This window comes from Cupressus sempervirens, chromosome 1, assembly GCF_028749045.1.
Source record: "Cupressus sempervirens isolate cs-2001-9-10 chromosome 1, ASM2874904v1, whole genome shotgun sequence".
Classification (NCBI taxonomy): domain Eukaryota; kingdom Viridiplantae; phylum Streptophyta; class Pinopsida; order Cupressales; family Cupressaceae; genus Cupressus; species Cupressus sempervirens.
Window position 1 is genome coordinate 887,260,944 of NC_143118.1, and position 144,179 is coordinate 887,405,122.

The following is a 144,179-nucleotide window of genomic DNA, read 5'->3' on the forward strand; positions in this document are numbered from 1 at the left end:
CACCTATGGAATTGAAATAGAAGAGTCTCATTGACATTATGCCAATTCCACCAAAGAACATACAACCTAAATAGAAACAACAATTGCAACAGAACCAAGTGAATATGATATCCCAAGGAAATACCTCAGAACCTCAAAGTTATAAGGTTCAAGATCTTAAGATGCTATTTGCACCTTTGGGACATAGTAATCAACCAAAGCAACAAGAACAAAAACAACAACAATATGTGAGTCAAGCATCTAATCCTCCCGTAGGAGTTGATGAAATCCAACTTCGTAATTGTCAAGATCACTTGCAGTGCAAATAGCTTGCCGAAGAGAAACCTAAGGAGCAAGAGCTTGAAGGAAACAAAGCAAGAGAAAATATTTCACAATAGGAAAAATGAAATTGCTATGTGAATGGATGAATTTACAATGAGAGAGAGACCTCTTATAAAGGCCTCAAGGAAGCTTGTAGAACAAGCTGGAAGGAGGTAGAAGATAAGGTTGACAACTATGTACTCTTCCACAAAAAAGTGTAACATGCTAGAAACGAACAAACTCTTGTGTTATCAATAACTCATCACTTCAACTAATAACTACTAAATATTAAATAAATGCATTAACCTAAGTAAGCTTAAGTAAATAGGATAAGTAATAAATAAATAAATAATTATTTACTCTAACACCCCCCTTAAGTGTAAGGAAACTCAGGTGCAAAAACAACTTCCTACACTAATCTCATAAGGAAAGTATGATGCAAATCCTATTAAAATCTTCTACACTTACAGATTCAATATCATGTAGACAACAATATTGCAGCCAACCATGCATACAAAAAATAGACAGAGAAAGAAACACAACACAAATATTTTCCGGTGGGGAAAAACCTTTCAGTAAAACAACCCCACCCCTTCAGAACCTGCACAATGTATTATCTTCAACACGAGGTTACAATACACTTGCAATGCAAGTTCAACATCAACAACAGAAGACTCCAGTAGCTACTCACAGTACCAACAATACACCTTTTTTTTTTTTTTTACATCGCATCTCTTCGCAACCCTAAAAAAGCTTATAACATGCGCTTCACTTTAGGGCTACTCCCAAAGGTAAACCGTATTAGGGTTTTACCATTCTCTGAGAAAATAGGAACCCCAAAAATTTTTACTATTGGGGTAGAGTGTATAGTACTCAAATATCTTAGTTGCCACATGTCTTCACCTGTCATTGAATCTTCCTAACATAGCTCTTACGTGTCATAAGAATCCATCATAACCGTTTTAGTCATGATCTCCTTACACACAATTCAAGATGTTGACACATCAGCATTATTTGCAAGAAATACATTTTACAAAAAAAAAAAAAGAATAGGAATTATACAAGGTTGAGACACCTTATTCCTAACATTAAGTGCAACTTAGGGGAATGCCTTAAGCTCCCAAAACTAAGATGAAAATGCAGAATGGGTCCCAGCAACGAGGCCATGTTAGATACCCATGTACAATGTAAAAAAATGCAACCTTTGTAAATGTGGAAAGAGAGAAAACCACGTGGGAAAAACCCTCCCCCAAAAAGAGGTAAAAAAAAAATGCAGAAAAAAAACATGAATTGAAGGAAGGAAGGCCTCAACCAATCCCCCCAAGGACAACTTCTGCCGGAAAAGAGTCAAGAGACCCACTCAAAACCATAAGTACAACCAGCCCCCCCCATGAGAGATACTAATGCCTCCCTAGAATAAAGGAGCCCCTGAAGGAGGGATTGTACCAATGCAACTCCAATGTGGAAGAAACAAGGGTACATAACAAGAGAATCCCTGAATGAGAGGCAAAACTAGAAAGCCTAGCTGATGCCTAGAGGAGAATGTATGAGGAACCAGAAAGGGAATTCTCAAGGCAGGTGTGATGACACTGTCATGAATGTTCATTGTAGTATCTGCAACAAGTGCTCCTGGAGTCTTAATGAATGAAGCTGGAGGATCAAGTAGAGCAAAAGAACAATCCTACAAAGGAGAAAAGCCCTTAACTAGATGTGGTGTGATAGTCAAAATAGGGATCTCAGGAACAATACAGAGGTTCAAGTATCTTGACTGCACCACATGATGCTCCTGCGAAAGAGAAGAGTTGTGCTCCAACAATGGAGATGGTGGACCAAAGTGCCAAAAGGTGTAGAGATGAGTGGAAGGATCAACTGCCCCTATAGCAATAATACCTCCTGTTACACGGTCCCAAATGAAGACTGAATCAATAGTGAACTCAACTGTCTTTCCTGGTCCACTGCATGTAATATGAGAAATTGAGAGAAGGTTGGCAAACAAAGATGGAACATACAATACATCATTGAATATACCATCTTGGATGTGAATTGAACCTTTCTTGCAGACTGGTAGTGAAGTGTTATTCCCCATGAGAATATGAGGAATAGGAGAAGCCTCAAGAGTAGAGAAGACACCTTGAGAAGATGTCATATGATGAGAAGCACCTAAATCCAGTATCCAAGGAACCTGTGAAGGAGATGTAATGGTAGCCTATAATGCATGACCCTTTCCAAGATTTGATGTAGATGGTGAAGATGTGGAAGAAGAATGAAAGGCAAACCCCTATGAGGTAGAAGAGGATGGAGAAGAAACAATGTTCTTCTGAAGAAGAGCTTGCAAATCTACAATTTGTTTCTCATAGCCATCAAATCTCTTCTGAAAACAATGTGCCTCATCATGAAATCCTTTCCCACTATAGGAATAGGTAGGAGTCTTAGTCTTCTTTTTCTCCTTCTTCTTAGAAGATGATGAACCAGTAGAAGAGGAATTTGATATTTGCTTCAACTTCTGCTCCTATGTATCCTTGATAAGCAATGCCTGCAACTGTGAACCTAAAAGTAAATCCATCTGATTGATCTTGGACTGTTCACAAGTTAACTGATCACAAAATATCTCAAATGAAGGCATTCTGTGTCTATCACCCAAGGCATCCATAGTGGAGTAGAAAGTGGAAGAGAATATATGACATTGGCCTCTCAACTTTGAGAGTATCAAAAAGATACACTCATCATTTGTCTTGGTTTTTCCACATCCCTGCAAAATTTTACGCAGAGATTTAAACTTGATCAAGAAGTCCTCAATGGTGGGAAAGCTATCAGGTGTCAAAGAAGTCAACTTTTCATCTAGCTAAAGTGCCCATAACTCATTCACTTGGCCAAACAAAGTCTGAAATTTGAGCCAATAAGCTCGTGGAGTAGTCAAACCATCCAAGTGAAATAGTAGATTGTCTGAAATGTTTAGTGCAATCAATCCCATGGCCTCATCCATGTTGTTTCTATGTTGAAGAACCTCAAAAGCTTGTGTAAGAACATGTTGATTCTCGTCCAGACATGACCATAAGCCCCTTGACATGAGAAGCCGTGTCATTTGTGCCTTCCAAGTGTGATAGTTGTGTGGTGTGAGACGGGTCACAGATGGATCCACCATTGAGAGAAAGAAGAAGATAGAAGTAGAAGGGTCTTATTCTAAAGAAAATTATAGAAAAGAAAATGCTCCCCACCCCACAATGTATAAATTGGGCACTCTTTACTTAGTGCGATTATAATAGCCAATTTAGGGCCTATTTCTGAATGTAATATTTCTGTTGAGAAAACCTATAATCTAATTGTAGATCTAGAAAGTAGACAAAAAAAATGCACTTTCAAAAAAAATGGAACCTAATTATGTGTCTAGATGAGCCCGTACAAATCATTTAAAGTGGCAAAAATTGGACTTTGTGAGTTGCAAAAAATTCAAGAACAGAGATGTCAAACCACCTGCACCAATGTGTAGATCATGAAATTTTAGCCCAAAACAAAAAAAATTGCTCGAAAAAATGAGTCTATATGAGGGAGATATCGTTGTTTGAAAATCATCTCTGTAGTTATTTTTTCTGAATCGCCGTTGTCGCACCTCCAAAATATAAAGAAAAAAGTCCAAAAAATATCAGATCTATTATGCCAAATCCTCTTTCTCCTTTTTCTCCAAATACTAAAAAAATGCTCTGCCTCCTGATTGAAGAAAAAATCACAAACAAACTAGGGTTTGTGTCTCCGAATCACGGCTTCAAAAAAATCCTTTGAACAAGAAGCAACAGGCTTTGATACCATGCAGGAGTTGATGAAATCCAACTCTGCAGTTGCCAAGATCACCTGCAGTGCAAATAGCTTGCCGAACAGAAACCTAAGGAGCAAGAGCTTGAAGGAAACAAAGCAAGAGAAAATATTTCACAATAGGAAAAATGAAATTGCTATGTGAATGGATGAATTTACAATGAGAAAGAGACCGCTTATAAAGGCCTCAAGGAAGCTTGTAGAACAAGCTGGAAGGAGGTAGAAGATAAGGTTGACAACTAAGCACTCTTCCACAAAAAAGTGGAACATGCTAGAAAGGAATAAACTCCTATGTTGTCAACAACTCATCACTACAACTAATAACTACTAAATATTAAATAAATACATTAACCTAAGTAAGCTTAAGTAAATAGAATAATTAATTAATTATTTACTCTAACACCTCCTATTACACAACACAATAAAAACCCACATGACATACATGCCATGTACCAACAACAAAAAGAAATTTATGACCAACAACTATGAACACACAATAAACACTTACAAAGATACATGGGATGGCAACAACAATTAGAAAAGCAATAAGAATACCAACAACAATTACTACAACAAAAATGACATTATGTGCCACAACAATTTCAACAAATACCTTCACAATAACAATATCATACATTTTTGAAGATCCAACAACAAATGGAGGTACCCCAACAATACATACACCAAATGACACAACACAAAAACAACCATTTTGCATTCATGGTGCTAACATACCTTCACCACCTAGTGATGCATCCACATATGCTTCAAATTTAGATGCATCAAAACATAGTTGACATGACTCTCATCGAAGTAAAAGGTCAACCCATAAGCAAAAAGGGAAAACAACTACTTTTGATTCCATGCCTAATGATGAGATGGTCCAAAAGCTTAAACAATTGACTAAGCAAGTTGAGGCTTTAGAATTTCAATGGAAGAAAGTTTTATACACTAAACGAGATTTGTGTCCTAATCCATTTGGTAAAACTATATACATGTCTCATTTTTCAAAACACTTTGAGAGACCAAGATTTGATAAATATCGAGGCAAGGGGAATACACCTGACCACATTAGAGAGTTTTGTGCCTCTTGTACAAAAATAGGTCAAGAACAAACATATCTTATGAGATTTTTTCCTTGAAGCCTTGGTGGACCACCACTCGAATGGTACTCTAAACTATCTGCAACATCAAATCTTGGAATGAATTGGCAGAAAAGTTTGTATCCCATTTTTCTTTTAACATAACAAATGAAGTGACATTATCTGATCTATGTGCAATAAAGAAAAAGATTGGAGAACCATTTATAACATTATTACTACGTTGGAGAAATCTTGCCAGTCAAATCCCAATGGATATCCCAGAAGAACAACAAGTGAACTTATCCATTAAGAACCTAGTTCCTAAACTGATGTATGTACTTAAGATCAAGAGTCCTAGTACCATTTCCAAGTTAATGAAAAAAGGATTTAGCATTGAAGATGACCTTATTCGCAAAGGGATCCTCGAGATATATAAGGATACAAACAACATGAGCACATACACCGATAAACCAAAGTTCTTTTCTAAAAATAAGAATGTCACAAATGATGGTATTGTTGATACTTGAATGATTAGCACTACACAACCCAAGTTCACTATCAAGGGTCCTAGTACAAAAAACACACAAGCTACATCTCAGACAACACCTCAAACACAAACCTTTGATACTTTAGCTCATAATCGATTCAAGCAACCTCCCAAAAATAAGGACCAAAAATTTACACCCTTGGGGTTACCACTTGATGTTGTCCTACAACAATTAATCAAAAATAACTTTCTACAATTACTAGCAATCAAAGATGAACCAGAAGTAAAACCTTCTTGGTGAGATAACAAGAAATTTTGTGATTACCATTGAACAAAAGGGCATAATACAACTTCTTATTTTCAACTTAAACATGCAGTTGAAGACTTGATAGACCAAGGATTGGTTGAGGTAGATCATCATCATCATTATCCTCCAATACTAATCACACCATTTGCAGAAATACTTTGGTGGACCATGATAAAGGAAAAGCCTCTAGTTCAAATTCAAATGCTAAATCCAATGTTAACTACACTCACATTGAATATGACTATACTATCAACTGCTTTGAGTAGATTGATACACATGTGTCCACATTTACCATCAAGAACCAAGATCCTTGATGTTCTATTACTATCCATCATACCAAACTTACTTTACCAGGAGCTCCTTCCAGACCTTCAACTCCTCTTAGACCTGCAACTTCCTCTAGACCTCTAGCTACTTTTGACTATAACCTTGTTGACCAGCTTGGTAAGACCCCCACACAAATATCTATTCTTGATTTGCTATGCTCATCCCCTCAGCACTAGAAGATCCTTGACCAAGCACTAAAAGAGTCTATACTTCCCAATAACATTGATGTTTCCCAGTTTCAAGCCATGATAGGGCACTTTTCAACATCACAGCATGTCACTTTCACCTCGCGATGTTCCTCAAAATGGACTTAACCACAATGATCCCCTTTATCTTAAAGTCTTCATCCATAATGCTAAGGTCAAACGAGTCTTGATAGATGGTGGAGTAGGACTTAATATTTGTACCATGCAAGTTATCAAAGGTCTTGGTTACTCTGAAGATGACATTGGTGCCTCCTATAGGATCACAATAAAGGCATATGATGATGGTGAACATTTCTCTAAGGGGGTCATAATATTACCTATCAGAGTTGGTCCTGTTATAGATAATACATTATTCCAAGTCTTACATATTGAAATGAATTGTAGCATGATATTGGGACACCCTTGGATCCATGCCATGAAAGCAGTTCCATCCACATATCATAAGTGTCTCAAGTTCTCCTATAATGACATTGAAATCACTATCCTTGGTGATCCAGATCCTTTTAAATTTTGTGCTAACCTAAGAGGAAACTCTACACAACAAGTTCCAGTAAATAGTGAAGCAAACTCCACTTCTTCCTCTAGGTATGTGGATTTTGAAAAACTTACTGCTGCAACCAAAGGAAAGCTAAAGATTGAAGACAAACATTGTGGAGAATACTCTATGTCTCAAGCATTTCATAGTGGGAAGTTGCTACTTTCTCCCAAATCTTATGGTAAACCACAACTTCTACAAGTAAAAAAGCCCAAGATTAGTACAAAAAATGCCACTTCTACTAATTTCACTAGTGGAGATGGCCTACTTGAAGACCATGTCTATGAGAATACATTCATTTATATTGAGAAAGGAAAGGAAGAAAAAGAACCCACTCCAATATCTCCTAACAAGTATGGACTTGGGTTTACTATCATCCAGAAAAAAAGGTTATGATGGATGTAGTGGTCTTGGATTTTAGAAACAAGGAATAATGGAGCCTATCACTACAAAGGGATGACCTTGTAGTTTAGAGCTTGGATTTAGGCCATTGTGAATAGGTCCTCCTAGTAATAAGGTACTCTCGTGTGAGAATATGGATGTTTTAAATGATGAAAAGGTATCTAAGAATCCCCAACCTAAAAATGATGATCTTGATAGTCCTTATGCACTTGACTGTATCTTTGATGATCCTAATAGTCTACTTGTGGAGAATAAACATGTTACTATAACTCCACCTATCGCTTAAACTCATCTTGAATCTTGGATTGACATACACTGGGATCCAAGTCCTCCAGCTTCTAAACATGACCCTAATGATACTACTGAATTTGATACCCACACAAACACACACACACACACACAAACACACACACACACCTTCGACCAAAGCCCATTCAACATTAATGATGGCATCCCCTCAAGTTATCCTCAACTATTGGATTGGGACCAACATGGACCACTAATCTTTGATCAATTTGATGATGATGATGCTCTTGTAAAAGCCTTTGAACTCTAGGAAGGCATTATGATTAGTGACCATAAAGAAGAAATTTCTCCAGAATTGAGCTCACTGGAATATCTTGGGTAGTCAAATCCATCTTCTAGTTGCCAAAAATAAAAACAAAGAAAAAAATGGAACAAATGATAAGAATAGGTCTCTTGGTGAAAACTAAAAGGCGCCATTAGGCCATGAAAAAGAAAATGCTAAGCAACTCCCAAGGATAGAAAATGAACAAGCTGATGTGATGAATATAAGTGTTCTAGTTTTCAACATGCCACAAATTCTTTTCGCTCTTTGTACTTGAGCTCTCTTGATCATCCTTCATATGGAATGCTGTTGGTCTCAATCCTCCTAGTTCTTCCTTGTATCCATCTATTTATGCCCAAATCCTACTACCTAACTTGTCCAACACCCAAAATGAAACCTCTATCTAGAAAGATTTTGACTACATCATTATCAATGAAATCCTATACAAAGGATCCTTTGACACAACTATTCTTGGATGCTTTGGTTTGCAAGAGGTAGGCACTATCTTGCACGTGGTACATGATGGTATATCTTGGGGCTATTTCAGTGGTGTGAGTTTAGCTACAAACTTGGAACGAATCCTACGTAGTTCTAGTCACTTGTGGGTCCAAAGGTTATTAGCTGGCAGCACCGATAATAGATTAATTTTTAGCATTCATAAAAAACATTCACAATTCTTTCCAAAAAGTCCTAAAAATATATCAAAAAAATTGAAAAAAGTCATGATTTTTTTTTTGAAACAAGTCATGAAAAAATCAATGCCTTGATGACAACCTGGCAAATAGGTGTCTTGGCATGAAAAAAAGTGAAAAAAGAGAAAATTTTCATCCAAAAGTGAAAACCTGGCAAACAGGTGCTTGGGGCAAGTACCATGGTGAAAACCTGGCAAACGGCACCACGTGTAACAAGTCATTGCTCCTCCATCTATTGGGATTCTATCTGGTTTTCCCCTTCATTCCCTAATCACATCTTTTACATTGTGAGACATTCTTAGCCCCTGATCATGGCCTGTGAACTAGTTGATATCTCATGTTTTTTCCTCATGCATCACTAGTCTATACATACCTTGTCCTTGGCCTCTGTATATCATTTGTGTCTAATATGGGGACATTTACCTATGAATCCCATGACTTTGAATTTGAACTGGGGCAAACTTTCTGACCATGTTTAGTCCAATGGACTCATTGTTCTTATCCGATTGGAGATGACATCCTGTACATACCTTAAAGACCTAAAAAGATCCAAAAAAATCACATATGATCTAGAAAAATATTTAAAAAGTCACATATGATCCTGAAAAAAAAATTGAAAAAAAAATCAAATATGATCCTGAAGAAATCCACAAAAAAACATACATTGTCGTGAAAACTAAAAAAATAAAATCATAAAATGTCTTGAACAATTTCCTAAACATTATAAACTGTCCTAAACAAAACACTAAAAATTAAATATTAACCTAAAAAAAAACCTCAAAATTGTAAAATGTCTTGGAAAAAACAACACAAAAAAATCAAATATTTTTGAAAATCCAAAAAAATGAAAAATCCTAAAAATTTGCAATAAACCTTGTAAATAATCACTGTAAATAATCACTCATTTTGCTAAACACTTGCACATGTAGACTTAGACTTAAATATTGCGCTTCACCGAAATCATGCTTGACAGGGTCCACACATAACTACTTGAACCAACCTTCACCAATCAACTTGTGAAACATCGATCTTTGAAATCCTAACCAACACTTAATAAAGCAAGTAATAACTAGTCACAATGGTTGTTGGCTCACATTGTTTAGTAAGTGTTCTAGTTTTGCTTTGTTCCACGTTGCTATGCTGCTTGATAATATAAACTAATTTATGAGAGTGGTCAAGATGGTTCATGATCTTTTTTGTCTTTTTTTTTCAAATGTCCTTTGATAGTTAGGGGCACGACTCTATGCCTCAAGGTGGATAAGGTCATTCTTTGTTTGCATTGTGTTTGTTTACGCAAAAGGCTTACATTTTTGCTCTAGCTCTTTATGTCACAATGTGTTGCATTCCATTTACCACATAAAAATAAAGCTCTTATGACATAAAGTGCACCTATGAAAACAAGATTCATCACTCTTCTTGGTCTCATTTCCTTCTTCTATTCATGTTTCTTTTATTAATCTCTTTCTCTTCATAATCTTTTCTTTTCGAAAAATTGTCCTTGAGTCAATTTCTTGCCCAATTTTTCAAGGGGGCACCCAACATCCTTCTTTTAATTTCATTGGGGCATTGATCTTTTTCATTATTATTCTTTGATACAAGGCTCATAATTGCATTGTATCAAAGAGGGGCAAAATGTAGATGCTCAAAAATGGTTCATACCTGCTCTTTTATCACCTTACATCCTAACTTGTCCCATTTTATCATTTCACTAACTTTGATCTTTTGGCCAACTTGATCATCATTCAATCAAAATGCAGATCATCCTAGAATCAATTCAAAAACTATTTCAATATCATCTCATCATCATCGATTCATTAGGCATTGTTACATCCTTCAGTGCCTTATCAACATTCATTAAAATATGTCATGTGTCCTTGGCATATCATCATTTTTCATCAATTTGATCCTCGACATTGTTGAGTCCTTCAATATCTAATCATGTCTGTATTTAATCAATTTGATAGCATTAACTACATCTGTTGGTGTTATTGTGATCAATCCCTATCAATCAATTTCAAACCATCTTGTAGCATTTAAAATGTTCATTAAATGTCACATGTCATCAAATCTTGTCATGTGTCCTTGACAAGTCATCATTTCCTATCATTCGTCTAGCATTGTCTATTTCATTTGATCATTTCTTTGGTTCAATCCTATATCATCACATTTGATTTGTATTTTCATCATGATCCTTCACTAGGACTATCTTGTATTTATTTCATCATCTTGGTCAATCAATTTGTTAATTTCTCCTATAGGATTAGATAACACATAGTCTATTCTTATGTCTTAATTATTTAATTTCATCCCTTCTTATTAATTATTCCTCTTTACTAACTGTTATCAATTAGTTAATCTTTTTTAATTAATTGATTCCATTTTCATGAATTGTGGGAATTCCTAATTTACCAAATCATAATTATACTTTCTAATTTCCCAAATTCTAATTCTAATTTCTCATTTCTCATTTTCCATTTTCTATTTCCTAATTCTATAATTTATAATTTCCACTTTAGAGGGAATTATGAGTTTTTAAAATTCAATATTTCCCACTCTTACACATTCCTAATATTTTAACTTACACCTCCTACATCTTTCTATGCATTTTTCTTACACTTTCTTCTTCCATTTTTCTTACACATTTCTATGCATAATTCTTTCACATTGTCATAATTTGTCATATTGTGTCATAATTTTCCTAATTTAATTTCTCTGTCGTAGCAATTTCCAAAATTCACACATGATTATGACATCTTTCTCTTTTCCATTCTTTCTTTCCATTTTTTCCATTTGGCTTTGAAATCCTATGAATTGAGCCATTATGCACTTGTTTTGGCTAACCACGATCCAAGTATTCTCGCTATCATATCATCTTGCTATCATATCATATTATCTTGCTTTTGATTGTAGATGCATCTTGTCAATTGGAGCTACATCAATATCAACTCTACAAAGAAGAATGAATAATATTAGAGCATCATGTGAAGGGAGTTTTTTTCATGAGTTTTTTATGCTTATTAATACACCTTTGCTTCATTGGCTTCAATGGTAGATTAGATTGGTTTGCATTTCTTTGAAAGTTTGTGGTTTCCTCAATTATGTAAATTTACCTATTTTCTAGTCTTATAGGGATGAGATTTTTATAACTCACAAATGATCATCTAGATTGGAAATTAATACTTCAAATGCCCCATGTGATAATGAAGCCAAATAGAAATGCAAAACCCACAAAACTAATTGCAACAAGACACAAGAATTCATGCTTAAAGCCAAAGTAGTTGTCTAAGAAATGGCCTAATGGTTGTTGTTCATTACTTTCGACTTTGGTCATATAATGGCAATATTTCCATATAGAGATGTGGTCGGTCCATACATAGTCCATGCATAGAGGCATGCCCAATAGTACCATCTCCACCACATTGGGATTTTCCATAATCAATTCTCATATATATAGAAAACAAAGTTGAAAGAAATAACCAAGAATAAGGTTGAAAGAATTAAGCATGGAAGTTGAAAATATCATATTTCAAGTACTTACAAGGTGTGAATTGAAAAACCCAGAGAAAAGCATCTAGATGTCGTAGAAGCCAGATGAGAAAATTGTAGCAAGGGTGGCATTTGGAGTGAGAGCTACAATCATCATCCCATAATATGTATGGTACAAGAAGGTGAAAAAAATGAAAAAAAGAACCAAAGAATTTGGTTGTGGCCCAATCAAAATTGTAAGAATTTGGTTTAGGCCAGAATTCGCCCAAGAACTAAAGAACTCAACACAAGCACACAGTAGGCCAATAGAGAGAGTATGATCAGAATGACGATATTCATTCAATATTCCAACTTAAGAGTACACTAGGAGTGCCTGTATCTAAAGGACTCAGGAGAGCTTCTAGAATGCATAGAAGTCAGCATCATGATAAGTCATACAACTAGGCACATGTCCACTAGATATGGGTTATCCTCCATTAAGCATGGAATTAAGTGTGGTGATGTGAGGATAAGCCTACAATGGTGTAGCACGCAAATCAGTGGTGTAGAAAACATGTGCTAAATGAGGAGTGTGGATAACTGTGTTGTCATCATGACAACACAATGAATGATGCAAACTCCTGTGTTGTGGACACCATGTGCATAATTAGAGTTGTATAACTCATGAGAGTACACAAAATCCTAAGTGTCTCACCTAAATAAATAATAAAATAATCCAAAAAATGCATTAACCTAAGTAAACTTAAGTAAGTGTAATAAGTAAATACTTATTTACACAAACACCCCCCCTTAAGTGCAACTTAGGGGAATGTCCTTAAGCTTACAAAATCTAGGATGCGATGCATAATGGGTCCTGACTACTAGGCCATGTTGGGTACCCATATACATAATGATATGCAATCTCTCACAAAGCAAGGAAAGAGGGAAAACCTCATGGGAAAAACCCTCCCCCAAAAAGAGAGATAAATAGGGATGCATGGATGGATGGAGTAATCAAGACCCCCCCATTACGACATACATCCAGTATATACATAAGAGAATGATGAGAAGAGGAAGAGAGACATGATAGGCTCCCCCCCCCCAAAAGAAGAATGTCGAACAATGACTACTCTGATGAAGAAGTTGATCCAAGACTATAGAATAATGTTCCTCCCTTTAGGAAGAAACAATGCCAAAGGTACAAATGAGACATTTTCGTTGTGTGTGGAATGAATCCCATGGATAAGTGATGTCTCTGAAACCTGCTCAACTGATGAAGAACCCTATTGCAACTACTGATCATAAGTATCCACAATCACTTCAACCTATGAGGATTGACCATGTAGAGAATGAACAAGAGGATCAGATGGAACCCTTGTGACAACTAAAGAAGGTAATTCTGCATCAAGAAGAAGAGGCAGATCATCAATATTGTCCCCCAAATCTGTCACTGAACCTGTATCTGGAAGACTGGATGTACCCTGTTGTTCTAGACCTATCGCTATGGCTATGTATGCATGTGGACTGAATTGATGTAGTGACCTCTCACTGTAATTGTCGACAGAACCCTACGTGTCTGAATCTGTTGAAGCACTATCGTTGGTGTCACTATCAGTTTCCACACTGTATGATATGCGAAGAGGAGTAGAGGAAAAGCTTGGTGAACTTTCCTCAAAGTATACATCCTTCTCCACAAAAATTTGATGAGTCTCTTGATCTAGAAGTCTATATGCTTTTACACTATCTTCATAACCAATAAAGTTACAAGGTCGAGATGACTGTTCCTTGCATCCCCTGGAAGATCTGTTTGCCCATGCAGGACAACCGAAGACTCAAAAGTGTGTCACAATAGGTTTTCTACTACACTATGCCTCAAAAGGAGTTTTTCCATCTAAGGCTAGATGAGGAGAATGCTTAAGAATGTGAGTGGCACTAGAGATTGCTTCAACTTCTAATGATGGATCTAGACACTTGGCATGCATCATGCAACTTGCCATAGACTTAAGAGTTTGGATCCTCAATGTTGTAACATCTATCTTATGTGGACTGAATGTTGGCAGAGTCTAAAGATCAATGTCCTCGAGTCTGCAAAAGTCCATAACTCTTATGTTCACATACATGCTTCCATTATCCATTTGGAGTACTTTGATGGCCTTTCTAGATTTCCATTTTACACGAGTCTTGAAGTCTAGAAACTTGTCCAACACTTCATTCTTGTTATGAAGAAAATAGACCCAAGTGAACCTTGAAAAGTCATCAACAAAAGTCAGTATGTAGCGACCCTAGCTGGATGCAAAAGGACCTACTAATACCATGTGAACCATCTATAGAACACTTGGTGCTCTTGAAGATTTTCCTCTTTGTAACTTCCCCTCTGGATGCATATCCACTAAATCTATTGAACATTCACCCTTAGAAAAGTTGATTTGAGGTAGACCTTTGATCATTCTGTTTGTGCAAAGTTGCTGAAGATAGCGAAAGTCGAGATGACCATACCACTCATGCCATAATTGCATGTTTGAATTTGATTGTGATAACAAGGCCTTTGAAGGAGACTTGGGCACAAAATGAGAGAAAGAGTACAACCTTTTTTTATAATTCACTTTCCCCACCGCAACCAAGGAATCATCTTTAAGACTGTGCACTTTTACTGAGTCTGGAAGGAACTCAACTCTATGTCCATATCCAAGGTGAGTGATTTGGTAGATTGGTAGGAGATTTAAACTTAGATTTGGAACATAGAGAACCTCTTGAAACTCTCCATTTTCCATTTCCACATTTCCTTTTCCTTCAAATTCCATTTTGCTATCATCTCCCATGAAGATGTGCAATACCTTGGACTGCTTTTTTGAAGAAAAAACCTCCTTTGAAGAACCCATATGATATGAGGCACCTAAGTCAAATATCCATTCCTTTGAAGAGTTTGAATTTGCCATGAGTGCTTACCCTTTGCCCTTTGAATCTGAAGAAGACCCTTTCTCCTTGTAAGCATTAGGCAATGGAACATTATGTTTCTTCATGATGTTGGTCAATTCATCAATCTTTTTGAGATAACACTCATGCTCTTCATGACCCAATTTCTTGCAATAAGCACACTTCTTCTTCTCCTTATTGTTGTTGTCCCTCTTCTTGTTGGAATTCAAGGACTTGCCTTGTTGATTGGATTGTGGTGTTGTCATTTCTGCATCCTCAAATTTGCTCTTCCATTTCTTCCTACCCTTTCCTTTATTTGAAGATTGTCCAGCTGAATTTTGAGAACCCTCATTGTTGGCCACCAATGCTTTCGACTGAGGTGATTTGAGAATCTCCATTGATTTCAACTTCTTTTCTTCATCATCCAACAGCTTAGCATATTCATCAAAAGTGACTTTCTTGTAGGCAAACCCTAAGGTAGTCTTAGATGTGTTAAAAGAAGATACAAATGTAGAATACTTTGATGGTAGCTTATTATGTACGAGATAGATTAGTTTGTCATCTTTGATAGAGCTCCCACAATTAGTAAGCTTCATCCTTAGTTCATTCACCTTGATGATGAAATCCTACATTGAATCACATGACTTAGGATCTAAGGAGACAAGCTCATCTTCAATTTTAAACGCATCCTCTTCAGACACTTTACCATAAAGGTTTTCGAGGGTATCCCAAGCTTCCTTGGATGTAGAACACTTCTTAATTTGATACATGATCTTATCATCAACCCCCAAACATATATCATCTAAGGCTTTCCTATCCATTGGTACACAAGCTAAAATTTCACTTGTTGATACATTATCACCTACTAGTTTAGAAAGAGTACCATCTACATATTGTGAAACTCCATTATGCATTAAGTGATACCACATTTTATGGACCATGTAGCATAGTTATGAGGAGTTAATTTAGGAAACTTAAAGTTGCCCATAATGCAAAAAATGAAAGAAAAGTGTAGAAAAGAGAGAACATAACACCAAGAACACCCCTCCTTTCCACTAAATCAAGAAACCCCCCCGAAAATAGATGCTTTGGGCACTTTATTAGTAGTGTGATTACAATGGGCTACTTGCCAATTTTGGCCTTTGTGGACTTCTAATTTTGCTTGTTACAACCTCTTAAAGGATTACAAATCTAGAACTTTACAATGTGCTACAATTCTGAAGCATTACAAAGCAAAGAAAGGCCCTATTGTTGAAAGTGACACTTTTGTCCACACAACCCTACAATATAATAGCAAATTTGGAAAGTAGATGAAATATAATGCACTTTCAAAAAAAATAGAACCTATTTTTGACTCCAGATGTGCCCGTACGGAGCGTTTGAAGTTGCAAAATGTAGGATTATGTAGGTACAGTCGCCAAAAAATGTAGTTTATGAACAATCATTACACCAAAACCAAAAAAGAGCTACACCACTGAAAAATTAGGAAATTCTACCAAATTTCAAAAAAAATGGCACTTGATTTGGAGTCTGAATGTCTGAGTTTTTGCTTCCCGAAGTTGGACTACAAAATTGAAAATCAATCTGGAGAGGGGTTGCATCAGTGAATGACAGGGTTAAATTTGATGGTCATATGGCCATTTTAGTAGTTGTAATTTGCCTTGTTTTGACATCCAAACAAGCGTCAAATTTAACCTCATGAAATAGATGATGTTAGCGTCCCTAGGCTAGTGATGACATCAACATGACCTCATCCGTACAAAAGATGACATCACTTGTACAGACCACATGAAAAAGTCCAACATGGCTGGTATGACTTGTCCAACATGTTGAATGATGTGTGAGGATTATGTGGTGTTGATGAGGCAAAATTGAGTCTTGACAGTATTTGCAAAGGTGTACTCCACGTGTTATGTGATGTACCTGCGTTGGCGAAAGGGTTGTCACAGACATGGAAAAATGTGGGCGTCACATGTGCCCTCTATGGATGGTAGTTGTCTTGACTAGAGAGAGCACCATATTTTGTGACAACACCAAAAATTTTCGCAAATGCTAGAGTTTTTCAACCGTGCCAGAATTTTTCTACGGGACCCAGGTTTCGCTTTTCCATCCCTGAGATTCTCAAACTATGTGCTAGATTCCTTGTGATTTTTCCCACATTCATGGGATAAATGCTACCAATGCGGTTTATAAAGACAATGCCACACTAAATAAATAAACGTCGCTTGTTGGTGGCTCTCGGTCACTGGAGATATAAGCCAGTGTTGATGAGGAAGCTAATGATGTTTGCTGGCTGTGGAAATTTTTGCTAGATTTTTGGGAGAGAATGCCAGATTTCATTGGTTTAGCCTTATCTAATGCAGACTTGCCCAAAATATAATAAAATACACCCTGCAAATAATTAATCTCAAATTGTGACAAATAATTACAGAGCCGAGCCGAGATGTCACTGCTTGGTTCAGCCAAATTTTTTTTCTTTGCTTGGCTGAGAAAAAATTCTGAATATAATTTTGAAAAAATACTCAATAATCACAGAGATAAAAATAAATGTAGATCTGAAAAAGAATTAATCAGATCAATTAATTGACCATACTTGAACTGCAAATTGGGGCCTTTGGGTTTTGATTTGCAAAAAAAAATGGCCTCACGATCAACTTTCACCCAGCATAGGCAAATTTATAGTTGATCTTCACTGAATTGACACTCTAGACACAACGGTGAAATCTAGCTCTAGACGCTCCAAATTTTTGCGGATCCTCCAGATTTGTGTCGAGGTGTTGAAGCATGAACGGTCTCGAACAACTATGTATAGAGAATCTCCCTCAGAGCTCTGATACCATGTAAGAATTTGGCTTAGGCTAGAATTCACCCAAGAACTAAAGAACTCAACAAAAGCACACAATAGACCAATAGAGAGAGAGAGTATGATCAAAATGATGATATTCATTCAATATTCCAGCTTGAGAGTATATTAGGAGTGCCTATATATAAAGGCCTCAAGAGCTTCTAGAATGCATAGAAGTCAGCATCATGATAAGTCATACAACCAAGCACATGTCCACCAGATATGGGTTATCCTCCATTAAGCACGAAATTAAGTGCAGTGATGTGAGGATAAGCCTACAATGGTGTAGCACACAAATCAGTGGTGTAGACAACACGTGCTAAATGAGGAGTGTGGATAACTGTGTTGTCATCATGACAACACAGTGAATGATGTGAACTCTTGTGTTGTAGACACCATGTGCATAATTAGAGTTGCATAACTCACAAGAGTACACAAACTCCTAAGTGTCTCACTTAAATAAATAATAAAATAATGCATTAACCTAAGTAAACTTAAGTAAGTGTAATAAGTAAATACTTATTTACACCAACAAAAATCAATCATTGCATATAATATTAACCCATACATCACTAATTGGAGAAATATGTAAGATACCTCAATCAATATTTGCAACATCAAGCCCATCATTCATCTCTTGTGAGTATCTTTGAAATTTTATAGAAATAGAAGCTATTTTGAATTCGACTAGCCTCACCCTTTCAAATCTAAAATCAAGTTAAAAATCTCTAAATTATAGAAATGTGATAAAATTAACTTATAAAATATATATTTTTCCTGAAATCCCTACCAAAGTATTGTTATATACACTTAAATATTGGGAGGGAAGAAATATTTATTACTTTAGCAAAAGAATAAGGAAGAGGTGAGTACATTATGGCTACCTTTTCCCTAAAGAAAATAATATTTGTTTCAATTTCAACCATAGATTGAACAGAATTAGGATTCTTCGATCCAATGATCAAAATTGTAGCAAACACTGATCCCATTACATTGAAAACATATTGTTTCTTTTCTCTACATATGTACCAAATCAAGTTTCAAGTAAACATCAACATTAACAATAATATCAGATTAAAATTTAATTTCTAAACTAGATTGCATATTAATTTTGAGGTAATAATTTATCAATATGATATTTTTCATTTCTTAGCTCCCTTTGTCGAATTACAGATTATGATTCCAAAACTAATCTACAATATAATCTAAAAATAAGGAGTACATCAAAATAAGTTTTTTTTATGCATAGTGCATTATCTATTAAATAAAAATTAAAAGTTACATATTTGCAAAAGATAGTCGAGGGATACAAGGATCACCTCATGAGTGTTCAAATGACCAAAGGCCAAAAACTTATGTACTCAAAGAAAAAATGTATAAGAAATCATCAAGTTCCAAGAGCAGTGCCAATTGAGGGAGGAGGATCATGATCATTGAGACCCCATACATCAACGAGGTTAGTGGGTGGCTCAGGAGGAGCCTACTCATCAACAACATCATCAATTTTATCTTTATCTTTTTCTCCTCCACTCTAGGAGATAAAATTTCCAAGTCCATCCATAGGAAAGACCATCTAGGATCCCTGCTAGAGGAGGGCCAAGCAACAACAACAACAATATGAGGAGCAAATGGGGACCAACCAAAACCATACCTAATGGGAGGAGAGGTTGAGTACTAACAACCTCCAAAACCACCATTGGGAGAGTGATTAGTTGGCTATGACTTGGGGGTGTAAGAGCGGATAGCATAATAACTTTGGTCCCATGAACAACCATGTGGAGGCATACGATTTGCAAAAGTAGAATCAAGTAGCACCCTATTCACCATACATGGTTCATCCCCCAGTGAGCCAAAAGATCCTAAAGGTGGGTCATCTCCAGAGCTACCATTTTAGCCTTCACTTGAATTTGCATCATTACATTGTTACATATGCAATATTTAGTGTACATAGAAAAATTTATATGAAGAAATATATGAGTAAACAAGATAACATTTCTATCCTTCCAAAGAGTGAACAAAATATCCAATTTGACAGCTTGCTAAATCTAAGAGAATTTAAAGGGGAACCTAGGAAAATCACCAGCAAAATCATATGCCAAGAAAAGGCCTCTTGACAGAAGGGCTTGAAGAAATCATGAACCCAGTGCCAAAACTACTGGGCATGTTTGCCAAACTAGAATATATTGTTAGCATAAATGTTGATGATATTCCTTTGGGAAAGTATCCTAAGCATTGGAGAGCATTGGCATGTTGTATTCATGACTATGTTTGTCATTGATGTCAACATAGCAATAAGTATATAAAGACTAACAAAGTAGCAGACATAGATCTTAGTTGTACAGACAATGTCTTTATTATTTGGTGATGTGCATTCATGAACATGTTCTTCATTGTGTCTTGATGATGCAATTCAATCAACACGTAAGTTGAAGATGTACAAAAGTTGTACCTAATTTATAGAGAGCGGTGCAAATATAGAGTACCTAGGAAGCAGTTTTTGATGTTTGCATTATACCCTTTGGCAATGATATAATCTATTGATGTGTGGTCAACCTATGACTTATGGCAGTATGATGATGACATCAATAGATGCACAATCCCTAGTGTTGTACGTGTGAGAATTTGTATAGATTGTGAGCTGACAATGCTATTGTAACTGTAAATTAATTAATTATCTTATTATAATTAATTGGGAAGCCTCAAGGCTAACTCAAGGAATTATTTTGAAGATATGGTACAAAGGAAAGGCTTTCCCTTGTTTATAGCATGATTATAATCTTGAAGTGTATGATAGGATAAAAAGGGGAAGGAACAATACTATTCATTTCTATTGTTCTACAAGGAACAATACAAAGATCATTTGGACAGTGGGTTCATTGGTCTTTCCCTTGAAGCTATTTGAGTAATGGGACCAAGTGTCTTCCACAACTCCTAATAGGGTTGGAATCTCCTAATAGGAATTCAAAGTCTCTTAACAAGAATTGATATGTATCAAATATTGTTATTGACTCCTAATAGGGTCCATCCTCTAACAAGGAATATTTATATTAGTACATCATCTTGTGGGTACCATCCCCATTAGGGTTTTCTCTTTGATGAAGGGTTTCTCTACTTAACATATTTGGTGTTATTATGCATGAGTATCTTGTTGTGGTTTCTCATTATATTTCCCATATGGTTAAAGTTTAATAAAGTTGATAATTGTGATGTTAATTGGATAACTGATTCACCCCCCACCCGCTCTTAGTTATATTGGTGGACTATATATTCTAGCAATTGGTATCAGAGCTTTAGGTCCGTAAGGAAAAAGATTAATAGCTTTGGGAGATCATGGCAAGAAGAGATAGTCCAAAGTCAGATAGAGGAAATTTTGTCTCACAGAAGATAAAACTTCTTGGTGAGTTTTCAGATATGTGTAAAGATCTAAGCATTGAGTTTCCTAAACCAGAATCCACCATTTTAGTTTGCACTTGAATCTGCATCATTGCATTGTTACATATGTAAGATTTAGTGTACATAGAAACATTTATATCAAAAAATAAATGAGTAAACAAGATAACATTTCTATCCTTCCAAAGAGGGGATACAATGATTAGCCCGTGAGTGTTCAAATGACCAAAGGCCAAAAACTTATCTACTCATAGAAAAAATGTATAAGAAGTCATCAAGTTGCAAGAGTAGTGCCAATTAAGGGAGGAGGATCATGATCATCAAAACCCCATACATCAATGAGGTTAGTGGGTGGCTCAGGAGGAGGCCACCTATCAACAACATCATCAATTTTATCTTTATCTTTTTCTCCTCCGCTCTAGGAGGTGAAATTTCCAAGTCCATCCATGGGAAAGACCATTTGGAATCCTTGCTAGAGAAAGGGCATGTAACACCCTGCCATGGGATCCAAAAGAATTAACCTAATGTTTTACTAAGTTTTCAAAACATTTTTTTTTAAAGAACAACATACACATCAAACATAAAGTAGCAGAAGCAATTACATACAATCATACATAAGAAAACATAACGGATTACATTCCTTAAGGATCCCAAGACATTGAGTCAAATTTAAATTTAATTAATACTAAATCTAATAAATACCACATCCACATGAAATAATAATTACAAGTCCAAGTCCATTTAAATAATATACATTTGTTTTGAATGCCACTTGGCAATAAAATTTAGAATGCACAATCATTCACTATACATGTCACAGGGTATTAAAGGCTAAATGGATATACATTTATAAAAATAGATTAAAACATCCCTTTCGGATCCATGAAACAAGATACAATACAATAAGTGAAATCATGCATCACAAAGATATAATCATCCATCATAATATACAAGGATAGAATGAAAAGAAATGTAGACAAGGAACTCTAGCCACATCATCAATAGACAGATCTCAATGGTAAGAGTAAAAAGCACTACCACTCAACCATGTGGTAACCCAAAAAGGCTCACTTGCACTGTGTTGAGGAGATAGTCTCAAGTCCCAAACAAGATATCAATCCAAAAATCAAAAGTAATATCTAAGTCAAGGAAACCCTAAAAGTAATCTAACTCAAAGGTTTCAAGATAAATCAACATCTAGACCTAGAGGCAAACACAAACACGTAAGAAATCTATACTGCTAGTGGGCAAGTGTCATCGCATGAACTAACTCTAGGGTTATTTGACTATTCTTTTAATCCTCTAGCCCCCTAGTGACTCTATGCTATACTAGTATCCTTTTGTACTAACAAGGCATACTAATGAGTCAACTCTAAGGTTGCCCGACTAGTCTTTAATCCTCTGGCCCCTTAGTGACTTTCTCTGGTACCAATATCTTGTTAATTCATTTTAAACCCATTTAATGAAATGTTATCACTTATGAAATAACCTACAATGGGTTACCCTGGTGGCCACTTTGGCCCCCAGCCTCCATTGCAAGCCACTTCCCAACTTAACATATAGATTACCTACTCTAGGCTCATAAAAGTACAAATCAAAGAGTCATACTATTTCCCTCAGTCCTATACAAGTGACTGGAAAGCATCAAAAGATAATTCACAATAATCCATTAATTCTTTACAAGCAACTAGAAAATATCCCAAAAGTATTGATCAAAGACTCAAAAAGGTTAAGTCAAATATGTCATAACATCCCTCTCGTTATCCCATAAGGACACTGAAAGTAATAATCAACAATATAATCAAACTCATCAAACAACATACCAACACATTACCATGCTTGAGCTTAAAAGATCAAAGATCAAATCAGCATAATACCACAATCACAGAACTCCCAAGCCTTTGGTAGACATCCTAAAACTGGTCAACACTCTAGTCAACCTAAACCCAAAGCATAAACAACATACATATAATAGTATAGGTTTCATAGTTTGGTTTGATTTTGAAAACATATAGTTGAGTTAATAGTAAGGTATCAGTTTCCATTTAATGTACCTTTCAAGTAGATATAACTTATAGTTTACCCTTACAAATTAACCCATCCTCATATTCGAATAAGAAGCAGAAGTCTGGTTGATAGGATGGAAAGAGGAAGGAACAATACTATTCATTTCAATTATTCTTCATGGAATAATATAAAGATTATTTGGATAGTGGGTTTATTGGTCTTGCCCTTGAAGCTATTTGGGTAGTGGGTCCAAGTGTCTTCCACAACTCCTAATAGGGTTGGAATCTCCTAACAAGGATTGATATGTATTGAATATTGTTAGTGACTCCTAACAGGGTCCATCCTCTAACAAGGAATATTTATATTAGTACATCATCTTGTGGGTACCATCCCCATCGGGGTTTTCTCTCTAATGAAGGGTTTTCCTAGTTAACATATTTGGTGTTATGGTATATGAGTATCTTGTTGTGGTTTTTGATTATATTTTTCATATGGTTAAAGTTTAATAAGATTGATAATTGTGATGTTAATTGGATAAATGATTCACCCCATCACCCCCTGCCCCTCTTAGTTATATTGGTGGACTATATATTCTAACAATTGGTATCAGAGCTTTAGGTCCTTGAAGGAAAAGATTAATAACTTTGGGAGATCATGGCAAGAAGAGATAGTCCAAAGTTAGATAGAACTTCTTGGTGAGTTTTCATATATGTGTAAAGATCTGAGCATTGAGTTTCTTGATCCAGAATCCTTTTGTTGAAAAGAATAGAAGCACATGCAAATCCTTATCCAAATAAGACATGAAGATCAAAGAAGGTATTGATCTACTTATGAAAAGAGAGCCAAAAGTTATGGAAATTTTTGTTTGTTGGACATGTAAAGAGTTTGGTCATTTTCCATCTAGATGTCCTAAGAGACTAAGAAAATCTAGAAAGAATTCACTTTCTGATAAAGATGAAGAATTTAAAGCAAGTATGGAAAGATTCTTGAATGATTGTGATGATAAAGATAATGGGCCTGAATTGGTTAAGGAAGTAGTAGAAGAGATAGATTTGGTAACTATTGTTGATCCAAAGGCTAACCATGAAAATGTGGAAGTTATCATTGAGACTAGTAATGATTTGTAGAATGAGAACCAAATTGAAGAACAAAGATCTAAGCCTAGAGTAGAAGAAAGAGTTGAGCTGACAACTTCTAGCAAAAGTATATCAAAGAATATGAATGAGCAAGGCAAAGTTGTAAGGAAAAAGGCTAGACCTGTGTGTAAAGATTATTCACAACAAGAAGGAATAGACTATGAGGAGACATATGCCCCTATAGCCAAAATGGAAGCAATTAGAATGTTCTTGGCTTATGCAGTGAATAAGAGGTTCAAAGTATATCAGATGGATGTTAAAATCAACCTCCTGAATGAAGAACTTGAAGAAGAGGTCTACATTGAGCAGTCTAAAAGTTTCCCTCTGATAGAAGATAAAGAGATGGTATGAAAACTTAAGAAAGCTCTATATGGACTGAAGCAAGCACCTAGAACTTGGTATGCAAGATTGGATAAGTATTTGACAAAGCTTGGATTTTTTGAAGGTATGATAGATAGTAAGTTGTATTTGAGAGAAATTGAAAATGGTTTGTTGATAATAGTAATATTTTTTGATGACATAATATTTGGAGGCAATGATGAAGCAAGTGATAAGTTTTCTGAAGAGATGAAGAATGAGTTTGGAATGAGTATGATAGGAGAAATAAAGTTTTTCCTAGGATTGTAGATTGTGTAGAACAATGATGATATTTTTATTTCATAAGCTATGTACTTGAAAGATTTGTTCAAGAGATTTGGATTGGAAAGTTGTAAGCCTATTGGTACACCTATGATAACTAGTTACAAGTTATCTAGTAAGGATGATACATCTATAGTTGAGCAAAAGAAATATAGATCCATGATTAGAGATTTGCAATATCTAACTCACACTAGACCAGATATAGCAAATGTAGTTGGGATTGTAGCTAGATTTCAAGCTGATCCTAGAGAGTATCATTATGCAATAGTAAAGAGGATATTTAGATATTTGAAAGGAACATTTGATTATGGAATTTGGTATGATAGATTGAGTAATTTCACTCTAAGTGCATATACTGATGCACATTGGGAAGGTAGTATGGATGACAAAAAGAGCACCAGTGGTGGAGCATTTTTTCTTGGAGGCAGATTGGTTTCTTGTTTGAGCAAAAAACAAGATTGTATGTCACAAAGTATGTAGCAACAACAAATAACTTTAATCAAGTTATGTGGATGAAGCAAATGCTCAAAGATATTGGAATTGAATTTATAGAACCTGTTATCATTACTGTGATAACACAAGTATTATAAGTATATCTAAGAATCCTATATTGCATTCTAAGACTAAGTATATATCTATTAAGTATCATGTCTTGAGAAAGAAGGCAATGAAAAAAAGAGATTAGTTTGGAGTATGTGATTACTAAAGAATAGATTGTAGATATCTTTCTGAAGCCCTTACCTAAAGATACTTTTGAGTACTTTATAGGTATGCTTGGGGTTATGCATCTGCCTACTTCTAAGTAGATGATACAGAGAGTGCATTAGTTTAGTGGCATAAAGCACCATTGTTAGACTGGATTAAATGTTGATGCTTCTCGTATGAGGGAGTATCATAGAGGAGTTGAGTCATTGAGGACTCCTGGTGTCTTTTGACATTGAGTTGATTATACATTGGAGCAATAAATTGATATAATGAGGCCTTTGTCATTGATGTCCATGGGGGAGATATGTACATGAAAAACACCCTCTAGTTGGATGGGGGAGAAAATGCATAAGAAAAGTATGAATGGGAGAGAAATCTCTACTTTATTAGGGAGTTTCAAATAGATTATGTAAGAAAGGAGGAACATCTCTATGGAGGAGATATCTATGGTAAGTTTTTTATTATGAACAATTGTTGCTGATCCTAAGTAGATGCAGAATAATGCAGTGTTCTGAAGGCTCTCAAATTTGATTGATGAAGAGGATTTGAAAAGATGAGAACAATAGCAATAGCAATAGAGTACTATTGGGTATTATTGGAACTTAGATGTTTTTCATCTATGTTGCCATCAATTTCAAAGGGGGAGACTGTTAGCATGAATGTTGATGATATTCCTTTGGGGGAGTATCCTATGCATTGGAGAGTATTGACATGCTGCATTCATGACTGTATTTGTCATTGATGTCAACACAATAGTAAGTCTATGAAGACTGATAGAGTAGCAAACAAAGGTATTAGTTATACAGACAATGTCTTGATTGTCTAGTGATGCGCATTCATGTACATGTTCTTCATTGTGTCTTGATGATGTGGTTCAATGTGCAACACATAAGTCAAAGATGTACATAAGTTATACTTGATTTATAGAGAGCAGTACAAAGACAGAGTACTTGATAAGCAGTTTCTGATGTTTGCATTATATCCTTTAGCAGTGATATAATCAATTGATGTATGGTCAACTAGTGACTTATGACAGTCTTATGATGACGTCAGTGAATGCACAAGCCCTAGTATTGCATGTGCGAGAAGTTGTATAGGCTATGAGCTGACAATGCTATTGTAATTGTAAATTAATCAATTATCTTATTATAATTGGTTAGGAAAGTCTCAAGGCTGACTCAAGGAATTATTTTAAAGATATGGTATAAAGGAAAGATGTTTTCCTTATTTATAACATGATTGTAAGATTTAAGTGTATGTGAAGTGCGAAAAGGAATAAAGTGTTTATTGAATGTGAGTAACTGATCTAAGGGATTATTGGATGCAATATTTGTGATCTAATTACAAGATTAGAAGGAGCAAAAGTTTGGTTTATAGGATAGAAAGAGGAAGGAGTAGTACTATTCATTTTTATTATTCTACAAGGAATAATACAAAGATCATTTGGACAGTGGGTTCATTGATCTTCCCTTGAAGCTATTTGGGCAGTGGGTCTAGGTATCTTCCACAACTCCTAACAAGGTTGGAATATCCTAATAGGTACTGATATGTACTAAATGTTGTTATTGAATCCTAATAGGGTCCATCCTCAACATGGAATACTTATATTAGTACATCATCTACTGGGGTTTTCCCTTTGATCAAGGTTTTCCCTAGTTAACATATCTGGTGTTATTGTGCATGAGTATCTTGTTGTGGTTTTTGATTATATTTCTCATATCGTCAAAGTTTAAAAAGGTTGATAATTGTGATATTAATTGGATAGCTGATTTACCCTCCCTCTCAGTTGTATTGGTGGACTATATATTATAACATATATGTAGAAAGGTTTTGGGTTGCCCACAAAAAAGGGCATCAAGGGTCTTGGATGCCCAAATGCTTGAGTTGAGGGCCCAAAGGCAACTCCTAAAAGAGGATACACCAAAAAATGTGTGCAATCTTCATCTTGGTGATAGCTTTCCAAATAGTGTTGAATCTAAGTCTCCAATTCTTCTAAGAAGATTGCAAATGCCAACGTTGGTTGAGCACATCCACCATAGGCAGGTGGGGAACCAACCATTGATAACCCAATTTGGGCTCATAGTTAATCATGGGAATGGTAGGTTACCACTTCCAATCCTTCCACCAAGTGACTAAATACCAAGCTTGTGCAACATATGTAGGGGCACTACAGAAACTAGAAGATCAAATGTCTAGTGATCTAGATGGGTTCAACGAAACTGCACTTGCATATCTTCCCAAGAGCGGAGGCTCATGGTGACTCTAGAAAATAAATCTTTGGGAGTCATGATACCACATTTGAAAAAATGTGGGGCACTAGCTCCTTGGACTTTGGCCAAAAGGATTCATTGAATAATAAACAAGGGAGACAACCACAAACCATGCTGGTTCATAGAGAGGCCATCTTACATTTTGCTCACCATTTTCTAGAAGATGGTGCCAAATAATAAATCACAGACAATAGAGAAGAAGAATCTAACAATGTTGTACTGAAAATTTCTCCAATATGATAGATGTTTCTTCCATAAACATGCTAATATTTGAATTGGAAAAGGCTAAGAAAATTGCAACTCAAAATATAGATCTTTGGAGTCTAGCTTAGGTGTGTTGATTTCCTTTATAAAATCTTGGTTTTGTCTTCACCCATCAACGTTTAGATCAGTTAAATTAGTTCTTTTGTGTTTATAGGACATTATGCCCATATTCTATTTAGGGCTTGGTAAAAAAAATCCTCATAACAGAGCTCTTATTGGTAAAGGGATGAAGATCTATATATTTCTACAAAATCTACTCCCAAACGTGTTTCTATATCTTCAGAGCTCACCTCAAGCATCCACATGGTAGGGTTGTATCCTAGTGTGATGTGGGAACTCCAATAATTGACTAGAAGTAGTCAATTAGGTTTTGAGAGTTGTGACTAAGAGGTTCCACATATATCATTTGCCCTCCATGTTTCATTAGCACAAGATGTAGAGACCCACATTCATTTGATTTACTACCATTTTTTCAATTGAAATCTCTAGAACTATAATTCAGGTAATTTTACCCACACCCAACTCATCAAAGGCCTCAAAGATATCAATGCTAGGTTGGTGAATAGTGCAGACAATAATTCTTCTCGTATCCATGGTGTTTCTCATAGTTTACATAAAAATGGCAACAACTTTGGCATCGAAACCTGATGTTAGCTCATCCATAAAAATGATGGAAGGGTTTTCCACCAATTCAACTTAAATTATTAGTCTCTTGCATTGTTTTGTGGGAAGATCACTCACTCCAAGAAGCCCAACAAGTGATTTTCTTAGATTTTTAAACTCAATCAGCTCCATCACTTCATCTACAAACATTTGCAACATTCAACAAAATTACCCTCACTCACATCATAGTCAAACTGAGAAAAGTGAAAGATGGAGGAGGAAATACTAATATTATAGAGTAGGCGATAACAAATTTATACCTTTCTTGTTCGAGGATGAAGCTTCTTGGGAAGGAAAAGCCAAGCAAAATAAATGAGGGACTCATAAACTATAACATTGGGTGAATGTATATCATTCTACTCACAGTAAACAGATTTGTGGGTAAAAGTCTCTTATTGTTTCAAATAACCAGAGATTGTGATGGATATTGCAATGTATTCCCTTGTTTGTCTTCCTCCAAGAACATTCATTAATGTTGTCTTCTGAGCCCCACTCACCCCCATCAAGCAAGTGAACATGCCAGGTCAAAAGGACCCACTCACTTCACAAAGTAGCTAGAGTTTGTCCTCTATGATTCCTTGCAACTTCATTTACATACAAGAAACCAATTTTTGTTATGAATATCATGAGTTTTAGCCAATGAATACAATTAAGTGGGAATAATCTTTATAATTTTCTTTTCCTTTCTATCTATTTTTATGACAAAAAATAGTGTTTGATAAAAAATGACTAAATAAAACAAAACATGTGATCTAACATAGAAGAAACTACATTGATTATTATGGACTGTGAAATGAATCTAGTGTTGAGGGATGGTAGGGGAGAGAGAATAATCTAGGAATGTCTACAAACTACAGGAAGGCAACACCATTCCCCTTTTCACTACAACTAATGTAGGAGCATCCTAGGGTAGTCAACAATCCTATATGTAGGGGATTTGTGCTCAAATTATGGAGTTATGCTTTATGCAGTTGGGGATGTATTCGAGGTATATTAAGAAACCTTTTCCTAAGTGTGCATAATGATTGGAGTAATCGTCTTCGAGTTAAAGCCATTTTGGTGACTATTGATCGTGTGTTCTTGATTTACTAGCAAACTTTGTAGATTGTATTTGCGAGCTTCAATATGAGGGAGTTGACATGTATGATTTTGGATTTGGATTGTTGGATAGCACGTGGATCTATGCTTAAAGACAAAAAAAATTATGTGGTCTTTTGAGTTAGTTATGCATTGTAAACTTGGGGCATGTCTTAAGTATTTAGTTATTTTGTTTATTTAATGTTTGTTGCCAAGCTGACTTGTGGCTTGAGGGTGCATTTAATATGTGAGTGTTTAATATTTAAATTTAATTTGCTAAGTGGACATGTGGCTTGGTTTAGTATAAGTAGGAGGTTCTTATCTTTTCTTGAGACGTCACTGGGATAATGAGTTCAACATGAAGTAGTTGAGAGGAGCGATCTTGAGTAGAGCTAAAAGCTGAGTGTGGGTTTGGAAAATAAGAAGGCTTCTTGGTGGCTAGTGAGCACAAGTTTAGATTCTTCCTAGAGTTCTCTACTAGATTAAGAGTCCGGGCTAGCTAGATTTTGGATCTTGCAAGGTCGTGCAAAATTGATATTGTAATTGTTGATGTATTTGGCCATAACTTGGAAGACCTTATAGTCAGGCATGTTGGATGAAAATCTTATGATTCTATTATGAGAATTGTTGTTGTTTTGGATCTAAATCACATGTTATTGTTTTTATTCTACCATGTCATTAATTTCTAAAGGTTAGGACATCTCCTTTTGGGATTCTCATGCCGTGCACTATGTCAACAACCATGAAAATTCCAGTTCAAGTTTGATTTAGACAAATAAAGAGCTTATTTCACATAATTGAAACAAACTTCCTTCCGATTGATAAAATTTCCTCTAAAGTCTATGTACTTTCCCCCTTTCTATCTACATGGTTTTCTTCTCAAATCAGTGCTTGAGGTCTCCCAAAAGCTTCACAAGTGAGAATCATGTACACTATTTGCATGGACATATAGATTGTCATTTCCTTGAAATATTTTGAAAGCCTATTGGTTATCTGATTAATTTTAGATAAGTGGTAATGGGGATTGCATAATTTAGCTTATGTTTTGGATATGCCGGTGCCAAGGTGTCGAGAAAATTAAAAAGAATACCATATTCCAGTACTCCAATGATCATCCAATACCAAAATCTTTTAGTGAATAATCCATGAGATTCCAACAATGTTGTACCAATGTATGGCTGTAAAAATAACAACACAACATTATCATTAAATTTTAATAGCACAATGCAAACATCATTGCTTATAGAATGCAAAATTTCTATTTCACTTACCATCCTAACCTTTTGCCATTGACTTGATAGAAATTTGTTTACAACAATGGCATTTTGAGCATACACGAGAGGAGATAACCAATAGCCTCATATCCACTAGGGCTTAATATTATCTACAAACATAAAATCCACAAGGAATGTTAAATTATTTCAAGTTTGGATTATTCCTAAGATTTCTTTATATGCCAAGTGATACTCTATTGATATGGTATGGAACCTCTGGATACAATAAATCCACCAAGAACTAATAAATCAAAAGTTAAATTGTTCCAGATGTGCTCGCCATGAGTGGAATTTCTCCCAAGTACACCAATGAAACAAAAAAGTGACCAAGCTATCTGGTGAAGGATGATTAAGAGTAAAAATTGTCAAAAAAGCCTACATCAGGAAATGGATTAGAGTTATTTGGTGGAGGATCAGTAAGAGTAAAAAATGTTAAAAAAACCTACATTAGGAAGTGGACTAGAGTTATCACATGGGTCAAGAAGAGATGGTGCCACCATAATGACATGTGTTAGTAAATAGATTTGTCCTTCAACAATAATGAAATAAATTGACTCTTAATGCCCAAAAAGAAGAACAAATAGTTAAGTCATTTACAATGTTATATGCAAACACTCCCTGAGTTTTGATACAAAGGCTCAACTCCCTTCTAAATATATTCAATGAATTTAATATAGATAATGTCTTTAACCTAAAGACACAAAAGCTATTGACATTCACTCACCAATATGAAATGAATGTGTTTTCAGACTTAGATAATTAGAGGAAGAACTAAGAAATGACCAAAATATCACTCACTAAATCCTCCCTATTATAGAGAAATCAAGGGATTAAATACCTCAATTCACAAAACATGAATGCACACACTAATAAGTTGCTTAACTTGACATGATAACAAGACTGTGTTCAAATAAGAAAGAATTAACCATAAGATTGATTCCAATAAGAAAAATAATCACTTAAACCATAAGATCATTTGGAATGAATAACTTACCCTTTAATTAAAATGCATAACAAAAACAACCATAAGATTATCTATCTCTACAACTCTATCAAGCTATCAAACTAATAAGAAAATATAATGCATCCAATATCTCCTTTTCCTTGCTATAATCAGAATGTTTGCTCCTTCTCCTGGTAGCCTTAGGACTTGTAGAAAAAGTAGAACCTCAATTTGATGTTTTGTTGCATATTTATCCTTTCTGCTTCCGAGTGACTCTTATCAATTTTAATAACCAATTTCTAAAATTTTCTCTTTTTCAACTTTACTGAGCCTAATGTTTTATAACATTAAATCTATAATAGTAATCAAGATGTTAATCATATTAAAAGGAAGATGCATATATATTATGGGATTGGTGGCATCTAACTAATTTGGTTGCAAGCTACTAATCATGATGACTATGTATCAAAAGTTGCCAAGTGTTCCTCCACTCTGCAGTCCATGATAAAACATCAATTTCACCTATTATATTTGAAGGCCATTTTAATGGGGAAAAGTTGCATTCTATCAATTAAATGATGCACATCTCTCTTTGATCAATTAAAGGAAATCCACATCAAGTGGCTTATTTTAGTGTACTGCTCCCATGAATTAAATCATAGATGTCTTTCACCATCTCATATCTTTGAAGAACATGCACTAAAATTCCATATCATCAAATTGTTAGCATGAATGTTGATGGTATTCCTTTAGGGGAGTATCCTAAGCATTGGAAAGTATTGATATGTTTTATTCATGCCTATTTTTGTCATTGATGTCAACATAGTAGTAAGTCTGTAAAGACTGACAGAGTAGACGACAGAGATCACACTTGTACGAATAGAGTTTTGATGTACAAGTGAAACACGTTTAAGGACATCTTGTACCTTGTAATCTAATGACGAGGTTAAATGTGCAGAGTCTAAGTCAAAGATGTACAGAAACTATAAGTGATTTATAGAGAGCAGTGTAGAGACAAAGTACATGGAAAGCAATTTCTAATGATCCTAGTATATCTTCTAGTAGATATATAATCTGATGATGCATGATCAACCAGTAATAGATGAGAATTTGATGGTGATGTCAGCGAATGCACAAGCCCTAGTATTGCACTGTGAAGTTTTGATTGTGAGCTGATAGTTTTATTGAAATTCAAATTAATTAATTATCTTATTATAATTAATTGGGAAAGCCTCAAGGCGGACTCGAGAAATTATTTTGAAGATAGGGTATAAAGGAAAGATGTTTTCCTTGTTTGTAAATATGTATGTGTGATCAAGTATTGAATGTGAAGTATGAAAAGGAGTAGAGTGTTTGGTGAATGCAAGTAAGCGATCCAAAGGACTATTGGATGTGAAGGTTGTGATCTGGTAACAAGATCAGAAGGAGCAGAGGTCCAGTTGACATGATAGAGAAAGAGGAAGGAGCAATACATTACAATTCTATTATTCTACAAGGAATAATATAGAGATCATTTGGACAATGGGTCCACTTGCCTTCCACAACTCCTAACAAGCTTGGCACAACTCCTAATAGGGTTGAAATCTCCTAATAGGGGGTCAAAGTCTCCTAACAGAGATTGATATGTACTTAAAGTTGTTATAGACTCCTAACAAGGTCCATCCTCTAACAAGGAATATTTATATTAGTACATCATCTTATTGGTACCATCCCAACCGAGGTTTTCCCTCTAATCAAAGATTTCCCTAGTTAACATATCTAGTGTTATTGTGCATGAGTATCTTGTTGTGGTTTTCAATTATATTTTCTCACATGATTAAATTTGATTAAGGTTGATAAGTGTGATAATAGTTGGAAAACTGATTAACCCTCACCCCCTCTCAGTTATATTGATGGAACACAAACACACCTGAAATTTGGAGCAACATGTCATTTGACATCATCAAAGCCGAGAAATGGATGCATAGACCCGACCGGGACCTGTTCACTTATCTTGAGCTTTTATCTCAACGTAGTTAAGTTTGATTATATCACAATCAATACTTACACCATGAAAGCTAAATTATTCATTTGTTAGTTCGATCCTTTATGCAGACCATCCACACATGCTTGCAAGCACCTTTCTTTTTAAGATGTTCTAAGTTTCATTGTCGAGCAATGACACCTCGATAAAAATAATAATCCACAATCTTCACAAAATATCATATGCTTAGTGACCCGCAACGCATTGTATAGTCACATTTCATCTCATGGGTAACAACGATGGAGTCTTAGATGCCAACCACACCTGAGCTTTATCTCCTTTTTCATGCAAACTCCTTTGAATGTACTGATTGGATGACAATCCATACCTTTAATCAAGCCTTTCTCATCTTGTGCTCTCGAGAGCTTTGACTCTTGGTACACCCGATGCTTCTTAAAGTCATTCTGATATAAGAATATTTTCATCTTGGCTATTCAATAGATATCAAGCCATAATTATGGCTCATTCCTAACATTTGATCTCCTGCATCAAATTCATGAGTGTGAGAGGTAGAGGAACAATTGGGATTCTGTCAAACAGTTCACAACCATTCTCTATTTTTGAATATAATGCCACGGGCTCGATTCTTTGTGATCACGCTTGGAGAATTAGTCTCAACCTATGTTATGCTTAGGCTTCATTGCTATCCAATATTGGAGACCACCCTGATTGTTATCTGTACAGGTTTATCACAAAACCAAAATTATCAAGGAAACCGTCGATGAGGTGGTGGAATCTAGGCTAAGTGTCAATGCATGGTGAAGACATTTTTAACACCTGTCATCATCAAATATGGAGTGGTTCGACTTTGAAACCCTTTGTAAGCTTCGCCTTCCAAATATAAGCTAATATAAGGGAAGATGCATCCAACCTTTTACACATCTTCTTCTGACCTTGTGAACTCAATCTATTTCAGAATCTCATAACACTCTATCAAATGACTTTGTGTGCTCTTCTCCATTCGGGGCTCTTTATTATCATACCTAGCCTTTGTACCGTGGGTATTTTATAAAGAATGTATGATACTTCTTACATGGCAGCTAATACCATACCATCAACTCGACTAGGTGTGCTCCTTTGGTGCGTTCACTATCCAATCAGTTAAGTTATTTGAGGTTTAATGACTTCCACATATTGACTGGACCGGTGAAGCAATCCCTTCCATTTCATTCTTGTAAATAAATGGATGGCAGCGAGCGGGATGTCTCTCAGGTGTCAATTTTGTCAGCTGATTGTAATATTAACCTTTCCTATGTTCCCACATCTTTTATATTTATTTACTTAGACATTTTCAGACAAAGCCTTGATTTGACTAGAAATGCTCATTGTGTTGACTTGCTTTAGAATTGATCATGGTGAACTTGCACTGATGAATTGATCTCTGAATTATGTACCATCTAAAATCTTAGAATCATTACTTCTGCATCTTGAATTTTGATTCCGAGAGCATGACTTTAAACTTGGTACCTTGAGCTACATATCTACATATGTGAACCGGTTACTGAACTTGAACTTTGAACTGAACTGATGAACTCCATTTCCGAGTTTCTAAAATTGCAAGCTCAAATTGAACTTTAAACTTGAACCTTCGAACTTGAACTTGAACTTGAAACCCGTGGTTCAAGTTCGAGTTCAACACAATGTTCGGATGCTGCCTCTTCGCAGATCAAACCTTAAAAAGCTATGATTAGTAACAAAAACCAACTAAAACAATTTCCCATGGGACCAATTTGCAAAGTTAAAAAACTCAGATGTTGAAAGCACGCTTACAACATGAATGACCAAATCCAATACCTATTTGGATTTGGGGTAAAGCCAATAGTATAATAGGTAAGAATGAGCCAGATGGAAGACTCCATGAGTGATAGAGAGAGTCTGATAACCCATGTAGGAAGTGAATAAGCCCAGGAAGGATACATCTTTTAATCTCTCTGCTTGTGGAACACAGGAAGCCGAGCCACGGTGATATACAACTCTACAAAACCATTGAACATTATGTTAACAACCTCAAAAAAATAGAGCACCAAAGTAAATTGACCCGTCAACTACATTTCTATGATGCATTTTTGTTCGGAAGAAAACCGTGAGCATAATCAAGGCAATGGTTGTCACCTGCCATGAAATCTGCAAACATTAAAAGCAGTTTAGGGAAAAACTATGGTACTAACCTAATAGCTAATGTATGCTGGTAATTACAGTGTAACCTAATCGACCTACTTGGAAGAGCTTAAAGACGTAAATGAAGAAGCTTCTCTTCATTAGCAAAATCTCTCTGTCAATACAGGCATTGAAAAGCTCCATTTTGCCCAAACCATACTCTTCAGTTGTAGTAAGAGCTACAGGATGGCTTTTACTTTTATCAAAAGGAATGGCTAGTTGTGAGTTCAATTCTTCACCAACTTTGTTCATTTGGTTGCAGCATAGGAATTGATAATAGAATTGCATATTGAGAATATGAATGGCTATTCTAATAAGAACTATTTTTCGGAATGGACATTGTTCATGTTAAGACAAAATAAAAATTATGTATTCCTATTCCCTATTCCAATTGACATATAAAAAAGAAAACAGAAAATATATTCATAGTTTCATATTTCTTTTCCAAGAACCAAACAAAGGATTGAAATGCATATGCAAACTCCTTCACAGTGACGTAATGGTATACTTATTTTAACCCAGTACTGCTCTTGGTCTTTCCTAGACGTTACCTGTTAATGCCAAATGGTGAGCCTAAAAAAATGGCAAAAAGTTCAAATAAAATGTAGCGTTCACTGGACAAGGAGAAAAATATGGTGGTGAATATACCCCCTACTAGAAATCTGCAAAACCCACGGACTCGAATAATTTCACAACTGACTGGGGTCCCTGGTATATAATTTGCTCTTCTGAAAGTAAGATGACATCATCGAAGAGTTCAGGGGTTTCAGGAGCAGGTTGCAAGAGTGAAATCAGCATTGTTGAATTGTATACATGAACACTTTGTCTCAAGCATTGCACAATCTGAAATGTTGTAGAGCTGTCAAGACCAGTTGAGATCTCGTCCATGAAAAATGGCTTTGCAGTTCCACCGAATATCTCCCCTGTTGTCACCCTTTTCTTTTGACCTCCAGATATTCCTCTTGTTATAGCATTTCCGACCAATGTATCCCTGCATATCTCTAACCCCAAAATCTGCCTGAATTTCACATTTACCTCTCAATTCTGGTTATTCCTACAGAATGTGGGCATTATGTAAACCCAAAGAACTAATTTATTATATGGATTCAATTGGGCAGTTCTCAAGTTAAATTTATTGAGTTGTGTCTTATTAATTGTAGTTCAAGCTAAATGAGCTTAATATTGGAGCAAATTCTATGATTAAATGTGTTTAAGATGGGCAATCTTTAGGAAGGTCTAATGTTTCTTTTCTGTAACCATCACCTAGATGCAACAAATGCTAAGTGGCTAATTCATTCTCGCGAAGGATGGACTCTTGTGAACCACTACTCATGCAACATGATCAATGAACTTGATTCGAAAACTACACAGTTAAATCCGTATAGCAATATCATACACAATCTACCCGAAAAATTCTCAAACATTATCTATAGATGGTGGAAATCTGTTCTCCTTAAATACCATACACTACTATATTCATCCCATATAAAATCATCCTCACCTTCAAAAAATAATCTGTCATCATACTGGACTTCTGTCCCTCCATAGCTGTAGCCTACAGGATAAAACATCCAAGAACCCATTGTAAACTCAAAAAAGAATTATTATTATTTTAGGCACATAGTTAAGTGAAATTGGCTGTCATGACTTGTACCTTGGTGAAGAGATCAATATCAGGGTCTGGTTTGAGGCCCTGCTCCCTTTCTCGTCTTGATAGTTCACATAGCACATCTGCAACCAATACATTCCTCCCTCTTAAGACCCACTTTTTCTGTTACCTAGTTACTATAGTACTACCAGTTTGATTATAATTGGGTAAATAAAGCCATAGTTACTGTATCTTTCACCTACTCCTTGTCATCGAGCAGAGAATTCAAGGGTCTCTCTCACAGTCGTTTCTCCAATGTGCAAATCTTGCTGACTGACATAAGTAGACGTTCTCTGAGGCACAAATTCATCCATCCTATGTCCATTGTACGTTATTTCTCCCCTCACCTGAAACATTCTCATCATTTGAGTTAATTCATTTATGCCTCTTCAAATCATTTCTTAAAAATATATATTTCAACAATGGATATTTCAATTCATTATATTCACCTGCCAGGCTTTATTGTACCGCTGACATCCCTTAAAATAGTTAGGGTTTTCTTACTGCTCTTATACAAATGGAGGGACTCCAAGATAGTCTTAACAAGAGAAATCAAGATGAAGGATGATGATTGATATAAATAAATCAAGTTAGAGTTTTTATTTCTGATAGGTAATCAGTCTAGATTATTTATTTATTATTTTATTAGTTTTGTTCAATTAATTATTATTATGTGTTAATCTGGAGTAGATTCGAACCCAAGACCTCTCCGATGAGAGACTCCCAATTTATTGATGCGTTGTAGGCTCTTGCCTATAAATCAAGATAGAGTCAGTAGAACAAAGAATCAATAATATAGTTTTCTTTACTCTACTATGTTGATGATCCTTTGTTTCTGAATTTGAATGTATGAAAGTAGTTGTATCAATGATTTGGATCACACTTCATGATCCGTTATTAGAATGAAAGAATGCAAAAGAAGTGTGATCCCAAAAGTCTATGCAAAAACTGCCATAACTGAATCCAGAAATCTACGTAGATTTATTGATTGAAATGTGTTTGATCAGTCAATACCTCAGCCATATTAACTGTATAGTTTGAAAGTGTAGACAATGCCTGCTTCAACTTCTACATTAAGGTTCTCAAAACAAACTTCTATCTCAGGCAATGCAATCGCTACCCTGATTACAAAAAAGGAAATCAGTTATACCTACATTTTGTACTAAAAATGTACTAGTATAGAAAGAAAAGTAGAATTGTAAGACAAATTCTTTATTAGTCCCTAAGGCAACTTATGTTTTCGTCCCCTCCACTATTAATTTTTTAGAAAACAAATGCAGTGTGCCAAGGTTTTGGGAGCTTATATTTTATAAATCAATTATCATTTGCTATTCTCTAATTTCTAATTGGTTGAGATCGAATTTGTTGGGTTTATGCCCATTTTTATAGATAGAAAAATCATAAAAACATATGGCAGTGGGTGATAGTCTTTGATGGTGCTATCACATGGTAGTGGAGGATAGTCTTTGACAGTGCTATCACATTAAATCAGATTCCATGCATTTTCACCTCTCGTCAACATAAGATAATATTATAAATTTCGGGTTGAATACATATTAAAAAATAATATACTAACAAACTTTTTTAAATCAATAAACTATTATGAGTAGTGACAACTTCTCTAACTTTAAATATAAAATAATTATATTTATTCAGGTGAAAAAAAAACTAATGTAGAATTATTATTTTTACTTCAATCAAAATGTTTTTTTTGTTTCAATGTAGATTTATTTATTTTTACTTGAAAAATACAATTTTATTTATTTATAATGTTACATTACTAAGATATTTTTTAAATTTATAATCAATCAAATTATATTAAAATGTAATCATTTTATTTTTCATCTAGAATATTGAATAGTGAAAAGAAAAATTATTAATAAATTTATATTTTAATATTCATTTTCTTTTCTTTAAAAAAATTAAAGTGGCACCTTTTGTGGTTTCACAACGCATGCTCAGGGGACCCCCTAGTTTTGAAATTTCTATACTAGACTCCTAGTTTAGAGCCCTAGTCTTTAATACTCTCCCAAGAGTCTAGGTTAGACCACAGTCACTGACTAGATAAGTTCACACACTCAGAAACATGGAAAATCGAGTTTTTTGTACTTAAATGTGCTTTAAGTGCACACTAGCGCACATGCGCATGTGCGCTCACTATGCAAGTGCATACTGCATCCTCACTCTGAGGATGTGCACCTGTGCATGTGTGCACCCTCAACAGGTGTGCATCTGTGGGGGTACACACTGGGTCTAGGTCTATATAAGACCCGACCCTCTCTCCCATTTTCTCAATTGCTCCCATGCTTCCATGAGTTCCACACCTTCACTCTTGTCTCCTATGTGCAACTACACTTCCCCGTCTCCTATGTGCAACTACACTTCCCCGCTCCTTGCTCCCTACGCACAACAACACAAAGGTTAGACATCTTTGATAGAGGTGCGCACATGTGCACCTCCATGCGGTACACATGTGTGCACCTCCCACAAACCTAAGACAAAAAACCTTAAAAACAAAAGACAAACAAAAAAATAGCTCCTAAGACTTATGAAGGTGCGTACATGCGCACCTTCGCACATAACAAAACAATTAAGAGGAAGAAAAACCCTTCAAGGGCCTTATGAAGGTGCACACGTGCACACCTCCATGAGATGCGCACGTGTGCACCTCCACGCCCACAAGGGGAATCAAGAAAAACTTAGACCCCCCTAGTTAGCACTGTGCATGTGTGCACCTCACTAAGGTGCGCAAGTAAACAATTGTGCAAATAGCAATTCAAATGCTAAATTTAGTGCACTAGCACACTTGTAAATGTGCAGTAGGTGTGCATAAGTACATAGCAGGCATTTTTTAGGGGAGAAACTACTTTTTCATGTGTTTTGAATGGTTTTTACCTGTTTGGGCATTGATCTAGAGTCATTTTTAGGTCAAGTTTTGCATTCTGACTTATGTATGTCCCTTTTGTGCATATAAGATGGCATCCTCCTCATCTTCAATAGTGGAGAACATGGTTCCAAAACCTTTCACATTTAAATATCAAGGAGCACCCAAGGAATCAAAGTTCCAAGATGGACATGCTAAAATTAAAGAGACAGAATTGGGACACATAGACTGGAACACATTCCTCACAATTTGCAATAAGCCCAAGGAGAGGTCTCTTATGGTATCTACACTCATCCGGTCATGGCTTTTGAACACATCATCTCACCCAATGTCAATCCAATCCTTAGAACTAATAATGACCCTTGTAGATCACTACATGACCGAAGACAAGGTAGTCAAAAACATAAATGAAGAAATAGTCATGGACCTATGACCCCAAAACATAGAAAAGGTGTTTCACCTCCTAAGGCTAGATTCAATACTTGCAAATCTCATATGATGGATCAGAGAGATGGTACAGGGAAAATGAGAAAGAGGCAAAGGAAAAAGTTCAACCCTCTTTCCTGATTGATAGGACACTAGTGGGCTACTGAGTGGGCAAAGTTTATATGACAAGGGGATACATGAAGGATGATATTGGATATGCAATGGTATACCCACAATTGGTAAAGAAGAAGCTCCCACTACAAAGTGCATAATATAGAGTGGTGAATGATGGGTTTATTTTTACAATCATTAGGTTCATAGAAGGAGACTATGCAAAGAGAATGTCAATAGAGGCAACAACCATGATCACACAAATAGGCACCTACTACATTCAATTCAAAACCTTCACATATCTTCAGGTAGCTAGTACTTTTGAATGCCCTGAGAAGTTCCCAAGATACCCATCAAATAGGGTCATACTCTTGGAGATTGTGCGCCAACTCGCTTATGCATATGACATAGTGATAAAATAACATATGAAGATGGGTCTGGCCCATCACAATTGGTGCCTTTGAGGTGAAGTAGAAGTAGGATATTTCCACCTTTGATTTTGAGTGGGATCAATATTCCTTGGAAAAATACAACTCCCCTCACCCTTTCTTTGACAACATTGGGATGGTGCAACATTTGGCAAGGAAATAATTTGTACATGTTGATGCCTAGGAAGATCATTGGATAAATGCATTAGATGACTATGATGTACAAATAAGGGATTATTGTAGGATGATCCTATACTTAGCAGAGAATGTGGTAAAGATGAATGTTCCTATGAATGCTATAGAAAAGGATGCCAAAAAAGTAATGGATCCTTTATACAATAGAGATAAAATCTACGACTGGCTAGTTATGAATGCTGAGATAGGATGAGATGAAAATGATGACATAGCTCATCAGGCTAGGCATGTTGTCGAACTAACAAAGGAATGGATTGAGAAGCCATTTAGAATAGGTTCAATTCCTCAGGCCATACCCCTACAAGCCACAAGTAGGCCAATCATAGGTAAAGGTGCAAAAATCACCATGCCAACATACCTTGCTCAGTCCCCAGTAAGGCTAAAAACACTTTATCAACATGAGTGGGAGGTTGAATACTTTGAAGTTGATCAGGGAAAGAAGAGGAAGAGGGTACCTCCAAGGGAAAAGAGACAAGCAACTTAGGTTCAAGCACCTCCACAATAGGTACAACCTGAACAGGAACAAGCTAAGCCTCAAGCACAAGAGCCTGCACAAGAGCTTTTAGAGTAGGCACAAGAAGAATAGCTAGAGGAGGAACAAGTAGAGGAGTAGAGGGTTCCACCAGTGACAATTGCAAAGGACGAAGCCTGCCCCTCAAATCCCAAGAAATAAAGAATAGAAACAGATGTGGTGGGAACACAGGGAAGGAGACTAAAGAAGAAAAGTACTCCATCCCCACAGGTTCCTGAGACCATCCTAGAAGCTGGGGATGAAGAAGAAGGGGAAAAAATAGAATTTTTCCCCTTAAGCCAAAGGGCCTTCTTGGCCAAAGTCATAGAGGAAGAGAGGATAAGAAGCTCCACAATGACACCTCCATCTATTCCAAGAGTGTCTATCCAAGTATCAACTTCAGAAGATGAACAACAAAAGTGGATAGCACAGATGGAAGGTGAAGGAACTGATATCTTCGACCTTGTTAACTTTGACTTTATGCTAGTGGAAACTGAGATGGTAGGTGAGAAGATTAGAGATGCCCCCATTTGCAAACTCTTAGGAGAGCATTGGAATCAATTGCCACCTCTACCACAAGGACCTCTAGGTATTCCACCACCACCATCTCAGGATTTGGCAGTTTTGGATAAAGGGCTAGTAACTCCACTTCCTCCAGGAACTCAAGAATAGGTAGAAGAACAAGCAACCAAGGAAGGGGAGTTCCAACAACAACATGTTGATGAAGTATCCAAGGAAGGACAAATACTAGAAGAAAATCAATAAACTTCGTAGGATATAGAGGCTCAGACCTTAACGCAATAAGAGACATAAACTCCTACTAAAGATCTTTGACATGAGAAGGCTCTACAGAGGAGTGATAAGGGAAAGGAGCCTGCTCAAGAACCAACTTCTTTAACCAAGTACATGTCACCATGGCCACTACACCAACATGGCTAAAGAGGGAGGTTATGTTTTGTCAGAAAAGATAGCTAGACCTAACAACTGAGGAAGGAATGAAGGAATTGATCAAAGCAGTGAAGAGGCTTGAGCCACCTAAGGGTGATGCGAGAATACTAGCCTTCATAATGAAGAACTAAGATCAGGACCTTCTTGCACATATTGCCATTCCTCCTCCTCATGCTGACACTGAAGAACTAACTCCTAAAGATTATCAAATCAAGGAGGTCATGTTGGGAAGGCCTATGGTGGATACAACCAAAGTAATGAACACTATGTGCATGAAAGAAGTGTTCAGGCACATGGACCAGGATGAATTAGAGCTAATAATGTTGCAAAAGTAGAACAAGCTACTGAGAGGCTACTTGAATGAAGTTGTGGGCCCCAATAACTTGGATAATCTAGAGATCACTCTTGTAATGATATTAGGAAGAAAGGGAATAAGAACACAATTGGATCCACTTTTAGAAGCATTTCAGCAATGGTGTGACAATTTTGAAGAGAAAGGAGTGTAGATCATACATGGAATTTGAGCCTATTGCACCACATCCAATCAAGTGTTGACAAATTGGTTTCTATAATGAACCAAGATTTTGGGCTGATGGATGAAGTACATGCCTAGGCTAAGGACCTACATGCATTAAAATCAATAAAAGTCCAAAGGTATCAAATCCTAATTGAGGTATATTCTGCAAATGAGTTAGATAAGCTTGATGATTGGATAGAGAAAATATTGGCAGGTAATAAAGTTATGGAGGGATTGCATGAAGAGATCCAGTAGATTAAAGATAAGGCTCAAGAGCAGTTTTTGGAAGTGGAGAGGTATTATAACACCACCTGCCTTGACATTTGTGAGGATGAGTCAAAGACCAATCTTTTTGCGGTGCAATCAGTAGTTCAATAATTCTAAGGAACTTTTGAAGAAGCTTCATCAGAAGATGACACCAAAGAAGCCTTCAAAATAGAAGAAGCAATGTTGGAACTGGTCACCAAGCTTGATGATTTTGTAGAGACAAGGATAGAAGTCAACAATTACTAGCAAGTTGTAAATAATAAGTATGAGGCTTTGGATATACTGGAAGCTAGCCTCATGGCTGAGATGATAGATAAGTTCAATAATAAATATCCAAACATTGTTTTGGTGTAAAGAGGGAAAAAACCCAAATGCTGGAAATCAAGATTTTACACTTAGGAAAATTTTAGATTTTTGGAACCTGTCACCAAGTTGTGTAGGAGCGATTTTCACTAAGGTGCACTGACAACTTTGAGTAGGAATTAGTGCACCGATAATTAACTGTGAGATCCTATTTTAGAGCATTCCATGCACCAAAAACACATTTTGATGGCAGTTCATTTCCCAGAAATGCTTAGAGAAGGTCAAGCTTCCAGAGACTTCCATATCATCTTACAATCGCAATATTCTTATCTTCCTATTCTTTTGTGTCATGTAAAGGCTCATGCACCCATTAATTGATATAAACAAGGGTGGAGACCTACTTAGCACCATTTAGAGAGTTAATTTGTATATAATTAAAATTATTTTATTAGTTTTGTAAGATATAAAATGGTTAAATAGGATTTAGAATAATGCACATGAAAGAGACCCTAAACCCATAATTTTATATACACATGAATTGTAAGTAGATGGAATGTAAAGCCAGAGATGCTAATATTGAAATGAAGAAATGAAAGTACTTACCTCTGAAAAAGAATCTATTGAAACCCCTGTCAAATAGTCTCAAAAATTGCTGATTTCTGCTATCCTAAACTAAAACTATGAGATCTATAAAACTCATAAATCTTTTTCTTTTATCTGCTAGGTCAATCTTGACCCAAATATGGGGTAAGATCTTACCCCTTTATTTTTGGCCTTCACCTATACTACTCTGACAAAAATTTTGTTTGCAAATCTTGAAAGTTTGTCAAAAAGGGAACTCAAATCTACACTAATATTTGTTATCCCTCACTTGAATCTACAAGAAAAGGATTTTTTTATTTTGATGAGGGGTTTGCCTTGGTCAAACCCCGATTTGGAATCAACCTTAATAATGAAAATGAAATAGAGAATGCTAGCAAGTAGTAGAAATAAATCTAACAACAAAGCTATGATATTCAATAGATATGGAATTGTATTTGAAATGTAAACAAGTATATTGATATGAAAGCTTGGACTCAATAATGTAAATCAAAACCATATATGTCAATAAAAACCTCCATGATTGTATGCTTGAAATCCACCATGAGGAAGAATGAATAGATCTTGAAGATGAACAAAGGATCTTGAAGGAAGATCACACCACCATGATGGATAGATCTAGGGTTTGAATGATGAATCTTGAATGCTTGAACCAAGATCCCTTCAAATACTTGAATGATTGAATCCTTGATCTTCAATGGAGAACTTGAATGCTTGAATAGGTGATTGCTTTCTCATTTGATTTGCTTGCTTGAATTTTCTTGGGAGAAAACTTGATCTCAAAACTTGATTGATTCGGGGGATAAAAATAAGTGGAAATTGAAATGTCCCCAATGCTCCAAGAATCAAAATCATTACAAAGTGTTCAAAATTATGACTCCAACACAACTTGAACAGGAAAAATCAGAGTCCAGATGACCAAGTTATGGCCAGTCAAAGTTTGGTCAAATTAGGAATAGAGGCTATAAAAAGGAGAAAAATTAATTATCTCAAAAGTGGTCAACAATGGATTTCAAATTGAAGAACTTGTCAAGGGATTTCCAATGACGTTTGTTTTCTCGAAAACAAAGACCAGATGTAGAAGTTATGACACTTTAAAGTTCAAGTAAAAATATGGATTTAGATGACTTGGCAAATTGGGAATGGGTTGGCAATAATTTGTTGAGGAGATTCGAACTTCCAACCTCTATATATTAACTTTCCTTCTTAACTGCTATGCCAAGAAACTGCCAAGAGCAAATGGAGGTCGATGGGAGTTGAACTTCCAACCACCCATATCCTAAAATAAAGCTGACCACTACACCATTAGCAACTTCAACAATATATATGGGGTTAGTTATATTTAAAGTTGATTTATTTTCCAACCTTAGTTAAATAAGGTTTATTTGTTAAGATAGCCCCTAAAAATGAAATAAGGCCATATTTGTAAAATGACAAAGGGGATATTTTTAGGGATTATTTTCCCATGGGACATAATTTGTTTGTTTGATGTTTAAAGCCTAATTATGGCTAATTTTATGTATAAAATGGGGGTAGTAGGCTTTGGAAAGGCATTTAGGTGATGAGAGGGAGATTATGAACTTGAAGGCTTGTTTATTATTCTTGCACATTAGAGAATAATGTTTTCATTGTGCTTGAATGGAAAGTCTTGTGAACACTTGTAATTGATTTTGGGAGCTAATCAGATCGATCCCTCTATTGGAGCAAGACCTGGAGGTGTAGTTCGACCCATAGGCGAACTTTGTTATCAATTGTGTTTTGTCTTCTATCTCTCTACTCTTTCTTTTAGTCGTTACCTTATTATTCATTTAAGCATTTAAGTTATGTTAATTCACTAATGAATGCTTTGAATTAACTTTATGTAATTATGTTAAGCGTTCCTCTGTAATAGTCCTAGGTTCTAATAAAATCAAGTTTGGTATCAAAGCTCTTGTGTGACTAGCATTGTAGATTTGAATGCTAACAAGATCCAGGATCGAGAAAGACAGAGAAAAACTTGAGGAATACAATCTTGAGATCAAGAAACAAAGGACTAATCCACCATCAAAAATGAAGACAAAGGTGGTGGCTAGGTTTCTGAAGACTTGAGTATCTAGAAGACTCTTCAAAATGGTAGAAGTCCTAGTATAGGAAAGAGAAGAAAAAATGTGATGATATGTAGCTCGAAAGGACAAAGGGAAAAAGAAAGAAGGCAACTGTGACCCTCCAAACACACCTCCCTCTTCTCCTTCTTCTACCCATTCTGAGTCTTCTAACATTTTTAAGGGTGGACATAAGCCTCGAATCAAGTTGGATGTAAAGTTTAACTTGGCAAAGTATTATGGGGAGTTAAATGTAGAGAAACTAGAGGACTGGATTCAACAAGTAGAAGTCTACTATAGAGTTCAAAACCTTGTAGATGATGTTGATAGAATTTAGTTGGCCACTCTTCAATTAGGTGGTATAGCTATAAATTGGTGAGAGAGTAGGACTCAGGATGAAACTTCACAGCATGGTAATTTCAAATTTTCTTGGTCAAAATTCGTTAGTGCTTTAAAGAAGCAATTCTATAGGCCATATGCAATAGTTAATGATGAATTGGTAACATTTTAGGCAAGGGAAAGGTCAAACTATCCAAGAGTACACCAATGAATTTTGTAAAAAGGCTATTTCATTAAATGCTCCATTATACACCCAAGATACTTTACTCAAGTACATAGGTGGTCTTCATTCTTACCTTAGACATTCTATTTTGGTTTTGAATCCATGTAATTTGGATGAAGTATGTGTATAGGATACACATTTAGAGTCAAGGGGTAATGGTACATTCATTGATAAGGTTGATAAGAAGCCATCTAAATTAGAAGGTAAATCCAAATACAAAGGGAAGTGGAAAAAGACAACTACAATAAAGAAAGAGGGTAAAACCCCACATGCTCACATTGCAAGAAAGAAGGGCATGATGCTTTTAAGTGTTGTAAGCTGCACCCAGAAAAGAGGCCAAAGAGATATGGTGGAAACAAAGGCAAACAAAAGACAGCTACTGTAATTCAACAAGAACTTGGATCTGATTGCGGAGACGGGACAAGGATCATTGCTACTAGAATCCAAGGTAAAGGAAAAGGTATATCTCTTTCTCCATCTACAAGCTCTTCAAATATAAGTGCAAGTACAAGTAAAGAATATTCTCTTAAGAATGATAAGCAAAGGAATGAATTATTTCATATTCAGGTTGTTATCAAACATACTAAGGTTGATACTTTGTTTGATATGGGTTCTCAAGTTAATTTTATATTTGAAGAATTTGTTAAAAAAATTGACTACAATACCTCATCCAAAGCCATATCTGCTTGGATGGGTTTGCAATGATGCACAAAAAGTAACTAAACAATGTAAATTGAGATTTTCTATCACTCCAAACTTTGTAGATAATGTAGAAGCTGATGTAGTCCCTTTAGATATTTTTGGTCTTGTGGTTAGGAGTCCATACTTTATGATCGACAAGCTATCTTTCATAGATGAGAGAACAAGTATCATCTTTTTAAAGATAAGGTTTAATACATTGTATAGGCACATAAGATAAAGAGTAATCTTGCACTAGTTAATGCTAGTCAGATGAAAAGGTTAGTCAATTCCAATAAGAACTTTGTATAAATGCTTATAAAAGCCAAAGAAGATGAAACATTTGAGACATTCAAGGGATGTGATCCTAAACATAAGTCTAAAATGGTCAAGATTGTTTCCGCTTATGATGACTTGTTTCAAGAGCTGAAAGGGTTACCTCCTAAGAGATAGATTCAACATCAAATTTAGTTACAACAAGATATGCCACTTCCTAATATTGGAATGTATCATTTGTTAGTTCTACAGAATGAAGAAATTAAAAAGTAGGTTCAGGAGCTACTTGAGAAAGGAGGTATTCGTCCAAGTACTTTTTCTTGTGGTTCTCCTATTGTGTTGGTTCCAAAGAAAGATGGAACTTGAAGAATGTGCATCGACTATAGGGCTCTAAACAAGATATCGGTAAAGAACAAGTACCTCTTCCTAGAATAGATGATCTACTTGATCAGTTGAAACATGCAATTTATTTCACTAAGCTAGACTTGTGTAGTGGATATCATTAAATATGAATTGTGGTAATGATATTTGGAAAACTACTTTTAAGAAAAAATAGGGACTATTTGAGTGGTTGGTCATGCCCTTTGGGCTTTGTAATGCACCAACTACATTTATGAGAGTCATGAATGATGTCTTTCATCCCTTTATTGATGATTTTTTCATAGTCTATTTAGATGATATCCTTGTATTCTATAAGTCTTGGGATGATCATGTAATTCATGTAAAAAATGCTTGGATGTATTGAGAAAAGAAAAGCTTAATGTAAAAATGTCTAAATGCGAATTTGCTAAGACATCATTAGTGTACTTAGGCTATGTCGTAGGGGATGGTCAATTGAAAGTGGACCCTAAAAAGGTCAAATGTATTGTAAAATGGCCTAAGAAAAGTACAATTATAGAAGTTAGGGGCTTCTTAGGTGTAGTTCAATACTGGAGGAAGTTCACTGCAAACTTCTCTTACATTGTATCACCATTGCATGCATTAACTAGTATGAAGGTAACTTTTTAGTGTGAAGGTTTGCAATAGAAGACTTTCGACACTTTGAAGGAAAATTTGAGCACTACACCAGTTTTGGCTCTACTTGATTTACATCAACCATTCAAAATTGAGACAGATGCGAGTGGGTTTTTCATAGGAGCTGTACTAATGCAAGGAGGTAAACTAGTTTGATACCACTCTGAAACTTTTTCAGGAGCAGTAAGTAACTATCCCACTTATAATAAGGAACTTTATGCTTTAGTTTAGAGTGTTAAGAATTGGAAACACTACTTAATGGGGAAAGAAATTGTAATCCACACTGATCACTAGCCACTGCAATATTTGCACTCACAATCTAAGTTGCAACAAAGTAGGCACTTTAGGTGGATGGGTTTTCTACAATAGTTTCATTTGGTAATTAAGTATAACAAAGGTGTCCATAACAAGGTAGCAAATATGCTCTCTAGGCCTCCTATTAAGAATGCTTTGATAATCCTTCCAAATAGTTCTATGGTTCATGAAAGTTTTCAAGAACAATATGCTAATGATGAGAACTTTAAGGATATCTATGCATTTTTAATCCAGAGTAAACATGTAGAAGAGAAAGACTACTATGTGCAGAATAATTTGTTGTACCACTTGGGAAAACTATGCATTCCTAAAGATGAACAGGCACATGTAATCCAGGAAGCACATACTTCTTTGATTGTAGGGCATTTTTGGGTAAGTAAGACATTGGCTCAATTGTAAAAACATTGTCGCTAGCCTCGTATGCAGGAAATTATCACTAAATATATTAAAGGATGTGTAATGTGTGCAACTAGCAAACCAAGTAATAGGAAATCGGGTTTGTACACACCATTACCTGTACCATCCCGTCCATGGGAAAGTGTATCTATGGACTTTGTGGGGGGTTTACCTTTGTCTAGGAAGGGTTATGATTATTTGTATATAGTTGTTGATTGGTTAAGAGAAATGTTTATTTTAATGCCTTGTAAAAAGCAAGTCATTGTTGAACTGACAACTCATTTGTACTTTCAATTTGTATGGGTTCATTTTGGGTTACCTACTTCTATTGTACTAGATCAAGATTCTCGATTCTTGGGAGAATTTTGGTCATCTTTATGGGGACTCATGGACATTAAGCTGCAGAAGAGTACAAACTTCCATTCGTAGACCAATAAACAAAAAAAGGTAGTCAACATGATAGTTGTTTATCTACTTAGAGGTTATTGCAGTAAGCATTCTAAGTTGTGGGATGACAGTCTTCATTATGTACAACATGCTTACAACCATGCAACACATTCTTCTACAAAGAGGTCTCCTTTTGAGACTTGCTTCAGTTATTTTCCTAAGACACTAATGTATTTTTCTTTTAGGAAGGATGATGTTGTAGATGGATGCCATGATGCCGAAAAGGTTTTAAAGTTCATCCAGAAGGTCCAAACAATTCACCAGGAAGTAGAAGCACTGTTGGAGCAGAGCCAAGCAAAATACAAGGCTCACCATGATAAGCATCACATCGATCACCATTCCCAATTTGGTGATAGATTTTGGCTACATATCAACAAGGAAATAATACAAGATGAAGGGAGGAAGCTAAAGCCTATCCGATATGGTCCTTTTGAGATCTTAGAAAAGATCGGTACCAATGCCTTCCACTCTAATCTTCCTCCATACATGCAAATTTACTCAGTTGTCAATGTTGAGAATATAAAGTTGTATGAGCCTCCAATGATCTTGGATGAAGACAAAGACATTCAAGTTCCATCCATTGATGATCTCTTACTAGAGTACATGTCAGAATCGCCAAAAGATGTCATCCTTGACATGAATGTCAAGACATTACGAAGAGGACCCATTGAATACCCCCGAGTGGGATTGAAGAGGATGCATCCAATCAAAGAAAGATGGATGGAGATTGGTAAAGTGAGGGAACTATACCCTCACCTAATTTTTGAGTAATCAAACTTTTGGAGGTCTGAAAGCTCTTCAGTGGGGAGGCTTGATTTGAGGGATAAAAATAAGTGGAAATTGAAACGTCCCCAATGCTCCAAGAATCAACATCATTACAAAGTGTTCAAAATTATGACTCCAATGCAACTTGAATGGGAAAAATCAGAGTCCAGATGACCAAGTTATGACAAGTCAAAGTTTGGTCAAACGGAGACCAAATGTAGAAGTTATGACAATTTAAAGTTTAGGTAAAAAGATGGATTTTGATGACATCATGATGATGTCACAATTATAGTTAGCATGGTGACATGGAACATTGGGAATCAAGTGAGAAAAATTTGTTGAGGAGATTCGAACTTCCACCCTTCATATCTTAACAGCTATTGGCTTTACTAATTTAAGGAGGGAAATCTATTTAAATTTAGTAAAGAAACCGCCAAGAGCAAATGGAGGTTGGTGGGAGTTGAACTCCCAACCATCCATATCCTAAAATAAGGCTGACCACTACAACATTACCAACTTCAACAATACATATGGGGTTAGTTATATTTAAAGCCGATTTAGCTGCCAACCTTAGTTAAATAATATTTATTTGTTAAGATAGCCCCTAAAAATGAAATAAGGCCATATTTGTAAAATAGCAAAGGGGATATTTTCGGGGATTATTTTCTCAAGGGAGATTATTTGTTTGTTTGATGGTTAAAGACTAATTATGGCTAATTAAATGTATAAAATGTAGGTAGTAGACTTTGGAAAGGAATCTAGGTGATGAGAAGGAGATTATGAACTTGAAGGCTTGTTTATTATTCCTACACATTGGAGAATAATGTTGTCATTGTGCTTGAAGGGAAAATCTTGTAAACACTTGTAATTGATTTTGGGAGCTAATCAAATCAGCCCCTTTATTGGAGTAGGACCTAGAGACGTAGTCTAACCCATGGATGAACTCCATTATCAATTGTGTTTTTTCTTCTATCTCTCTACTCTTTCTTTCACTCATTGCCTTATTATTCATTTAAGAATTTAAGTTATGTTAATTTGCTAATTAATGTTTTGAATTAACTTTATGTAATTATGTTAAGCATTCCTCAATAATAGTCCTAAGTCCTAATTAGATCATTGATTACTTGATCATGAAAAGTGGATGTGAAAATGAGAGAGGAAGGCTTCCTTTTATACTAGTCTAGGGCACAAACTTCTAGAGAAGTTGGCATAGGAGTGTAAGAATTTGCCTTAGGGAAAAATCACAAAAGATCAAGGAACCCAAGCACAAGCACAGAATAGATCAAAGTATGATCAGAATAAAAATATAATATTCAATTAATGTACATACACACTAGAGTGCTTGAATATAAAGGTCTTTGGAATGCTTCTAGAATGCCTAGGAGTCAACACACTGATAAGTCATACAACAAAGCACATGTCCACTAGAAGTGGATTATCCTCCATTAAGCACATGAGTAAGTACAATGATGAGAGGATAAGCCTACAAAGGTGTAGCATGTAAAATTATGTTGTATACACCATGTGCTAAAATAAGAGTGCTAATAACTGTGTTGTCTACATGACAACTTAGTTAATTATGCAAACTTCAGTGTTGTGGACACCATGTGCTGAACTAGAGTTGCTTACTCCAGTGTTGTCAACATGAAAACTCATAAGAGTACATAAAATTCTAGGTGTCAAACTAATAAATAATAAAATAATGCATTGACCTAAGTAAACTTAAGTAAAGTGTAATAAGTAAATCCTTATTTACACCAACACCCCCCCTTAAGTGCAACCTAGGGGAATGCACTTAAGCTCACAAAAGATAGGATGAAAATGCATGATGGGTCCCGGCTACTAGGCCATGCTAGGTATCCATGTACAAAATACAATGAAATCTCTCATAAAATGGAGAAAAAGGGAAAACCTCATGGGAAAAACTCTCCCCCAAAAAGAGAGATGAAAATACAAGATGCATGGATGGATGGAGTAATCAAGACCCCCCCATTATGACATACATCAAGTATATACAATAGAGAAGTATGAGAAGAACACAATCCCAAAAGAGGAAAAGGTCCCCCCCACAAGAGAGAAGAAGAAAGGAGACAAGGTAGTCCCCCCCCCCCCCCCCCCCAAGATGAAGAATGCTAATCAATGAAAGCTACTCCAATGTAGAAGTTGATCCATGACTGCTGAATAATGTTCCTCCCCTTTGGAAGAAACAATATCATAGGTACAAATGAGATGCTTCCCCTATGTGTAGAAAGAATCCCATTGATGAATGGTGCCTCTGAAACCTATTCAATTGTCCCTATGTCGATACTAACTATTGCCCCTTCCAACACTGCTGAAAAGAACAATGTCGGATCTAGAAAGGGTGGATGTAGGACCTATCCCAAAGAACCATGTGTCTCCTCAAATGATAAAGAGACCTCCTGCAACTGCTGTACATAAGGATCCACAATCATATCAACTTGTGAAGACTAATCATGTAGAGAATGGACAAGAGGGTCAGAGTAAGCCCTCACAAAAAAAGAAGAAGGATATTCTTCATTAAAGAAAAGATGCATATCATCAATGATGTCTACCAAATCTGCTATGTATGACTCCACAAACAAACCTAAAATTCCTACTATGTAGTCATCCACTGATGTTGGATCTAGAAGACAAGGTGTACCTTGCTATGCTAAATTGCATGGAGCTTTCACTATAGAAATGCATGCATGTGGAATGCGCTGATGCTATGATGTCGTGCTATATCTGTCAATAGGATCCCACATATCTAAATCTTTTGAATAACTATCGCTATTGTCACTATCAGGTTCCATTGTGTATGAAGTGCGGAGAGGATTAGAGGATAAGCTTGGTGAACTTTCCTCAAAGTGAACATTCCTCTCTATGAAGATCTTATGAGTCTCAGGATCCATAAGTCTATATGGCTTAACATTGTCTTCATATCTGATGAAAGTACAAGGCCTTGGTGGTGGAGCCTTGCATTCCCTTGAAGATATGTGTGCCCATGCTTGACAAGCAACGACTTTGAAGTGTTTCACAACTAGTTTTTTGCCACACCATGCCTCAAAAGGAGTCTTTCCATCTAAGGCATTATGAGGAGATCTATTAATTATGTGATTGGAACTGCTTATAGCTTCAACTTCAAGTGATGAATCAAGAGACTTGGCTTGAATTATGAAACTTGCCATAGACTTAAGAGTTGTAAGCCTCATTTCTGCAACACTTGTCTTTTGCAAACTAAATGCTACTGGATTTTTAAGATGAATACCCTCAAGTCCACAAAAGTCCCTAAGTCTTGAGTTCACATATCTTCTTTCATTTTCCATGTAAAGAACCTTGATGGCTTTCCTTGATTTCTTTTCAACATGACTCTTGAAGGCTAGAAACTTATCAAACACTTCATTCTTGTGATCAAGAAAGTAGACCCACGTGTAGCATGAAAAGTCATCAATGAAAGTGAGAATGTAATGACCCTTGCTAATTGATGTTGCTGCAAAAGGACTTGCTACAACCATGTGAAGCATTTGAAGAACAATTGATGCTCTTGAAGACTTCCCTTTATCATACTTCTCCTCTAGATGCATATCTATTGAACATGTTGAACATTGACCCTTAGAAAAGTTGATTGTAGGTAGACCTTTAACCATGTTGTTTGAGCAAAGTTGATGAAGATAACGAAAGGCAAGATGTCCAAACCACTCATGCCATAATGTACTTTGTGAATGTGATTGAGTCAACAAGGCATGTGAAGGAGACTTAGGCATAAAGTGGGAGAAAGAATACAACCTTTGGTAATGATTGACTTTACCCACTGCAACCAATGAATCATCCTTAAGATTGCAAACCATTACTAAATTAGGAAGGAACTCAACTTTATTGCCATCTCTATAGTGAGTGATTTGTTAGATTGAAAGGAGATTAGGGCTAAGTTTGGGAACATAGAGAACTTCTTTGAACTCCCCATTTTCCATCTCAACTTGTCCTTTCCCTTCAACTTCCATTTTTGTATCATTTCCTACAAAGATGTGCGATACTTTAGACTGCTTCAATGAAGAAAAGTCTCCTTTTGAAGAATCCATATGATATGGGGCACCTAAGTCAAGAATCCATTCCACTAAAGAACTTGAACTAGCCATAAGTGCTTGCCCTTTTCCCTTTGAAGTGGGTGGAGTTGAATCGTTGGAAGCATTTGGCACATTGATTTCGTTCTTCTTGAGTAGGTTTTCCAACTCATCGATTCTCTTAGTCTTGCAATCATGCTCATCATGATTTGGTTTCTTGCAATATGCACAAAACAATTTATCCTTCTTATCATTGTTTCCCTTCTTGTTACAAGAAGAATTGCCTTGCTATGAGGAGGTAGATTGTTGTGTCTTAGATTGTGATTTTTGCTTCCACTGCTTCTTCTTTCTGTTGGTAGAAATTTTTCCACTTTGGTTTGATTGGTTCTTGTTGCTAGCCACCAATGCTTTGGTCTTTGATGACTTGAGAATTCCCATATCTATCAACTTGGATTGTTCCAACATCAACATTTCTACAAATGCATCAAATGTAGGCTTAGTGAAAGCACTTCCCATGGTCAACCTATGAGTATTGTAACTTAAAACAAAAGATGCATACTTTGAAGGTATCCTCTTCATGATGTGATAAATGAATTGATCATCCTTCATGGAATTACCACAATCTTTAACTAGTGCTCTCAGCTCACTGGCTTTGTTGATATAATCTTGAATTATGTCAAAATTCTTAGGATCCAAGAGAAGTAGGTCATCCTCAATTTGGTATCCCTTTTCCTCATCCAAAACCCTTCAAGTTTATCCCAAGTAGCCTTAGCTTCCTTAAAATTGGAAATGTGGAAGAAGAGATCTCTGTGAACACAACTCTTGATAATTCCTAAATCTCGATTGTCTTTAATTTGCCAATCAACTAGTGTTGTAGCATTGGTGGGTTTTATAATTGTACCATCAACATATAGATTTAAACCTTTTTCCATTAATATACTTCATACATTATCTTTCCATGTAGTATAATTATGTGAAGTTAGAAGTGGAGCTTTAGGTGAACCCATGATGCAAAAAAATAAAAGAGCACAAGCAAGAGAGACACAAGAACACAAGAAACACCCCCCCTATTCACTCAATCAAAAGACCCCCCCAAAAAAGATGCTTTTGGCACTTTATATGTAGTGCATGTACAATAGGCCACTTGTCAAAATGTACAAAGTGGACTTCTAATTTTTATGTTTACAACTACCTTTTTGAAGCCTAAATCTATCACTAAGCATTGTAGCTTAGATGTACAACAATTTGGAAGAGTAATCAAAGGAATACAATTTAGAAAAGGATCTAATTCTAAAAGTGATAATTTTATCCACACAACCCTATAATTTGATTGTAGATCTGGAAAGTAGACAAAAAACTAAGCACTTTCAAAAAAATGGAACTTGAAAATGTGTCCAGATGAGCCCATACGAAGCATTTGAAGTTGCAAAATATAGGATTGGACAAAAATAGTCACCAAAAATATAATTTTTGACAAATCCGTGCACCAAAACTAGAAAAGAATAGCACCACTAAAAAGTTTAGGAAATTCTACCCAAAATCAAAAAATTTTCCCCTAATTTGGAGTTCTAAAGATTGAGTTTATGGCCTCCCAAAGTCAGACTATCAAATCAAAACTGAACCTAGAGAGGGGTCTAGGTAGCAAACTGTGAGGTTAAATTTGATGGTCAAACAGATCTTGCAATAGTTCAAATTTTCCTAGGAATGATGGTTAGATGACTATCAAATTTAGCATAGTCAAATGTTGATGTTAGCAAAAAAAGTTCCCCTTGCTGACGTGGTAGGTTGACTAGACATATGGCTAGTATAGATTGTACGATCATGAGACATGGAAATGTACAACTGACATTGGTGTGTTTGGTTTGCATGTTAGTGTGAATGAAAATGTGTCTTATTGATGTTGCTAAGGTGGCCATTGTAGATGTGTGCCGTGTGGTGGAGGTCTGCTACTAATGACTACTGCATGGATAGTTTAGGGAATGCCACATGTGTTGGAAATCTGATTGAAAAGCTCATTGTTGAAGATCACAGAGGGAGATTGTTTCAAAGAAAGAAGAATGTTATTTTCAATCATTGTTTTTTCATTGATGTCAAACCTGCTATTTGTAGGAATGACATTTTCTTATAAGATCCAAGTACTATCACTTAGTTGATTGATGAAGAGGATTTGATCAACAAGATGTAACAAGAGCACCTAAGGGAAAGGTTGAGTTATGATGTTGTAATGAAGTGCAAGGATCAGTTAAAACAATGGTTAAATGACATAATGATAACATACTCAAAGATACAGATGTTGATCACACTTAGAAACATTGGAGAAATAAGTTGTAAGAAGGTGGAATGCAAAGCTTAAACGAAGATCATTAGTGGGTGCCAAGCAAGCTAGTTGAAGTTGAGCAAATTCTCAATAGGAGCTGAGCATCGGAAAATTCTTAGTTGGTGCCGAGTGATCTTCAAGTGCCGAGCATCAGGAAAAATACAGTTGATGCCAAGTAATACAATATGTGTTGTGCATCAATATTTCAATAGTTTTGAGCTACTACATTATTTCAAATGACGAAGATTTTCCAAATCTAAGCCAACATAGTGGTTACATTGAATTTTGTGAATGAGTTGGAAGATAAGGATGATGAGCTAGTGGCACAAAATCCTATGTAAACCATTTTTGGGCGAATTTTAAAGGATTATTCAAGAAGTTTCTAGAAGAAATAGAATATGGGTTAGATGTAATGAATCCTACCTAATCAATATGAATTGAAATTAAAGAATGGAAGAATCAAGAAGGAAAAGGAACTCCAAGACTTTTATTTAAGGAGTCATAGACCAAGAAGCAAAGAGCTGCTGATATTGTTGCTGCTAAAGAGCCAAATCTGCAAAGTGGTTAGAAGGGTGTCAAGGAGGAGACATCTAGGAGAAGGAAGAGCATAGAGGCTTTGCTTCTATAAGTGGTCATGAAGAGATGATTGCACTAGTACTTTGAGCATGGAGACTCAAGGAGACTAAGCTTGAAAGGAGGGTAAGCTATTGGAGTTGCAAAAATTGAAGGCCAGGAAAGGGTATGAGCTGAGAAGTGATCTGAGATCTACAAGATAAGTTGTATGTTGTAGTCAGGTCAATATTTTTCTAATACTCTCCAACAATTGTATTAGATCTAAAAATCCTATGGACTTAGGTTGGTTTAATAGCCATTTGTAAATCCTTTAACAGGGTGACATTCCAAGTGAATGTTCTAAAGTCCTCTAACTAGGCCCACTTCTAATAGGGTGGTTAAATCTTCTAACAAGGTCACATTTGACAGTGTGTTGTAAGCCTTTAATAGGGTAGGCCTTTCACAGGGCATCACTTCAGAAGAGTGAGAATTGAGTAGCATGTTACTGATGGTTTTTCTCAAATTGGGTTTCCACGTAAATCACTGTGTCATGTGTTGATTTCTTGTGTGTTATGCTTGCATGTTGATTTATAGTAACTTGCTTATTAGTAAAGTTAAAGCTTGGATGAATGAATGGTTGAATGAGCTCACTATACTTAGTGAAAAGTTTGAATAGGACATTTGGACCTTGAATAACTAATTCACCCCCTCTCTTAGTTATTCTAAAACATTTCTAACAATTGGTATCAGAGCCATCTACTAATTTAGTTTCAAGGTACTAGACACAACAAGATCAAGATGTCCGAGAGAGAAGTTCCCAAGCTCAACAAAGATAGCTTTGCTGCATGGCAGAGTCTAATGAAATTTCACCTTGGATTAATAGGTGACTATGCAGAAACCTCAATTGGAACAGAACATGTAAATCTAGTAGGACCTCTTACTGTAGATGATTTGAACAAAAAGGAGCACAATCAAGCAATGCTAGGGATTGCCTCTGCACTTAATTATGCAGAATATGATAACATTAAAGACTATGAAACTGCATTCAAGATGTGAAAAACCTTATCAAAAATCTATGGAGGAGATCAAAATGTCTAGAGAGCAAAAAGAGAAAGCCTAAGAGGAAAGTTTGATGACATGAAAATGGAGGAAGGTGAAAATGTTGCCCAGTATGCTACAAGAATGAAAGAAGTGGTAAGTGCAATAAGAAGTCTAGGTCGTCAATTTGAAAAAGAAATTTTAATTAGAAAATACTTAAGAACTCTGCTCCCTATCTATTCTATTAGAGTTTCAACCATACAAGAGCTAAGGTGTGTACAAGGGAACACACTAACCTATGAAGGAATAGTAGGAAGACTTACTACATTTGAGTTGTCCAACTTTGATAACTACAGACCTAAGAACCTTGAATTTGCTTTCAAGGCCAAGATGACAATAAAAGACATTGAGGATGACACATCAAAAAAAGAAGAAGAAAAGGAAAACATGCATCCATTGATAGTAGCACAGATGAGGAAGATGTGGAATAGTTAGAAGCACTACTGGCTAGGAGATTCCATAGAGGCAAAGGTAAATTCAAAGCTAAGCTCCCTATTATATGTTTCAATTGCAATGAAGTAGGTCATATTGTTGCAAGATGTCCATAGATGAAGAACTATAAAGAAATAAATAAGTACAGGAACAAAAGAGAAGATGATAGCAAATATTACAAGGAGAAAGGCAAGAGATGCTACATTGTTGAAGAAGATTTTGACGAGAATGATGATGAAGTAGTCTATGTGGCCATGAAGGATGAATTAGATAAAGATGAAGATGAAGCAACAACATTCATTACCTGTGTGAACAAGAATAACAAGTGGACAAGTGGATCATAGACAATGGATGCTCACATCACATGATAGGTGATAAAAGTAAGTTCATCACCTTTACTCAATATGATGGAAATAGTGTTAGATTTGGTAATGATGCTCCATGTCAAATCAAAGGCAAAGGCTCTATTAAGCTCACAGAGAAAATTTCATGTGATAATGCATACTATGTTGAAGGATTAAACTACAACTTGTTGAGTGTATCACAGTTAGGCAATGTAGGCTGCAAAGTTGAATTCGAGAACAAAACTGCCAAGATCTATGACACTGATGAAAAGCTGATAGGAAAGGGTGAACAAACTAGGAGTAATCTATTTTACCTAGATATGGAAGATGCAACATGTCTTGTTATTAGACTTGATGATGTGTGGTTGTGACCTAAAAGGTTGTGTCATGTTAACTTTGATAATCTCGTCAGCACCAACAAGAAGAAGAAGGTTAGAGGGTTGCGCAAGTTCAAGAAACCTAAAAACATAATGTGCAAACAATGTCAACTAGGGAAGATGACTAAGTCTAGTCTCAAAAGTAAAACATACACTTCCAATGAAGTACTAGAACTAGTCCATATAGACTTATGGGGTCCAATAGAAGTACAAAGCTACCTAGGAGACAAATACATAATGCTATTTGTAGATGATTATTTCAGGATGATGACTGCTATGTTCTTAAAGAAAAAATCTGATACATTTCAAATGTTTAAGTGGTATTTGGCCAAAGTTGAGAAGGAAATAGGAAAGAACTTGAAATGCCTAAGGTTAGACAGAGGAGGTGAGTTTACATCAAAAGAATTTAAAATATTTTGTAATGAAAAAGGTATCAAATGACAAACATAAGCACTAAGAACTCCACCATAGAATGGTATTTCTAAAAGGAGGAATAGGTTAGTGATTGACTGTGCTAGAACCTTGATGATGGAGAAAAATGTTACACTCAAATAGTGGAGAAAAGCTGTATGTATTGCAATCTACACACTGAATAGAGTTCAAGTTAAGAAAGGTACAAATGCAACACCCTTTGAATTATGGTATGGTCACTCACCAATTGTAAAACATTTCAAAGTATTTGGTTGTAAATGCTATATTCTAAAAGATACTAGAAATGACAAGTTTGATGCTAAAAGTGATGAAGTCATATTCCTTGGATACTTCACTAGAAGTAAGGCATATAAGTGTTTAAACACTAACACTAACAAGATTGTGGAAAGTAAAAATGTGAATTTTGATGAGTATGTAGAAGTTTAGGTTGATGAGTCCAAGCAAACAGAGGATTATAGTTCCTTTGTATATTTTTATGAAGGAATGACTAATGAAGACAATGCTGAAAATCAAGTTGGGAATCAACAACAAATTTCAGTATCTACCGAGTCTTAGCCTGTAAATGCCAAGCTACATTCAGAAGCCAAGTTGCAAAATGTAGAAAATGCTCATTTTGACTCTGAAAATAGTATACATGAGAGGAATGATGAAGTGCCAGATGAAGAAGAGAAAAATGACCATGAAGCTAAAGGACCAAACATGGAAAGAAGGACAAAACCAAGATTAGCCAAGTATGTGAGAAGACATCACCCTGTAGATCAAATCATTGGTGACAAGGATGCTAGACCAATGACAAGAAATAGATTGAGGAATGAATCATGTCTACTGAGCAAAGTTGAACCTAAAATAGTGAAAGATGCACTATGAGATGATGACTGGTATAAAGCCATGGAAGAGGAGATAGATTAGATTGAGAAGAATAAAACATGGTCTCTGGTTCCTAGACCAACTAACAAGAATGTGATTGGTACCAAACGGGTGTTCAGAAAAAAACTTGATGAGAAAGGTGAGATAACAAGAAACAAAGCCAGATTAGTTTGCAAAGGCTATGCACAAGAAGAAGGATTGGATTATGAAGAAACATTTGCCTCTGTTGCAAGAATGGAAGGAGTGAGAACATTACTTGCATATGCTGCATATAAAGGTTTCAAAGTCTACCAAATGGATGTGAAGTCTGCTTTTTTGAATGGTATACTAGAAGAGGAAGTCTACATAGGAAAACCTGAGGGATTTGTAGATGAGAAGAACAAGGACATGGTTTGCAAACTGCATAAAGAACTTTATGGATTGAAGCAAGTACCAAGAGTATGGTATGAGAGGTTGCATAAATATCTTGTGAAGATTGAATTTGAGAGAACACATGACAACAAAAACTTGTACATTAAAGCTAAAGAAGGTAAAGACATTTTGATATCAAAAATCTTTGTTGATGATATAATATTTGGAGGAAAAGGTGTTCTATGCAAAGATTTTGCTAATCAAATGAAACATGAATTTGAGATGTCAATGTTTGAAAAAATCAAATTCTTTGTTGGTTTACAAGTACATCAATTGAAGCATGGCATATTTGTGACCCAATCCAAATACATCAAGGAGACACTCAAGACATTTGGATTAGAAGATTCAAAACCAGTCAGCACACCAATGGAAACTGGACATAAGCTATTCAAGAATGATGAATATGCTAAAGTAAATCAGACATTGTACAAATCAATGATTGGAAAGCTACAATATGTTGCACATAGTAAACTAGACATTGCATTAGCTATTGGAATAGTGGCAAGATTTTTTGCAAATCCAAGAGAAAATCACTTAATAGCAGTAAAGAGAATACTGAGATACCTAAAAGGAACTAATGACTTTGGTTTGTACTACAAGAGGAGTGAGAAGTTTGAATTGAGAGCCTACACTGATGCAGACTAGGGAGGTAATATTTGTTAGTGTAGTTTTTTATTTTTCCTATTTTGCTATGTTTTTCCTACACTTTCAATAATCTCGCTTAGGTTAATAAAGCATGTCTTATTAGGTGAATGGTTGTGAGGTGTCACCTTCCTACATGTGAGCATCCATTAGCTCTCTTGGGAAGATACTTTGCTATCTTTAGTTTGATAGATGGTTGCTCCTCATTGGTTGGTGTTGCCACCTCCTCCCTCTTCCTAGCTTATATAAGCATGCTACCTGGCTTGTATTTGCATCTCTTATTTTTGCATCCTCTTAATGCTATTTTGCTTCCAGCATTTGCATTACTCTCTTGGAGACTAACTCTATGATGTTATTTTGATTTTGTATCATCTGCATTCATAGTTTAGATATTTACTCTTTGCACTAGTTTTTTGGGTTATTAATCTTATCAGATTCTAACATGGTATCAAAGCTTTTCTATGTGCAAGAGTACATTTTAGTTTCCTTATTTGAGAGATTCGGAGGGGGAAAATAAACTTTATTGTAGTTTTTTGAAAAATTAAGTATGCTTTTCTCTTGCATCATTGGATGATCCTGAGAATCAGAAAAGTTTTGACAAAAACGGTTTTTCTCTGGGGTTTCAATCTCAAATTTGACAACCAACTTGCATATTTGGAGTTTTCAATCAGTTTTGCAGGTTCCAGCATGCCATTGATGGACTTAGGAAGCTGATCCAACATTTGCATGTCATATTCTGGTTGCTGGGGTCATTTTTTGATTTTTGGAGCCGTTTTTAACTGTTAAAGGCATCTGATTTACACTACAGCAACATCTTCTGTACATCAAAAAGAAAAATGCTTTCTAAGTTTTGTTCGCAGCCCCGAAAAACCATCTAGGTAATTTTAGATTTTCCATGCAAGCTGTATATTTTGCAGAATTGAGCATGCAAAGCTACAGCCATACCCCTCTCCATTGGCAGTCGCAGATTTGAACGCAGTTTTCAAATGTCTTGTTCTTGCTCATACGGACTCCGATTTTGATGATTCTTATTATGAATTTGGCTATTTTTTTGTGCTCTATCTACTAGTGGAGTTTTTTTTTCATTTTCATGCATGAATTCTTCAAAAATTGCAAATTCTCAACTGTGACTGTGCACAGTTCTTGTTTTAGAAATTTCGGAGGATCATAACTTTCTCATACGACCTCGTATCGAGGTGATTCTTTTTTTGAAAGTGCATAATTTTTTGAGTAGATTGCATTGGTGCTATTTATTTTCTTGATTATTGTGCCCAAGTTTCACTTCTAGCATATGCTCTTCATGAGGTTTTGTAATGCATTGAAATCAAGACCACTAAGTATTTCTTTCTAGTGGTAGTTGTAAACACACTAAAATAAAGTACCAAATCATATTTCTTTGGGGGGGGGGGGGGTTCTTTGATTGAGTAAAGAGGGGGGGCATTGTCGTGGCTGGGTTCTCTTCTTTCTAGCATTTTTTCTCTGCATTTCTTCATTATGGATCAAACAAATATGCCCATCCTAACTCCATACAATTACTTTGAGTGGAAATCACGCATGAAAATTCACTTAAGGAAAGCTGGATTAAATAGGATAACTATGGGACTTGAAACTGAACCTGCTAAAGATGAAGATAAGCCTAAGTGGTTTAACAAATGTGATGAGGCATTTGGAACATTGTGTTTGTCTGTTTCTCATGACTTGCTATTTCACATTGAGTCTTTGGATACACCAAATGAAGTATGGACAAAGCTAGAAACACTATTTGGCACACAAGATTCAATGAGGGGTCATATGTTGGAAAATGAATTAATTAGTTTGAATCCAGGCAATTTCAACACAATCCAAGATTTCTTCACCAAATTGAAATCACTAAGGCTGCAGTTAAAACAATGTGGAATTGAAAAGAAAGATGAACAACTGATTCTTAGTATTCTCTCTAAGCTAAGTTCAGAATATTCTGTGTTTGTCTCTACCTTCTATGCTACTAAGGGTGCACTTGGTACTCAATTCACCATGCCATCTTTAGATGATTTTGCCGTCAATCTCACTCGAGAACAGGACAAGCTAATTCAGATGGGCATTCTTAAGTCCTCTAAGTCACATGCCTTGGCTGCCAACCAAGGCACAAAAGAACAAGGACAAAGTAGTAACAACAATAGTAAGGACAAGAAACAAAAGAAGAGCGAGGAGAAGAAGGATCAGATGCTGGTTTCTTCAAAAGAAACTATTGATACACCATCTTCCAAGGGTGATAAGCCTAAGAAAGAAAAAGTCAAATGTGCCTATTGTAAAAGACCTAGTCATGATGAACATAAATGTTTGCAGAAACAACTTGATCACTTAACATACATTCTTGAGAAGAATAATATCAGTGTTCCTGAGTCTATCAAACAAAGTTCTAATGAAGGGTCTAACAAAGAAAAAGAAAATAGCAAGGGGAAAGGAAAGGGCAAGGCCCTTTTTGCAGTTGCTTCCTCATCATCCACTTGGGTTCTTGATTCGAGTGCTTCACACCACATGGCTTCATCTAAGGAAGAACTTGCATCCTTGGAGCCGTGTACTATGCCTTCTATTTTGATGGGTGATAACACTCTTGTTGAGGTTTGTGGGAGAGGGTCTGTTGATGTGGGGGATGGCACATTCCATTATGTTCCTTATGTACCCTCATTGTCAACTAATCTCCTATCGGTACACCAGATCACTCACACAGGTTTAGGCAAGCGGGTTGAGTTCACTCTTGATTCAGTGGAGATACATGAGTTGCACAATGATTCTACAGTTGCAGTTGGGAGAGGAGATCATCAGTCACGACTCTATATGTTTTCTCACTTTGTTTCTGATCCTCCTTTGACTGTTTTTCTCACTCACTTTAATGATGTGAGCAGATTATGGCATGAGTAGTTTGGCCATCTTAACATTCACTACTTGCATCAGCTTAACTAGCAGAGCATTGTCACAGAGTTGCCTTCTACTTTGACATTGGAGTCACTTGGAATACATGATAGATCTTCTGATGGGTCAGATTCACTTGAGCAGTCTTCTACCTCCACTTTTGATGTAGAGAGTGATTCAGAGGACTCACCTCCTTCCTCTCCTAGTCATCATTCACAGGTTGATGATCCTCCTCTAGATTCTCCATCTTTTGGTCCACTTTGGGCTAGACAAACCTTTCAGTTTGCAGGTGATTGGGTTGGGGATCCATCAGACACCAAGCGGACTCGTTCACAATTCCAGGATGCTCTACATATCTTCATTGCTACTACCTCAAATCCACAGTCCTTTCATGAGGCTTCTGGTATTTCTGAGTGGGATACAGCTATGCAGGAAGAGTATAGTTCATTGATGAGGAACCACATTTGGGATCTTGTCCCTTTTCCTAAGTGAAGAAAACTTGTTCGATGTAAGTGGATCTACTGGAAAAAATTTGTAAGCTTTGTTGGGGGTGTGGGATGCTTCATCTTTTGGGGGGGCCTCTTCCTCTCACTTGGAGTCCTAATTTTCTTTGGGGAGTCTCTTTTCTCTCTCTTTTGTGGGAATTTTATGTACATGGGTACCTCATCAGGCTTGACTTGCCAGGACCCATTTCTACATCCACCTAAGCTTCGCTTATGGGGGGTGTTAGTGTAGTTTTTTATTTTTCCTATTTTGCTAGGTTTTTCCTACAATTTCAATAATCTCGCTTAGGTTAATAAAGCATGTCTTATTAGGTGAATGATTGTGAGGTGTCACCTTCCTACATGTGAGCATCCATTAGCTATCTTGGGAAGATACTTTTCTATCTTTAGTCTGATAGATGGTTGCTCCTCATTGGTTGGTGTTGCCACCTCCTCCCTCTTCCTAGCCTATATAAGCATGCTACTTGGCTTGTATTTGCATCTCTTGTTTTTGCATCCTCTTAATGCTATTTTGCTTCCAGCATTTGCATTACTCTCTTGGAGACTAACTCTATGATGCTATTTTGATTTTGTATCATCTGCATTCATAGTTTAGATATTTACTCTTTGCACTAGTTTTCTGGGTTATTAATCTTATCAGATTTTAACATGGTATTAGAGCTTTTCTATGTGCAAGAGTAGATTTTAGTTTCCTTATTTGAGAGATTCGGGGGGGGGGGGCAAATAAACTTTATTGTAGTTTTTTGAAAAATGAAATATGCTCTTCTCTTGCATCATTGGATGATCCTGATAATTAGAAAAGTTTTGACAAAAACGGTTTTCTCTGGGGTTTCAATCTCAAATCTGACAACCAACTTGCATATTTGGAGTTTTCAATCAGTTTTGCAGGTTCTAACATGCCATTGATGGACTTAGGAAGCTGATCCAACATTTTCATATCATATTCTGGTTGCTGGGGTCATTTTTTGATTTTTGGAGCCATTTTTTACTGTTAAAGGCGTATGATTTACACTACAGCAACATCTTCTGTACATTAGAAAGAAAAATGCTTTTTGAGTTTTGTTCGCAGCCCCGAAAAACTATCTGGGTATCTTTTAGATTTTGCATGCAAGCTGTATATTATGCAGAATCGAGCATGCAAAGCTACAACCATACCCCTCTCCATTGGCAGTCACAGATTTGAACGCAGTTTTCAAATGTCTCGTTCTTGCTCATACGAACTTCGATTTTGATGATTCTTATTATGAATTTGGCTATTTTTTTGTGCTCTATCCACTAGTGGAGTTGTTTTTTGATTTTCATGCATGAATTCTTCAGAAATTGCAGATTCTCAGTCGTGACTGTGCACAGTTCTTGTTTTAGAAACTTCGAAGGATCATAACTTTCTCATACGACCTCGTATCGAGGTGATTATTTTTTTGAAAGTGCATGATTTTTCGAGTAGATCGCATTGGTTCTATTTTTTTTCTTGATTATTGTGCCCAAGTTTCACTTCTAGCATATGCTCTTCATGAGGGTTTGTAATGCATTGAAATCAAGACCACTAAGTATTTATTTCTAGTGGTAGTTGTAAACACACTAAAATAAAGTGCCAAATCATATTTCTTTGGGGGGGGGGGGGGAGGGGTGTTCTTTGATTGAGTAAAGAGGGTGGGGGGGCATTGTCGTGGCTGGGTTCTCTTCTTTCTAGCATTTCTTCATCATGGATCAAACAAATATGCCCATCCTAACTCCATACAATTACTTTGAGTGGAAATCACGCATGAAAATTCACTTAAGGAAAGCTAAATTAAATAGGATAACTATGGGACTTGAAACTGAACCTGCTAAAGATGAAGATAAGCCTAAGTGGTTTAACAAATGTGATGAGGCATTTGGAACATTGTGTTTGTCTGTTTCTCCTGACTTGCTATTTCACATTGAGTCTTTGGATACACCAAATGAAGTATGGACAAAGCTAGAAACACTATTTGGCACACAAGATTCAATGAAGTAGAAATGAAGTAATTAGAATAGTAGAAGGGGATGTGAAGCTACAAATTAATTTTTGGCATTTGACTTACTGTTCTAACCTAGCTAGCATTTGGTTGAATAGTTTAGTATGATGGTTGATTAGTTTGGTTTTCCATCAATGCCAAAGAGGGAGATTGTTGGAAATTTGATTGAAAAGCTCATTGTTGAAGATCAAAGAGGGAGATTGTTGCAAAGAAAGAAGATTGTTATTTTTCATCATTGTTTTGTCATTGATGTCAAACCTGCTATTTGTGGGAATGAGATTTTCTTATAAGATCCAAGTACTATCGCTTAGTTGATTGATGAAGACGATTTGATCAACAAGATGTAATAAGAGCACCTAAGGGAAAGGTTGAGTTATAATGGTGTAATGAAGTGCAAGGATTAGTTAAGACAATGGTTAAATGATGTATTGATAACATACTCAAAGATAAAGAGGTTGATCACACTTAGAAACATTGGAGAAAGAAGTTGTAACAAGGTGGAATGCAAAGCTTAAACTAAGATCATTAGTGGGTTCCAAAAAATTTAGTTGAAACCAAACAAATTCTTAGTAGGAGCTGAGCATCAAATAAAATTTAGTTGGTGCCCAGTGATCTTCAGGTGCCAAGCATCAGGAAAAATACAGTTGATGTTGAGTAATACAGTATGTGCCGAGCATCAGTATTTCAATAGTGCTAAGCTGTTACATTATTTCAAATGATGAAGATTCACTAAATCTGAGTCAACACAGTGGTTACATTGAATTTTGTGAACGAGTTGGAAGATAAGGATGATGAGCTGGTGGCATAGAATCCTATGTAAACCATTTTTGGGTGAATTCTAAAGGATTATTCAAGAAGTTTCTAGAGGAAGCCGAATATGGGTTAGATGCAATGAATCCTACCTAATCCATATGAATTGAAATTAAAGAATGGAAGAATCAAGAGGGAAAAGGAACCCCAAGACTTCTATTTAAGGAGTCATAGACAAAGAAGCAAAGAGCTACTGATATTGTTGCTGCTGAAGAGCCAAATCTGTGAAGTGGTTAGAAGGGTGTCAAGGAGGAGACATCTAGGAGAAGGAAGAGCACAGAGGCTCTGCTTCTATAAGTGGCCATGAAGAGATGATTGCACTGGTACATTGAGCATGGAGACTCAAGGAGACTCAGCTTGAAAGGAGGGCAAGTTGTCAGAGTTGTAGAAATTGAAGGTTAGGAAAGGGTATGAGCTGAGAAGTGATCTGAGATCTACAAGATAAGTTGTATGTTGTAGTTAGGTCAATATTTTTCTAATACTCTCTAACAATTGTATTAGATCTAAAGATCCTATGGACTTAGGTTGGTTTAATGGCACATTCCAAGTGAATATTCTAAAGTCCTCTAATTAGACCCACTTCTAACAGGGTTGTTAAATCCTCTAACAAGGTCACATGTGACAGTGTGTTGTAAGCCTTTAACAGGGTAGGCCTTTCACAGGACATCACTTCAAAAGAGTGATAATTGAGTAGTATGTTACTAGTGGTTTTTCCCAAATTGGGTTTCCATGTAAATCATTGTGTCATGTGTTGATTTCTTGTGTGTTATGCTTGCATGTTGATTTATAGTAACTTGCTAATTAGTAAAGTTAAAGCTTGGATGAATGAATGGTTAAATGAGCTCACTATACTTAGTGAAAAGTTTGAATAAGACATTTGGACCTTGAATAATTGATTCACCCCCCCTCTCAATTATTCTAAAACATTTCTAACAATGTGGATGTCAAAATAAAAAAATTTGGTGAGGGATTTAAAACCAACAAGAATCGCAGTCACCATAAAAGTTTGGATGCCGCACAAATTTGGAGGGCCGGATAAGGTCTTGGTGGTTGAAACTTAGATGGGAAGGAAAGTACAATGGTTGCCACGAGTTCGTACGTTGATGATGAAAGTGTTTGTATTGGGGGGCCACCAATGGAGGCTATGCTAGAAAGAGGTGGCTATGATCGGAGCTATTTAGACTACCAATGTTAATGGCTGCCGGTGAGGTGAAAACAATGTTGCCAAGATTGTTTGGGCAGGCGCTGGAGTAGTAAAACAACTAGTGGCGGGTTATCAAATGCTAATGGGACCTCTATTTGTCCCACATGCATGTGGAAATTGGTTTCTATTGCAAATAAAATCAAAGCCCATAAAGTGAAAACAAGTTGAAGCAGCCAGATGATAGTGCCGCCGTATGTGGTGGGTGTAGTCTAGCGGGGGCTTGGCTGGTATTGTTCAAGCTAGAATTTGCAGTGACCATCGATTAAGTTGAGATGAATACCAAGTAAAAAGGAATATTTCATGGAATATTTTGCGAGGCCAAGATTTCACCACTTAGTTCTTGCAAAAAAAATTCTCTACAAGCCGAATAGGCTGATTTTTTTTGAAAAATTATTAAAAATGTAGAAATATTCTGACAAAAATTGCAGAGAATAAAATACTAATTTGAAACTTAAATTTTTAGATCTAAAAAATGATCATACTAGATTTTTAAATTGGGCCTTCAGGTGCTGGTTTGCAAAAAAAATTTGCCTCAAATTTGACTATGGCCTAGGGTAGGTGAATTTATAGTCAATTTTTACCAAATTGATGTTCCAGACATAATGACAAGGTCTGTTTTGGCTCTAGATGCTCCCAATGACTATGATACTCTGGATCTGGGTTGAGGTGTCCTTAGAGAGGTGAAGCAAGATTGGTCTCCAATAGCTATGTGAAGAGAATTTCTATCAGCTTTGATACCATGTACAAATTTTCCTTAGGGCAAAATCACCCAAGATCAAGGAACTCAAGCATAAGCATAGAATAGACCAAGGTATGATTAGAATAACAATATAATATTTAATTGATGTACATACACACTAGGAGTTCCTGAATATAAAGACCTCTGGAATGCTTCTAGAATGTGTAGGAGTCAACACACTGATAAGTCTTACAACCAAGCACATGTCCACCAAAAGTGGATTATCCTCCTTTAAGCACAAGAGTGAGTGTGATGATGAGAGGATAAGCCTACAAAGGTGTAGCACATAAAATTATGTTGTATACACCAGGTGCTAAAATAAGAGTGCTAATAACTGTGTTGTCTACATGACAACTCAATCAATTATGCAAACTCTAGTGTTGTAGACACCATGTGCTAAATTAGAGTTGCTTACTCTAGTGTTGTCAACACAACAACTCATTAGAGTATACAAACTCCTAGGTGTCAAACTAATAAATAATAAAATAATGCATTGAACTAAGTAAACTTAAGTAAAGTGTAATAAGTAACTACTTATTTATACCAAAAAGGAGAATTAAATTCCAATTAAACCTTAACCCCTAGAAATGGACCTAGATTAAATGTAATTTAAGGGTTTACCATTTTGAAGCCCAAAACATTCGACCCAAAAGTGGGAAAATAAACTTTTAAACTTCTCCCCACATCTGAAAAACTTTTCAATGAAAAGAGGGTCAACTTTGATCTAGGTCAAGGTCAAGGTCAACCTCGACCTAGAGGTTTAGGACCCCTAGAAAATGAGCCAAAAGGGAAAAATAGTGCCCAGGGAGACCCAAATTGAGCCCTAAATAGGCACAGAAGATGGAAATGGGGCAAAAAATAGGGGACAACTTGATGAAGGCCCAAAACACCCCCTAAGGAGGGATAAACATTCTTAACATGAAAGTGCTTCCATTTTAAGATGATATATTAAGCCCCCACTTTAGCAAGAGTATGGAAATCAAATATGCTCACGGTAAATGAGAAGAAAGATCCAAGTGGATTCACAACAAGATAGAATAACACTTAGTTGATGATATGAGACCCCAAGACAAGGATCCTAACTCAACATACATGCACAAGGGTGGAAAAAAAGGAAAAAAAAAACAAAGCTAAAAGCCACAAAAAGAGGAGTCAGTACTAAAATAGACCCAAATCAACTAGTAAAGATAACCTTGCTAAAAAATGCTTGCTATACTAATATCATATTTGGAAAGCTATCATAAAATCATAAATGATTACATAAGAAAGACAAGAGCAACACTATAAATAATATAGCTTCATGATCCAGTCCTACTAGCATGAAAGCAAAAGGAGAGAAAGAAAGTGATTACCTTGTCTAGTAAGATGCCCACCTTACTATGAATCACCAAGGAGGGAGAGCCCAATAGGTGGCCAAACTTGATAGTTCACGTAAAAATTGTGCTTTGAAACTGTAATGCATCTTCTAATGGCTTCTGGAATACTCATAACTGCACCCTCTTGTATCACTATGAATATAAAATGCATGTCCCTTTAGGATTTAGCAACTTATGTGTATTACCTTTAGAGGATTTAGCATATAAATAAAAAAATATAGTACAAGGGAGACCCTATATTTTCCCCCTCCTTATCATGGTTGTTTACTAGACATGATAAGGAAGACAAAGATGATACCTACTTCACAATGTAAGGAGATATCCTGTTAACAACAATGTACACTATGTTCTTAGCGAAGGGTATTGACCCCTACATCCAAGAGTAGAGATAATCATGAAAAGGATATGTCACTTATGGAAAAAGGATCCTTAAAGAGAAAGATATCTTATCAACATGACCCCCACCATAGAGGAATGCTTTAGATAAAATATCATCTTTCAAAGATAAGCAAATTGAGAAGAAACATTCAATCATCAAGCCCCCTACAAACAAGAGGAAGATGAATCTTTGATTGAGGGAAACAAATCTAACATCAAAGCAAGGGTAAGAGTTTAAAAAGAACATAAATTGAAAAATAAAGAAGAGGTAATGAGCTAGGACAACAACCTCTCATAAAAAAATAATATCCATAAAACATCAATCATTATAATGAAATGATGTTGCAAGATAACAAATGCCGCTAAGCTAAGTCTTAGTTTGTGGTGACTAATTAGGGAAGTACTGTACATATTTCATAGATTCTTTGGGGTTCAAGGCATCGCTCCAAATTTTTTTTTGGGCTACTATTCACCAATTGGATATTGCTTATATTCACCAATATTGGCCAACATGTTGTAACTAGTTTTAAACCTAAAGCAACAAAAATACTTGTGTAAAAGGGCTTAGGGTTAGGGATTGTTTCATAAGGTGTGATGTGAAAATTGGTTCTTGTGGTGGTATTGAGATGTAAGGGATTATGAATTGTAATTAGGTTGTAATCATTGGATCATAATAATATTGGACTTGCTATTTGGTGGATGTAGCCCAGGGTTTGGATGAACCACATTAAATCTTGGTGTCTTCTGTTCTTTTCTTTGTGATCTATTATTTTTTGATATCATTTATATTTTCATGTAAATTTAATTTCTATTTGAGGTTTAATCCTAACACTAAGGAAAGAATATCCCTAGACAAAGAGAAAGAAGGAAGAACCTTGCCCCCAAAGGATGAATACAAGGGATACCTTTACAAAACAAATATTTTAAGAAAAATATCTAGAATAAAAAAAAAAAAAAACTATGGATTATTATGATCTAAATACAAAACCATAGGTATAAATACATATAAGATAACTAATTAAGATAAAAAAAAAACATAATGGATCTTAGAGAACTGAACAAAATACCTCTTGCCCCCTAGTGAAGAGACAAGAGGACAAAAGATCTATTTTATATAAGAATAAGGAGTAAAATTATGAAGAAATCTCAAAAGAGAAGTTTATTTTCTCTTCCCTTTAATATCATTATGGATTAGATAAGAAGGGGAAGTTTCTTTTCTCTTCACATCGGGTTCACCAAAATGTAAGATATAAAAATATGGTTGAAAAGGATTTAGAATAATGCACATGAAAGAGACCCTAAACCCATATTTTTATACATACATATGAATTGTAAGGATATGTAATGTAAATCTAGAAATGCTAATATTGAAATGAAGAAATGAAAATACTTCCCTCCGAAAAAGAATTTTTTGAAAACCCTGTTAAGCAGTCTCATAATATGTTGATTTGTACTACCCTACACCGAAATTGTGAGATCTACAAAACCCATAAATCTTTTTCATTTCTAAGCCAGGTTGACCTTGACCCAAACATAGGGTAAGATCTTACCCCTTTATTTATGACCTTGACCTACACTGCTCCGACGAAAATTTTTGTTTGTAGATCTCAAAAGTTTGCTGAAAAGGGTACTCAAATCTACACTAATATTCACTCTCCCTCACCTATATCTGCAAGAAAAAGGGTTTTTTTTGTTTGGATGAGGGGTTTTCCTTAGTTAAACCCTAGTTTGGAATCAACCTTAATAATTGAATTGAGATAGAGAAAGCTAGCAAGTAGCAGAAATAAATCTAACAACGAAGCTATGATATTCAATAGATATGAAATTGTATTTGAAATGTAAACAAGTATATTGATATGAAAGACTTGACTCAATAATATAAATAAAAACCATAAATGTAAGTCAAAACCTTCATGATTTTATGCCTAAAATCCATCTTGAGGAAGAATGAATAGATCTTGAAGATGAAGAAAGGATCTTAAAGGAAGATCACTCCACCATGATGGATAGATCTAGGGTTTGAATGATGAATCTTGAATGCTTGAACCAAGTTGCTTCAAAAGCTTGAATTCTTGAATCCTTTTTCTTCAATGGAGAACTTGAATGCTTGAATAGATGATTACTTGCTCACTTGATTTTCTTGCTTGACTTTTCTTGGGAGAAAACTTGATCTCAAAACTTGATTACTTGATCATGAAAAGTGGATGTGAAAATGAGAGAGGAAGGCTTCCTTTTATACTAGTCTAGGGCACAAACTTCTAGAGAGGTTGACATAGGAGAATTAAATTCCAATTAAGCCTTAAACCCTATAAATGGACCTAGATTAAATTCAATTCAAGGGTTTACCATTCTGAAGCCCAAAATAGTCAACTTGGAAGTGGGAAAGCAAAATTTTGAACTTCTCCTTGTATTCGAAAAAATTTCTATTGAAAAGGGGCATGTGGGTCAAGGTTGAGGTTGATTGTGATCCATGTCAAGGTCAAGATCGACTATGACCCAGGTCAAGATCAAGGTTGACTCTGACCTAGGCCAAGGTCAAGGTCGACTTTGACCTAGGCCAAAGTCAAGGCCAACTGTGACCCAGGCCAAGGTTGAAGTTGACTCTAACCTAGGTCAAGGTTGAGGTTGACCTTGACTTAGGGGTTTAAGACCCCTAAAAAATGAGCTAGAAGGGAAAAATAGTGCTTGAGAAAGCCCAAATAGAGACCTAAATAGAACAGATATGGAAAGGGGGAAGAAAATAAAGGACAACTTGATGAAGGCCCAAAACACCCCTAAGGAGGGCTAAGTGTTCTTAACATGGAAGTGCTTCCATTTTAAGATGACACAAGGTTTTAGCATGATTTTTCATGTTAAGAGCTCTCACTCCTAACACAAAAGGAGGAGATGATTTCTTATAAATATACATGGATGTAATATGTACTCCAGGCTATTATTTTGATGTAATAGTATTTGCTATTTGTGCTCTCATTCTGAGTGTAATTAATCTTGTTGGAGTGTGTTACTTTTGTGAATCTGTGTTCATGAATTATAATTGTTGGTGTAAATACATATTTACTTATTACACTTACTTAAGTTTACTTAGGTTAATGCATTATATTAATATTTATTTATTAGTCACCTAGGAGTATATGCACTCTTGTGAGTCGTCATGATGACATCACAGGGGTTCGCACCTCTTTTAAGAACATGTTATCTACAACACATGAATCTTCTACACACATATGACACTTTTTCATTCTTATCCATTGATCAAGAATGTTGGATAAGGTGCTTAGTTGTCTTATCTCCTAGTGCTTCCCGAGAGGCCTTTATATGCAGGCACTCCTGGTGTACTCTCAAGCTGGCATATTGAATGAATATCATCATTCTGATCATACTCTATCTATTTTGGTCTATTGTGTTCTTGTGTTGAGTTCTTTAGTTCTTGGGTGAATTCTAGCCTAAGTCAAATTCTTACATGGTATTAGAGTTGAGGGAGATTCTCTGCACATAGCTGTTCAGGACCGTTCATGCTTCAACACCTTGACGCGAATTCAAAGGATCCACAAAAATTGGAAGCATCTAGAGCCAGATCTAATCTCACCATTGCATCCATAGCATCAATTTGGTGAAGATTGACTATAAATTTGCCTATGCTAGGTGAAAGTTAATTGTGAGGCAAAACTTTTTTGTAAATCAGAACTCGAAGGCCCTGATTTGCAGTTTGGGTATGATCTTTTATTTGATCTGAATATTTAATTTTTAGATCTGATTAATTTTTATCTCTACAATTATATATTTTGAACCACTATTTTTGGAATTAATTTCTATCCCGGCAAAGAAAATTTTAGAGATTTTTTTTTTTGGCCAAACTAGGCAGTGACACCTCGGCTTGGCTCTATAATTTTGGTGTGGTGGATATTTTGTATTAATTGTGTAGGGAATTATATCATAAATTAGCGGGCTTCTCTATGAAATTTGGCCCTGACTACACAAATTACCCTAGCGGCTAGAGCAACATAACCAACAAAGTCATGAATTCTACCGCAACAAGCCAAACCTCTGGCGGGAACTCCGCTTTTCTATTCACTACTAGGTGGCCTTCATTTAAATAGCGGCTAGGCTACTTGTCTTATGAATGTGGAACTAATGTCCCTATTATGAATTTAATTCTAACATCTTTAGCCTAAATCTGGCAGACCTTGTGCAGAATATTTTGGCGTCTGCTATTTTCGACACGAAAAATCCTGAACCCCAACGATGACTGCAGTTCTATTATCCAACACAGTTGGGAATCTTCCATCCACCACCACAAGTCTCCCTATAGCAACACATTGAGGATATAGGGACATGTGGAAATATTTCATTTGTCCTACTACCTGCAGTGACCTTAATCCACGTGGCATCTTTTAATTAGCTTTGTGCCACGACGACAACACAGTCAACGCTGGCACATTGCCTAGTTAGCATCCACGCCAACATTCGTACAGTGATGTAGGTGGACACATGTTCAGACCATACACCCTATCAGCATCCCACGTCTACATTTTTTGTATGATTTCATACAGTATGAAAATTCCATGCCAGCTACCATGTCATTGTGGGGAGTTGTTTTCGCTGAAGTCATCAGTTTGCTAGCCTAAAGTTGACGGTCATTTGGACATCATTTTAGGAAAAATTATAATTTTTGTGATGGTTGTATGACCATCAAATTTAAACCCACCATTTGCTAATGTAACCCCTCTCCAGATTGATTTTGGTTTTTGCAGTTCGACTTCGGGAGGCCATAACTCGAGCATCCAGACTCCAAATCAGGTGCAATTGTTTTTGAAATTGGGTAGAATTTCTTAAATTTTTTAGTGGTACAACTCTTTTCTAGTTTTGGTGCATGGATTGTTTAGAAATTATATTTTTTTGTGACTATACCTGCATAATCCTGCATTTTACAACTTCAAACGCTCCGTATGGGCACATTGGGAGTCAAAAATAGGTTCTATTTTTTTTGAAAGTGCATTATTTTTCATCTACTTTCTAGATATACTATCAGATTTTAGGGTTGTGTGGACAAAAGTGTCACTTTCAGCAATATGGCCTTTCATTACTTTGTAATGCTTTAGAATTGTAGCACATTGTAAAGTTCCAAATTTGTAATCTATTAAGAGGTTATAACAAGAAAAATCAAAAGTCCAAAAAGGCCAAAATTGGGAAGTGGCCCATTGTAATCTCACTATTGATAAAGTGCCCAAAGCATCTATTTTTGGGGGGTTTCTTGATTTAGTGAAAAGGGGGGGTGTTTTTGGTGTTGTGTTCTCTCTTTTCTACACTTTTATTTCATTTATTGCATTATGGGCATCTTTATGTTTCTTAAATTAACTCCTCATAACTATGCTTCATGGTCCATAAAAATGTGGTATCACTTAATGCATAATGGAGTTTCACAATATATAGATGGTACTCTTCCTAAATCAGCAAGTGATAATGTATCAGCAAGTGATATTTTAGCTTGGGTAGCAATGGATACAAAACCCCTAGGTGATATATGTTTGGGGGTAGATGATAAGATCATGTATCAAATCAAGAAGTGTTCTACATCCAAGGAAGCTTGGGATACCCTCGAAAACCTTTATGGTAAAGTGTCTGAAGAGGATGTGTTCAAAATTTAAGATGAGCTTGTCACCTTAGATCCTAAGTCATATGACTCAATGCAAGATTTCATCATCAAGGTGAATGAACTAAGGACGAAGCTTATTGATTGTGGGAGTTATATCAAAGATGACAAACTGATCTATCTCATACATAACAAGTTGCCATCAGAGTATTTCACATTTGCATCTTCTTTTAACACCTCAAAGACTACCTTAGGGTCTACCTACAAGAAAGTCACTTTTGATGAATATGCTAAACTATTGGATGATGAAGAAAAGAAGTTAAAATTGATGGGGATTCTCAAATCACCTCAATCTAAAGCATTGGTGGCCAACAATGAGGCTTCTCAAAATTCAGCTGGATAGTCTTGAAATAAAGGAAAGGGTAAGAAGAAATGGAAGAGAAAATCAGAGGATGCAGAAAAGACAACAACACAATCTAATCGACAAGGCAAGTCCTCGAATTCCAACAAGAAAAGGGATAATAATAAGGAGAAGAAGAAGTGTTCTTATTGCAAGAAATTGGGTCATGAAGAGCATGAGTGTTGTCTTAAAAATATTGATGAGTTAACCAACATCATGAAGAAACATAATGTTCCATTGCGTAATGCTTATAAGGAGAAAGGGTCTTCTTCAGATTCAAAAGGAAAAGGGCAAGAACTCATGGCTAATTCAAACTCTTCAAAGGAATGGATATTTTACTCAGGTGCCTCTTATCACATAGGTTCTTCAAAGGAGGATTTTTCTTCTATGAAGTAGTTCAAGGTACCACACATCTTCATGGGAAATGATAGCAAAATGGAAGTTGAAAAAAAAGGAAACGTGGAGATGGAAAATGGAGAGTTTCAAAATGTTCTCTATGTTCCAAACCTAAGTTCAAATCTCCTATCAATCTACCAAATCACTCACCTTGGAGATGGACATAGAGTTGAGTTCCTTCCAGACTCAGTAAAAGTGCACAGTCTGAAAGATGATTCTTTGGTTGTAGTGGGCAAAGTGAATCATAACAAGAGGTTATACTCTTTCTCTCATTTTGTGCCCAAGTATCCTTCAAAGGCCTTGTTATCTCAATCAAATTCAAACATGCAATTATGGCACGAGCGGTATCGTCATCTTGACAACTGCTACCTTCAACAACTTTGCACAAACCAAATGGTCAAAGGTCTACCTCAAATCAAATTTTCTAAGGGTGAATCTTCAAAGGATTCAGTGGATATGCATCTAGAAAGGAAGTTACAAAGAGGAAATTCTTCTAGAGCAACAAGTTTTCTATAGATGTTTCACATGGTATTAGCAGGTCCTTTTGTAATCAACCAGGGTCGCTACATACTTACCTTTGTTGATGAATTTTCAAGGTTCACTTGGGTCTACTTTCTTCATAATAAGAATAAAGTGTTGGACACATTTCTAGCCTTCAAGACTCATGTAGAACAAAAATCTAGGAAAGCCATCAAAGTACTCCAAATGGATAATGGAAGCATGTATGTGAACATAAGACTTATGGAATTTTGTAGACTCGAGGGAATTGATCTTCAAATTCTGCCAGCATTTAGTCTGCATAAGATAGATGTTGCATCATTGAGGATCCAAACTCTTAAGTCTATGGCAAGTTGCATGATACAAGCCAAGTCTGTAGATCCATCATTAGAAGTCGAAGCAATCTCTAGTGCCACTCACATTCTTAATCTTTCTCCTCATCCAACCTTAGATGGAAAGACTCCTTTTGAGGCATGGTGCAACAGAAAACCTACTGTGACACACTTCAGAGTCTTCGGTTGTCCTACATGGGCAAAGATATCTTCTAGGGGATGCAAGGAACAATCACCTCGGCCTTGTACCTTCATTGGTTATGAAGACAGTGTGAAGGCATACAGACTTCTAGACCTTGAGACGCATCCAATTTTTTTGGAGAAGGATGTATATTTTGAGGAAGGTTCACCAAGTTTGTCCTCTACTCCTCTTCGCACATCATACAATGTGGAAACTGATAGTGACACTAGCGATAGTGTTTCAACAAATTCAGACACATGGGGTTCTATTGATAGTTGCAGTGAGAGGTCACTACATCAGTTCAATCCACATGCTTACATCACCACAATGATAGGTCCAACACAACAAGGGACATCAGGTCCTCCAGATACAGGTTTAGTGACAAATTTGGGGGACAATATTGATGATCTACCTCTTCTTCTTGATGCAAAAGTACCTTCTTCAGTTGTCATGAGGGCTCCATCCGACCCTCTTGTTCATTCTCTACATGATCAATCATCATAGATTGAAGTGATTATGGATACTTATCATCAGTAGTTGCAACAAGGTTCTTCATCAGTTGCAGAGACAAACAATTCTTTGGAATAGGTTCTTTAGCTAGTTGAGCAGGTTTATGAGACATCACTTATCCATGGGATTCTTTCCACACATAGTGAAAGTGTCTCATTTGTACCTTTGGCATTGTTTCTTCCTAAGGGGAGAAACACCATTCTGTAGTCTTGGATCAACTTCTTCGTCAGAGAAGCCACTGTTCAGCATTCTTCTTTGGGGGGCGGGAGCCTATCCTATCTCTCTTCCTCTTCTCATCATTCTCTCATGTATATACTAGATGTATGTCATAATGGGGGGTCTTGATTACTCCATCCATCTATGCATCCCTATTTATCTCTCTTTTTGGGGGAGGGTTTTTCCCATGAGATTTTTTCTCTTTCTCCACTTTATGAGAGATTGCATATCATTATGTACATGGGTACCTAACATGGCCTAGTAGCTGGGACCCATTCTGCATAAAATCCTAGATTTTGTAAGATTAAGGGCATTCCCCTAAGTTGCACTTAAGGGGGGGTGTTGGTGTAAATAAGTATTTACTTATTACACTTACTTAAGTTTACTTAGGTTAATGCAGTATATTAATATTGATTTATTAGTCACCTAGGAGTATGTGCACTCTTGTGAGTTGTCATGATGACATCATAGGGGTCCTCACCTCTTTTAAGCACAAATTGTCTACAACACATGAATCTTCTACACACATATGACACTTTGTCATTCTTATCCATTGATCTAGAATGTTGGATAAGGTTCTTAGTTGTCTTATCTCCTGGTTGTTTCTAGAGACATTCTAGGTGCTTTTTTAGAGGCCTTTGTATACAAGCACTCCTAGTGTACTCTCAAGTTGGCATATTGAATGAATATCATCATTCTGATCATACTCTATCTATTTTGGTCTACTGTGTGCTTGTGTTGAGTTCTTTAGTTCTTGGGTGAATTCTAGCCTAAGCCAAATTCTTACAATAATGGAGCCAATGGTTTTATTGTGTTGTTATGATTGTGAGATCTTTTAGGTCTGGTGTTTGCTTCATGTTAACAAATTTTGCCGATGTAACAAATTGGAGAAAGGGTCATCTTTGTTCTTGCATAGTCTCTTGTCTCGCATTAGTGCAATTTCTATGGCCTTGCAATTTGATGAAATAAGAAACATCTTTTGGTCTATATTAAGTTCCCATTGATGATTTCATTAGTGGAGTTGAGGAAGCACTGCTCCTAATTTTGTTGGTTTCCTATCTGATGGTGTCGACAATTTAATTCATAGACATGTTGTACCATGGTTTAGGTCTATTATGAATTTCTATTTTAGTTGTTTTCTTTAAAATTTTGTTACCTTATCTTTGTTATTTTCTTTTCTCAAATTTGGTAAAATAGGAATTCATATAATTGCATTGATAAATTACATTCATCAAAAAAATAGAAAACACAAAAAATATATCTCTTTCGTGGTTACTTTTTCAAACAAAAAAAAATCAAATAGATTATCCAAAATTGTTCAAAACCATCAAAGGCCTCCTCGTGAACATACACATTTATCTTCAATTGAGTGGATTTTAGTAGGTTGCAAGACTATCTAGAACCTTGGAGTTGATCCTCAATCATCTTTTCAAGAGAAGGATTCACAAGGATCCTTTCCATTCAACATCATTCAAAATGATAGCTCAATAGAAGTGGCACTAGAAGGAGGGCCACAAACCATTCAAATAAGAAAAATAACTTGTTGATTGAAAATTTTGTAGTTTGTGGAAGTTTAGTAAATTTTCTATCTAACACTATCAGAAGGTGCACAGGTGTGGTATTTTGAAGGGGTGTGCTTACCCAAAGGTGTGTTTTTCTAGAATTGACACAAACTAGAAGATCTTGATCCACCATCTTCATTTCAATGAGCTTTATAATCTTCCCCCAATGCACACAAGTTCCTAGAACTTAGTTGATGTAGGAGCATCCTAGGTGTGAGGGAAATCTTGTATCATCCAAAAATATTTTTAATTTTAGCCTTTTATATTTTAATCAGGACTAGTAGACAGGGGGGTTACTATTTATGGGAACTTACTATTTTTAGTAAGTTTGTCATATGAGCTTGGAATGTCCTAATTTTAGAGGTAGATATTCATCTTGGATATATTAGCCTACTAGTTGGAGCTCAATGCCATTTCATGTGTATTCATAGATTTATTATGGATTTTTGGTTTGGAATTTTGGTATATAAGCTTTGGGCTCACTGTTGGAGGCCTTAAAGTGCCCAGATGAGGTCTAAAAAATTCAAGGATGGGTGCTTGTGCCAATCCAAGCTTATAGATTAGGAGCTATGGTTTTTGAATAGTGGTTATAATAGCCAATTAGACAAATGGTTTGAGAGTTACGGTCTTTTGAAGTTGGGCTGACCAAAACATCCAAAGTAAATGTCAAAAATGTATTTGGCCAACTTTATATGTATTGTTAGGGTCCACCAGCCCTAGCTATTAAGTTTGAATGTCTAGAACCTTCCCGAGTGACATAAATTTTCCTATTTAAGAAATGCCCAAACATTGTCTAGGATAGCTCTGAGTGAGAGCTCACAGCTTTTTCTTGCAGATTACTATAATGAAGGCGCCCATGTGGGTTAGCATATTGTAATTCTAAATTTTATAATTTCACATTTGTGGCAATAATAAGAAGCCCATATTTTGTTTTTTTAATTACCGTTGTTTCTTTGTTTCTGTTATGTTTTTATGGTATTAAGGGGAGCACCCTTCATCAAGTGCCATCAGAGCTAGAGTTCTTGAGTGTATGGATAGATCAACAAATGTAAGGGAGTTCACATGAGGACCATGGCTTGGGCTAAGCATGTATATAGATCACCAATTGTGAGGTAATTTGCATTAGGGTTTTAGCAAAAGAATGGAAATGCCTCCACAAAGAGAGCATGGTGAAAGAGTTGAAGGTGTTACACCTATGGATTTTATAACTCTCAAGAGGCAAATGCAAGTAGTGCAAGAAAAAATGCATAGAGGAATGAATCTTGTCATAGGAGATAATGAAAGTGAGGATGAAAGAGAAGAAGAAGGAAATGTGGACCTAGACATGGTAGAGGAAGTTCTTAACCTAGAGGAGGCAAATCTTTTTAAGGCCATTTCTAGTATTAGAAAAAGACCTAAGTTTAATGTTCCCAAATTTGTCGAAAATCTCAACCCAGAGAAATTGATCTACTAGATCAATGAACTAGAAGAGTACTTTGAATATGAAGATATTGAAGATCCCATTAGGGTCAAATTTGCAAAGGCCAAACTAAAGGGTCATGTAAAGATTTGGTGGTAGGAGATCTAGTTGGATCAAAATAAAAGAAGAAAGGAAAAAATACCAGATGGGATCATATGGTAGCTAAAATGAAGTGACAGTTCATTCTCAAAAATTATGAGCTTGATCTATTTAAGAAAATCTAAGGATTGAAGAAAGTGGGAAAATCTGTTCAAGAGTGTACCAAAGAGTTTTATCAATTTCTCATTATAAATGACCATGAAGAAGTTGATAAGAAGAAAGTGGCTCATTATCTAAATGGATTAAGGCTAAGCATTCAGGATGAGTTGAGTTTGGTTCAAATGACCAGTATTGAGGAGGCATACTTGTTTTCCCTAAGAGTTGAGGAGAATATAAGCAAGAAGTTTGATAATAAGAATAGTGGAAGAGGTCGAGGTGGAAGATCTGGTGGATGATCTTATGGATACCAAAATGATGATCAAAAGAACAAGGATGAGGCTAAAAGTAGTAGTCAAAATCAGAGGGGAAATAATTCTAATCATTTCTAATCATTTCCATGATCAAAACAATAGAGATTAGAGAGGAAGAGGCAAAAGACAAGGATTTGAAAGAGGAGGCTTCCATGAGAAATGTTTTCACTATGGAGAAGAAGAGCATAGAGCATTTGAATGTTCCAAATGCCAAGGAAGGGAATCTTGAAGAACAGAAGGCTAGGCCAAAGTTGCACATGTTGATGAAGATGTTAGATCATCACATTTTGAAGATGTTGAAAGAGGAGAAGCCCTAGTTAACAGAAGAGTCCTGTTGAGTGGTGAGAATGAACCTGGTCAAATGAGGAGTTTGTTTTGCACTAGGTGAAAATGTGAAGATAAGTATTGTGATGTGATCATTGTTGGTGGAATTACTAACAATATGGTGTTAGAAATGATGGTCACAATTTAATGCTAAAGAGACAGAAACACCCACATCCATATTGTATTACTTTGGTGCAAGATGACCACAAGGTCATGGTCAGTGAGCAATGCTCAGTGAAGTTCAAGATTGGAAGCTACTAGGATGAGGTACTTTGTGATATCATACCTATGGAAATATCTACCAGTTTGACATGCATGTTGTACATTATGGGTGAACAAATACCTACACTTTGATCAATGATGGAGCGAAACACAAGTTGAAGCCATTGAAGGAGAAAGAAGAAAAGGTATGTAGTGCTGCTAGAATATGTTTTGTTGATGGAAAATAGCTTCTCAAAGGTATGAAGCATGAGCATATGTGTTTTTCTATAATGCCAAAAATGGTAAATAAGAAGTAGAGGTGTACCTATAGAAGTTGCAAATTTGTTGGGAGAGTTTCCTGATACTGTGTTAGATAAGGTACCTGATGGATTTGATTATAGGAGCCGGTTTTCCAAACAAGGAAATACATAGAATGACACTAGTAGAAAGTGAAGAGTTGAATAGACAAGTTCATGAGTTGTTGTAGAAGGGGTTGATTTGACAGAGTCTAAGTCCATGTGTTGTACTAACAATATTAGCACCAAAGAAGAATGGAGAATGGAGGATGTGTATAGATTCTTGTCCTATCAACAAGATCACAATCAATTATAGATTTCCATTGCCAAGGATGGATGATATTATAGACCTTTTGAGTGGGGTTGAGTATTTCACAAAGATAGATTTGAAGAGTGGGTACCATTAAATTTGTATCAAGGAAGGTGACGAGTGGAAGACTTCTTTCAAGACAAGGGAAGGATTGTATGAGTGGTTAGTCATGCCTTTTTCAGCTAACTAATGCACCAAACACTTTCATGCTACTTATGAATGAGGTACTGAAGGAGTTTTTGGATAAGTTTGTCATTATTTACCAATATGATATTTTGATCTTTACTAAGACATTGGAAGAGCATTTGATGCATATTTGAAATGTATTTGATAAGTTGAGGCAAGAATTTTTTTTGATAAACCTAAAGAAGTACAATTTTGTAGAGGAGTTGGTGTACCTTGTATTTGTAATCTTAGAAGACAGTTTGAAAATGGACCCAGGGAAAGTGAAGGCTATCCATGAATGACCTACTCCAAAGAGTTCTACAGAGGTAAGATCTTTTCATGCACTAGCTATTTTTTATTGAAACTTCATAAGAGGTTTTAGCAGTATTTGTCGACCCTTGACTGAAACAATGAGAGGGGATAGGAAAGAATTTAAGTGGACTGTAGGAGAAAATAAGAGTTTTAATCTATTGAAGAAGAAAGTTACAAAGTAACCTATTTTATCACTTCCAAATTTTAACAAGGCATTTCAAGTAGATTGTGATGCTAGTGGTACTGCAATAGGAGCTAATTTGAGCCAAGAAGGTAGACCTGATGCTTATTTTAGTGAGAAATTAAATGATGCAAAAAGAAAATATTATGTCTATGATTACAAATTTTATGCTATAATTCAAGCATTGAATAAGTGGAGACACTATCTTTGTTCTAAGGAGTTTGTTTTGTATACTGATCATCAAGCTTTGCAATATTTGAATAGTCAAGGAAAATTGGATCAAAGGCATTTGAAGTGGGTTGAGTTTTTGTAGAGTTATACATATGCTTTGAAACAAAAGAGTGGGAAGAATAACAGAGTTGTAGATGCTCTTAGTAGAAGATGAATTTTGCTGACATAAATGTAGATTGAGTTGGTTGGGTTCAAGAAACTCAATAATTTGTATCCAGTGAATCTTGATAGGACAAAATGGTTGGATTTCACAATCCAAGATGGTATGTTGTTCAAAAGAAGCCAGTTGTGCATTCCAAAAAGTTAAATGAGAGCAAATCTCATCAAGGAGAAGCATAGTGGAGGATTGGCTAGACACTTTGGTAGAGATAAAACCATTTCTTTGGTTGTTGAGAATTATTACTAGCCATAGTTGCAACAAGATGTGAAGAATTTTGTATAGAGTTGCAGAGTATGTTAGATGACAAAAGGAGTGAAGTAGAATATAAGGTTGTATTAACAATTATCTATACCAAAGAAATCGTGGAAGGATGTCAAAATGGGTTTTGATCTTGGATTACTAAGGACTCAACTATGACATGATTCTATTTTTGTGGTGGTTGATAGGTTTTCCAAGATGACACATTTTATTACTTAAAAGAAGACTAGTGTGTTGTTCATTTGGTAGAGTTGTTTTTCAAAGAAGTGGTGAGACTACATGGTTTGCCAAAGAGTATAGTTTTAGATCGAGATACCAAATTTGTTGGGTATTTCTGGCATACATTGTGGAAGAAGTTGAAGAAAAAGTTAAAGTCTAGTTCATCACATCATCCAAAGATTGATGGATAGATAGAAGTGAATCGTAGTTTGGGAAATTTGTTGAGATGTTTGGTTGGAGATAAGCCAAAAGGATGGGATATGATTTTACCATTGAAAAAATTTGCAAATTATTAATTCTGTCAACAAGAGTATTGGTAAATCACCATTCCACTTTGTATATGGGAGTAGTCCCAAAAATGCTTTTGAATTGTGAAAGTTGGATAAAGGAGAGATAAGTAGTGTTGAAGTAGAAGAATTTGTTGAATATTTGAAGAACATCCATAAGGAGGTGAGGAAACAAATTATAAAGATGAATACATAGTATAAAGCTAAGGTAGATGTGAAAAGGAGGTACAAGGAATTTTAAATTGGGGATGAAGTCATGGTTCATTTGAGAAATGAGTATTTTTGAGTGGGTATGTATAATAAATTGGAGATGAAGAAGTTTACACCTTGCAAGATAGTAAAGAGGCATAATTCTATAAATGCCTATGAAATGGAGTTGCCTTCTGAATTGAATATTTCAGCAATACTTAACATTTAGATTTGACTCCATATTATGAAGGAGATGATGGAGATGAAGTTGCAAAAGTGTAGTGGAGTATTCCAGCAGCTAGTTGGACTATAAAAGAGATTGAGGAGATGCTAGATAGTCGTGTTGAAAAAAATACAAGGAAAAAAACTTATGAAGAATACCTAGTCAAATGGAAAGGGAGGCCAATAGAGGATTCATCATGGCTAGCAAGGGAGGAGGTTAATCATCTTGGCTTTCCTCTCAACACCTAAGATGTGACAGATTCACTTCTCAAATTATGTCAGATGTTTGATGCAGGAACATCCTGGGTGTGAGGGCAATCTTGCATCACCTAAAAATATTTTTCTTTTGAGCCTTTTCTATTTTAATCAAGATACTATTTTTGGGAACTTACCATTTTTAGTAAGTTTTTCATACAATCTTGGAATGTCCTAAATTCAGAGGTGGATATTCATCTTCAATATATTAGCCTACTAGTTGAAGCTTAGTACCATATCATGTGTATTCATGGATTTATTATGGATTTTTGGTTTGCAATTTTTGTATATAAACTTCAGGCTCACTGTGGAGGCCTTAAAGTGCCTAGATCAGGCCCAAAAACTTGATGGATGGGCACTAGCACTAATCTAAGCCTATAGATCAAGAGCCAGGGTTTTTGAATAATGGTTATAATAGCCAATTGGAGCAACGGTTTGAGAGTTATGGTCTTCTGAAGTTGGGCTAACGAAAACATCCAAAATAAATTTCAAAAATGTATTTGTCTAACTTTATATGTATTTTTAGGCTCCATTAGCCCTAGGTATTAAGTTTGAATGTCTAGAAACTCCTTGGGTAGCATAAATTTTCCTATTTAAGAAATGCCCAAACATTGTCTAGGACATCTCTGGGTGAGAGTTTGCAGCTTTTTCTTGTAGATTTCATATAATGAAGGTGCCCATGTGGGATAGCATATTGTAATTTTGAATTCTATAATTCTACATTTGCAGAGATAATAAGAAGCCCATATTTTATTCTCACAATTACTGTTGTTTCTTTGTTTCTATTATGTGTTTATGGTATTAATGGAAGCACCCTTCATCACTAGTCATTCTTGTAAGCCTTGCAATGATAAAGGATTGCCAAGAATCCTACCACTTCCATTTCAAATTTCATCATCTTCAACTCCACCTCTGAATCAACCTCTCCCTATCATTCCATCACATCCTCCATTGATTGTCTTCTTTGCTAACGTAGTAGGTTCACCAATCAACTTGTAAGGTGCACTTAATGACTTTCCCAAGAATCTTGAGAAATTTTGCCCAAGGTTCATCTATGGAGAAACATGAACAACCAAGGACCATATCAAGGTATACAAAGAAATATGCAACCACAAAATAGATTCAAGAAGAGAATGCGGTCCTTTGTTTATTCCCATACTCATTGGGAGAAGTTTCCTTTAACTGGTACGTAAATTTACCACTAGGTTGTATCTAGAATTGGGCCACCTTTGAAAAATTTTTCATAGAACAATTCAAAACTTTAGTCAACCCAAATGTGATACATCATCAATTCATATCAATTGAGAGGGATCTAGTGGAAACTATTTTACATTTCAATTATCGCTTTCACATGGCCTACCACAAGTTGGAAACACCCTACAACATACCATTTGAAACTACAATCTAGATTTATTTAAATACATTGGACGATCTGATGACTATTTTCTTGAGAAGACTGCCTGTTGCAGATACTAACATGTTTGACAAAGTTTTCTCAGAAGCAATTACCTTTACTAAACAAGCCAATCCTGATGGAGGAGGATTGATCGTTCTAGCCCAAGCTACTACAATAGTATCAATATTTCCTAATGGAGCACAAGTGATGCCTAGTCAATTCATTCCAATGAATCAAATTCCACTACAATAGGCACTAGGTGTACCAGTTCCAACCATAACTTACCCAAGATAGGAACCTCCAAAAGCTACTTTCTTTGAGCAGAAGGCAACAACATCCACTGAAGCATAAAATAATGTTGCATATGAGATCGACCAAATGAAGAAGATCATGTCTCAAATTAGTAATGAACTAACCCATTTGAGGTTGTCAAAAGGGCATAACAATAACTTTTAGATAACAAATGTAGGTCCCTACAACAACAATAACTATGGTTAGAACTACATTAAGAATTTTAGCAAAAATAACAATGCAGGGAACAATTTCAATCCTCAAGATCACAACAATGGTTTCGAAAGATAGATTTGACAATGGAACACCTGTCCAAATAATAGAAGCATCCATGAAGATAATAACAAAAATACTCAATTCATGGATATCAATTAATATGACAGTAATCAAAATATACCCAATGATGACAACTCATATTTCAATGGAAATCAAGAAGTGAACCAAAATTCACAAGGTAATAACAATGAGCCCCCTATGTAGTTCAATAATATGCTATTGCAATCTTATGATTCTCCATAGAATTCAAGGATGGAAGAACAAGTCAATGAAGAATTTACTTTTCCATTTAGTCAAGAATCAGATCCTCAACTAGAAGAGATGCTTTCTTTTCGAAATGACAATCAAAATACTTATAATTTGCAGAACCAAAGGGAACCCATGACTTATGGGATTTCTCCTACTTTGTAACCAATGCCTCCAGATACAAGAGATAATAAAAATCCAGTGCCTACTAGAGCAAACTATGTTGGACAAACAAATCAAAACCAAGGAAATGTGCCTAAGATACTAAAGAATCCTACATGGTCAACTGAAAAGTACAATGCAATGGAAGATTTAAAAATGACAAAAGCCAATATATCTTTGTTTGATATGCTACAAAATTGTCCTAATCAAAGACAACCACTAATTAAGACTCTTGATCATACAAAGGTAATTCCTAATGTAGGTCCTCAAAAGACAATATCACAACAAGTCAACACTTCTGAGGCTATGCCAACCATGTATAAAGACAAGGTGGAAGTGCCTCCTTTCTTGATTAGTATTTGAATATTTGGAAGAAACCTTCACTATTGTATCATTGATTTAGGAGCTTCTTGTAATGTCATGCCACTTTTGATAGCTCAAAGGTTGAGAGTTACTCCCTAACCTACAAATCGAATAGTGATTCAACTCAACAAGACAAAAGTAAAAGTTATTTGGGTATTGAAAGATGTTAAAATATAGTTGATTACAAACCCTAGAATTCAAGATATCATAGATATACATGTGGTGGAAATCTTGAAAACATACAAATTGTTACTGAGTAGAGAATGGACAAAATGTTTAAGATGATGGTTCTCAATTGATTTTACTCAACTGTGGTTACCTTAGAAAGGATTGAATAATTAAATCAAGAACAACGCTGAGCCAAAAATGAAGATAATGATCACATAATACAAAGCACCAAATCAGTTAGCATTTTTCCAAGTAGATTTAGGTTCTTAAAAGGTGATGGCTCTTGACATAACTTCAACCAAGAAACCAAACAATCTGAATAGAGAATTCATGATCCTTGCCCCAAAAGAAGAGGTTGTGACTTAGTTCATAGACAACATGGTTGTGAATTTATAATGCTTAGGTGAAGAAGCAGACTAAATGTTTTTCTTTTTCTAGGATTTTTTAGGTTGCACAAAGTAAGTCATTTAGTATTCAAGTGCTCATGTTGCCAAGAAACAATCACTTAGGTATTGACTCAAATAATGCAATTTAAAAATGGTCAAACTCTGAGGGAGATACAAGAGGAAAATTCAAGTTCCATGTACATATCTGAAGTCGTGGATAATGTTGAAGAAGAAAAAGATCTTAATGTGTCATATAGTGACACCTCTTTAGATGGTGGGGGTTTATCTTGTCCTCCACTAGGGATGATCAAAGTACTTAGAAGAAGATGTTTTGTAAAAGGTCAATGCTGGACCTAGGTAGTTATTCATCCTAAGCCAAAATTTGATAAAATCATAGAATTGATTGGGGAGATTCAAGATCAACAAGAGAATTGAAAATCCCCATATCAAACATAAATAATGGAAACTCACTAAGCCCACTATGTGAAAGATTGCAATGGATCCCGAAGAAAAAATCCTTCAAAGTTCAAGTGAATTTTTTTTTTGAATGAATAAACACAAGTCCAGAAATCCCAAAGAATAACCAATTTGGACACTCAAGTTTGATGACTTTAAATGCAAATTAGGAGCTATTGCAAGTATTGAACTAATTAATCCCAAGGGTAGGTCTTTTTTATGTTGCATATCATTTACAATTTAAATGTACTAACGATGTTGCAAAGTATGAAGCCTTGATTTGTGGACTTCTCTTTGCATTAGAGAAAGATGTCAAAGCTCTCATAATAGAAGGAGATTCTCAATTGGTGATTAGACAAGTTAAAAGAATTTACTCTTGCAATGATAGAAGATTACTTGTGTACTGAAAAAGATTTTGGGACTTAATGGAAATTTTTGAGGCCCTAATATGCTATTCGATGCCCTTGCTATTTCAAAAAGTGAATTGCAACCCATTGAAAGAACAAAAAGAGAAGGCTTTTAGTTAAATTAGTTTATGCCTTGTCTATTCTGGATAACATTACTAACTTCCAAGTCTTCTAGAATGACCAACACATTTTTGAGCTCATTATGTTCAACGGTCTTTCCAAAGGACAAGAGATTGATGATACTCTCAATGATAAACCTGAGGATGATGAGCTAGAGGATGAAGATAGGATTACAAATTTGAAGTCTAATACTATTCCTAAGCAGATGGTAGTGATTCATATAATCTATGTATGGAAGAAGATCCTAAGATGGTGAAAATTGGAAAGGCATGTAACCCTCAAGAATGAGAAAATATGCTTCAATTTCTTACGAGATACAAAGATATCATAGCATGGAGTTACAAAGAACTCAAAACATATGACCCTGCAATCATCACTCATGACATTCTATTGAAGCCTGATGGCAAACCTTTTTGTCAAAAATAGAGACTGATGAATCCCATTATTGAACCACTAATAATGAAAGAGGTCTTGAAGTTTCTTGATGCTAAAATTATCTTTCAAATTTGATATTTGACATGGGTTGCTAACTTGGTTCCAGTAAGGAAAAATACTCGAGAAATTTTCCTTTGTGTGGATTTTCACAATTTGAACCTAGCCTCCGAGAAGGATAACTACCCTTTGCCCTCACTTGATGAAGTATTGCAAATTATGAATGGGTCTAAAATTATGTCTTTTCTAGATAGATATTCATGATACAACCATGTGATGGTCAATGAGAAAGATAGGTTAAAGATTGCATTAAAAAAAAAATGGGGAACTTTTGCACATAGAAGAATGCCATTTGGATTGATCAATGCATGAGTACCTTTCAAAGGGCCATGAAAAAATAATTCAAAGGGCTGATCAATAAATGTATAGTTATCTATATGGATGACCTAACCATTTTTTCAAAAGATCGAAGTAGCCATATTGTTGATTTAAGACAAGTTTTCAACATATGTCAAAGATATGGCATATCTTTTAATCCTAAGAAGTGTTCATTTGGGTTACCAAAGGAAAAATTTTGGGGCATGTTATTTCTAAAGCTAAGATATCCATTGATCTTAAAAGTGTAGAAGCTATTCTAAAGTTGTCACCTCCTCATAGTCGCAAGGAGCTCAAATCTTTCTTTAGAAAGATTAATTTTGTACACAAGTTCATTGGTGGATTTTCTAAGATAGTACACCTGCTCAATAACTTACTGAAAAAGGGAGCAAAAACTGAATGGGTTCCTGGAATAAATAAATCTTTCCAAGACATCAAAGTAGTTATCTCTATGGTTCTAGTACTTGTAAGTCCAGATTATGAGTTGCCCTTCAAAATCTATTTGTTTTCTTTAGAACATTCATGTGCTAGGATTCTTACATAGAAGAAAGATAAAGTAGATGAGAGACCCATCACATTCATGTGTTGTCTGCTAAAGAATGCTGAATTGAACTACTCCAATCTTGAAAAATAATTTTTTTCCTTGATAAAGGCAATTAAGAAATTTTACCATTACATACTCAGGAGTAAGGTATATGATATTGTGCTAGATCCTGTAGTCAAATAATTACTAATGAAAAATTAGTCAGGTGAAAGACGAGGAAAATGGATGGCTTTATTACAAGAGTTTGATTTGGAAATTCAACCAATGAAGCTGGTGAGAGGACAAGGACTGGCCAATATGATAGCTGATAATGAGATTGATACTGGAAATGAAATTATATTTGATGATGAAATCAACATTGACCATGAAAAAAATATCACAATGTCTCAAGTAGATATTGATCAAGGAATAATCATGAATGTTTAGTATTAAGATATTGTCTACTATCTTTTGTAGAATCAATACCCTAACAGGATGAATAGTTATCAATGCAGAGGACATAAGATGAAATGTGAATCCTAGTGCTTCAAGATAGGAAACTTTATAAAAGAAACTACGAGGGAATTTATTTGAAGTTTTTGGGATGCGAAGAAGTGAAGGAGGTGTTGGAACAATATCATGATAAGTATGAAACAAGACATGGATCAACAGAGGCTATGACCCATATCATTTTGAGACTAGGTTACCTCTAGCCTAGAATCTTCAAGGATACATTTGAACATGTATGTTCTTGCCACATTTTTTAGACAAGTACCAATAGAGAGAGAAATCCAACTATGTCACTTCAACCCATATTTGAGACAACCTTTTTGCTAAGTGGGGGCTGAACTTTATTGGACCAGTAAACCCACCATCATCTACATGATATATGATTGTCCTTGCAACTATAGACTATTACACACACTAGAAAGAAGCTAAAAAAATTCAAAATTGCATAGCAAAAGTGGTTACTAATTTCTGGAGGAGCATATTGTTGCTAGATTTTGAATGCCATTCTTCTTGGTATACAATAATGGGTCATATTTCACATCAATCTTCCTTACTCAATGGGCATTAGATAATCAGGTTATAAAAAAGTTCGCATCTAATTACTATCCCCAAGGGAATGGTGTGGCTGAGTCCACCAATAAGAACTTGATTATAGTGATAACGTGCTTGCTAAAGGAGAACCGAAAAGATTGGCACACTTAGCTGAAATATGCATTATGGATAGATAGAGTCAAGATCAAAAATTATTTGGGAACATCTTTACATCTACTCATCTATGAAGATGAACCAATATTCCCACTTAATCTTAGGATCCCAGTTTTGAAATTCATGAGAGGTTATACTAAGGATGCTGATAGAGTTCAGATCAGATTGACGAATCCCTTGGGTATTGGATGAGAAAAGGACAACTTCTTTAGAGCATATTGTGAAACATTAGGGTGTCATAAAATGTTGGTTTGAAAAATGAGCCACTATCAAATATTTTAGAATATTTGACCTTGTTCTTCTGTGGGACAAGGAAAAAGAAAAGCCAGGTAGTCACACCAAGTTTCAATGCTTGTGGATTGATCCTTATCAGATTGCAGAGATTTTGGGAGAAAATACTTTTAGCCTAAGTTCGGTACAAGGGGAATTGGTCCCATTGCTACTCAATGTCCAATTTCAAAAACATTATTTCGAGGCCTAAAAGTGGGAAACATTTCAACATAAAATAAAAAATTATTTTATGCATGTGTGTTTAATTTCAGCTATGTGTTTATTTTTTGCAAGTGTCTTTGCTTTCAGCCGTATGTTTGCTTTCAAGTTGTATCTGTCTTTTCTAGTTAGTCTGGGAGTTGTTTGCAATCAAGGCCTTTTCTTGATGCATTTAATAAATCACTCCATTTTTTTGACTTTAGGGAAGAGGTATATTTTTTTCAAAGCATTTGAATGATTTATTTTCTTGTATGAACTGAAAACAAGTGTTACTGGTAGTTGTAAAGGATTTTTAGTTTTAATATTGGAATCATAGATTGATAGCTCTTAACACTTTACAAACTTAAAAATTGACTATAAAAGTGATTTTTGAATCTAGGTTGAGAGTAAGAAGGAGAAATTCAGAAATTGTTGGTTCAAACAAAGGGTTTCTTCAAGGAATTGCCAAGATCCCTATTTGGCATGGGACTTTTCCAAAAAAGTTCATTAAAAGAGGAACACAAGAGCTATCAACTAAAGAATGGGACCGAAAAACAACACCAATTCCATGCCTACATAGTCTAAGCATGGTCAAGGTATAGAAGAAAGAAAAATGAAATACAAAAGGTGTTCAAATATAAAGATTCCAAACCTTTCTAAAAGGTAATCAGATAAAAGGATATGCACTCCCAAATAGCAATCCTATGCAAAATTTCTTCAAAGAAGAATCAAGTGGAAACATGTGAGCTCCATGAAGAAAATTAAAAGGGATTACCAAATACTCAAAAAAAATGAATTGATAACTCACAAAGAGCCCTCAAAATGGATTCTCCCATCTAGTCAAATAGTGGTTAAAAAGCAAGCTTTACAAGGACTCCTAATGAATGGACCTATGTAGTGAAAGATTTTCTCCAAGTTGCTAGATACTCATGAAAGACTACACCTTCATATATAAAAGGAAATGAATACACTGAGCACACATTGAGCTTGAAGATTCAAGATTCTTAATTTTGACTATCAAGGGACTTCAAAGCTACTTGAACTATTAAGAATTTAGTTGTCACTTGACACAAGTTGGAAGAGTGCTTGTTGTGGGGCTATTTGTTGTAGTTTCACAATGCACACCCCATTTTCGTAGAAAATGGGGGATCCCCTAGTTTTGAAATTTCTATACTGGACTCCTAGTCTAGAGCCCTAGTCTTTTTTCACCCTCCCAAGAGTCTAGGTCATACCCTAATCACTGACTAAGTAGGTTTAAGCAGTTGAAAAAATGGAAAACTAATATTTTTGTACTTACATGTTTTTGAAGTGTGCACTAGCACACTTGTCCAATTGCGTACTACACCCCCACTTTGGCAATGACCCTCAGAGGTTGCACACCTTCTAAGGTATCACTTGCAAAGGTGCACCCTAGGTTTGGGTCTATATAAGACCTGACCCACTTTCCCATTTTCTCACTTTCTCCCTCACTTCCTTGAGTTCCACACCTTCACACTTGTCTCTTGTGCGTAATTGTGCTTCCTCTCTCTCCACTTCCTACACAACACAACAAAAACGTTAGACATCTTTGATAGAGGAGCACACATTGCACCTCCATTAGGTGTGCATATGAGCACCTTCACATAAACCTAAGATCAAAAACCTTACGAATAAAGACAAACAAAAAACTTAGCTCCTAAGACTTATGAAGGTGTGCACATGCACACCTCCATGAGGAGCCTTATGAAGGTACACACATACACACCTCCATGATGTGCTCATGTGTGCACCTCCATGACCACAAGGGAAATCAAGAAAAACATAGACCTTCTCCCCCAATTAGCATTGTACACCCACAACTACACACCTCACTAAGGTGCGTAGGTTTGTAGGTGTGCAACTGTGTAAAGAGCCATTTAAAGGCTAAATTTAGTGCACTAGTGCACCTATAAGGGTGCACTAGGTGCATTGAAGTGCATAATAGGGAATCTTGAGGGGGGAAGTTCTTTATCATGTGTTTTGAATAGTTTTTACCTATTTGGGAGTTAATCTAGAGTCCATTTTAGGTCAGTTTTTACATTTTGAGTTATGTATGTCCTTTTCATGCAGATAAGATGACATCCTTCTCATTGTTAATGGCAAAGAAAATGGCTTTTGAATACAACATCTCACCTAATGTTAATCCAATCCTTAGAATTGATAGTGACCCTTGGAGATCACTATGTGACTAAAAAGAAGGTTGTCAAAAGTATAACTAGAGAAATAGTCTTCGACCTATGACCTCAGAACATAGAAAAGGTGTTTCACCTCCCAAGAGTGGATAAATAATTTCAAATCTCATATGATGGATTAGAGAGATGGTATAGAGAAAATGAGAAAGAGGCAAAGGAAAAAGCTCAATCCTCTTTTCTGATTGACAGAACACTAGTGGGCTGCCAAGTGGGGAAAATTGATATGACAAGGGGATACATGAAGGATGATATTGGATATGCAATTATACTTTTGAGAAGAGTCATGGGCCTTCCAGTAGTAGGTCACCTTCAGATGTAGATGGTCCATTTTATTGAAACCATTAGAACAACAAAGATGCCAATTGATTGGGCTACCATCCTAAGTGACAACTTGGATGAGCAACTAGTAGTCGCTAAAGCAAACCCATGCTTCCATATGGCATCATATATGGTGTACTTACTACTGGAAAGAACCAAAGATTATCCAGGCCTTTACAAAAAGGGAAGCACATAGGATGAAAATGCTTGGCCCTATGTGGGATACCCACAATTGGTAAAGAAGAAGCTCCCATCATAAAGTGTGGAATATAGAGTGGTGAATGATGGGTTTATTTTTGCAATCATTAGGTTCATAGAAGGAGACTACATAAAGAGAATGTTAGTAGATGTAGTAGCCAAGATTACAAAAATAGGCATCTACTACATTCAATTCAAAACGTTCACTCTTGAATGTAATAAGAAGCCCCCAAGATACCCATCAGATTGGCTCATACTCTTGAAGATTGAGCAAAAACTGACTTCTGCATATGATAGAGTGAGAAAACAATGTAAGAAGACATGGGTATGGCCCATCACAATTGGTACCTTTGAGGTGAAGTAGAAGGAAGATATTACCATGTTTGATTCTCAGTGGGATCAATGTCCCTTGGAAGAATATAACTCCCCTCGCCCTTTCTTCGACAACATTAGGATGGTGCAAAATTTGGTAAGGAAACAATTTATACATGTTGATTTTTTGGAATATTATTGGATAAATGCATTAGATGACTATGATGTTCGAATAAGGGATTATTGTAGGATGAGTCTATACTTTGCAGAGAATGTGCTAAAGATGAAGGTTCCTTTGAAGGCTGTAGAAAAGGATCCAAAAGAAGTAATGGATCCTTTATACAATAGAGATAAAATGTATGACCGAATGATTATGAATGCTAAGATAGGCTAATATGATAATGATGACATAACTCATTGGGCTAGGAAAGTTGTTGAAATGAAAAAGAAATGGATCAAGAAGCCATTTAGAATGGATCTTGTTCCTAAAGACATACCCCTATAAGCTAAAGATAGGCCAATAAAACACAAAGTTGTGAAGGTCACTATGCCAACCTACCTTGCTCAGTCCTCAATAAGGCCAAAAATAGTTCATTAGCATAAGCGAGAGGTTGAGTAACTAAAATATAATTAGGGCAAGAAGAGGAAGAGGGTACCTCCAAGGGAAAAGAGACAAGAAGCTCAAGCTCAAGATACTCCACAACAGGTACAACCTAAACATGCACAAGCTAAGCCTCAAGCACAAGAGCCTTCAGAGAAGGCACAACTAGAACAATAGGACGAGGAACAAGTAGAGGAGTAGAGTGTTCTACCAATGATAAATGAAAAGGAAGAAGCCTCCCCCTCTACTATGAAGAAAGAAATAATGGAAAAAAATGTGGTGGTAAGATAGAGGAGGAGACTAAGGAGAAAAATACTCCATCCCCATAGGTTCCTAAGACCATCCTAGAAGCCGAGGATGAAGAAGAAGAGTAACAAATAGAATTTTACTTCTTAAGCCAAGGAACCCACTCAACTAAATCTATAGAGGAAGAGAGGAGAAGAAGATCCAAAATTTCACCTCCATTTGCTCAAAGAGAGCCTATCCAAGTGTTAACTTCAAAAGATAAACAACATAAGTATATAACAGAGATGGAAGGTGAAGGAATTGATGTCTTCAACCTTTCTAACTTCAAATTTATGCCACTAGGAACTGAGATGGTAGGTGAAAAGATCAAAGATAGCCCCATGAGTGAACCCTTAGGAGAGGATTGAAATAAATTGCCACCACTACTTGCAGGACTTTTGGGCATTCCACCACTACCATCTTAGGATTTGGCAATTTTGGATAAAGGGTCAGTAACTCCACTTCCTCTGAGCACTCAAGAAGGGGTAGAAGAAAAAATAACCAAGGAAGGGGAGTTCCAATAGTAGCATGTTGGTGAAGTATTTGAGTAAGGACAAATACTAGAAGAATCTCAACAAACTCAAGATATGGAGGCTAGGACCTTAGTCCAAAAAGAGATAGAGAATCCCACTGAAGATCTTCAACATGAGAAGACTCCAAAAAGGAGTGATAAGGGAAAAGAGCCCACTCAAGAACCAACCTCTTCAGCCAAGTACATGTCACCCATGGGTACTACACCAACATGGATGAAGAGGGAGGTTATATTTCATCAGATGAGGTAGCTGGACCTGATAGCTGAGGAAGGAATAAAGGAATTGATCAAAGAAGTGAAGAGGCATGAGCCACCTAAGGGTGATGTGAGGATACTGGCCTTCATAATGAAGATCCAAGATCATGACTTTCTTGTACATATTTCCATTCCTCTTCCTCATGCCGATATTGAAGAAATGACTCCTAAAGATTATCAAATTAAGGAGGTCATGTTGGGAAGGCCCATGGTGGATACAACCAAAGTAATGATCACTACGAGCATGAAAGAAATGTTTAGGCACATGGACCAAGATGAATCAAAACTGATAATGTTGTGAAAGTAGAACAAGCTATTAAGAGGATACTTGATCAAAGTTGTGGGCCCCATTGACCTAGAGAATCTAGAGATCATTCTATAGGGACATTAGGAAGAACGGGAATAATAACACTATTGGATCCATTTTTGGAAGCATGTTAGCAATGGCATGACATATTTGAAGAGAAAGGAGTGTAGATCATACAGGGAAATTTGAGCTTGATGCACCACATCCAATCAAGTGTTGACAAGTTGATTTCTATAGTAAACTAAGATTTTCGGATGATTGATGAAGTACATAGCTAGCTAAGGACTTACAAGCATTAAAATCAATAAAAGTTCAAAGGTATTGAATGCTAATGGAGGTATATGATGCAACCAAGTTAGATAAGCTTAATGATTGGGTAGAGAAAATATCTATATGTAATAAAGTTATGGAGGGATTGCATGAAGAGATCTAGTGGATTAAAGATAAGGCTCAAGAGAAATTTTTGGATGTGGAGAGGTATTATAAGACCACTTGTCTTGAAATTTTTGAGGATGATTCAAAGACCAAGCTTTTTTTAGTGCAATCAATAGTTCAAAATTTTTGAGGAACTTGTGAAGAAGCTTCATCAGAAGATGACATTAGACAAGCCTTCAAAATTGAAGAAGCATTATTGGAATTGGATACTAAACTTGAAGATTTTGTAGAGACAAGGATAGAAGTCAACAATTACTAGCTTTAGATCTAGTGGAAGCTATCCTCATGGCTGAGATGATAGAGAAGCTTAAGAATAAACATCCAAGCATCATTTTGGTGTAAAGAGGGAAAAAAACCCAAATGCTAGAAATCAAGTTTTGACGATCAGGAAAATTTTGGATTTTTGGAAGCTGTCACCAAGGTGTGAAGATGCACTTTCCACAAAGGTGGGCTGACAATTTTGAGTAAGAAGAAGTACACTGACATTTAATTGATAGTTCCTATTTTAGAACATTTCATGTGCTGAAAACACATTTTGACAGTTGTTTTTCTCCTAGAAACACCTAGAGAAGGATGAGCTTCCATTTTTAGAGCTTCTACAGACTTCCATATCATCTTACAACTACATTCTTCTTATCTTCTCATTATTATTTTCTTTTGTGTATTGTAAAGGCTCATGCACCCATTAATTGATATAAACAATGGTAGAGACATACTTAGCACCATTTAGAGAGTTAGTTTTTATATAATTAGAATTCGTTTAGTAGTTTTTAGCATAAGTTTTCATTTTCAAAGCTATCACTCGTAACACAAAAGGAGGAGATGATTTCTTATAAATACATGGATGTAATATGTACTCCAGGCTATTATTTTGATGCAATAATATATGCTATTAGTGCTCACATTTTGAGTATAGTTATTCTGTCTAGAGTATGCTATTTTTTTGAATGTGTGTTCATAAATAATAATGGAGAAAATGGTTTTATTGTGTTGTTATGATTGTGTGATCTTTTAGTTTTTGTGTTTGCCTCATGTTAATGAATTCTATTGATGTAACAAATTGGAAAAAGCATCATCTTTGTTCTTGCATATCATCTTGTCTCACATGATTACACTTTCTATGGCCTTGTGATTTGATGAAACGTGAAATATATCTCATTCTATATTAAGTTCCCATCAATGATTGCATCAGTGGAGTTGAGGAAGTGTTGCTCCTAATTTCATTGGTTTCCTACCCAATCCTTTTGAAAATTTAATTAACAAACATGTTGTTACTGTGGTTTATGTCTTGTAGGAATTTTTATTTCATTTATTTTCTTTAAACTCTCATTACCTTATCTTTGTTATTTTTTTTCTAACACTTGGTATAATATGAATTCATATAGTTGCATCGATAAATTGTATTCATTATAAAAATAGAAAATACCAAAAACATATCTCTTTCATGGTTACTTTTTCAAACAACAATAGATCAAACAGATTATCTAAAATTGTTCAGAACCAACAAAGGCCTCCTTATGAACATACACATTTATCTTTAATTGAGAAAATTTCAATAGGTTGCAAGATCGTCCAGAAGCTTGGAGTTGATCCTCGATCAACTTTTCAAGAGAGGGATTCATAAGGATCCCTACCATTCAACATTGTGCAAAATGACAACTCAACAAAACCTTACAATTTTTTTCTTAACTTAGACTATTTATTATTATTTATTATATTATAATTCTAAATTATCAATTTCCTCTAAGAAGATGATAACCAGATAAGAAATTATTTAGACTTTATTCTTGTAAAAGACAATGTACTTAAGATGATAAGTTATTTTATTATACATGGAAAAATATTTTAATAATAAAATTAAACCATCACCTTAAAGAATAAATTCGTAGGAGTTTTCTATGGTAAAGCATTGTTAGCATGAATGCTAATGATACTACATTGGGGGAGTATTCTAAGCATTGGAGAGTATTGACATGTTGCATTCATGACTGTGTTTGTCATTTATGTCAACATAGCATGATTTCTATAAAGACTGGCTGAGTAGCAGACATAGATCTTAATGGTATGAACAATGATTTGATTTATCTGGTGATGCGCAGTCATGGACATGTTCTACACTGTGTCCTGATGACATGGTTGAGTGCACAAAATCTAAGTCAAAGATGTATGGAAGTTATATGTGATTTATAGAGAGCAGTTCAAAGATAGAGTATTGGGAATGCAATTCCTAATGTTTGTTTTCTCTCTTACATCTAAGATGTCATGAGGAGATATGAAGTTAGATAGTGGCAGAGGAGAGTCAGTTGATGATGTCAGTGAGTGTGCAAGCCCTAGTATCACAATATGAAGTTTTGTATAGACTGTGAGCTGACAATGCTATTTTAATTGTAATTAACTAATTATCTTATTATAATTAATTGGTAAAGCCTCAAGGCTAACTCAAGGAATTATTATGAAGATATGGTATAAAGAATAGATGTTTTTTTTTGCAAGTGTGTGGAAATTCTATTGAAGTGTGAAGTATGAAAAGGAACAGAGTGCTTACTAATGCATGTAAGTGATTCAAGGGATTATTGGATGTGAGTGTTGTGATATGGTTACAAGATCAGAAGGATCATAGGTCTGGTTGGTAGGAAAGAAGAAGAGGAAGGAAGTACATTTCATTTCTATCATTCTATAAGGAATAATACATAGATCATTTGGATAGTGTGTTCATTGATCTTGCCCTTAAAGCTATTTGGGTAGTGGGTCTAGCTATCTTCCACAACTCCTAACAGGGTTGGAATCTCCTAACATGTATTCAAAGTCTCCTAATAGGGACTCATATGTACTAAATGTATTCATAGACTCCTAACAAGGTCCATCCTCTGACAAGGAATATTTATGTTAGTACATTATCTTGTGGGTACCATCCCCACTAGGGTTTTCCCCCTGATCAAAGGTTTCCCTAGTTAGCATATTTGGTGTTATTATGTATTAGTATCTTGTTGTGGTTTCAATTTATATTTCTCATATGGTTAAGTTTTTTTAAGGCTGATAATTGTGATAATAGTTGGATAATTGATTCACCCCCCTGCCCTCTTAGTTATATCAGCAGACTATATATTCTAATAATTGGTATCAAAGCATTAAGTCCTTGATGGATAAGCTTAACAACTTTGGGAGATCAATGGTGAATCTTTTCAAAAAGGATAGTCCTAGATTTGATGGGGCCAATTATGACAATTGGAAGGAGAGGATGAAGACTCATCTATTATACATGGCTCTGGGATATTGGATCTTTTTCAAAGAGTAAGAAGAAAATTTTTGAAGAAGAAAAGCTTGAAGGATGTTGTGAAGATGAGAGAGATTTATTCATGTGTAACATGAGATCAAGAGATGCTCTACTATCAGCTCTTCTAGAGAATGAATACAATTAGATAAAGTCACTTGAAACATCTTATAATTTTTGGAAAGCATTAGAATCTACTTTTGAAGGTGATACAGATGCAAAGAGAATGAGATTACAAAATTGGATATGTGCATTTCAAGATGCTAAGATGATGGAAGATGAATCTGTAAGAAGTTATATTAGTAGAATATCAGAAATTGTTGCAGGAATTTAGTCTCATGGTGGAACCAATGAATAAGATGAAGTAATATGGATTTTTTTTGAAAAGTTTGACACCACCATTCAAGCAAGTAGCTCAGATGATTCATCTAGTAATGTCTTGCACTAAGAATTTCACAAAGGAAATGTTGCTTGGAATATTAGAATTCGTAGAAGTAGATCTGAGATAGTATGGAGATATAGCAAGAGTTGCCCTAAACATTTGACCTAATCTAATAAGGAGTGCAAGCACATGTGGAGATTTCACTGGTAGCATTAGATCTGATGAAAAAAAAGAAGATTGAGGAAGGAATAGCCCTCCTTGTGAGAAGAGAGAAAGATGGTAAGAAAATATCTAAATGTTGGACTTGTGATGAATTTGGTCATTATGCATCTAAATATCATAAAAGAGAGAAAAAAATACAAGGGAAAGTTTAAGCCTAGAAGGGATAGAGATAGAAACTATTTGTATGCAAGTGAAGATGAAGAATCTAATGAAAAAGGTCAAAGTGAAAGTGATGATGAATTAGGATTTGTGGCTATCAAGGAAGACAATCTTGCTAGAGAAATTAGAGAAGAAAGAGCTCTAATTTCCCAAGTGGAAGAGAAATGTGATTGGATAATAGACAATGGTTGTTCACATTACTTGACTAGTGATATGAATAAGTTTGTGCAGTTCAAGAATCATGATGGACGTATTGTTAGAGTTGGTAATAATGCAGCCTGTCATATAACAGGAATTGGATCTATTACTCTTGATGGTAAAATAATACTGATGATGTTTTTATTTTATTTTATGGATTGAAGCATAACTTGTTGAGTGTTGGATAGTTAGTGGATAATGGTTATCAATTATAGTTCACTGAGAAGACTTGCATTATCAAAGACATAGATGGTAAGCTGATTGAAATAGGCACTAGATCTAGAGGTAATGTATTTCAGTTGAATTCCATTGAAATGACATGTTTGGTAGCTAAAGTGGACAACAGTTGGTTGTGGCATAGAATATTCTATCACATAAACTTTGATAATATTGTGAAGGTTAGTATCACTTTTGTAGTCAAAGAATTGCCTAAGATTATAAAGCCTACAATTGTTGTGTGCAAAGAATGTATTTTGGCTAAATATAAGAAAGTATCATTTCCTAGAAATAAGTACACTACCACAAATAAGCTAGAGATCACTCACACAGATCTGAGTGGTCCCTCTAGAACAAGAGGATTCTATGGTGAAAGGTACTTTATGATTTTTGTTGTTGATTTCACTAGAATGATGTGGGTAGCATTTCTTAAAGATAAATCTGAAGATTTTGAGAAGTTTAAGATATGTAAGAATAGAGTTGAGAATGAATCGGGTGTTAAGATAAAGGTATGAATAAGACACCTTATGAACTATGGTTTGGTCATTCAGCATCAGTTAAGTATTTTAGAATATTTGGGAGCAAATGTTATATTAAGAAAGATGATGATATTGGTAAGTTTGATCCAAGAAGTGATGAATGTATATTTCTTGGTTATTTATTGAAAACCAAGGCATATAAATGTTTTAACTATAGAACTAAGATAATAGTTGAATGTGCAAATGTAAAGATTGACAAAAATTTTGGAACTAAGGAAAAGATGATAGGTTATAATTTAGATGAAGAAGAAGATAATTCTAGAATTGTTAAACATAATGATGAAGTTTTCTTTAAGACTAACAATTATTTGCAGAATGATGTACTAACTATTGAACAAAGAAGAGAGGAAATATCTGAACCTAGAGAAGAGATAAGAGTTGAGATGTCAACTCCTACCCCTAGTAGAAATCTAACAAAAAATCATCCTCCCGAGTAGATAATTAGAAGCAAACAAAAAGGTGTGACGACAAGAAACAAAGTAAACAAGGAGATATGTTTCATATTTTAAGTTTAACCTAAGAGAACAAATAAACCATGTAACGATGATCATTGGATTCAAGTAATGAAGAATTAGGTCAGATTGTGAAGAATAAAACATGGGAGTTAGTTCCTAGACCTAAAGACAAGAATGCAATAGGAACCAAATGGGTATTCAAAAACAAGATGAATGAGCAATGAATAGTTGTGAGGAACAAGGCTAGACTTATATGCAAGGGATATTCATAGCAAGCAAACATAGACTATGAAAAGACATATGCATCTATGGCCAGAATGGAAGTAGTATGGATGTTCTTGGCTTATGCAACAAATAAGAAGTTCAAGGTTTATCAGATGGGTGTTAAATCAACCTTTTTGAATGGAGAACTTGAAGAAGAGGTATATATTGAGTAGCCTAAAGATTTTCCTTTATCAAAAGAAAAAGACATGGTATGAAGACTTAAGAAAGCTCTATATGGTATGAAGAAAGCACCTAGGTATGGCAGATAGTAACTTGGATTTGAAAGAGGTTGAGAATGGTTTGTTGATTATTGTAATATTTTTTTATGACATCATTTTTGGAGGTAATGATGAAGCAAGTGATAAGTTTGCTAAAGAAATGAAGAATGAGTTTGAAATGAGCATGATAGGAGAAATGAAGTTTTTTCTAGGATTGCAAATTGTGTAGAAGAGTGATGGTATTTTTATTTCACAAGCTAAGTACTTGAATGATTTCTTGAAAAAGGTTTTTTTTGGAAAGTTGTAAACCTATTGAGAAGAAGAAGTATAGATCCATGATTGCAAGTTTGCAGTATCTAACTCACACTAGACCAGATATAGAAAATACAGTTGGGATTGTAGCTAGATTTTAATTTGATCCTAAGGAGTATCATTTTGTAGCAGTGAGGAGGATATTTAGATATTTGAAAAGAAACATATGACTACAAACTTTGGTATGATAGATCAAATGATTTCACTTTATGTGCATATACTGATGTAGATTAGGTAGGTAGTGTGGATGATAGAAAGAACACTAGTGGTGGAGCATTCTTTCTTGGAGGAAGATTAGTTTCTTGGTTAAGAAAGAAGCAAAATTGTATCTCATAGAGTGTTGCTGAGGTAGAGTATGTTGCAAAAAAAAATAACTATTATCAATTTATGTGGATGAAGCAGATGCAAAAGGATATCAAAATTGAGTTTAAAGAACCTATTATCATTTACTTTGATAACACATGTATAGTGGGTATGTCTACGAATCATGTATTGCATTCTAAGACTAAGCATATATCTATTAAGTATCACATATTGAGAGAGAAAGCACCAAAAAAGAAGATCAGATTAGAGTATGTGAGTACTAAAGATTAGATTGAAAATATATTTACGAAGCCTTTGCCTAAAGATACATTTTAGTACTTGATAGACATGCTTGGGGTTATGCCCCTACCTACTTCTTAGTAGATGATGCAGAGAGTCCATCAGTCTAGTGGTACATCGCACTATTATTAGCTTGGACTAAATGTTTATGCTTCTCGTATGGGGGAGTATCTATGATGATCTGAGTCACTAAGGACTCTTGGTATTTGGTATTGAATAGTGTCTTTGGACACTCGAGCTGATTGAAGACTTGGTGCAACATATTAGCAATTGGTATGTTGTAACATTGAGATTAAGGCCTTTGACATTGATGTAAATGGGGAAGAGCATGCATGAAAAACATCTCTTAAGGTATGGGGGAGAGAATAATTCCTAAGTATGGGGGAGAGAATATGCATGAAGGAGAGATATCTCTTTAGAGAGATTTAGAAAGATTCATGAAAGGAAGCAAGAATATGCACTTGATGTATTATGAATTGTTTAGTGTGAAGTAAACAATTGATGTCTAAGTAGTAGGAGTATGCACCTGTTGTGATTGAGAATTTTTATCATGTGGACAACCTATGCTGGTCAACAACAACAATCGAACACTATTTGGTATTCTTGGAACTTAGATATTTTTTAATCTATGTTGCCATAAATGACAAAAGGGGAGATTGTTAGCATGAATGTTGATGATACTACATTGGGGGAGTATTATAAGCATTAGAGAGTATTGAAATGTTGCATTCGTGACTGTGTTTATCATTGATGTCAACATAGCATGGTTTCTATAAAGACTAATTGAGTAGAAGATAGAGATCTTAATGGTACAAACAATGGTTTGATTTTCTAGTGATGCATGGTCATGGACATGTTCTACATTGTTTCTTGATGATGTGGTTGAGTGTGAAAATCTAATTCAGAGACATATAAAATTTGTACCTAATTCATAGAGAGCAGTTTAGAGATAGAGTATTGGGAAAGCAGTTCCTGATGTTTGTTCACTATCTTACATCTAAGATACAATGAGCAGATGTGTAGTCAAAAAATGGTAGAGAAAAGTTAGCTAATGACGATAGTGATTGTGCAAGCCCTAGTATTGCATGTGTGAAGTTTTTTATAGACTGTGAGACTACAATGCTATTGTAATTGTAATTAATTAATCATTTTATTATAATTAATTGGTAAGCCTCAAGGATGGCTCAAGGAATTATTATGGAGATATGGTATAAAGAAAAGGTGTTTTCCTTATTTGTAAGTGTGTGGAAAATCTATTGAAGTGTGAAGTGTGAAAAGGAGCAAAGTGTTTACTAATGAGTGTAAGTGATCCAAGGGATTATTGGATGTGAGTGTTGTGATTTGGTTACAAGATCAAAAGGAGCATAGGTATGATTGACACGATAGAAGAAGAGGAAGGAAGTATATTTCATTTCTATTATTTTGCAAGAAATAATATAGAGATCATTTGGATAGTGGGTTCATTGGTCTTTCCCTTGAAGCTATTTGGGCAGCAGGTCCAACTGTCTTCCACAACTCTTGACAAGGTTGGCACAACTCCTAACAAGGTTGGAATCTCCTAATAGGGAATCATATGTACTGAATGTATTCATAGACTCCTAACAAGGTCCATCCTCTAATAAGGAATATTTATATTAGTACTTCATCTTGTGGGTACCATCCCCACTGGGGTTTTCCCTCTGATCAAGGGTTTACCTAGTTAACATATCTAGTGTTATTGTGTATGTGTATCTTGTTGTGATTTTGGTTTATATTTCTTATATGGTTAAGTTTGTTTAATGTTGATAATTGTGATAATAGTTGGATAACTGATTCACCCCCCCCACCCCCCTAGTTATATCAACGAACTATATATTCTAACAAGCATAAGGTCAATAAATTAATAGTGGTATTTTGATACTATCACGTGTACAAGCTTCACTTTCACCACCAAAAGGTTGGGCACTTAGTTCCAAAACTTATTTTATCAATTTATAATATTGGTAAATTCTTATGATATTAGTAAATTCTTCTGATAAAATCTTCTACCCACATATATCATCAAAGGAGTATGCACTCAAACTGAATTTAATAAAACTTTGACTTTACACCTAAATTAAAGCCATTAGAGACTCAATCCACAAACTTGAAAATTGAATCCACCTTGATCTGTGCCATAAGTTGGCAAATACAATTTCATTTTTGGAAAAACAAGTGCCTAAATTTTCTCTATCCCAAAAGGCAGGAACCAGAGCTCGACCAAAGCTCTTGTTGATTTAAGAAATTACAAGAACTTCTTTATCAAACTATTAAAATTAAAATTAATTGATAATGAATGAATAAAAACAACAAAATTGTTACATAAAAATTGGAACTTATCATCCAAAATTTACATTGTAAAAAACTAAAACTAAAGATCTAAAATGGGAAAACTAAAAAGGAGAAACTACCAGTACCTTTCAAGCCTTATGTGAAGTTTATGCAAAAAGGGCCCATTGCCTTAATCCATAGCCTTCACAAGACTTTCAAGTAGTTTTTTTCATTTCCCGAGCTCCATACCTATGACATCTATTTGGTGGAGAAGACCATGTCCTCCCTCTGAATCTTAGAGAAGGGATGTTCTTATGTAGTCATATGTGGAAAGCCTCTCTATAGCGGCACATTTGAGATCCTCCTCACCATCTTCTTGGTGTTTATGTTGAGACCCAAATGATCTTGAAAACTCCTCTAATGGTATAGAAATGGTCATTCTGATACACTCACCTCCTATATAATTTATACTTTAATTTCAAGCTAAAAATTATGTTTAGATGGGTTGGGGTTTAGTTCAATTGGTGAAATCTTTTTATGATAGACATGACAATACAAAGATCAGTTTCTTCCAACCAATGTAATAGTGGAGGATGTGTTATGTTAGCATCACTAATCACTTAAATGGTTTACCAAGCACACATAAGTTTAAGTGGAGGTCTACCCATTCCAACAATATAGAAGAACTTAAGCTTCAATGCCAAAATACTTTCTAAGACAACATAAGATTACTAACATTGTGATCCACATTCTACTTCACACTCATTTCCTATATAATTTCTACCTTACCTTTTAGTAAAACTCAAGTTTTAGTGGATTCAGGGTCTAGTTTGATTGGAGGCATGCATGCTATCATGAAGTTCAGTTTTTCCCTCAAATCATTGTAATATTTGAGATACTGTAGTGCTAGCGCCACTTGTTACTTTAAAATTTTTACCAGACAAATTACAAATTTTGAAGAGAACTATCCATTCTTACAATCTTTAAAAATAATCAAGCTTTAGTGTGAAAATACTTACTAGATCAAGATACAAATACATTGTGATCCACATTTCAAAATCAATTAAAGAGGTCATAGTGGGTATTTTGTATTAAAGATTTGCCAACATTTTTAATAATTGGTCAAAAATCAAATATTTGACCAATAGGTGTGATGGATTCTAACATGGAACTTTTGGTAGTTTTCCCACCATTTATTTTCTCATTAACACTTTATTATGGCCTACCCAAATACCACTAAGAAAGTTGTCAGTTAACTTTAATTTGGTTAAGTGTCTGACATGTAGCTTTGTTTCATTGGAAAGTTTGGTTGTTGCAAGCCTTCAACATCATAAACATAGAGCAACTGAAAATGATTTCCATCCATTCTAGTAGCATCAACAATAGAAAGGGAAGTGAATTTGAATATGTTTCTTATAGGATGAATCTTGGCTATCCTTACAATGAACCATTTACTTTATTATATAGTATGACCACATATATATTGTCAGTATACTTGCATATAACTTTCATGTTAGCTAGTATTCTCATGTCTTGTATTTTCAGTCAAGCTTGTTGAAAATTACTTGTAGTTAAGATGTATTTTAATAATATAAATAATAATGTAATATATGAGTATGGATCATGTATATTTGTCATGGTAAAATTTGTATATTTTAATAATTTTAATTTAGTCTTATTTCATTTTGACAGATTGATTTAGTATAATTATATATTTATAAATTTCAGTCAAGATTTAATGTGTATTTTTATTTGTTTGATATTCATTTATACCAATTTTTATAAGTTTGACCTTATTTTATCTTGAATATGGATCTTTATTTTATCACACTAAGGTGAATAAAATCTTAGATCACAAAGCCAAGTCAAGGAAGTTTATGGAAGGTGACAAGGTACTTTTATGGGATAAGTGAAGAGAACGTAAGGGGGCCTACATAAAGTTTGAATCTCTATGGAAGGGTCCATTTGAAAGTAGTTAGACTCTTGGCTCAAATTCCTTCAAGCTCAAATGTGTAGATGGAAGTGAACTTCCTTTGTCCTACAATGGACAAGATGTGAAGCACTACTAGATGTAAAAGTTAATTGTTTCCTTGTACAAAGTTTTTGTTGCGCTATAGTTAGTCACTTTTTTTTTGTTTCCCTATTGTTTGTTTTGAGTTTTGTTTTGTTTTGTTTTGTGGTAGTGCAAAACTAGAGATGCTAGGTTCCAAATAAGTCTTTTATAGTCCTAGTCCTAGTTAGAGCAAGCTATTACCCACATCTTAGCCTTGACAATATTTTCTTAAATGTGTAAATTGTTAAATCTTTGTTTAGTCATCAAACCTTGAACTTGAGCCTCATTAATTCAAAGTTGTGTAAAACATTATTCAAGCCTTCCTTATTATCACTTTTCCATATTGTTCCATATAGTATTTGTTAATTATAGGTATGAAAGGTTAAGTATAGAAATAGAGGGGGGGGGGAGTGAATGAATACTTGAGCAACAATTTCAATTTTCATTAATCAATTGACAGTCTGTAAGAGCATTATTTTGATAATCTAGATCTAATCGATAGAATAAGCATTTAATCATTAATATTTCATATGCATGAAATTAAATAAAAACTCATAAAATAAAATTTACACACATAACACAAAGATTTTGGTATTACATAAAACCTTGGGTTAGAGGGAAAAAATGTGGTGGGGATGAGAACCATAACTTTTGCATTGCAACCAAAAAGATTTTTCGTTTAGGCATACATTGGTGTTTCCTTCTAAGAAAACCACTCTGTAAGGAGTGACTGATACAATTTTAATTATAGTCTTAGCATATTAAGACTACTTTTCTAGAAATTTAATCATGCCTATCTAGGAATTCACCTTGTTAGAGGTTTTATCAAAAGTTCATTAATGAACTTAACAATCCTACAAAAGACTCTTCAAATCTTCTAACAACTGATTAGGTATTATACAAGATAACTTGACATCTGTAGTTCTTATCCTTAATTATTGATAATTTGAAGAGATCATCTCAAGGTGCATGAGAAGTTGGAACATAACCACAAAGTGAAGGAAATATGGAGGTTACAACTAGAACATGTAGGACTATCACAATAGAAAGAGCTAATTAGATTCACAGCCACAAACAAAGAATGTAAAGAATCAACCGAAGGCCTTACTATTGATCAAGAACAATATGCGATCAAGAACAATATGCCAGCCTAACTACTCCAACTAGTAATTAGATAGGGACCTATGGATTCAGTAGCCCATACCATAGTTTTCTTTCAAGACATTAAAATTTTTGCTATCAAATAGTTAGTAGTTTTTTGACTCCTACATGAGTCAACTGTTCAAACTGAATACTAAATCTTGGCCCTGTAAGGCTATATAAGTACATTTTAAGACTTTGATAAGGTTATCTCTCTATGGTTTTCAAAATATTGACGCTTCAGTATTTTTACTTTGGATCTGTTAAGACATCATATAATGTAATACATATGAAATTGTGTGGTTTTATATATTGATAATTTGAATATTGGATCTTGCGGTTCATAAATGCATGTGATTTATTTTCATGTGAGAATGAATGATGTGTGATGGTAATCTCTATTTCATTATATGAAATATTAATCTTTAAATTATAGAGAGAAGTCAATTATTTATACTGATTTTATATTCACTGTGATAGTTGATACTGTGGCTCCTTATTATAGCAAAATTCTATAACTCTGAATTTGCACATTTTTTTCATGTTGATGAATAAAATGTCAATGCCTTAGGGGTTCTAGTTAAAATTTATTTTTAAAACATTCTCTTATAGTAAGAATTAATTATACAATCTTTCAAGTAAGTAATTTATACCTTGTAAAAATAGATATCTTGCTAAGAAATTAACTCAGTTGTTAGTGTGTTTATTTTTTATCATTAAGTGGATAGAGTTTATGAATTGGCTAAAATTTTATAAGAAGGAAAAAATTTTCACTAACACCAACCAAGGGGAACAACGTGGAAATACATTATTCAAGTTTCTTTTCAATCTTGACAAGAACCACATTCCACATATCAACAAGATCAGCCTGGAAGGAAAAGGGGGCATCCAAAAACTGAAAGACCTCTCTATGTTGAATATATTTCTAGTGATATTGAGATATCAACAAGAAAATACTACCTATAGTAGAGAGTCTTGTGTCATTAAATAGTCAAACCAGAGGCAAGGCAAGAAGTTTCAAGTCATTGGAGAGCATTGTAGACATTTTCCTTATCTTCAACAAGAGTGAGAAAGGAATCATCAACAAAATTCTCATTAACAAGCTAGGTAGGTTACTCAAGTAGGGAAATTCCTCTAACAAGGCCAAAAGAGATAGAATTGGAAAGTAAGTAGCTAAACCCTTCAAAAGCAAGTACATAAAGAGTCAGGGCTAGAGGGTAACCCTGGTAGATGGATCTAAAAAGGTCAAAAGATTTGGATTGTCTGTCATTAATGGTAATTAAAGAATATGCATTGAAAAAAAAACATTTGAACCAAATGGAGGAAGGAAGGATGAAAGACAAGGGCTTGAAGCATTACAAGGATGAATGGTCATTCAATGCGATCATAAACCTTGAAAAAATAACTCTTAAGGAAGATAGCTTATTTTTTGGACTTTCTAACCCACTCCAAAGCTTTCTAAATTACAATAATATTGTCTAGAATATACCTATACTTTATCAATCCATTTTTCTCAAGGTGCACAATTAGAGAGATGATGTGGTGGAGTTTTAGAGCCAAGGCTTTAGCAATAATCTTGTAGGAGAAATTAAGCGATGAGACTGGTCTCCAATTACAAATATCTTCAAGATTTCTCACTTTATGTATGAATATTATGTTGCCTTTGTTGATAATATTGCCATGAAATGCTTCTAGGTAGACCATATGTGGGTAGAGTCCAATAGAATCCCAAAAAGGATTTGTAAAATCCAAACAGAAACTTGTTGCACCCAGGAGTCTTTGTCATGCCCTAATCTTAATTAGGCAAAACACAACCAACAATTTTTTAATTTTTTGAAAAAAGGTAAACTGAATATTAATATTTAAATAGGCATGTACTTGTTAAGAATAACCTATCAAACTATGGTTTCTTGGAGTATACAACTCATATCCCTCGAGATAATCAAAATGGTTACTTCGATAGGATGTTAATTTGAATGAAATGGGAGAACTTTGTTCAGACCAAATACTATATTCCAAGTTTTCGAGGGGGGACCAACTAGTTTCTAACAATCGTTCAAAACATAAGGGGTAGATGATGTGTCATTTTTAATTTCACATTCTATTCTTAAAATTAAGGCAATTCATATATGAATGTGGAGATGTTAGGTGATTTTCCTAGATGTTTTGTCTTTGGGTCGTCATACCATATATGTTCATAACCCTAACTCATTACACTCTATTCAAAATTTCATTCTAGTTTATCATTACAATGGTATAACTTTTAAATAAATTTTCTTTCATTTTATTCTTTATTAACTTCAACTTTGATGTCTTACGACTCGACACTACTAACTAGAATTTTAAAAACTACTACAATGTATTGTCATATACTCTAGCTACCCTTCCCCATGAATTTAATAAATACTTACGGTGCCTTACAACATCATGATGCTAATGGTTTCAATTCCTGTATACCACTTAATGTGTCCTATATAGTTTACATCCTTTCATATATTAGATTCATGTATGCAATTTTGGCATTATATAGATGAGTAATAGAATATTTATTCCAAAGATAATTATCATACGTATTACCCTTTAACTTAATTTATTTAATTTATTATTATTATTATTACTTCTTTTATTATCTTATTTACTAATCACATATAATTAATTATCAATTAAAAACCATTATTAGTTTCCTAATACTAATCCTAGCTCTCTATTATCACATGCTTTTATCTACTATATTAATTCCAAAAACATTATTAACAATCCAAAAAAAAATTAACATAATCCTAATAACTACTAACCCATTACCCTGTTCAAAAATATAATCCCAAAACATAAATACCTACCCTAAACAACCTAACATACCCCCCCACCCAATACCTCACCTTGCATAAAAATCCACCTAACTAATCTCCCCATCCTCCCATGTGAATCTTCCCTAAGATCTAGGCCACGTGATCCTCTTCCTTTCCCTTTCCAAGGTGATGTGACTTTTCCCAAATATCTCCTACCTTAGGTGCCTAGCTTGCTTTTGGCTTGGGTAGCAACTTAAACAAGGAAATGCTCTTACTTTTTTCCTAGGTGATTAACCAATACAAGGGCTCCTGACATATGTTAGTGCATGTCCTTCCTTCAAGCACCCAAAAATATTGGTAAGAAGTTAAAGGTGCCTAGGGGAATGGGGGTCCTTTGTCCCCTCTTTCAAGGTGTAAAGTTGTGTTTTTTTGACTTTTCCTTCCTTTTGGAAGATGGACATCCACTTATGGACCTTTTTAAATTTGTTTTGAGTTTGTTTCATTATTTTATTTTTTTGTTTAATTTTATTGTATTTTATTTTTTTGTAGGGGAAGGATTTCTAGGATTTGACATAACCATAATCAATATTGTTTTTCTTAAACTAATGAGATTGTGACTCAAGGGTCATGGGACTTATATGAGCCCTTATTTTCAAAGTTTATGAGCTAGCATTTTATTATTGGTTTGAGTCTTATCTCCAATGTCTTAATTATTATTATTCTATGTATTGGGTTCCCAAGATATGTTCCTTTTGGAATATTTTATTGCTCTGTATTTTAGTGAAAACACCAAGCCACTTCCTCTTCAAGAGAACACGTGTGACAACTCCATTTTTGAATTGGTGGAAGAAGGCATTGGTAAAGGGGCCCCCTAGGCTATCTAGGAACTATCAAGGTCAAAATTAGGTCCCTAACATGTTATACTATTATATGGGTGTTGGAATATTCAAATGGGAAGAGTACTTTTGAGGGGGGGGGGGGGGGTGAATCAAAAGTACCAATTGTTATCCTTTCAAACCCTTAATAACATATAACTGAAATTAACATGCATGCAAGTAAATAAACATAAAATGAGAGCATGCATCAACACATAACACAAGAGATTTTGGTGACCCAAAAACCCTCCAGGAATAATAAGGTAAAACTGGGGTGGGGATGACACCCACAAAAATTACTACAACAATGAGTTCAACAACTTTTGATGGTTTTCCCTGTTAAAGGCCTGCCCTATTAAAGGCTTTACATTGTGTCAATAGGGACCTGTTGAAAGGATTTACAAACACTTTACAAGAAGTGTCACCCTATTAAAGGATTTACATGAAGGCTATTAAACCCACCTAATACATAGGATTTTCTTAACCTTCTCCAAAGGCTCTCCTACCTAGCTATTAAGCTAACCTATCACCATAGGATTTCAACCTCTAATACAATGGTGAGAGAGTATTAGAATATTTGACCTGATTGAATGCAATCTCAAATTGCTAGATTCAGGCACTTGATTTGCTCTTTCTCTTCTGATCCTTGCTTGATCTGATCTTTGAATATGTCCCTTGTTCTGTTCTGATTAACTGGATATATAAATGTTGTTCTTTCTACTAAGTATTTTCCTCTTCACACTAATTTTTTTCTATAATCTTCCCTTAAGTTACTTTTCTTTCTTACATACAATGGTACATTCATCCTCCTTATAAAGAATGTGAAGACTTAGGCTTAGGTATGATCTATGATCCAAATTGAATCTCAAATTCCTGCTCATACTTTGTATTTTTCTTATTGGTTGCATGCCTTCACCATTTTTTTGATTGGTTGCATGTAGATTACATAGGGAATGTAAATGATTTTTCCTTATCCTTTTTCTCCTTTAAAATTTGTCTAAGTCGGCTCCAAAAATGGTTTACATCTTAGTTTGTGCAAATAAAAACTCTTATGTTGATCCTACATTGCTCGACACATGAAGTATTATTGATGCTCGATACGTACTATTTTTGGATTGCTTAGCATCAACTATGTTTCCTGGTTTTCTCAACACCTGTTGTATCCTATATTGCTCGACATATGTTGTTCTGAGTTGCTCAACATATGTTATTCTGTTACTCGAAACATGAAAAATTCCTGGATCACTCGACACATACTATACTGTAATTTGCTTGACACTAACTGTGACTCGACACCTATTAAAATTTTGGCTCGACATCTATTGTGTACTCGACATACATAGTGAAAATGGTTAAGTGTGTTGACACTCATTTGTCAATACTATTTATTTGACCAACAATCTCCCCCTTTGACATTAGTGTCAAAAACACTTAACTAAGCATTGATGATCCTAACCTTATTGAGTACACTCTTTACTCACTCAACTTACATGCAAAATTTCAAAAATTTGTGAGCAGCAATATACCTTATGACTCCCCCTTTTTGATTATGCCTTTGAAATTGAAATTCTATGCCAATATGCCTGATCCTTTCTATCCTTTGACCTGTTTTTGCATTCTAAGCTTGAATGTTGTATCTGATATGTGTGATGTCCCTGTATTCCATGTGATTATCAATTTTTTTACATCTTTCCTTCACTTCTTTATTCCTTGTCTCCCCCTTTTTGGCTATATACAATCATTCCACTTTATTTTCAAAATGAATGAATGATCAAAATTTGTCAAAATTTGGTAATTATCCATCATTTCTCCCCCTATAATATATATCTCCCCCTTTTTAACACTGATGTCAAAGGGTTCTATGGAGTAATTCCATGTTGAGCCAAAAATGAGCTGTTAACCTGCAAAAGTATCTTTAGAGCTGCATCCCATTTGTTTAATGCAGTATCTAATGACTTGTGTTGGATTGCAAGCTCTGCTGCTAGGTCTACAAGTCCTTCATGTGTAGAAAGATTGAGATCTTTCTTCAGGACTATCTCTACATATATTTTCTCCTTGTGAAGTACCTCCAAGTGAGGGATTATGGAAGATTGAATTTGTATTAACTTAGCTTTTATATTAGCCTCCTCTTCTAATAATACAACTAGTTCCCTTTGAGTGTGAAGTGTTTGAGCAAAATGCTTCTCACTTTGAGCTATATTGGTTGGGCATTGTGTACTAGAAATCTTTAGATTTCTCTCCAAGCTCATTATTTTCTGGCTAATCTCTTGTGTGAAATTGGAAAAATCACACAATTTATTATAAAGGGAGAATATGTTTCCAAGTATAATTTTAACTCTATCTATTTTCGTAGCTAGGTTAACTTGTCCCAAAATAATAGTATTCGATATCTTCTCATTGACCTTACTTTGGAATTTCTTTTCTGACCATTCCATTAGTTTGGCATTGGTGTCATGGTCCTCATTTGTTACCTGATCAACTATATCTGATAGTTTCTCTATAATTGGTCTTGATTCATCTAGAGATTGTAGGCTGAAGGCATCCATGAATATGTCCTTGATTTCATTTAATGCTTGCCTATATTCATAGTCCTTTCTAAGTGCCTCTTGTCTCCTTCTTCTATCCAATGCACTCTGAATTTCATTAATCTTCTCCTCAATAAGAGTACTGGATTCATAATAGGGTATATTTATTTCTTCATCAAGCTCAAGAATTCCATAATGAATTGTCCTAGCTACCTTAGTGGAGCTCAAGCCTGGTGTTCTAATTTGTAGTTCTAGTGTTCTAGTGCTCAGCTACTGAAGAGTTTTTGTAGGAGTACCTATTTTGGGTAGTTCAACCAAAGTTTGTATTGCAGATTCCTCCTTATCTTTTTTCTCTTCTTTCTCTTCAGTTTGTTTCTCTTCTACTATCATTCTAGTTGGGGGTGTACCTGATGATTGTACTAATTTAACTTTATCATTCCCTACCGCTGCACTCAGCTCCTAAAGTGCAACTATGACTTCTTTTGGTGGAGATGGTGGTGGAAGAAGTAGAAGCCTGGTAGATTGTGTGGTCATAGGTGGTTCTTGTGTTTTCACCTTGACTTCCTTTAATTTCCTTACTACCTTCTAGAGTTCATCAACATTGACCAATATTCGGCTTGAACATAGCCTAGCTACTTGTGTTGATTGGTCAAGGATCTTTTTTAGATCCTCTGTAGTTAATGGATTGATGTTTTGACCAAAAGTGTCAATGACATCCTTTATCTTGATTGTCTCTGTAGGTGTGATGGTAGAACAAGGAGGGCTAGGAGGTGGTAGTTGTATGTCCTACACACTTTGTTCTTGTTGCTCACCTATCCCCTTTTTCTCTTCTTTACTTATTTCCTCCTCCTTTTCTTTGTCATCCTTCTTTTCTTCCTCCACTTTCTTCTCTTCTACTTTCTTCTTCTCTACCTTCTTTCTTCTTGCTTCTTTTATTTCCTTTGTTTTGGAACTTGCTTCTAACTTGTATTCTTCATCAAATACATCATCAATTTTCTTTTAAATAATTTTCCACACTTTTGTGGTTTTTCTCACAACCTCTTCAATTTTATCTTGTAGAATACTAAATGCCCTGTATTTGGGAGTAAATCTATTATTGTGCCTTTTGACTACATCTATTATTTGACTTTTAGTCAAATCAAGAAACATCCTTGCTAAGGTAGTATCCCTTATTTCTTTCTTAGTTTACAGACTAAAATTTCATTTTTCCTCTACAATGTTATATAATTCCTTTGGCAATGAACTATTCAGTTCAAGAGGTGTATGTTTATATTCTACCATCATATTATAGATAGATTTCTCTATTTTATTTTTCTCATCTTTTGTGAGCTTATTAAGATTTACATTTTTCAAATCATTCAAGTCTCCATTCCTAATCTTATCACATAATTTATCAATAGAAGACTTTAGTGGATGACATACCACTTTAAACTAACTGTGGTCTTCTATTTCTGTCCTCTCTTCATCTGAATCAGGTTGAGCCACAAATTTTCTTGTTTTCTTTGGCTGTTCTTCAGTCTTCTTAGTGGATTCCTTCCTCTTAGCTACCTCTTCCTTTGAATTTTGTATAGTAGCTCTAGTAGTAAGCTTCTCAGGTGTAGGCTTTGCCAGTTTCTTTGTCTTTGACTGAGGAGCAGGTGGTGCTTTTGCCTTTCTCTTAGCGATCTTGGTTTGAGTGGATGATTCCTTGGCTTGACCTTCCTTGTCACTTTCATCCTCATCTTCACCTAGGCCTTGTGTTAACTAATGTGGCCCTTGCTGTAGCTCATCCTCATTGTCATCTTCTTCTTTATCATCGCTTATTTCTTCTGCTTCTTCTACAATACCCGTCTCTCCAATATCTTCCCCAAATTTCTTTTTGATCTTTTAGACCAATTTATCCTTATTCTTTACTATTGAGGATACTTTAAGGTCTATTACCACCCTTGATTTAACAATGTCATAGGTTCCAAAATATTTTGTAGTTTTATCAATTTCTTCTACAAGCAATGCTGTAATAGCCGCTAAAGCCTAATCCACATCAAGTTCATAACCCAGTGGTCTAAGCCATCTGACTCTAGGGATGACTGTGTCAATATCCACTAGAAAACAAATGTCCTTTTCATGTTGCTCCACTAATGAGACTGGAATTCTCATTCTCTATTTCATGGATTTTTTGAAATCTTCAAAATAACTAGTTATTTGGGCATCAAAATTCTCACCCATTTGCTCAATGAATCAGTTTATTTGTTCAAAAATAGTCTTATCTAGATCCCATCTCACCTTGCCTATTGAGGGGAATTCTTTCATAATATAGAAGAACATACAAATCAACACTGCACCATATTTGCATTAAGCCCCTTTGGATTTCCTTATGGCTCCCAAGTTCTCATTGATTTTCTGCATCATCAATTCTACAAGATCATAAGTGTGATCCTTTTTCACTAGCTTGTAGGCAACATCTACAGCTATGTAGGGTACACTATTTAACTTGCTGGATTGATAAAATTTGTGAGATATAATCCTCATAGAAAAATCTAGTAGGGGGTCTTTGATGGTGTCAATTGTCATACCCTTTTTGTTCCACTTGGCACCGATGTTTTTCTCAATTGCCTCCCTCTTATCACTCCTTAGGGTTTTGGGCTGATCTAGGGTTGGGATACCAGTGACCCTATGTAAAGTTTTCTTTGTGAACTTTACTGGCCCAATTTCTAGCTAAAAAGCTCCATCATGGATTCTGCTCAACACAAGGCGTATCCATTCTATTTTAAAAACAATAGGGAAAACTAGGGTTTTGGTTAAAATCTTCTTCTCAACTATGGAGAATTCATCCTTAAGTTTCTCATTTTCACAGAGCTTATCAAATGCATTGAAAATCTCCAAATCTCCTATGGCTCCTATCTTATAGTTGTAGCATTTGCATACATATCGAACCATAACTACTTTATGAGGAATCGCGGATAGGGCACTTGCGAGATCATTTTTGTAAGCAACTTCAGGGATGGGTCTGAACTCTAGTTGTCTAACTTCATTGCTAACTAGTTGAATTTCCAACCCTTCCTTTTCTTTTTCAGATTTAGAACCAGATGCCATCTTTAACCTAACTAGGGTTTACTATTTACAAAAATTTCAAACTGTGTAACTCGACACTTGAATGAAATACCTGGTAAATCGATGAAACGGAGTTGGGTAGGTATTGAATTGTTGTAAATCACCTTTTGATTGCTAGGAAATTGCTTAATTGCTTTGGTCGTCTATGCTCTTTGTTTGAATGAACGAAAAAGGAATGATTTTCACTTTTATTAGGCTTGAAACCTAGCATTTATTGCATTTGTGCTTTATAGGTGTACACTCAGCTTCCAAAGGATTTTCCAACTTGGCATCAATTGTATTCCACTCACTCGATAGCTACTATCATCTCTTTACTCGGCATCCACTAGACTTTTCAACTCAGCATGTACTAGAGTTTTACTCAACAACCAAAGGTAGCTTGACATCATCTTCCAAATTTTATCCTGGCATCTTAACTTATGCAGATTTATTCTTTGTAGTGTTCCTATGTTCTTTTGGGCTAATGTATGATACATCTTTATATGTATCAACCCCATGTGCCTTTCTAGTGCTTAATTTGATGAGGTGTTATCAATTGACCTCTTGGGTGAAGTGATCTCTCCATTTGATGTGCTGCATTCACCTTTCTTCTACCATGTCTTCTTCATATCTTCCCTGATGTGTTCCACATTAACTTTTTCTTTGCCCTTATTAACTTTAGTCTTGGGTTCTTTGACCTTTGTTGGACAGTTCCTACTAATATGACCAGTCTTCAAGCAACTAAAACAAGTAGTTTGATTTAACCATCTACTATAGTTTCCCTTAAAATGTGTCCTTATGAATTTTTTAGGAATGTGTCCATACTCTTGGCAATAGGGACAACTATACCTGGTGTTGTAATCCCAATTGTAGTGATGTGCATGATTAATTCCTCTTGAAGGTTGATTAGGTGTCCCCATAGGCTTTGATCTACATTCAAATGCTCTATGTCCATATTTTTTGCAGCTGTAGTAGTGGCCCTCAAATCTTGGTGTCCTCATGGTCTTGGTTCTGTAGTCTTGTGCTAAATGTCCTTGTTTTTTGCATTTGTGACAGAAGTTTGCATTTTTAGGCTTATCATACTGATGACTATTCTCGCTTCTAGATACATTAGAGGTATGTCCCTTTTTACCATAGAAATGACAAGTAGGTTTAGTGTTCTTACATTTGTTGCTTCTTTGTTCTGTAGTCTTGGATGATTCTCCTTCTTTAGTTCTGATATATCCAAGTCCTGAAGTGTCATTACTTGCCCTTGGTGATTTCAATTTTTCTACAAGAAGTTTTTGTGAAGAAGAAGAGACAAGCAAAGCTTAGAAGAGAGCACAAACAGAAATAGGTACTACATGATGTAAAGCATATGTTTGTTGATGTTTTTGATATTCATAATTTTGGAGAAGATGCACCAATCATAAACTAGATTATAAATATAGTTGATCAAGTGAATGTTGGAAGTATGGAATCCAATGAGAAGCTGATGGATTGGTTTTCTAGAAGATTTGAAACTAAGGTTGTAGACAAAGTCTCCATAACCATTGTCCAGTAGACATTGAAACTATAGGAGAAATTATAGGTTATGATTGAGTTAATTCAAAAGGTACAACATTTGTACACAATTTTTACAAATGTGCCAAGAATTACTAATAATATTTAGGTACAAATAAATAAAATTCAGGCCGAGATGAAGAGATCCAACAATATTATTCTAGAGTCAGCAAGATCAGGCATTGATCATTATAATAATCTACTAAATGCTCAAGGAAAATTGGCTAAGCTTTAGGTAGTTGATAGCATTATGAGATCCAAATTGATCTCAGGCAATGATGATACCTCATTTGGTGGTCATGCAAAGAGAATTGATGATACCCAGGATCTTATCATAGAAGATCATAATCTTTCAGTGGTTGATAGTTTGATTGATTTGACTGCAAGAATTCAATTGCAAAATTATTTTTTGGAAGTAGAAAGAACCACATGGGATCATGCATTGATCATGACTACCAGAGTTCACAAGGAATTCATTGAAACATATGGATTACTTCCACCCATTCAATCCCAACAACAGTGACATATAATGTTAAAAAACAAGGGGAAAATAAATTTGATAAGGAGAATGTGATGTGAATGAGATGTAAAATAAAGTTAAAGGGAGAAATATAATTTGAATAAAGATAAAATGGATTTTTTATTCATTTTTTGCATTTTTATTCATTATTCATAAGTCATAAGATTTAGGGGGAGAGTTTATTTATTACACTATATTGTAACGATGTAAATATGACAAAGTTTTTTTTTTACTAATGTTAAAGGGGGAGATTGTTGGTATCTCTAACCATCGTTCTCTATTAATGTCAACCATTTAGTCATTTACAAGGCCAAGTCATGTACATAAGCGAGTGTGTAGTGATCTCTATAGGAGCCAAGTAAGTTTTCGGCCATAGAGTATTTTTTATAAGATCTGAGATCATCAACAACCAAGAAAAATCCAAGTATACAAGTGTCGAGTTACATAGTATGTGTTGAGCATAATACATGTTGAGCATCAGAAGGGTACTATAGACAGAGCAACAACAATGTCGAGCATCAAGAAACAATAAAGACTAAGCAATGCAGAGTTTACATAAAAGGTAGGAATGGAATAAAGTTTGAGGAAAAGGAAAACTTGGAGGGAACATTTAAATCTTGCAGAGCTTGTTATAGGACATTTAATACTTGCAGAGGTTGTTACAGAACATTTACATGATGTGGACCATAGACCCCTATGTTGTGTGTTCAATGATCAAGATGAAGAGGAAAAAAATGGAATTATCTAGAAAACTCTTTATGAAACTCTTTAAATAGCAATGATCTTAACCTAGATAAAATGCATATAAAGTAAGAGAAAGTGTAGAGATGTGTATGCATGTGAACAAGAAGTAATATGCAAGAGAAGGATTGAGAGTAGATCAAAATTCAGTGAAGGGTTCTGTTATCATCTAATAGAGCAAGTGACCTAGTCATGGCAGTTAAGTGGAAGGGAAAGACAAGTGATATTAGATTAGAGGAGAGGATCAATTAGCAAGGAGAAGACTCAAAATCATCTTACAAATAAAACTGAGAGTCAACTACTGAATTAGTTTTAATCAACTTGAATTAGGGTAAATATCTTAACCAAGTGGTCTTAACATATCTTTGTAAATATTCTAACAGAGTCCTTACTTTTTGTAAGTGTTAAATCCTCTAACAAGGTGAGACCTAACAATCTCTTGAGCCTTTAATAGGGTAGACTCCTCACAAGGTAGATCATATGTTATGATCAAACATTGTAACCTTAACTAGTTAGCTTTATTACTATAGTAGTGAAGATTTGTGGGTGTCATCCACACCCTAGTTTTACCTTCACTTTGGAGGGTCTTTGGGTAACAAATATTGTGCTATGGGTTTCATTTTTATGCATGTAGTTGATGAGATTTATATGTTATGATAGATTCACATTACAAGTTCTTCATGCACAAATTATTCATAGATGTGAATGAATTGGTAAAAATTTTAAAGTGTTAAAGATTATAATTCACCCACCCCCTCTCAGTATCTAGTTTATCTTGTTTATTAATCCATCAATAAGCATCCTCTTCTCATCTATTTATAAGAGATGTTCCCCTCTCATTCTCTATAAAAAATAATCACTATGTAGTTTTTTGTAATGAGATTATGGCTCTATCTCTCTCATTTTCTCTCTCTTTCATTCTCTAGGCATTTGCTTCATTCATATAATTCACAAGGGGTTTTCTTTTCTTTCCCTTTTCAAAATATTTGTTTCCTCTCTTGTGTTGTTCTTGGAAAGCTCATCTAAAGCATGGTAAATATTTTCATAGAAAAAATCTCTTAGATTAATTTATTGTACTTCATTTCATTTCATTCCCTAGTCATTATTTATAACAAAGAACAATATGAGGGGGGTGGGCTTACCTAATGAAACACTTTAGAAATAAAATTTTGGTAACATTTGTTTGGAGGAGATATCATGAGCACCCATTGTGGCAACTCTAGCACCAAACTTAACAATTGGGCCAAAGTTGGCTAAAGCCATCATAAACCCCTAAAAATCCTGCAATAAATGCAACATACTAGAAATGATACAAAAAATCACCTCAGAAAAAAGGCGTACAATATTAAAAACCCTAGTAGAGAGAACATTAATGTTTTTATTTATACAAGTAAGCTTAGTTAAATTGTTGACCAGATATAATTTTACAATATATTTATCAATAGAAGTGTAATTATAACTTAATAGATATATAACTATGATTTGATTATATTTTAACATGGGCTATAGTGGAGTTCACTTTATAGTTATTTAGTTATGATTATTGATATTAATCAATGGAACTATAAATAATCTAATTATATTTATAGTTTAAGTCGAGTTATTTATGAATGCACAATGAGTTAAAGAAAAAATAAATATTAATATTAGACTTATATAGAAGTTAAAGTAACACTCTAAAAATGAAATTGGTATTAATTTTAATCTAATGATTTATGTTATTAGTTAGGTCAGTTGTGATTTAAGATCATTTAAATTAATAAATTGATAATTTTTTATATTCAGATTTGATAAAATATTAATGCAACTAATATTAAATGAAGAGTTAATTTTTGAGTTGAATATTAACTTATCCAATAAATTTTAAGATCTAGTATATTTGTTATATTGATTAATCCTATGATGTCCTTATACACATACGATTTTATAAATGTTATTTATATTTGAACAAACTATTAACCTTATTAGCACATGGTGATTTAACATGCATAAAGAATTTATTTACACTTATATACCATGTATATTCATGCATGTCATTGAATGAATACTCTTATTGTCAAATTTAACTTAAAATGAAGTTTAATTTTGTTGCAAAACTAAAGTTGTATTATTATTGTGTTCCTTGTATATGGCTATATTGTGCTATGTAATGACGGCTAATTTGGGATTTTGAGGTTGATCATTAGAGATTGTGATCTAAAGGCTTTGAGCTTTTATTCTCTACATAAAAGGTTATAACTATTTTTATGTCACGATCAATCCATTCGTGATGTTAGTATTTATATGTGAGTAATGTTACTTAATTTGATCATTATATCTTTTAGCCAAAAGGGGTGACTACCATTATTTTTTTAACTTTGATCTACTTGGTCACCTTGTGTTATCTATTATGTTTCTCTATATTTTGGATGGTTAATTTAACTCCATGTTTGTTCTATGTTTTGTATGATTATCCTCATTGTTATGTACTTCATGTTGGAAATGGATGAATATATTTATTTTAAGGGAGTTATACTGTTAACCCCAACTAATAATGCTAAAGATAAGGGGGATAATGTTTGTGAAAGAGTTAGATTAGTTGTTGTCTTGCCATTGATGTCAAGCTTGAATTGGGAAGCCATTATGCTAATTCAATAGAGTGTCATATCATTTGATTGATGAAGAGGATTTAAAGAAAGTAGAATAGAAACAAGTATTGATTGTAATCACCCAAAAATGGTCATCTAGACTATGAGCTCACTTTGTAGCATTTTTCCATGATTTATCTAGTGCTTATTCTTGATCAAATCTCCAAAAAACAATTTATTTAATTTTATCCTATAGTTTGACCACTTTATCCTAAGTTCATATTTAATTAAAATAACATGTCCCCCTCTTAATTAAATAAAATTCCCACTCATCTCTTATCCTAAGTTGCACACACAAAAGCATTTTCCTTATTTATAAATAAAAGAAAAGATATTTTTGTCCCATGTTGGGGATAAAAATCAACTCTTCATCACGATTGGTGGAAATTCTTGTGCACATGGGTCACTCCCACTTTCAAACTCCACTCTTGATCACATGCATCTTGCCTCATGATCTCTACCAACCATTTCTCTTTAAAAGTAAGAACTCTCTCCTCACTTCACAACTCCACTCTTTTACTAACATTATGTTGCAGTATTGAAGATCTCATGCTTGTGGAGCTCCTCTTCTTCTATCTTCTATTATTCATTCTTTATGCTTCTCATTCATTCTAGTTTCTCTCCATGCTTATAGATTAAATCATCTAGTCTAAATAGAGGTTGTAAAAATTATTTTCTAGTGTAGCTTGCATTCTACATTCTCTCATTTAGCTTGCATTTGCATTATATTCATTCTAATTCTTGGATGCTAGCATTCTTGCTCCCATCTTTGAATCTCTCATTCTATGGTGCACCTTGCAAGGGTTGCATAGTTTGGTTCATTTGAGAGTCACCATCTCATAGCCTTTTTATGTCATAGATAGAGAGCTATAAACCACCTCTTGAGATGCCCTCTTTCATTGGTATTCTCAAGAATAATGGTTTATAGAAGTGTGACACTTTTTATACACACATTTTTGGCACCCACTGTGGGGCTAGAACCAAGTTCTTAACTCCATTTTTTTGTTGGTATTTTAGTTGCATTCTGATGTCTAGTTTTTTACATCTGCGTATTGGATCTAATCAAGTGATTTTTTAGGTTTATCAATTTGGTTTTAAAGATAACCCTTGTGTAGATTTGGTTGATGGCCAAAACCGTAGGGTTCTAAAGTGTTGGTCATATCTCTTAAACCATTTATGTTTTAGATCTAATTTTTTTTTCAGGTTGGAGATGCATCCTAAATGTCTTAATCCAATATTTGGAGTGTTATGAGTTAATTTGCATCTATTATGAATTTTTCTTTTGTTTTCATAAAATATCATTTTTGGGCACAAAGCAACATATTTTTTGGAAAAATATACATCTTCAAAAATCTATTTTAATTCTATAGAGGGTTTTTTCTTTGTGTTTTGAATTTAGAGGTCGTATTAGGGCTTAATAGCTCAATTTGAAAATTTTGGTCTGTTTTGGGAAAATGAGTCCCTAGGGCACAAATGAAAAGATATGGCTAAATTTCTTACATTTTTTGAAATATCTCTAGTTTTTAGTAGGGGTATCTTCTTTTTATTTCTATTTTTGGAGCCAAAATAATAGCAAACAAGTCCAATCTTGTTGATTAGGTCAAAAGGAAAGAGTAAAAATGAGAGCATTTGTGATTAGCTTGAACTTTCTTTTCATACACTTGGTTAAAAGCTAACTTAAATTTTTGAGCTAACTACTCACTTTGTGTTTCAGGTCTTACTTGGTTATTATGTCCTAACCTTGGTTTTTTTTTTAGGGATTTTCTCATTTCATTGCTAAAAAGAATGCATGTCAAAGACCTTGCTTGCTAAAAGGGCTACTAACTCTCATTTGCAGGGCTGTCCAAAGAAAATAAACAAACAAGTATGCTTTATTTCCCTTATTTTTGTGTATGGAAATAATACTAGTTGTTCATATTTCATAGGCACATAAAACTTGTGATTGGGATGTCTTGGTGGTAGGAAAGTATGCTCTTCACCCTTGTAGTAAATCAAAAATATTGACCCACCTTTAGATTTTGAAAGTAAGAGGGTTAATTGAGATTCTTCATGTATTTGGGGGAAGTGATTGGAAAAGGAGAGTATATTCTTCACCCTTGTGGTGAATCACAAATCTTGACCTCCAAAAGTTGATCTATTTTGTTTAGTCTAGAATCCTTTAGTAGGCCTACTCTTGAGCGAGCAAGAGGAATGACCCAAGTGGGGACAAGTGAACCTACCTCTTCCAACCCACTATAAACTCAAGGCTATAAAGGACACAAAACCTTGGTAGACATAGTTCTTCTCTTCACTTAGTATGAGTACTTGTGAGATTGGGACCATGAGAAAAATTCTAGGCAAGAATGCTTAAGGTACTCTTGTGGCTATGAGGTTTGTTACTTGCTACAAGGTAAGGTGGCTTGTATTGAGAGAAAGAGGAGTGACATGAATGGAAGCCCTTACAAATAACCTAGGATAGAAACTACCTTATCTTTCTACTCAACATTTTGGTGCAAGGAACAATCCTAGTGGATTACCCAAATCACCCCAAGATTTTGCACTCATCATTTGTGTCCCCTTGGTTATGAAAATGAAATATATCTCCATGACAAATCCAATATCTCTTGTGGGTAACCACTTGGTGTGAGGTGAAGGGGCATCAAGCATGGGCCAAATTATTGAGTAATTAACTATGTCCTTTAGGTAGATATTGCTTGTTGTGTTCCTGAATGTGCTAGACTCATGAAAATATTTTGAACATACACATGAAGATAGTTCTAGGGATTTCTTTTGAGACCTCACATATGCTTGTATCATGCAAGGTTTCTTTGTCCCTTTCTTGATTATTTTTAAGACTTCTCCATGTGTCACATCTTTCTTTTGAAAAATAAACTTTCTATGCTATCAAGTTTTTCAACCAAGTCTAAACATTTTTCTTGTGTTGCTTACTAGGGGATTTCATAATTTGATGTTGATTTTCTATGTCTCTAGTCCTTGAACATGCTTAAAGTGGATTTTGGTCTTTCCCACCTTCTTCATCTATGTCCTCTTTCTAAGACCCTCTTTTTCTAAAGTTTACCTTGATCTATTGACTACACTCCTTGATTGGAAAATTCACTCACTCTTTTTTGCTTATCTATGTACTTGGCTATTTTCGCTTCTTGCCTAGCTCTTGACTTGGGTCACTAGTTTCATAATCTTCTTGGACACTTTTCTTGATAAGTCACTCATTCATTTCTACCTCTATCTAACAAGTGAACACTCTACCTCTCTAGTTTTGACATCAAGTGAACACTCTATCTCTCTCCTTTATGCTTGATTATTTGTCTACCACTATGGAATTCAAACCTTATGCTACCAAATTTAGATGATCATGATATCCTCCATGTCATTAAAGAGTTTCAAGATCTATATGCTCAATACAAGTAACTAGAAGAGACAAATGATCTTTCTTACCTTCATCTCTCTAAGAGCATGATAGAAATGAAGTCTAAACTTGAGAAAAGGTTCGAGGAGAAAATTTCATTCTTAAATAAATCTCCCTTAATACCTTTACATACACATGGGTCATCTTCTTCAAGGTCTACATATTCTACTCCAAGACATCAAATGTCTTCATCTTCTAGATCTAAAGACCTCTTTAGAGAATAAGCAAGTGATACCTCCTTTGAGCCTATGTCAATATTTCATGATGGATCTATCTTTGACCAAGCCAATGATGAAGACGTGGATACATACTATGCACTTGAGAAACAACAAGAAGATCCTAGGTATACTTTTGAGAGAAATTTTACTACCTTTGAATATTCTTATGATGACATTTTGTAAACACTTTTTGGTATTAAGCTCATCACATTTCCTAAGTCTAGCTCATATGGAAACCCATTATTGGATATCTATTGTTCTTATCATCGACATAATGAGCATAATACTTTAGATTGCATTGAGATAAAACACAAAATCCAATATCTTATAGATAATGGGATAATTGATACCTCTAATGACTCATAAGATGAGAATACTTCTCTTGAGAAAGATCACTTTTATGAACCTATGTCTAGTAGTGATCTCCAGGTGACACCTCCATTTCTTCTAACAATCATGCATCTCCTAAAAATTCAAATATTTCCAACATGACTCCATCAGACAAAGAACTTGATACTTTCCATATTGACTATTCTTACCCTCAAGGGCTACCTCTGAAAGAAACTCAAGCTTATATTTTCTTGGTTGTAAACCATTTCCTTTCTACTAAGACTAAATATCCTCATCCTTCATTTGATGTTATTCCTACTATGCCCACTCTAGCTAGTCCTTCATTACCTCTTCAAGATTCTATCATGTAAACCTCACAAGCTCTGTTGTTCTTAGAAGTGGCTCCATGTCAAGAGGACTCTAAAAAAGAAAAGGCTATAAATTTCAAGAAAGATCAAGATCAAGCACCCTTTCATCTCTTTCAAGATTTTTCCCCTCCATAACCTATGTCTTACCCACCTCCTAAGTATGATGAAGATACTACTTCCCCTACCTCCATTGAGCTTATTATAAATCATGAGAAAAGTTCTATGCCTATGCTATCTAAAGAAACATGTCAAGATCAAAGTGTCCCCTCATGTTCTACTTCTCCATATCAACTCAAGAACTATGATCAAGCTTCAAGTGCTCCTATCAAAGATGTTGCTCCTATAAAAGCTAATCATGAGTCTATTGATGGCCTTGATCATGTTTCTCACTCTAAAGATGTTGGCATCCCTATTCATTACCCCTTTGAATTTCCTAAATCTATCCTTGGTCCTTATACATTAAAGCTAAAGCCTTCAAACATTCCATCCATATTGAGACCTTATGTTCCTTCATCTCCTACACTTTCCACTTCTAGCTCTCCTATTGTACCTCAAGATCAAAAAATACATTCATCCTTGAAAATATCCATTTACTCAACTATCTAAACCAGTCATATCAGCCTTATCCATCCATAAGTCTCAAATATTTTTGAAGAAATTGGATGATCAATTTAAGCACAAACACTAGAATCCATTAATGAATAGAGATCAATATGTCTCATTTAATCGACATGTGAATATAAAGAAAGAAAAAATATTCAGGAGACCACAAAGGTCTATTACCCAAAGAGCTAAATCAAAGAAAATATGGGTTCCTAAATCCATCATGGAAGAAATGCGCTCTAAAGCATCCAAAGAAAAAATAAAAATTTAAAGCTATATGGATCCCCAAGTCTCTCTTTAAAGACTTCAAAATTGAAAACAAATCAAAGTTGACATTCAAGATTCCAAAGGCTTCCATTCATCTTCTTCCAAATATCTTCCTAAAACTATTTCAAAGCCTTCCACTCCATCTTCCTCCAAGATTACTATATTACCTCATACATCTAAACCTCAAGCTATTTCCTCCATCATTCCTCCATCATTCCACCACCCTTTAAGGTATGTGTCAATGTCGATCTTTCCTACTTTTTCACCTATACTAATGCAATCCTTTCAAGCCTAAACTTATGTGTTATACAAACTCCTTATATCTTTCCAAGGCATGAACTCTTATCATCCATATACTCTTCCTACTACCATCTCTCTTCCTTCACCCTATCAGAATCTTTGAGCATACTTATCTATGGTATTGGCTTATAATGACTTATCCTTCCTATAAGAGAATTATACAAATTTAAAAAATCTTGACCTATTTCTAAAAATTCAAAAAGAAAAAAATATCAAAAAGAGAGAGAGAGAATGTTCCTTGGTGAAAATCACTTCTTGTGGTGCCTTGAATAAATACCATGATGAAAACCTGGAAAATAGGCATCATGTGTAATTATTCCACCATCCATATATCCCCTTTTCTCCCTCTTTGATCTTCACAATGTTGAGCTATCCTTGTGTATTGGCTATCTTATCCACGAGGTTATCTATTGCTCTTTCTCATTCATTCATAGTCTTCATATCTAGCTTCATTCTTATTGTTCTATCCCATCACTATCCTATCTAGTTGACCCCTTGGTATTGATGACAATAAAGAAAAACATGCTTCTCATAAACCTCTTGACATTTCTTCTTTTTTAGATTACACACTTTCATGCTATCTTTCTTATTGGCATCCACTACTTATATACTATATGCTATCTCACTTATTGGTTTTAACTGCTTATCCTACATGCTATCTCATTTCTTTTCTTCCATTGCTTATCCAAAACATGCTTCATTTGGCTATTTTACCCCTTTTTCCAAGCTTGGGTACTCTTGAGGAGTCAGTCCTTGAGGATCACTTTCACTTGTTTCATACTCCTTTCTTATCTATCTTTGCTAATCAACCAGCTTGTTGCTCCTTCATGCCCAACACCTTGCTAGACAATGGAACAAAATGATTTGATCTTTCTTGAGAACTAGTGATCTCTAAATCATTCTAAAAACTAAAATTAAAAATCATAAATGATGTTGAAAAAACCCTTTAAAATGTTAAATGTCCTAAAAAATAATCAACTCAGTGAAAACCTAGCACTATGTGCTTTGATGTATCACTAAAAAAATCAAATTATCAAAAAACATTTTCTAAAAAATTAAAAATCCTAAAAAAAATCTTGCCAATTGGTGAAAACTTGGAAACTAACTGGCACTACTTGAAACCCTTGTACTTATGTATATTAGTATATCACTTTTCTCTCTGAGCTTAATACATTTCACTTCATATGTCCTTTTGCTATTCTTGATTTCGAGTTGATCCTAGTCTAGGTCTAGGGGGCATAGGTGGTATTTTTCTTTATCTAGGGTCCATTTGTTGCATTGGCATTTCTTTGGAAACTCTTGGAAATAGTGTTTCTCAACACTTATCAAATACCTTAGATACAATCTAAGATTTTGTGATTCTTCTCACTAGTAGATTCGATGTCCTAGGAAAATAGTCATGTGACTTACACACACTCACTTAAACTAAAAACTGGCTGAGACTTGTTAGCTTATTTTTCTTTGTGTGTTGCTTGTTGAGTGTTCCTTCCCTAATAGTCTCTCAAGGATGTCATGAACCAGAGGACTAGGGGAATGGGGCATGTTTTCCTTTGATTTATGTTTGCAAGTATTCTTTTTAATTTTATTTTAGGCATTTTAAACATTTTCCTTGGTCCCATGGACACTTAGGATTAATTCAAAGGCCTCATCCATGTCTATTTTATGAGTGCATACTTATGGTCATCTCAAATTTCTTGTGTTTAGGTACAAGCACAATCTTGTTATATTAAAACTTGGGAATCTAACTATATAGTCATCTTGACCTATATGTCTTTGATGCATAGGTTGGGTTCCCACATTTCTATCTAATACAGATCATATTCATATCCTCATAGTCATACTAGTGATGATTCTACGATCTTTCGATGTCCCTAATAAGGCTCAATGATAAAAACTAGGACCTACTTATGTAACCCTTGCAATTGCACCTTTTCATACTAGCTTGCATTCTAGGGTTCATTCTAACTTAGCTTTGCATCTTGCATGTTGAGATAGATCTCTTCTGTAACTTTCATGGACTTGTCAACTAACTACGTTCATCCTTCTCTTGCCTCTTCTCAATCTTATGTTATCTATTCTTTCCTATTTCTCTCTTCTTTTCGATCTTACCAGATCATTTATGCTTTTGATCTATCTTTTCTAATCTTGACATCTTGGATCCATTTTCAGGATCAAAATCCAAATTTGGGTTCATCTTGCTAGTCAAAATTTCTTCCTTATTTTATGTAGTTGTCTGACCTATTGACGCTTAATATTTGAATCTTTTTGGGGCAATCATCATTTCTTCATTATTTCTACTCTCTTCCACTCTTCACTTTCATTTCTATTTCATCTCATTTCATCTTTCATCTTTCTTTGACCTAATTCTTATGCTTTATCTTTCTTGGTCAAACTCAGTCAAAATGAGGCATAATGTCACTATTTAGTTGTTACTCTTTGGTCTTAATCTCTTATCTATCATCATGAACTTTTCTTTGTCCTAATTTGATCAAATCTAGCTTATTTATGCATCTCCTATATCTCATTTTGATTTTAATCCTAAGGGGGTAGGAATATTCTATCATTGTTGCAAATTGCTTTCTACTACAACTATCTATTTTCTCTTGATCTTTCTTCTTTCTTTTCTTGACATATCAATTCTTATCTCAGGTACTGATATTGTCTCTTCTCTCTCAAAATGTTTAGTGTAGCTACTAAATAGACTATGCATTTAGGATCTACTATCTCTCTGTATTTCATTCTTCAAAGTTAGCTCTCTCTATCATCTTGCTTTCTGCATTCTTTGATGTAATGTGTTCAATAAAATGTAATCACCTAAAAATGGTCATCTAGACTATGAGCCCCTTTTCTAGCATTTTTGCATGATTTATGTAGTGATTATCCTTGATCAAATCTCCAAAAATCTATTTATTTGATTTTATCCTATAGTTTGACCACATTATCCTAAGTTTATATTTAATTAAAAAACATGTTCCCCTTTCAATTAAATAAAATTCACCAATCATCTCTTATCCTAAGTTGCACACACAAAAACATTTTCGTTATTTAAAAATAAAATAAAAGACATTTTTGTCCCACATGGAGGACAAAAGTCAACTCTTCATCACGATTGGTGGAAATGCATGTGTACATGGATCACTACCACTTTCAAAATCCACCCTTGATCACATGCATCTTTTGTCATGATGTATATCATCCATTTCTCTTTAAAAGGGAGAGCTCTCTCCTCACTTCACAACTCCACTCTTTTACTAAAGTTATGCTGCAAGATTGAAGATCTCATACTTATGGAGCTCCTCTTCTTCTATCTTCTATTCTTCATTCTTCATGTTTCTCATTCATTATAGTTTCCCTTCATTATTATAGATTATATCATCTAGTCTAAATAGAGGTTGTAAAACTTATTTTCTAGTTTAGCTTGCATTCTACTTTCTCTCATTTAGCTTTCATTTGCATTACATTCATTCTAGATTATTGGATGCTAGCATTCTTGCTCCCACCTTTGAATCTCTCATTCTATGGTGCACCTTGCAAGGGTTGCATTATTTGGTTCATTTGACAGGCACCAGTTGCATGTCATAGATAGTGAGCTATAAGCCACCTCTTGAGATGCCCTCTTTCATGGGTATTCTCAAGAATAATGGTTTATAGAAGTGTGACACTTTTTGTACACACATTGATAAGTGTATGAATTTCAAAGGGCACTTGGCAAGTTTGACTTTGATAGTATAATAGTGATTTTATTATTTTACATAATGTGATTAAGTATTGAGATCATATACAAGAAATTTATGATCTCATAAAGTGAGAAGACAAAGAAAATAGTAAGTTGCATAGAGCTAGTTAGTTTAGTCGATGAATGAAGGACTAGTGGTCATTGAGCTATTATAGCGGTCACCAAGTGTAAGATAAGTAAATGGAGGATGAGTAGTATTAACCAAGTATGAACAATGTTAACCAAGCTTAGTATTGACTTAGTGAGTGTAGTGTTAATCAAGCAAGGGAAAGAAGAACATTTTCAAGGAGATTTAATTGAAGGCTGACATTTGATAAAAATATGGGTTGTTCGAGAAGTTACAAAAATAAGGATAAATTTTGTTACAAGATCCATGGATAGTGAAATTTTAAAAATATTTTATGAAGAAGATTTAATGATTTGAAATGAAGCATACATTTCAAAGCAAAAATGTGCTACCTGAGTGTCTATATTCAGTGAATTTGAGGCAGATAAATATCAAATGACTATGATTAAGAAAAAAAAATGTAGGAGGGTTTGATGAAGAGGCAATAAGCTATATATTCAAGGGATGAACAAGATGTTCATTATTTTTTATCAATTTATTGTTAATTTTGATGGCCAAGGTGAAATTGAGCATAACTGTATTGACAAATCAAGCAAGTAAAGTGCAAAGATTAATGTGTATGTGAATGGATCAGCCAAAACAAAGAAAGAGGATTACAAAAGGATAAAGAATGAGAAAAATTGAATTATAATTAAGTAAAGGTAGGTGCTATTTCAAATATATCATTTACTATTACTCTCTAATCATTGTAGTAGAAATCTCTTAACCTAGTGGACTTAACTACTTTATTTGTAAATCCATTTTTATGGTGACATTCCTTTCAATATTGTAAGTCTTTTAGAATAGGCCACTCATATAGAGGAGTGATAAATTCTAGATGATATTTGGTGTAAACCCTCTAACTAGGTCACATTAATAATGTGTATGTAACCTTTAGCAAGGTTGGCTCCTAATAGAGCTCACTTTAGAAGAGTAAAAAATTTGTGTTGTCAGTTTCCAGGTGGCTTTTCCCTTTACAAGGTTTCCACCTTAAACACTTATGTCAAAATATGTGGACATTGAATGCATTGCATGTTATTTCAAGTTTATTATTTATGTTGTAACTTAATACATGTATAGTTAATTGCTTTGATACTTGGGGTAACGGTTGAATTTGATATTATAGATAATCTAGATATAGTTATCGAGCTTGTGTTTTGGAAGTTAAAAGTGTTAATTTGTTGAAAAGTATTTTAAAGGACCTATAGGGCAATTAAATATAACTAATTAAATCACTTGCTTCCTCCCCTCCCCCATACTACCCTGCCACAAATAAATAAAATAAAATAAAATTAGCATCAAATCTTAGTGCTTGAATGAGAAAGTTTGAAGGAACTTAAGTTAAAGATCTGAAGATGGATAAGAGAGAGGTTCCTAAGATAAATAAAGATAACTTTGCATCATGGAAAAATAAGATGAGATTTTATTTTTTTAGGAATTGAAGACTATGCATTATACTATCTGGACAATTAGTTGATGTACGATAAATATTGCTCAACATCCCTATTAGCCTTAAGGTCTTCTCTAGGCCACTACTCTAGCCTATTAGGATTATTCACTACCCTAACTTAAAAGGGTTCTTAACTTGAACCTCTTCTCTTCAGTTTGTCAACATCATCATTAGAACCAACTCAACCATAAACTACTGAATAACCAAAAGTTGGCCAAAAAAAAACAATCATGGAGAGGAAGGCCTATTTATAAGGTTTTGGGCCATTAAAACACTAAACAACCCCACTTGCATTGAAATCCCTAACAATGTCTAGATCTAGTACCAAACTGTCCTGATTTGGGCTACAAGGAATTATGCCTACTTTCTTACTATATGACCAATAACTCCAAATTTTACCAAACAAAGTGTCAAACAAGTTTCACTTCCTAATACCCTTTATGGAACCCTTCAAAATTTTACTAGTCTCCACTCCTCAAACTATTTGTAAAATGGAATGCTATATTATAGCCTAAAAATAAGGGTTTCAAGGACTTTGAACAATTTGTACAAGGGTTTACTTTTTCACCTTCCAAAAATCATCACCCAGACTTCTTCTTGGGCATGGGGCATCCTCATACTTCTTTCTTCCTCTCCAAGTGCTTAAATTGAAACATCTAATGCATTCAATCCACTAAAAGACTCTTGCAGTGCTTTGTGTTCCCTAGCCATGCCCTATTGGCTCGCCTAGGGCATTATTGCAAAAATAGGTAACGACCTTTCCAAGGCCCAACCTTTTCCTCACATATGGTACAAGGATTCATCTCACCAATTCCAAGAGATCATATAGTTTTCAGGGTGGAATGGTGAGTTAAGACCCCATTTACACAAACTACCTAGTTCAGACCAACGACAATGCACAAAACAAAAGAATTTACAAAGCAATGAAAATGAACCAAACATACTAACTAAACATACACAAAATCTACTAATGACAAGGAATATCTCATTCACAAGTCACAATGTTGAATTCAATCTGTCAAGACACCATTAATACGGAAATACATCAAAATGCTCAAAAAACTTGGTCCAAATCCCATTAAATTCCTTCACCAAGTTCCTAGTTATGTCACTTATGAAATGAGAACATCATTATATCCCTTATTTTTCTAATCTAGCCCTCTAGATGCATAATTTCCATTCTCATCAGCAATGACAACAATTTGACTACACTAAGAAACTTGGATGATTAGGTAGTAATGAGGACCCAATTAGACCTCCTAATGGCTAAGTCCTACCCTAGGACTCTCTATCCCTCTTTATCCACTAGTGGCTTGGCTAAGGCCACTACAAGCCAAAACTCAACTAGGAACCCTGGGTAAAAGTACAAAGTTGTGTCACCTTTCAAGCTGACTTATTAGAATGACTGAATTTGAGTATTTCTATCCAAAAATCAATTTTGTTCAAACATATGATCTATAGATAAATTAATTCTAGCTAAGTTATATATGGTCTCATACTTTTCCAATTGGAAATGTCTATTAAATTCATGTTTTATACTAGTTTGTATCGAATTACTAAAGAAATAAAATTATTTCAGAAAATTGGCGTTTCAATAACTCTTAATATTTTTTGTGATATTTTTTTAGTAACATGTAAGCACCATTTTATAGAGCTCAAAGTCAATAATATTCTCATATGGAGTTTATAATGTTTTAATTAGATATAGTATATTGTAATTAAAAAATTCTACAAGCATGTATTTTAACACTTGAAAAGATGTCAATTTTGAGAAAGAAAAAAAAATTAAATCATATCAAAAAAAATTAAAAAATATATGATGTTCTAGACGAGAGAGTCCTCTTTCGGAATGTATATTTTTTCTTTTGGTTAGTATAGATTTGTTTAGAAAAATGTGGTGGGAGATGAAAACTATCAATTTTAGGTGAGTTGAAATCTGACTCATTATAAAAGAAAAAATATAGGTATATATCCAATTGGAAATGTCTATTAAATTCATGTTTTACACTAGTTTGTATCAAATTACTAAAGAAATAAAATTATTTCAGAAAATTGACGTTTGAATAACTCTTAATATTTTTTGAGATTTTTTTTAGTAACATATAAACACAATTTTATAGAGCTCAAAGTCAATAATATTCTCATATGGATTTTATAATGTTTTAATTAGATATAGTATATTGTAATTAAAAAAATTTACGAGCACGTATTTTAACACTTGAAAAGATGTCAATTTTGAGAAAGAAAAAAATATTAAATTATATCACATTCTAGACGAGAGAGTCCTCTTTCAAAATGTATAATTTTTCTTCTGGTTAGAATAGATTTGTTTAGAAAAATGTAGTGGGAGATGAAAACTATCAATTTTAGGCGAGTTGAAATTTGAATCATTATAAAAGAGAAAATATAGGTCTAAAGCCAATTTTTATTTTTGTTTGTTCTAGCTATATATGTTATCTGTAACTTAGTATGAGTTCAAATGGAAATAAGTTTATTTCCATATAGTTTTGTGCTAGGACCTAAACCCCTAATTTTCAACATTTTTAGCAACTAAAATATTATCTATAAAAATTAGAAAAATATATCAATTCTTATTTCAAATAATTATTAAAAATTATAATCCTAAACTTCATCCATTTCTACACATTTCATTAGTTTCAAATTCTAAATAATAGTACCTTTTTTATGTCATTGAAGGTGAATAATTATACTTTTGTTATCATTTTCGTTTACAAAAGGGTGACACAGGTTTGTGCTTTTACCCCCCTAGGTTGTTAGTTAGCCTTACCTAAGTGCTCCTGCACCATGCTCCCCACAAGAGAAAATCATGTCACTCATGTAGACATTATGTCATTAGCTATTCTTATCTTCTTGAATTATGTATCAGCAACCTATGTTGTCTCTAACTCTGGCTTACTCTTCCACTTGATGAGGTATTACATATACACATTGTGCCTAGTAGTATTTTTAACTCTTGAATCTAATACCTTATCTACCTTTAGCTATATCTTGGGAGGTAGAACATTAGATGTTACATCCTTTCCAACCTCCTATATTTTTCCATCTACTTTACTTAGAGCCCCCTTGAACTTGGCTAGGCATGTTGCATTGAAGACTAGTGAGATGTTCAAGTCACTAGGCAGATCCACCTTGTATGCATTGGCTCCATATTTAGTCATGACAGTGTAGGGTTCCACTCTCTTTATCTGTATTTTGGTAGGTACTCCCCTTTGTAATCTAGACTTATTCAAATGTACCATGACATAGTCACCTACTACAAATTGAACATCCCTTCTGTTCTTATCCACTTTAGCCTTCAATTTTTGTCTAGTTTCTTGTATAGTCTTCTTAACCTATTCTTGAATCTCCTTCATGGTTTGACTGAAGCCTTTGACCTATCCACTCCTATATTCCATAGTCCCAAGGTCCCTAAGTTCACACACACCCCTTCGATGCATCCTATAAACAATCTCAAATGGGTTCTTACATATTGTCATGTTCACACTCTCATTACATGCATATTTTTCTTGAGGAATAATCACATCTAATGTCTAACCATATTCCTTAGGCAGCTTAATAAGTTACCCAATGTCCTATTGACCACCTTTGTTTTACCATGAGTTTGAGGATGATAAGCTGATCCAAAAGTGAGGTTAGTTCCTAACCTACTTAATAAGGTTTTCCAAAAATGACTCACAAACTTGACATCCCTATCTAACACAATGCTTAGGGGTAGTCCATGGATCCTCACAATATCCTTGAAGAAAAAATGTGCTATATGGCTAGCATCATGAGTAGTCTTACAAGGTATGAAATGTCTCATCTTGCTAAATATGTCTACCACTACATAGATGTTGTCACAACCCTATTTTGTCTTGGATAGTCTCACAATTGAGCCCATGCTAACACACTTCAATGGTCTATTAGGGATTGGTAAAGGTTGGTATAACCCTAAATAACTAGCTCCTCTTTTTTCCTTTATGCACACTACATATTGCTTAACATATCTTATTACATCCCTTGACAAATTTGGCCACAAGTAGAACCTTTGAACTACATCTAGGGTCTTGTTGATGCCAAAATGTCTACTCAGGCTTCCATTATTCTTTTCTTGGATAAGGTTCTCCCTCATAGAACCCTTAGGAACACATAATTGATTCCCTTTGAACAATAGTCCACTCTATAATGTATAATTAGCAAAAGGGCTATGAAAATGATTTTGAAACTCAGAGCATACCTTGTAGGCTTCAGCAAAGTCTTCTAATCATCCTTTTAGAGGTCCTTGAAATGCTCCATGCCCATGCTATTAGTTTAATTTCTTGGATGGTTAACATCCTCTTGCTTAGTGCATCTACAATCTTGTTCATCTACCTTTTACTAGGCTTGATGGTGAATGTGAATGCTTGAATATATTCCATCCACTTTAAATGTCTATTGCTTAACTTTGCTTGGGTATTTATGTAGCTAAGGGATTGGTTGTCAGTAAATACCACAAATTCTTTGGGTAGAGGGTAATGCCTCCATTTCCTAAGGGACTAAACCAAAGCATACAACTCCAAGTTATAAGAAGAATATTTCTTCTTAGCTTCATTTATCTTCTCACTGAAGAATGATATTGGCCTACCTTCTTGACTCAAAACACCCCCTACTGCCATCCCACTTGCATCACACTCTAAGGTAAAAAATTTATCAAAACTAGGTAGTTTTAGGATAGGTTGTGTGGCTACTTCCTCTTTTAACTTTTCGAATGCATTTCTTTCTTCAAGATTCCACATAAACTTGATTTTCACTCCAACCTTAATGGTATTAAGTAATGGTGCACAAATACCACTAAAATTCCTAATAAATTTTCCTATATAATTGAGCTAACCCATGGAAAATTCTTATCTCTATTGTTGTAGTAGGTGGTGGCCAATTTAGGATATCTGCAACATTGTCTAGGTCCATCTTCAGAGACCCCTTGGATACTACAAATCCTAGGTATAAAATATCCTACTTTATGAATTCACACTTCTCCAAATTGATTTCCAATTTCTCCTTATGCAACTTCCTTAACACCATCTCTACATGCTCTAGGTGTTCTTCTTTTGTCTTGCTA

The 144,179-nt window shown here is 35.0% G+C and overlaps 2 pseudogenes; both read right to left on the reverse strand.

Moving 5' to 3' along the window:
• Positions 1–28,239: 28,239 nt before the first annotated feature.
• On the reverse strand, positions 28,240–29,600 carry LOC149580679 (ABC transporter G family member 44-like; annotated as a pseudogene).
• A 1,476-nt stretch (positions 29,601–31,076) lies between these two features.
• LOC149580680 (pleiotropic drug resistance protein TUR2-like) lies at positions 31,077–110,855 on the reverse strand (annotated as a pseudogene).
• Positions 110,856–144,179: the final 33,324 nt, after the last annotated feature.